At 46.8% G+C, this 143,354-nt stretch overlaps 4 protein-coding genes and 1 long non-coding RNA gene across 13 annotated transcripts; 2 read left to right on the forward strand and 3 right to left on the reverse strand.

Moving 5' to 3' along the window:
- Nucleotides 1-17,033: 17,033 nt before the first annotated feature.
- On the reverse strand, nucleotides 17,034-36,326 carry mfsd3 (major facilitator superfamily domain containing 3). Its single transcript, XM_029829630.1, has 6 exons — nucleotides 36,175-36,326; nucleotides 35,003-35,816; nucleotides 28,274-28,421; nucleotides 24,224-24,324; nucleotides 23,324-23,433; nucleotides 17,034-17,971 (listed from the first exon to the last, which is right to left on the reverse strand). The coding sequence occupies exons 2-6, from the start codon at nucleotides 35,700-35,702 to the stop codon at nucleotides 17,765-17,767; spliced, it is 1,266 nt and encodes a 421-aa protein (XP_029685490.1). The 5' UTR covers nucleotides 35,703-35,816; nucleotides 36,175-36,326; the 3' UTR covers nucleotides 17,034-17,764.
- A 1,439-nt stretch (nucleotides 36,327-37,765) lies between these two features.
- Nucleotides 37,766-44,061, reverse strand: c21h5orf34 (chromosome 21 C5orf34 homolog). 4 transcript variants are annotated; one of them, XM_029829623.1, is made up of 12 exons: nucleotides 43,748-44,061; nucleotides 43,422-43,511; nucleotides 43,007-43,354; nucleotides 42,470-42,702; nucleotides 42,290-42,382; nucleotides 41,432-41,558; nucleotides 41,233-41,324; nucleotides 41,096-41,162; nucleotides 38,892-38,980; nucleotides 38,222-38,268; nucleotides 38,112-38,117; nucleotides 37,766-38,026 (listed from the first exon to the last, which is right to left on the reverse strand). In XM_029829623.1, the coding sequence occupies exons 1-12, from the start codon at nucleotides 43,943-43,945 to the stop codon at nucleotides 37,977-37,979; spliced, it is 1,440 nt and encodes a 479-aa protein (XP_029685483.1). In that variant the 5' UTR covers nucleotides 43,946-44,061; the 3' UTR covers nucleotides 37,766-37,976. The 4 variants fall into 4 exon arrangements, with proteins under 4 accessions (XP_029685483.1, XP_029685482.1, XP_029685481.1 ...); XM_029829622.1 differs by having other exon boundaries at nucleotides 38,112-38,124; XM_029829621.1 differs by having other exon boundaries at nucleotides 37,766-38,117; nucleotides 43,787-44,061.
- Nucleotides 44,062-44,125: 64 nt separating this feature from the next.
- Nucleotides 44,126-54,011, forward strand: LOC115247551 (E3 ubiquitin-protein ligase RNF34). The gene is made up of 5 exons (XM_029829642.1): nucleotides 44,126-44,274; nucleotides 44,695-44,913; nucleotides 46,243-46,629; nucleotides 50,457-50,658; nucleotides 53,527-54,011. Exons 1-5 carry the CDS (start codon nucleotides 44,269-44,271, stop codon nucleotides 53,712-53,714), a joined length of 1,002 nt encoding a protein of 333 aa, XP_029685502.1. The 5' UTR covers nucleotides 44,126-44,268; the 3' UTR covers nucleotides 53,715-54,011.
- A 3,824-nt stretch (nucleotides 54,012-57,835) lies between these two features.
- Nucleotides 57,836-118,035, forward strand: ora2 (olfactory receptor class A related 2). 6 transcript variants are annotated; one of them, XM_029829646.1, is made up of 5 exons: nucleotides 57,844-58,127; nucleotides 58,196-58,321; nucleotides 116,149-116,216; nucleotides 116,290-116,338; nucleotides 116,421-118,035. In XM_029829646.1, the coding sequence occupies exon 5, from the start codon at nucleotides 116,423-116,425 to the stop codon at nucleotides 117,350-117,352; it is 930 nt and encodes a 309-aa protein (XP_029685506.1). In that variant the 5' UTR covers nucleotides 57,844-58,127; nucleotides 58,196-58,321; nucleotides 116,149-116,216; nucleotides 116,290-116,338; nucleotides 116,421-116,422; the 3' UTR covers nucleotides 117,353-118,035. The 6 variants fall into 6 exon arrangements, with proteins under 6 accessions (XP_029685503.1, XP_029685504.1, XP_029685506.1 ...); XM_029829644.1 differs by having other exon boundaries at nucleotides 57,839-58,127; nucleotides 116,290-118,035; XM_011620282.2 differs by lacking the exons at nucleotides 57,844-58,127; nucleotides 58,196-58,321 and adding an exon at nucleotides 109,783-109,939.
- On the reverse strand, nucleotides 82,929-84,572 carry LOC115247567 (uncharacterized). The gene is made up of 2 exons (XR_003886612.1): nucleotides 84,260-84,572; nucleotides 82,929-83,671 (listed from the first exon to the last, which is right to left on the reverse strand). It is a non-coding gene; the product is annotated as an uncharacterized lncRNA (long non-coding RNA).
- Nucleotides 118,036-143,354: the final 25,319 nt, after the last annotated feature.

The raw sequence follows: 143,354 nt of genomic DNA on the forward strand, positions 1-143,354 counted from the left end.
ATATGGCTCTAAAAAATATTGTAAGCAGGCTTGTATGATTTTTCATTCATTTGCATGGTGTCTAGACATGACATCACATCATCCCCCTTTTGTTTTTCATAAACAATGTATTGACCCTCCGTCAGACGGGCCAACATCTCTACATGTAAGACCATCAGAAAACACAACAAACCATAAAAGGCCTTTTGTGTTAGTACCAGTGTGTGTGTGTGTGTGTGTGTGTGTGTGTGTGTGTGTGTGTGTGTGGTCGGAGGAGGAGGTCCCCTCTTCACAAATCTGTCAAAGATGATCTAGCCTCATTGGAAGAGCAACTCTTTGACAAGAGTGGAACCTTCAGAAACACCTTGCAGAGACAGCAAATGGAACGTTCTCCACCCTCACTCGTAACATCAGGGCGTGTCACAGATTCCTGCCTATTAGTGTTTTGGTCACATGACCGTTTTATTCACACAGATGACAGGAGGCATCAAAGCGCCTTCTGATGGCATCGTTTCAGATATATTTGCATACTGCCCTTTCTTTCACGTTAAAGAATAAATTAGAAACCAACATAGTTTCTAAATATGGTTTTTAACGTTTTTATCTACTTGTTTTACATTCTATATTTCACATACTACATTGGCTGAGATGTGCAATAGAAAACAGCATTCATGAAGTTCCAAACTAATTTGTCACGTCGTAAAGAAAACACTTTTACCAAATTTAATTGAGAGAGCAAATTAACAAATAGGACAAGTTTGACAGAAATGGCTGAGTGGAAGTGACCCGGGAGTTAGGGTTGCTGTTGTGGGAGAGTTAGCCTCCAAAGAAGAACATGTTTCCGCTAAAGTGAATTTCTTTCCTTTGTGGGGAGCAACGCTATCAAGCTGTTACTGTTGTTTTTGTTGGTGGATCCAGACTGAAGAAAGAGTTGGGCTTCCATTCTAATGGCATCACCAGAGTTTGGGACCATCTTGTTATGAAGACCCCGGCCACACCACAGAGCTACCTTAGCATAACCACCACAGAGGTTACCTTAGCATAACCACCACAGCGGTCCCTTAGCATAACCACCACAGAGCTACCTTAGCATAACCACCACAGAGGTTACCTTAGCATAACCACCACAGAGCTACCTTAGCATAACCACCACAGAGGTTCCTTAGCATAACCACCACAGAGGTTACCTTAGCATAACCACCACAGAGGTCCCTTAGCATAACCACCACACAGGTTACCTTAGCATAACCACCACAGAGGTTAAGATATCATCTTGACAATATTCATTGGACACAAAAGGACAAAATAGATTCACTTGAATATTTGAAACAATTGCTGACTTTGTTTACCTTTGTAATTGTATGCTAATAACGTCTTAGCGTCTGCTCTGCCCATCCAGCATTCTGAAAGCTCTGATCATAAAGAAGGGGAAGAACAACAACCCATGGAAACTTTTCCTCTCACAACAGGGCCGATACACGTCTGGGTCACGTAATCCGTTTGTTCATTTGATTTCAAGTTGGAAAAAGACTTCCAGAACTTGTAAATTTGTTTTATCATTTGTAAAAGTTTATGCAGTTTATCCAGTTGTGGCGCTCTCAGCTGCATATGGCAATGGCAGGATCCACCCCTGGGGGGGGAGTCCTCAGCTCATCACAGGGTTCAGTACCTGGCTCGCAGGGACACCATCAGGGCTCTGAAGGTGTCCCGGCACCTCCCCCAGGACCAGAACACCTTGCAGCAGAATCCTCTGCCATCCGGCCCGGTCCCCTACAGACCGAGCTGCCACCACGGTTTGATCATTTTGTTGCATAAAATGCAGAAATAATTTTAAATTGTAACTTTGTTCGAAACCTTGTCAAGATTTTTTTAAAATGTTATTTTGTATTGACTTCCAAGCCACTGTGTTATAACCATCTGATCCAGTATCACATTATTTTACACCAACACTGCAGCTCTGATGCATTCAGGAATCGTTAAATATTGTTTCTGCATCCACCCGTGGGTCTAAGGAGCAGGACGGTCAGTGAAAGCATTGGGTGGCACGAGGCAGAGCTGTCACTGTGCCTGTCTCTGGGTGAGGGGGTGTGTGTGTGTGTGTGTTAGAGATTTCACTTAATAAGCAGGTCCCAAAAAGCATGGCGATTATCCCAATTAAACAATGTTGCCATCACCATCTCTGTGACCTGAGGCCTGAAGAGCACGAAGCCTGTCTGAAAGAGTCAGCACTGGGTCCAGACAACACTCTCTCTCTCTCACACACACACACACACGCACACACACACACACACACACACACACACAACCCTAACCCAATTCTGACCTCAACCTTAAAACCACATCTGAACCCTCAAACAGCCCTTTGAAGTTGTGAGGACCAGCCAGATAAGGTCCTCACAGAGTAAAATAGTGTCCTGGTTCAGGGACAGAAGGTCTCTGGGTGCTCCCATGCTGCTGTCAGAACCTCCGATGGGCAGATCCACATCCAGGTGTCTGCAGTCGTCCACACACTGCTGCTGTGATGTTCTCCCAACATGCTGCTCTGGATCTCTGCACTTCTCAAAACACTCTTTCATCTGTGCACCTTCTGCTTCTTTTACCCATTAGCTTAACTTGTGCTTTAAGGCTGTGATGTCGCCCTCGGAGCTGAGCAGCGACTGTCAAAGAGGTTTTAGCACGTGAATAAAAGGAGGGAGGAGTTGGCTTTTCTTGGCAGCCCCCCCCTCAAAGATTGGTAAGTGATTCAGTCTTCAAGGGGAAGACAGGGGATAAATAAATGATGAATCCATACTTCCATGAATGATCACACAAGATTAGCTGGAATATGGGATGTATAGAAGCACACAAGCATGCTTTGAATAGAGAAAGGCCAGAAGAAGAGTCCAGCTAGGGACTCAAATGTAGATCTGAGATGTCTGTGGGACCATTGAAAAGAACAGATTCTGCCTTTTTACTCTGTAAAATCTAAAAAGCTTATTATATTTGTTTAGTGGACAAGGCCGCTGAGCTGTGTGCATGTGGGGTGTGCGTGCACGTGTGCATGTATTGAGCTCTGGGCACTAAGGCAAGCATGGATTCATACATCTACATCAAGTCTGGCTTTTGAATGTGATCCCTGTGAAATAGAAAGAGAGAGAGCGAGAGCGGAAGGGTAGCTACCCCCCCCCCCCATTACTGGCTGTGGCCTAAGGCGGATTCCCTGACGATGTCGAGCAGTGTAGTAATAGTTCTGCCCCCAACCCCCCACGCTGTATCCCCTCGCCTCCTCTCTTTCCCAGACCTCTAGCTTAGCTCTGCTCGTTGCTCCATCACGTTGTCAGCTTGAATTTGCTTCAGATCACCACACCCCTCTTATAAAAACATACATTTGGAGATTGTGGGACTGTTGTCGGACAATTGTTGGGTCAGGATGCCTTGCACTGATGACCTCCATCAGCTCTACTGAGATATCTGACTACCAACCTCACAAGTTGGAATGCTTTACGCATTTGTCACTTTGTAGCTTTGTTTTGGAGAAGAAGTTTAAACTCGAGGACAAAGCCACATCAATTATCTCTTAGGAAAATAAATTCCTGAGAGGTTTTGGACTTTTTGGAGCTGTGCAGTCTTTCCTCTTCAGTAAGAAGAACGATCTGATATTTGTGGGAATGTGAGCCCTTTTCCAGCGTGATCAGGAATTGGTACCAGATCACATCACTGCTGTGTCCTCAGCATTTCCTCCCAACGTCGAGCAACAATCACCATCTTGGGGTCATTAGGTCATCACCAGGTTTCTTTCCATTACAGCCTTTCTCAATGACATGTTTACTTTAAGCTGATGTTAGCAGCAGTTGTACCAGGACCTGAAAGCAGGCAGCACACGGTGGAGGGAGGTGTCTGAAAAACTCTTTTCTTGGAGGCAACAGGTCAACGAATGATCCACGTCGTGACCTCGGAAGAATCCAGCAAACTGTCCACAGGGGAAACTCACCACGATAGTCCAGTCGGCAAAAGGCAGGAAGAAACTCGCTCCCAGAACCCAACCGCTGATGCACTTCTCTATGTGTGTATATATATTATTGACTCCTATTTTGGTTACCTTTACACCTAAATGGTGACTATTTTTGTTTTAGTTCCCTTTAAAAGAATGCACCGTTGTTACAAAGACCACTTTCAGCTATATTCTATCAATATGACAAAGAATATGGTGATGAGACAGCAACAGTAACCTCACACGTGGTTCTAATGGAGTCTTATATTAATGACTCGTCATGAGTGGCTGGTGTTTTGTTGTCATTGTTACAGGAAAAACATAGCAGATAAAGAAATCTCAGATCCTTTTGTCCACCTTTATAATGAGGGGTTATTGCCATTATTATAAAAACGGTATGACTCTGGTCATACAATTGACAGTTGAAGACTTTGCTGAGAAGCGGAGGGTTCCTGGTTCAAGCCCGGTGTGGGTAAAACATTGAAGGTAATCTGGTAGTAGGTACCGCCGAGGTACTCTTGAACAAGGTAGCAAACCCCCAAATGCTCACATATGGCCCTCAAATGAGCTGGCAAATCACCCAGGGGAGTACCATGCCTTCACCCATAATGCAGCACCCTCCTCATGACCCCTAAAGGGTCAGAGGAAAGAGCACCTCTTCTAATTTCTGCATGACAGGTAATATCATCGTCAGTGCAGCAGCCACCCAATTAACTCAACTGACAAGAGACTTGCACATAACAGGACTTCATCCAAAATGAATCTCATGCCTAAAGAACGTACAGATAATTGCTCCAAACTGAGTGTGTCGGTACCAGATCTTCTCAGGCTGCCGGATCGGCTCATAGTGCACATCTTATTAAGGCAGAAGCCTGAGAGAACACTGAACCCACAATGCAGACTACAACCAGAACAGTCCTCTTCCAAAAAGAAAGTTTATTCGAAACAAAAAGAGCACCAAGAAAAACTTGGAGATGTAGCTCAAACCAGAGCAGGCTGGACCCAGGAAACAAGGCTGAGTGTGGCAGGTGAGGTTGGAAACCAAAGTCCAAACACGAGCTTCTCTCAGAAGCCAGAACTCAGCGCTGAAGCAACGAACTGATGGAGGACGAGAGGACGAGCCGGAGGTAAATACTGCTGCTCCTGAGAAGGTGGTGGACCTCCAGAGGAGGGGTTGGAGAACTCTGCCTGGTACACCCTAACCCTGCACACCCTAACCCTGCACACCCTAACCCTGGTACACCCTAACCCTGCACACCCTAACCCTGCACACCCTAACCCTGCACACCCTAACCCTGCACACCCTAACCCTGGCACACCCTATCCCTGGCACACCCTAACCCTGCACACCCTAACCCTGGCACACCCTATCCCTGGCACACCCTAACCCTGCACACCCTAACCCTGGTACACCCTAACCCTGCACACCCTAACCCTGCACACCCTAACCCTGCACACCCTAACCCTGCACACCCTAACCCTGCACACCCTAACCCTGGCACACCCTAACCTGCACACCCTAACCCTGGCACACCAACCTCCCTGGCACCCCTACCCTGCACACCCTAACCCTGCACACCCTAACCCTGGCACACCCTAACCCGGCACACCCTAACCCTGGCACACCCTAACCCTGCACACCCTAACCCTGGCACACCCTAACCCTGGCACACCCTAACCCTGGCACACCCTAACCCTGCACACCTAACCCTGCACACCCTAACCCTGGCACACCCTAACCCGCGCACACCCTAACCCTGCACACCCTAACCCTGCACACCCTAACCCTGGCACACCCTAACCCTGCACACCCTAACCCTGGCACACCCTAACCCTGCACACCCTAACCCTGCACACCCTAACCCTGCACACCCTAACCCTGGCACACCCTAACCCTGCACACCCTAACCCTGGTACACACCCTAACCCTGGTACACACCCCTAACCCTGGCACACCCTAACCCTGCACACCCTAACCCTGGCACACCCTAACCCTGCACACCCTAACCCTGCACACCCTAACCCTGCACACCCTAATCCTGGCACACCCTAACCCTGGCACACCCTAACCCTGCACACCCTAACCCTGCACACCCTAATCCTGGCACACCCTAACCCTGGCACACCCTAACCCTGGCACACCCTAACCCTGCACACCCTAACCCTGCACACCCTAATCCTGGCACACCCTAACCCTGCACACCCTAACCCTGCACACCCTAATCCTGGCACACCCTAACCCTGGCACACCCTAACCCTGGCACACCCTAACCCTGCACACCCTAACCCTGCACACCCTAACCCTGCACACCCTAACCCTGCACACCCTAACCCTGCACACCCTAATCCTGGCACCCCTAACCCTGCACACCCTAACCCTGCACACCCTAATCCTGCACACCCTAACCCTGGCACACCCTACCCTGGCACACCCTAACCCTGCACACCCTAACCCTGCACACCCTAATCCTGGCACACCCTAACCCTGCACCCCAACCCTGCACACCCTAACCCTGCACACCCTAATCCTGGCACACCCTAACCCTGGCACACCCTAACCCTGGCACACCCTAACCCTGCACACCCTAACCCTGGTACACCCTAACCCTGGTACACACCCTAACCCTGGCACACCCTAACCCCTGCACACCCTAACCCTGCACACCCTAACCCTGGCACACCCCTACCCTGGCCCCCTAACCCTGGCACACCCTAACCCTGCACACCCAAACCCTGCACACCCTAATCCCTGGCACACCCTAACCCTGCACACCCTAACCCTGGACCACCCTAACCCTGGACGACCCTAACCTGGCACACCCTAACCCTGGACCACCCTAACCCTGGACCACCCTAACCCCTGCACACCTACCCTGGCACCACCTAACCCTGGCACCAGCACCTAACCCTGCACACCCTAACCCTGGCACAACCTAACCCTGGCACAACCCTAACCCTGGCACAACCCTAACCCTGCACACCCTAACCCTGTACACCCTAACCCTACACACCCTAACCCTGGCACCCCCTAACCCCGCACACCCTAACCCTGCACACCCTAACCCTGCACACCCTAATCCTGGCACACCTATGAGCACGTGGCCATGAGCAGCTGGACCCTGCAGCTGGAGCAGATCTGGTACTGAACCGGTCAGGAGGAGATTTATTAGCATTTCTACACAACTGTAACTTTGTTTGCAAAAATAAGTCGACTTAATTAGTCATTTATTTCAATTTGACTCTAAACTCGTGCTTTTTGTAATACGTTATTTTTTGTATGAGAATGCCTCAAGTTATCGCTAAATAAGTGAATTCCTAAATAGTCTAACCCTGCCAAGGTCTCTGAGCGCATACACCGCTCTTATTGGTCGATTTTATTTGCAATACTATTTTGGTCTGGTGTTTTTGGTGTTTTCACATCATTTTCCAATTTTTGTTAAATTCTTTGAGTTTTATCCCTTGTTTGTCAAAGGTCAACACTGATAATAACCAAATGTGGTTAGGGTTAGGGTTAGGGTTAGGGTTAGCCCTAACCCTAACCCCTAACCCTAAGACAGTATGTTGGTGTAAATGCTCAGTTATTCAGGTCAGAATACCCACACAGGTGTATGACGGTAGCAGGAGGACCCATTTATAGGTAGCCCTAACACACAATGACAAATTCAAACATTTTGGGTAGCTTGTATAATTAATCTCAAACAATAGTTTGATGATTAAGAGAAATCTAAATGTTTCTTGTGTGACTGCACTCTGGGGAACAATAGGGGCAGCAACACAGAAAATAATGTAAGTCTGGAGGATGAGGATCCAATCTGAGAATGCAGCTTAGTGTAAGGATTCGATGTGGCAGATAGATACATCTAAGAAGATCTAGAGACAGGAAGCATGGACAATGCTTTAAACACAGTCACAATGCACTACTAACCTCACCGTCAACAACTAGTTCAGACAGGTTGTCTGTGTGTGAGTGTAAGGCCATGCAGGAAGGCATCAGGGAAAAATGGATAACAGTAAATGAAAGACAGGAAGTAGGCTGTGTGTACAAGGAGGAGGCTTCTCCTGTCTTGGCCCTAATGGTCCAAATGAGGCTGTGGGAGAGGACTGGGGAATGTTCATGGTGGGAGTAGAGTGAGAATGGGAGAGTGCAGGACTGAAGGCATCTCAGCCTGGAGACGAAGGCAGACAAGAGTTAAGTGACTCAAGTTCGACACCATATGAGCTGGCAGCTTGTCACATCCCAGCCCATCACTGAGGGGCTGGACAGCAGAGCCCGTCTCAACACAGGGTAGCCTCCATTAGCTCATTAGACGCTTTTATTAGTTCTTTTTCCCTTTATAACAGTTTGAAATGTGGCAACAGATAAACATATAAACATTTAACTAAAACATTTGAGTTCAGCAAGGGTTCCTGTGAAAAGTCCCCTCACTCACCCAACTACTGAACCATGAAAGAAATGGACACTTTTTGCACATTTTGCTGTGTCATGGGGTAAAAAATTACAGAGCTTGTTGCATCAAAGCCAAGACGGCTGCAGGCTGTGGCTCTGGGTCTGCAGGAAATGCAGTAAGTTGTTATCCTGCAGTGCACAAACGTGCGCTCAGCAGCAGCCCCACACCGTTGGTCACACTCAACACATACATGTGCTGTTCGCTTACCCTCTTCATTAATGCAACAACTGTCTGTGGGAAATAATTAGGAGACGCATGTTCCAAATATGGAATTTCCATCCTTTTAGTGACTTTACATCGACGTGCACGTGGTGGCCTAGAGTAGAGACGTGAGGCTGGGCTGAGCCCCTACCTGCAACTGTGCCGGTGTGTCCCAGAAATGTGACAAATGCATCATTTTGTAGAAAAAGTATGCAGCATCACATTTTCTGCTTGGCACACATTCAGACTGCCTTGTTTTTAGTTATTAGTACTAGTATTAGTATTAGTAGTAGTGAGTGCTGTTATCATTACCAGGATTGTTAAAACGTCAACCCTTCCTGGCTGCACTGCATGCCAGCAGCAAAACGAATGAATGAGCTGGACTGTCACAGCTCCCTCCACCCGCTTCCCTCCTGCCCTCAGGAGTTTCCCACTTTACCTGTCAGCCACGCCCACCTCATCAGGCCAACTCCAGCCACCTGTCAGCTCAGCTGCAGCTCATCCCAACGATCACAGCATATAAGCCTCTCCTGCACTCTACTCCTCTCTTGTTCTTCAGCTTTGATTCAACTTTCCAGCATTATTTTCCTGCCTGGCTTCCTGTTACCGACCCTGCCTGTCTTTGTTCTGCCTGCCTCGCCTGTTCCCTGGAAAACCTACCTGCTTTCTGACCACGCACTCTGCCTCCGTGTCTCCAGCTATAATCTGCTTCCCCGGCTTCGACTCTTCTGCCTGGCCTCAAATCGTCTGCCACTCACCTCTCATCGGTACCTCTGCCTTGCTGCCCGGCTCTGGCCCCCTCCCCTCTGGGCCCCATTCCACCAAGAGTAAGCCCATTCCCTTTCCCTGATCCTAAACCCAGAGACTCCTTTCGGGCCACTCTCTCGTCGCTGCTTTTTGTGGATGACGTAGTTCTTCTGGCGCCATCGAACAGGGACCTCCAACAAATGCTGGAACGGTTCTCGACCGAGTGTGAAGCGGCAGGGATGCGGATCAGCACCTCCAAGTCAGAGTCCATGGTCCTCGCTCGGAAAAACGTAGAGTGCGTTCTCTGGGTTGGGTAGGAGGTCCTGCCCCAGGTGGAGGAGTTCAAGTATCTCGGGATCTTGTTCACGAGTGAGGGTAGGATGGAAGGGGAGACCGACAGGCAGATCGGAGCGGCGTCAGCAGTGATGACGGTGCTTAACCAATCCATCGTGGTGAAGAAGGAGCTGAGACAGAAGGCAAAGCTCTCGATTTACCGGTCGATCTACATCCCAGTCCTCACCTATGGCCATCAACGCTGGGTGATGACCGAAAGAACGAGATCGCGGATACAAGCGGCTGAAATGAGTTTCCTCCGTAGGGTGGCCGGGCTCAGCCTTAGAGATAGGGTGAGAAGCTCAGACATCCGGGAGGAGCTCGGAGTAGAGCCGCTGCTTCTCCACATCGAGAGGAGTCAGTCGGGGTGGCTCGGGCATCTGGCCAGGATGCCTTCCGGACGCCTCCCTTTGGAGCTGTTCTGGACATCTCCCACCGGGAGGAGGCCTCGTGGCTGGCCCAGGACTAGGTGGAGAGATTACATCTCTCGCCTGGCTTGGGAGCGGCTGGGGGTTCCCCTGGAGGAGCTGATAGAAGTGGCCGGGGAGAGGGACGTCTGGGCACCCTCCTGAAGCTGCTGCCCCCGCGACCCGGATCCGGATAAGTGGGAGAAAACGAAACGAATCCAAAAAGTGGGTATTAATTCGTGCAATATTTGAGAATGCCACATTTAACAATCTACTAGAGATCCCAAGCCAACGAGATGGCGTTGAGTAGAGTGCCCTGTCTACTTCATGCGGGATGTGAAGTGGCACGCTCGATATGTCACTGTCTTGTAATACAGACACACATTGTGCTCTGGCTCCTTGGAAAGTCACCATAGCTGCATCTCCTGCAGATTTGCCTCAGAATAAAACAATTACCTGTGTCTACAAACACCTGGTGGGGCGAGTCTTATTCCTACCATTTGTCAACAGATTGGGTTATTGGGTAAATATCTTACTGTCTTCCACACTGCATGAAAATAGCGCAGCAGAATTCTGTCAACAGAGATGGAGCTCTGAAGACTTTTTTGCCCCGTTTTTTTTCAGTCAAACAAATCAAATGTGTAGCTCTACGATCTTTATTGGAAGTGCATGTGTGGGACGTCATGTTCAGGAAATCCCACCAATGGAGAATTGTTTCTCCAGAGCTCGTGTAGCGATATGACTCGGCTTTTTATCACAGCTGACTCAGCTTTTTGAATGGAAACAATGCTAAGAATGTCTAGGTGTAGCCAAGGGCCGGAGGTCATACGGTTTGGGAACCACAGGATTTTATCCTTGCATTTTCACTTGTCCCGTTGGCTTCCTCAAACCAGAACCACGAGCTTGTACTGGGGTGTTTTGCTGCTGAGTGCGAAGCAGCTGGGATGAAAAATACTACCTCCAAATCCGAGGCCATGGTTCTCAACCAGAAAAGGGTGGTTTGCCCACTCCAATTTGGTGGAGAAGTTCTGCCCTAGCCCTAGATGAGACTCTTTGTTTTACTAATATACATGATACGGTTTTAGAAATGTTTAGCTGTCGACAGCCCTCCTGCAGCCAAGTCGAGACACAGGACATTGTTTTAGAGTGTAGCAGCAACAATGTTTTTGAAACAACCATGAACAAAGAAAACCATGTCGTCTGCATACATTTGGCATTCAGCTTCAGGACAAAAGTGGGCAAATCATTGATGTAAAGACTAAACAGGAGGGGGTCTAATATTGATCCCTGAGGGACTCCGGAAGTTAGGCCAAGAAAGTCGGATCTGCAGTTGTAACTGATACTGATTGTGTTTGATCATGCAGATATGATTCAATCCAGCTCACAGGTTGCGAGAGAAGGTGAATTTTGAGTGCTTGTTCAGAAGAACAGAGTGATTTACTGTGTCGAAAGGTTTCCTAAGGTCCAAGAACACCACCTCTACCACTCCACCCTTTTCCAGAAAAGATTTCTTTTTTCTGAATGAAGAGGCACGTAGCCATTCAGTGGAACGGTTGGATCTGAGACCAAACCGCATGGCATGGAGAGACGGAGCTGCTGCTGAAGTGATGGACAAGCCGCTCTGCCACCCATTTTGGAAATAGCCGGAAAAATGCTTGTTGGTCGGTAGTTATGCAGATGTTGAGTCACTGGATTTAAAAACTGGGGAGACAGATTCCAGGCCTTTGGAAAGTGACCAGATGAAATTGAAAGATTAATGAGCTGATTAACTGATTGGCTTAGAAAAGTCAATTAAAGAAAGTGGCTGGTCCAAATCCCAAACCTAAACCCCAACCTGTACCCCAACCTGAACCCCAACCTAAACCCCAACCTGTACCCCAACCTGTACCCCAACCTAAACCCCAACCTAAACCCCAACCTAAACCCCAACCTGAACCCCAACCTAAACCCCAACCTGAACCCAACCTAAACCCCAACCTGAACCCCAACCTGAACCCCAACCAAAACCCCAACCTGAACCCCAACCTAAACCCCAACCTAAACCCCAACCTAAACCCCAACCTGAACCCCAACCTGAACCCCAACCTGAACCCCAACCTAAACCCAAACCTGAACCCCAACCAAAACCAAAACCCCAACCTAAACCCCAACCTCAGCCTACGGGTCAGAGGACAGCTGTCGCACCTTCTTGAACACCATGAAGGGAATAATATCATGCTTCACAAGAAAGATGAAACAGAAACATGGATCTAAGAACCTCTTCAGAAAGGGCACACTAGTGAGAGACAAACCTTTAAAATACTCAGGAATAAAGTTTTATGAAATATAAGATAAGGCAGATAGATAGTGGCGGGGCACCGAGGGCACCAGCCAGGGGAGACTGTGACAGGCACTGGAAGATCGGAGGGTTTCTCTTCTCAGGAGGAGCTTCCCAACCAAGATAAAAACATGCACCAGTCAGCCATCTTTTAAAAATAAAGAGATTAAGAGATGGAACAAAAACGCTCAAGACTGTCAAACACCTTTGATAGTTATTTGGATGGTTTTTAATAACTTCTATGACTTTTTGCCTGCTTTTAATAACTTTTTAACTGCACTGTCTTGTCATTATTCTTACTGGCTCATAGTGTCAATACTCCTCCCCTCCTCTCTCCCCTCATCCTTCCCTTCCCCTCTTCTCCTTTCCTCTCCCCTCCTCCTTTATCATATTATATTTATCTATTTAAATTGGAAAAGAATCAATCAGAGAAAATCACAGGTTTTGAATCATTTTGATTCCTACGATAATCAGGTTTCATGTTTGATCCAAGAAGAATCGCAGCATCATTAAGCTGCGGTAGTTTATGAAAAATAAAGGCCAGTCTGGTGGGAAGATGGAGAGACGGAGGGGAAAGACAGAGGTGTCCATGTCCCCCATTCTGCCAATAAACAAAGGTAAAGAGCGAGTGTGACACTCGATGCTGCAGTCACTCCTCCACCTGCCGGCTCAGGTTCCTCACCAGCCTATTCTGCCAGTCGTGGGACAAAGGCGGTGCAGAAGCCAACACCTCTCTCCTCCAGGGGCGTCTGGATACAATGGGGAGAGAAAACAGCCAAACACCACCTTTGTTTGCTGAGATTAAAACATGTTGCATCCTCTGCCATTAACTCCCCCCAGAGGAAACTCTAGCAGGAGGCTGCAACTGTCCGGGAACTCTCACTTCATCGTCCACGGCGCAGAAAATCAGCCTCATTATTTCAGGGATTCTTATTGTTTGAGTGTCATTGTGGTACGTCTGATGACGTGATTAGCCAAGCTGGCACAGGCTGAATAGGCCTAACCCTAACCACCTAACCCTAACCCGTTAATCCTAACCATCTAACCCTAACCCTCTAACCCTAACCCTCTAACCCTAACCTAACCCTCTAACCCTAACCCTCTAACCGTAACCCTCTACCCCTAACCCTCTAACCCTAACCCGTTAATCCTAACCATCTAACCCTAACCCCCTAACCTAATGCTAACCCTCTAACCCTAACCCGTTAATCCTAACCATCTAACCCTAACCCCCTAACCTAATGCTAACCCTCTAACCCTAACCCTCTAACCCTAACCTAACCCTCTAACCCTAACCCTCTAACCCTAACCCGTTAATCCTAACCATCTAACCCTAACCCTCTAACTGTAACCCTCTAACCCTAACCCGTTAATCCTAACCCTCTAACCCTAACCCTAATCCGTTAATCCTAACCCGTTAACCCTAACCCTCTAACCCCCTAACCTAATGCTAACCCTCTAACCCTAACCCTCTAACCCTAACCCGTTAATCCTAACCCTCTAACCCTAACCCTAATCCGTTAATCCTAACCCGTTAACCCTAACCCTCTAACCCCCTAACCTAATGCTAACCCTCTAACCCTAACCCTCTAACCCTAACCCGTTAATCCTAACCCGTTAACCCTAACCCCCTAACCTAATGCTAACCCTCTAACCCTAACCCTCTAACCTAATGCTAACCCTCTAACCCTAACCCGTTAATCCTAACCCTCTAACCCTAACCCGTTAATCCTAACCCTCTAAGCCTAACCCTCTAACCCTAACCTAATGCTAACCCTCTAACCCTAACCCCCTAACCCGTTAATCCTAACCCTCTAACCCTAACCCGTTAACCCTAACCCTCTAACCCTAACCTAATGCTAACCCTCTAACCCTAACCCGTTAATCCTAACCCTCTAACCCTCTAACCATCTAACCCGTTAATCCTAACCCTCTAACCATCTAACCCTAACCCGTTAATCCTAACCCTCTAACCATCTAACCCTAACCCTCTAACCCTAACCCTCGGCTGTGCTCCGGCTCAGCTAGATGTAACATTGGTGCTGTGTCCGTTCTGGTGTTTAGCAGCCTGATTGTTGCTAACTGAAACTAAATAAGTGTTAACATCAGAGCGTCCAGTCTTAGCTTCCATCGTTTCCCGCCTTCCATAAAGGGAACCGGGGCTCTGGTAACAACTCATTCATCCAAGTGAAGGAGGCTGATCCACAGACGTTGAGAACGTGAAGACTTAAAGACTGGAACTCTGGAACTGGAACACGTAAAGCAAAACAACTATTATTATTATTATAAAGGTCATTAGGTGACATCTGAAGCAACACGTGCATCCCATCTTCCAACCTCTTTGTGGCCCCATACATGTCCCAGCTCCACAGTAGGGGGGTCCTCTCTCATCAACTGGATCAGGGGTGCTCAATACGTCGATCTACCGATAGTACCTCGGTGATCGACCGGTGGATCGCCACAGTAAAGAAATAGACGTCAGCGGATCCTCCGTGCGTCACTTGGTTGTTCTACAGGGCAGCCGGTCACATGACAGCTGGATGTTTGACACTTGGGTCACTGTGCAAACAGCGGCTCTAAGTGCAGCAAAGCTAACAAGCTAGTCACTTTGTTACGGCCAATTTTTTGCTTTTGCTCTTTTTCTCTTAAACTTAAGAAAGGGTATAAAAATGAAAGATGAGATTTTGATACTACAAGCCGACATTGAGCTGAAGACCAGAGCTCATGGACAGTTCTGGAACCTACTAGCAGAGGGAAAGTAGCCCAACAGGACCTCCACCATGACTGATGAACATTTGGAAGTGTGCTTGAGGCTAGCTGTCAGCAGCTACTGTCCGGACGGCGCAGCCCTGGCGGATTCAGTTCAGTGCAAGCGTGAACTTGGGGAACGGTAGAGCTAATTATGCCGTGTTGTGCAACATCTGCGGTTACACAACGTACATCAACATAAATGGTGAGAATCCTCAATATATTTCTCAATAAATATAACGGTCAATCATTTTGACTTGGTCATTTCCTAAGTAGCTCGTAGGCTGAGGAAGTGGGAGCACCCTGAGCTAAAGGCCGTTTGCTAACCTCCTCACAGTCCTGCCTCCGAGTTTAAAAAGGGAGAACAATATTCTGAGGAGGTTATTTAGAAGAAAACTGACCAATGAACATTTTTAATGGAGTGTTTTTAGATTAGATAGAGTTATTATTCCCCTGGGGAGGCCTCCACGTGGGACCTGGGTTTGGGGTGATCCAAGAGGGTTCAGCAAGAGTTTGTGAGTAGCAACACATTTCAATGAATGAGATGAAGTGGGGAAGAGGTGTTAGGAGTTCCCGAGTTAACCCTAAACCTGATTTGAGATTGATTTAGTTAGAACCTCAACTTTTTTTACATGCAGGTTGAGAATAGTTTTCACTAACAAGATCTAAAATACATATTCCACTAGCTGTGACCTGTACTAGTAGTACTAGACCAGAAATCAGCTGCTAGACAACAAAATGTGACCCCAGACCAACTATCAGTCATGACATTTGCATTATTTTATAAAAGGAATGACCTATAAAGGTTTCCCCACTTGGACCACAGCACCATTACACTAGGCAATGATGCTGAACCAGTTACCAGTACCCACTGGTCCTGTTCCTCCCTGCAGGGTCTGCTGGACCACTGGTCCTGTTCCTCCCTGCAGGGTCTGCTGGACCACCGGTCCTGTTCTTCCCTGCAGGGTCTGGTGCCACTGGTCCTGTTCCTCCCTGCAGGGTCTGCTGGACCACTGGTCCTGTTCTTCCCTGCAGGGTCCGGTGCACTGGTCCTGTTCCTCCCTGCAGGGTCTGCTGGACCACTGGTCCTGTTCTTCCCTGCAGGGTCTGGTGCCACTGGTCCTGTTCTTCCCTGCAGGGTCTGGTGCCACTGGTCCTGTTCCTCCCTGCAGAGGGTCTGGTGCCACTGGTCCTGTTCCTCCCTGCAGGGTCTGGTGCCACTGGTCCTGTTCCTCCCTGCAGGGTCCGGTGCACTGGTCCTGTTCCTCCCTGCAGGGTCTGCTGGACCACTGGTCCTGTTCCTCCCTGCAGGGTCTGCTGGACCACTGGTCCTGTTCCTCCCTGCAGGGTCTGCTGGACCACCGGTCCTGTTCTTCACTGCAGGGTCTGGTGCCACTGGTCCTGTTCCTCCCTGCAGGGTCTGCTGGACCACCGGTCCTGTTCTTCCCTGCAGGGTCTGGTGCCACTGGTCCTGTTCCTCCCTGCAGGGTCTGCTGGACCACTGGTCCTGTTCCTCCCTGCAGGGTCTGCTGGACCACTGGTCCTGTTCCTCCCTGCAGAGGGTCTGGTGCCACTGGTCCTGTTCTTCCCTGCAGAGGGTCTGGTGCCACTGGTCCTGTTCCTCCCTGCAGGGTCTGCTGGACCACTGGTCCTGTTCTTCCCTGCAGGGTCTGGTGCCACTGGTCCTGTTCCTCCCTGCAGGGTCCGGTGCCACTGGTCCTGTTCCTCTCTGCAGGGTCTGGTGCCACTGACCTTTGACCTTTACACTAGCGTGTCTCCAACAGCCCACAACTCCATGAAAATGTTAAAAACAGACATGAACAAATGAGCAGCGTCCCTTTGAGGACCTGCCACCCCACTTCCCACCATCCCAGTAAAGCAAAGAGGGTCTGATGCACTTTATTCCCGTCTGTGAACCACTACAGTGATATCAGCTGTCCTCCATCAGAGGAGGACTCTCAATAAAGGTCTGGAAGGTCTCAGCATGCAGAGTGAAGGTCCAGCCGCTCTTCTACCGATGGTGGTGAGGAGACGGAACATTCTCCAGCATTAGCATCTCTTAGCATCCATGAAACATGTCAAAGAGCAAATGAAAGTCATCAGATTATCAGTTTCATACGAGCTACACATGCAGGTCCAGGCTCGTTAGCTCACTACAATAAAGAAATGGAGGTCCACACCACCCAGGTCCTGCTCGTTGAGCACGCTGCTCCACACAACCCTGCTCAATCATGGATAAAATCATCTTCTTTAATGCTCAAACTCCCCTTTCAAAGTCATTGGTTTAATGAACTGAATTTTGCAGTTTTTGCTCTTCTTGATAGAAAAGGGACCAAAGCCTTCCACGATGGTGATGGACCTCACAACCTTTGGTGACAGGCCGATCAGAACGATGCCATCAGATGGAGTGAGAGCAGAGCTGCAGATGTCGGTCATGGGTTAGGGTTAGTCAAGTTCCACAGCAAAATAAATAAAGGAGACACTTCAGAACAGAAATTTACTAAAGAGAGAGAGAATGCAGATGTTGTTGGTTCCTCCATTTGATAGAAGCACTAGAAATGTCTGTGTTGTCTGTCATCTGAGGGAGAAACATCTGGAGGTCCACCTCTTTAGCTCACTTGGGCTGATCCTTGAGCTGGTGCTCCCGAAGAGCCCCGGTGAAGGTGGCTGTCCACACATGAAGAGCCGTCCCGGCTGAAAGTGTCAGAAACAGAAGGAAGGCCACCTGGAAGCCAAACCAGTCCACCACACCTCCAGCCACAGCGCTGAACGTCAGCTTGCCCAGCACCTCCAACGTTGCCAGAAAACTGTAGTGGGTTGCCTGAAAGACCAAGACGGAGAGGAGGAGTCAACCAGGAAGAGGGAGGAGTGGACACGCTGTTGCCGTTTATTACCATGGACAACATGTTGGAGAACATGTTGGAGAACATTTATTACCATGGAGAACATGTTGGAGAACATTTATTACCATGGAGAACATGTTGGAGAACATTTATTACCATGGAGAACATGTTGGAGAACATGTTGGAGAACATTTATTACCATGGAGAACATGTTGGAGAACATTTATTACAATGGAGAACATGTTGGAGAACATGTTGGAGAACATTTATTACCATGGAGAACATGTTGGAGAACATTTATTACCATGGAGAACATGTTGGAGAACATTTATTACCCCAGAGAGGAGCTGAGCGGGACCCTAACCCCAGAGAGGAGCTGAGCGGGACCCTAACCCAGAGAGGAGCTGAGCGGGACCCTAACCCCAGAGAGGAGCTGAGCGGGACCCTAACCCAGAGAGGAGCTGAGCGGGACCCTAACCCAGAGAGGAGCTGAGCGGGACCCTAACCCAGAGAGGAGCTGAGCGGGACCCTAACCCCAGAGAGGAGCTGAGCGGGACCCTAACCCCAGAGAGGAGCTGAGCGGGACCCTAACCCCAGAGAGGAGCTGAGCGGGACCCTAACCCAGAGAGGAGCTGAGCGGGACCCTAACCCCAGAGAGGAGCTGAGCGGGACCCTAACCCCAGAGAGGAGCTGAGCGGGACCCTAACCCCAGAGAGGAGCTGAGCGGGACCCTAACCCCAGAGAGGAGCTGAGCGGGACCCTAACCCAGAGAGGAGCTGACTGGAGCTGCCGTCCACAAGTGCTGCAGCTGCTTTCCTCCACCAGGGTTTCAGTGGTCCGGCTGTTCTCTGACCCTGAATCAGTGGTCTGAAGACCATCATGTGGGCCAGTAGAGACGTAGCAGCTCTCGCTAGGCTACATGCTATCGTATCCCTAAAGGCTGTGGTTTCTGGAACAGCAGCAGATCGTTCCATCGTCTCCTCAGCTTGATGGCGAGAGTCACATTAGTGAGGAATAAAATGCTTTATGATTTCAAGTAAAAGGAGAAAAACTCTACCAAGTTGAAAATTGTCTGGCGAGTACGTGCACGCCAAAAGCTGGTGCACGATCATGGAAGATGATGGAAGCCTCTCCACAGCGAAGTGGAGAGGCTTTATTCTGAGCAACTTGTTGAACAGATTTGGTTTCTGTCTCATGGGGATCGTTAGCAAGCACTCACACGATCAGCTTTCTGTCAGTGGATAGCGCTAGCTTCAATAGCACACACACTCACACTCACACACACGCGCGCACGCACACACACACACTCACACAGCTAAAAAAAAAGCAGGCTAACCCTATACTGTATAAAGGAAAGCTATCACATTAGCTCAGGGTTGTCAGCTACGCTCTTATTGATTTGTGCTTTCATTCATTTTATTAATAAGTAGATCTGGTTACATGTAGCCCCGCCCCTTTTTAACCCATTTAAAGAGTGACAGCAATTTAAATGATAATTTGTCACCTTGGAGACATTGACTGACTGACGTGTGAATGCTTGTGTGAACAGGAATCACCTCCAGGCAACGATGGCCCAGTTACTACGAGGACAAAAAGACTTGTTGAAAGAGAAGAAAATTAGAGAGGAGAAGATAAAGTCAGGAGTGGAAAACAAAGCCTTTAAAAGCTAAAGACAGGACAAAGAGGGAAGTGTCTCAAGGAGGGCACCAAAGACCAAAGCAGCAAACAGGAAAGATTTGATTTTCCATGTGGGGGGAGAGACAGAGGGGAGGAGAGCTGTTATCAAAGCTAAACAGGAAGACTTTAACTGGAAGTCCCTCTTTCTTAGAAGAACAGAGGCTCCAACCAAGCTAACGTTCATGTTGAGATGCTCCAGGAGGGTCGTTTCCTCTGTTACCTAAAGGACGCTAGAGTACTTTTAAATCAAAGCCAAGATCAGTAGAGTTGAACCCATCCGCGTTAGCATCAGTAGAGTTGAACCACTCCTGGGCTACCACCTTATCGTGGTGGAAGGGTTTGCGTGTCCCAATGATCCTCGGAGCTCCGTTATCTGGGGCTTTATGCCCCTGGTAGGGCCACCCATGGCAAACAGGTCCTAGGTGAGGGATCAGACAAAGCGTAGCCCAGGACCCCCTAATGATGAAGAACAACATTGGTGCCAAGTTTCCCTTCCGGGTCACCGGGGCCCCCTCCTGGAGCCAGGCCTGGGGGTGGGGCACGTTGGCGAGCGCCTGGTGGCCGGACCTCTGCCCATGGAGTCCGGCCGGGCACAGCCCAAAGAGGCAACATGGGACCCCCTTCCCGTGGGCTCACCACCTGCAGGAGGGGCCAAGGGGGTCGGGTGCAATGTGTGTTGGGTAGCGGCCGAAGACAGGGACCTTGGCGGTCTGATCCCTGGCTGCATAAACTGGCTCTAGGGACATGGAATGTCACCTCTCTGGTGGGAAAGGAGCCTGAGCTTGTGTGTAAGGTTGAGAAGTTCCGACTACATATAGTTGGCCTCACCTCGACGCATAGCAAGGGCTCTGGAACCAGTCTTCTCGAGAGGGGTTGGACTCTCGACCACTCTGGAGTTGCCGATGGTGAGAGGCGACGGGCAGGGGTGGCAATTCTGGTTGCTCCCCAGCTCAGTGCCTGTATATTGGAGTTTACCCCGGTGGATGAGAGGGTAGCCTCCCTTCGCCTTCGGGTGGGGGGACGGATCCTGACTGTTGTTTGTGCCTATGGTCCAAACAGCAGTTCAGCGTATCCACCCTTTTTGGAGTCCTTAGAGGGAGTGCTGGAGAGTGCTCCTTCTGGGGGCTCCCTCCTCCTCCTGGGTGACTTCAATGCTCACGTTGGCAATGACAGTGTGACCTGGAGAGGTGTGATTGGGAAGAACCGCCCCCCTGATCTGAACCCGAGCGGTGTTTTGTTATTGGACTTCTGTGCTCGTCTCAGATTGTCCATAACGAACACCTTGTTCAGACATAAAGGCGTCCACATGTGCACTTGGCACCAGGACGCCTTAGGCCGCAGATCAATGATCGACTTTGTGGTTGTGTCATCGGATTTGCGGCTGCATGTTCTGGACACTCGGGTGAAGAGAGGGGCGGAGCTGTCAACTGATCACCACCTGGTGGTGAGTTGGCTCCGATGGTGGGGAAGGATGCCGGACAGACCCGGCAGGCCCAAACGTATTGTGAGGGTCTGCTGGGAACGCCTGGCATTGTCTCCTGTCAGAAGGAGCTTCAACTCACGCCTCCGGGAGAGCTTTGACCATGTCCCGGGGGAGGCGGGGGACATTGAGTCTGAGTGGACCGTGTTCCGTGCCTCCATTGTTGAGGCAGTTGACCGGTGCTGTGGCCGCAAGGTGGTTGGTGCCTGTCGTGGCGGCAATGCCCGAACCCGCTAGTGGACACCAGCGGTGAGGGATGCCGTCAAGCTGAAGAAGGAGTCGTATCGGGCCTTACTGGCCTGTGGGGCAGCAGATAGGTCCCGGCAGGCCAAGCGGAGTGCAGCTAGGGCATGGGAAGAGTTCGGTGAGGCCATGGAGAACGACTTTCGGACGGCCTTGAAAAGGTTCTGGACCACCATCCGGCATCTGAGGAAGGGGAAACAGTGCACTGTCAACACTGTGTATAGTGGCGATGGTGTGCTGCTGATCTCAACTCGGGATGTTGTGGATTGGTGGAAGGAATACTTCGAGGACCTCCTCAATCCCACCAACACGCCTTCCAGTTAGGAAGCAGGGCTACATTTGGCCTATCCCCAGGGGACCTACACCCTCAGCAGGGTCTTCGAGGGTGCATGGGAGTTTGCCCAACCAGTCCACATGTGTTTTGTGGACTTGGAGAAGGCATTCGACCGTGTCCCTCGGGGGGTCCTGTGGGGGGTCCTCCGAGAGTATGGGGTGTCGGGCCCGCTGATACGGGCTGTCCGCTCCCTGTACGATCGGTGCCAGAGTTTGGTCCGTATTGCTGGCAGTAAGTCGAACTTGCTTCCAGTGAGGGTTGGCCTCCGCCAGGGCTGCCCTTTGTCACCGATTCTGTTCATAACTTTTATGGACAGAATTTCTAGGTGCAGTCATGGTGTTGAGTGGGTCCGGCTTGGTGACCTCAGGATTGGGTCTCTGCTTTTTGCAGATGATGTGGTCCTGTTGGTGTCATCGGCCCATGACCTCCAACGATCACTGGATCGGTTCGCTGCCGCATGTGAAGCGGCTGGGATGAAAATCAGCACCTCCAAATCCGAGGCCATGGTTCTCGACCGGAAAAAGGTGGAGTGCCTTCTCCGGGTAAAGGAGGAGATCCTGCCCCAAGTGGAGGAGTTCAAGTACCTCAGGGTCTTGTTCAGGAGTGAGGTCAGAATGGAGCGGGAAGTCGACAGGTGGATCGGTGCGGCGTCGGCAGTAATGCGGACTCTGCACCGGTCCGTAGTGGTGGAGAGAGAGCTGAGCCGAAAGGCAAAGCTCTCGATTTACCGGTCAATCTTCGTTCCTACCCTCACCTATGGTCATGAGCTTTGGGTAATGACCGAAAGAACAAGATCACGGGTACAAGCGGCTGAAATGAGCTTCCTCCGTAGGGTGGCTGGGCTCTCCCTTAGAGATAGGGTGAGAAGCTCTGCCATCTGGGAGGAGCTCGGAGTAGAGCCGCTGCTCCTCCGCGTTGGGAGGAGCCAGATGAGGTGGCTTGGGCATCTAGTTAGGATGCCCCCTGGACGCCTCCCTGGTGAGGTGTTCGGGGCATGTCCCTCCGATAGGGGACCCCCGGGAAGACCCAGGACACGTTGGAGAGACTATGTCTCTCGACTGGCCTGGGAACGCCTGGGGATCCCTCCGGATGAGCTGGAAGAAGTGGATGGATGGATGGATGGATGGATGGATGGATGGATGGACGGAGTTGAACCCATGCACGCTAGCATCAGTAGAGTTGAACCCATGCATGTTAGCATCAATAGAGTTGAACCCATGTACGCTAGTATCAGTAGAGTTGAACCCATGCATGTTAGCATCAGTAGAGTTGAACCCATGCATGTTAGCATCAGTAGAGTTGAACCCATGTACGCTAGTATCAGTAGAGTTGAACCCATGTACGCTAGTATCAGTAGAGTTGAACCCATGCATGTTAGCATCAGTAGAGTTGAACCCATGTACGCTAGTATCAGTAGAGTTGAACCCATGCATGTTAGCATCAGTAGAGTTGAATCCATGTACGCTAGCATCAGTAGAGTTGAACCCATGTACGCTAGCATCAGTAGAGTTGAACCCATGCATGTTAGCATCAGTAGAGTTGAACCCATGCACGCTAGCATCAGAGGCAGCAGAAGGAGGCCGGTGTTCCAGTTACCTGAATGCCTTCGTCAGCTCTCTGGCTGCAGTGCATCATGGTTGTGAACGTGAGCGTGGTGATGAGACCCCCCAGGAAGTGTTGCACGCTCAAGCTCAGCACAGCCAAACCTGGAGGAGCAAACACGTGTGAGAATGGCTCCTTTGATCAGACAGAAAAGATAAGCTTGTCTTCACAGTCGCTGCTGCTTCCACATGTACAGAGAGGAGTGAGAAACAGCCCCCCACCCCCCCACCTAGAACAGACAGAGAAATGTGCTGTATCCTCTGAGGAGACGTTGCAGAGCAGCAGGGAAACACAGAGGCTGTCTGTGGCCCCAACACTCAATTATTCACTCAGCCATCACAGCTTCCCCTGGATCAGGTTCTTTAGTCCCCGACACCAGGCTGATCAGGCTGAGGAGGCTCTGAAGAGTCTGAGGAGTCTGAAGGTTATCATGGAATATTGAAATATGGGAAACTCTGTTTTGGTTTGGTTGAGTTTTCCTCAAAACTTTGTTCTGGAGTGGAAGCAAGCGGGAGCGTTTGGGTCTGATGGAGCAACAGCAGACGGATGGATCCCAGAACCCCCCCCCAGATCCCTGTGTGGTGGGAAGAGACGTGTCACTGAGACATTAATAACTCAATGGCTCTCCTGGGGGGGCAATAAGACCTGTCCATCAATGCCCCCCATGATGCTCCCACCTGTTTCAAAGGGAGCCTAAAGTGACCCCAGAGGCCGAATTTCTTCTGGATTTTGGGACGGTGACTTGGAGACAATGTCTCCGTGAGAGGACGACAAGGTGCTGATGACTTCATCTATGGTGGAGCCACATGGAGTCTGAGGTACCTGGCAGATGGGAGCAGACGTGCACGAGGACGTGCACGTGTTGGGTTCAGTGTCAGTGGGGGGCTCGCTCACCTTTCAGGAGAGTTGATGGTTCCAGGACGGTGAGCAAAGAGCTTTGGAACACCATGCTGATGGTTCTCAGCACAAAGACGCGTCGCATGATGGCGCCGATACTGAGGAGGGACGAGAACACAGCATCAGTGCTGCTGACCAGGGTTAAGGGTTAGGGGTTAGGGTTAGGGTTAGAGGGTTAGGGGTTAGGGGTTAGGGGTGGGTTAGGGGGTTAGGGGTTAGGGCTAACCCGATACTGAGGAGGGACGAGAACACAGCATCAGTGCTGCTGACCAGGGTTAGGGTTAGGGGTTAGGGGTTAGGGCTAACCCAATACTGAGGAGGGACGAGAACACAGCATCAGTGCTGCTGACCAGGGTTAGGGTTAGGGGTTAGGGTTAGGGGTGAGGGTTAGGGGTGAGGGTTAGGGGTGAGGGTTAGGGGTTAGGGGTTGGGTTAGGGGTTAGGGTTGGGTTAGGGTTAGAGGGTTAGGGGTTAGGGGTTAGGGTTGGGTTAGGGGTGAGGGTTAGGGTTGGGTTAGGGGTTAGGGTTGGGTTAGGGGTGAGGGTTAGGGTTGGGTTAGGGGTTAGGGCTAACCCGATACTGAGGAGGGACGAGAACACAGCATCAGTGCTGCTGACCACCCTGCAGAAGTTGAGAAGCAACTTATTGTTGCATGTCTGAAGCACATGAGGCGGTAAACAAGGCCCCAGGCATAAATGGACCCCCCTCAGGGTTGGTTGGTGACGTAATCAATAACCTCAGGAGATCCCCAGCATGAGAATGACAATTAATCACCGTTAACCAGCTCCTAAAACACAGACGTGCACAATCACACAGCAGTGGTGATTCCTGAGTGGCACCAGGGATTAACCTCTGCCAATCACTCAGAGGATGCCTGCCACTCAAGGACTCCTCCTGGTTGTTGGGATGGAGGGGGGGGGGTGTATGTGTGTGTGTGTGTGTGTCAAAGAGCTGCCTCATGAACGCACCACAACCTGAGTTGGTCTCATCCTGATTGTTCAGGAACGAGTGTTCAGAGTGCAGTCAAAAACTGGACTCACCACTGGTCTCAACACTGGTCCCACTACTGGAACCACCACTGGTCCCACTACTGGACCCACCACTGGTCCCACCACTGGACCCACCACTGGTCCCACCACTGGACCCACCACTGGACCCACCACTGGACCCACCACTGAGCCGGTTGTTCTTGGATCAACCTCCCCAGTCGTTCCACACTTCTATACTAATCTGATTTTTGTACCGATTAGATCACTTCATGGATTAAGGAGTTACACTTGTTAGTCCACTTCCTATTGGGAGTTCCCGCCAGGTGGAGAGACTTGGACAGAAGTTTAGGAAAAGACACACAAGAAAACTTTTCCATGCAGGCAAACTCTTCCTCAATTTGAGTTCATGCTGTTCTATATAAAAGGGTTGAACAACCTTATAGAAATCAGACTCAAAGATAATCGTCTCTCCTAACCTAACCCTCTAACCCTAACCCTCTAACCTTAACCCCCTAATCCTAACCGTCTAACCCTCTAACCCTATCCCCCTAACACTAACACTAACCCTCAAACCCTAACCCTTACCCTCTAACCCTAACCCTTTAACCCCCTAACCCTCTAACCCTTAGCCTCTAACCCTAACCCCCTAATCCTAACCCTCTAACCCTAACCCTCTGACCCTAACCCCCTAACCCTCACCCTCTAACCCTAAGCCTCTAACCCTAACCCCACCCATAACCCTAACCCTCTAACCCTAACCCTCTAACCCTAACCCCACCCATAACCCCACCCCATAACCCTAACACTCACCCTCTAACCCTAACCCTCTAACCCTAACCCCACCCCATAACCCTAACCCTCTAACCCTAACCCCACCCCATAACCTTAACCCTCTAACCCTAACCCTCTAACCCTCTAACTCTAACCCTAACCCTCACCCTCTAACCCTCTAACCCTCTAACCCTAACCCTCACCCTCTAACCCTAACCCCACCCCATAACCCTCTAACCCTCTAACCCTCACCCTCTAACCCTCACCCTCTAACCCTCACCCTCTAACCCTCTAACCCTCACCCTCTAACCCTCACCCTCTAACCCTAACCATCTCTCCCCTTTTTCTGCTGGTCTGAGAAGCCAAAACAGAAAAAATGTAAGAAATAACTCAATAGAAAACATCTCGCCCTCACAGTCCAGGGTGATATAGAATGATTATATAGAATGATTATATAAAATGATTGTACAGAATGATTATATAAAATGATTGTATAGAATGATTGTATAGAATGATTGTATAGAATGGTTATATATAAATGATTGTAAAGAAATGAGAAATACTGTGAGCCTTCCTAAACCTTCTTATACCTTTTGTGCCTCCCATACGTTCCCCCTATACTCAGACAGGTATATTTGAGAGCGGTCCAGCATTCACATGCTAAGAAGCCTTTTCTTTTCCTGGTCCCTCACCTGCAGCCACAATCACCACATTCATGTCCCTCTCTGGAGACATGTGCATGAGAGAGAGACAGAGAGGGACAGAGAGAGAGACCTGCTAGGCTTCCACCTTACACAAGCTAGCCACCCATAATAGCCAAGAGCTCAGGTAGCAAAGGGGGTCATTCCCTGACCACTCAGCCATTTGTGATGGTGGAGGATAAAACTCCTCACGGAGCTCTTAGAGGTGGGACCACAGCCCAGTAGACAGCACTTTGTCTGCTCGTGCACGAGTGTGAGAGGCTGAGGAAGTGTCATCCCACGTGTGTGTGTGTGTGTGTGTGCTAATGACGGCGGTGCTAGCCACTGACAGGATGCATGTTTGGGGGGTTTACAAGCTACAGAACGGTAACCAGAGTTGTGCTGCTGGCTGCACACTGTGTTGACAGTCAGAAAAACATTTACACATCGATGTTTTCCTCTGAGATTTCAAAAGAACGTGGAAAAAACTATGCGCGTCCACCCAGATCCACAATAAGGCCTGAAAGCTCTGTGGTAAGCATGCCAGGCCAGTAGAGGGTGCTGTTCTGAGGAGCGTTAGCGACTGACTCTTCCTTAGCAAACGTAGCGAATGCTTCTCCACCGGTCAGAGTATTAAGACACCAAATTCACCAAATCGCTAACATAGCACAGTTTGCACATGTTGCACGGTAGGTGGCCATAGCGCTTGTTCTCCCCAGGTCTGGCCTCTTTATTTAGAACCTTTTAGAACATTTTCAAACCTTTTGACTCTGGAGCCATTTTCAGAAGCCAGAAAATCCCCAGAAAGCTTTAAGATCAACAACAACAGGAAGCCTCCATTCACACTAAAACAAGATAGGCCATCTCTGACTCACGTAGTGTCACCTTCCCTCACCTTTTAGCAATTAGCAGACATTTCTTCAAAGCAATAAAACAGCTAACCACTGAGAACAAAGAAGAACTTGATTCTGAAGGTACTGACTGGATCAGTTTTCCAGATCAACAGCTCATACTGTTATTATTCATCAACCTTTAATATTCACTATTACTGATCCACACTCATTGCTGTTGTCACATAATCCCAAGAAGCTTCTTCGTGCCGTGGAGACACACGGTTCACTGATGGCTGGTTTGGTTAGTGTCTGGTGAGGACATACGGCCCCTTATAAAGGTTTCGTTGTGTATAGTTCCCATGACATCGTCCGAGCCGGAGGCAGCATGTAGGAACGACGTGATCCGCACGGGCCTTCAACTCTCTGATCAGCACATCTGGCTCAGACCAAGAGTTAGCATGGCTCTACCATCAAATCCCAAGGGTGCGTTTGAGCGAGCGGGCACGTGCACATGCGTGTGTCAGCTCCAAAACAAGAATATGTTTCCTTTAATTACTGCACACATTCAGAAGAGACCCTGCAAAAGCACAGATGTAGCCAGAAGACAGTGATGCGGACACCTTTGGAAGAAGGCCCTGTGATACAAGCTCATCAATCAAGTTCTCCCCAAATGGAGACTCCAGCGCAGGTTTACCAAAGGAAGCTTCCTTTCAACCTCCCTGACAGCTTTGTTTCTGATTGTTGGAGCCTCAGCAGATACGCTTGATGACCTACCTGAACCGAGTGAGCAGCAGTCCTCCTAAAGATGAGCCACCAATGGAAAAGCCCATGGCAATCACCCCATTCCAAAAGCCCAGCTCCCTGGCAGTCATGTGATGGTCCAGCAGGAACAGAGGGAACATGGTCACCGCCCCCTGCTCACCTGTCAATCACACACAGATACAGGGTCAGGGTTAGGGTCAGGGTCAGCTTTGTTCGACATGCAGCTCCTCAACACACAACCAGGCGACGAGTTGGCTGAACAAGACGGTTTTCTAGAGATGACAAGAACCAACGTGCACATCAACATGCAGTGCACCTCAGCCTATTCCTGGAAAGTGTCAATAATAGATGGCTGACAAGAAAAAGAATCCCCCCAGTCACTTTATCAAACAGGGGCCTCGCACTTCTCCTACAGCACAAAACGAAAGCACAACAGAAACACAAAAACTTGCACAGATGAAACAGACCTCACAAAGACCTTTCAGTCAAAATGAAGTTTCTGTCAGGCGCTAACACTTCCTCTGTGTGGGGGGGGGAGGTTCTGCTGAACATTACAGTAAAATATTCAGTGGTGCCGACTCCACGCTCTTATTATATTAATGGAGACCGACTTCAGAAAGACGGGGGGACCACGGAGCTGCCTGAGTGACAGCCGGGCTCCCAGACTGCTGTCAAAGACGACGCAACACAGCCGACAAGTCACTCACTCAAGGCAGCGAGGAGACAAACAACAATAGAAGAGCAGGATGAAACGGAATGACGGAAAAAATAACAAGAGGAAGCAGAGAAGCTCCCAGTGATCCGGCGTGCAGCAGCAAAAGGAGGGGGTCACTGGTCCAACTGCTGGGACAATCCGGACAGGGACAGGGGGAGCAGAGGGACAGGGGGAGCAGAGGGACAGGGGGAGCAGAGGGACAAGGGGAGCAGAGGGACAGGGGGAGCAGAGGGACAGGGGGAGCAGAGGGACAAGGGGAGCAGAGGGACAGGGGGAGCACAGGGACAAGGGGAGCACAGGGACAAGGGGAGCAGAGGGACAGGGGGAGCAGAGGGACAGGGGGAGCAGAGGGACAGGGGGAGCAGAGGGACAAGGGGAGCACAGGGACAAGGGGAGCACAGGGACAGGGGGAGCACAGGGACAGGGGGGGCACAGGGAGAGGGGGAGCAGAGGGACAAGGGGAGCAGAGGGACAGGGGGAGCACAGGGACAAGGGGAGCACAGGGACAAGGGGAGCAGAGGGACAGGGGGAGCAGAGGGACAGGGGGAGCAGAGGGACAAGGGGAGCACAGGGACAAGGGGGAGCACAGGGACAGGGGGAGCACAGGGACAAGGGGAGCACAGGGACAGGGGGAGCAGAGGGACAAGGGGAGCACAGGGACAGGGGGGGGCACAGGGACAGGGGGAGCACAGGGACAAGGGGAGCACAGGGACAGGGGGGGCACAGGGACAAGGGGAGCACAGGGACAGGGGGGGGCACAGGGAGAGGGGGAGCACAGGGACAGGGGGAGCACAGGGACAAGGGGAGCACAGGTACGGGGGAGCACAGGGACAAGGGGAGCACAGGGACAAGGGGAGCACAGGGACAAGGGGAGCACAGGTACAGGGGGAGCACAGGGACAAGGGGAGCACAGGGACAAGGGGAGCACAGGGACAGGGGGAGCACAGGGACAAGGGGAGCACAGGTACAGGGGGAGCACAGGGACAGGGGGAGCACAGGGACAAGGGGAGCACAGGGACAGGGGGAGCACAGGGACAGGGGGAGCACAGAGACAAGGGGAGCAGAGGGACAGGGGGAGCACAGGGACAGGGGGAGCACAGGGACAAGGGGAGCACAGGGACAAGGGGAGCACAGGTACAGAGGGGGCACAGAGACAAGGGGAGCAGAGGGACAGGGGGAGCACAGGGACAGGGGGAGCACAGGAACGGGTCGTGTGCAGAGGAACCATGACCAGGAACGGGTCGTGTGCAGAGGAACCATGACTAGGAACGGGTCGTGTGCAGAGGAACCATGACTAGGAACGGGTCGTGTGCAGAGGAACCATGACCAGGAACGGGTCGTGTGCAGAGGAACCATGACCTCTCAAACCTGCCACTGCCCCCTACCCATGCGGTCCTTCACAAGTTACTCCCATCACTCTCATCAGTGATACCAGTCAGAAAGCCATCCACTCACCCAAGGGGAAGTTGAGGGTTTGAATCCAGCACAAGCGTCAACATTGGCCTGCCTGTTTACCCATGATCCTCTGCTTGCCAGCTTTTGCAACCCTGCCTTCAACTAATTATTTCTTTACAGTAGGGAGGGGGGGGGGGCACAGACAGCATTAGCAGGCTGATTATTCCTCTCTATAAATATTCTCAAAGCAACAATTGTCCATTTCAGTTGGGATTTCATTAGACATCAAAAAAGATTAAACAGCCAGAGTGAAAGGGAGGAGAAAAGGGTTTAATAAGAGAGAAGAGGGAGAGGAGAAAAACAGGGAGAAAAGATATGGGACAAAAGAGTGTGATGAGACCGAGGAGAAAAGAAGGAGAGGAAAGTGACGGCATGAAAAAATAGATAGAAAAATACACAGTGAAAGAAAGTGACAGTCATTTCATAAAAAGATGATCGAAAGAGTGGAAAACGAGAGTAGCCATAGGAGGAGGAGCAGGAGGAGCAGGATGAGGGGGAGGAGGGAGAAGAGGGGGAGGAGGGAGAGGAGGATGGGGAGGAGGAGGGGTGAGGGGGGGTGAGGGGAGGAGCAGGATGAGGGGGAGGAGGGGGTTAGGGTTAGAGGGTAAGGGTTAGGCAGGATGCATGTTTTTAGACAGTGGGTTAGGGTTAGGGTTAGGCATTAGGGGTTAGGGGTTAGGGTTAGGCATTAGGGTTAGGGTTAGGGGTTAGGGTTAGGCGTTAGGGGGTTAGGGTTAGGCATTAGGGGTTAGGGTTAGGCGTTAGGGTTAGGCATTAGGGGTTTGGATTAGGCATTAGGGGTTAGGGTTAGGGGTTAGGGTTAGGGCAGGGGTTAGGGTTAGGGTTAGGCATTAGGGGTTTGGATTAGGCATTAGGGGTTAGGGTTAGGGGTTAGGGTTAGGGCAGGGGTTAGGGTTAGGGTTAGGGTTAGGCATTAGGGGTTTGGATTAGGCATTAGGGGTTAGGGCTAGGGGTTAGGGTTAGGGCAGGGGTTAGGGTTAGGGTTAGGGTTAGGCATTAGGGGTTAGGGTTAGGCATTAGGGTTAGGCATTAGGGGTTAGGGTTAGGCATTAGGGGTTAGGGTTAGGCATTAGGGGTTAGGGTTACGCAGGATGCATGTTTTTAGACAGTGGGTTAGGGTTAGGCATTAGGGGTTAGGGTTAGGGGTTAGGGTTAGGGCAGGGGTGGGCATCAAGGGCCGTATCCAAGCCAGACCTTCTGTCCTACAGGTAAACACTTTCTCCTGGGGTTCCATTTACCTTGGTGAAAGCATTTCCTGCCTGATAGGATGCAAATCCTGGCAAGAATTCAACCCTCGAGGACTGGATTTGCCTACCCCTGGGTTAGGCATTAGGGTTAGGGTTAAGGGGTTAGGGTTAGTCCCCCCAGACCTTCACACTCCACGGTGCAAAATAAAGCAGATGAGCACCACCACGCTCCACATCCTACAGGTTGCAGCTTTAGCTTTGAGTTCGCTGGACTTCTAGTCTAGCTGACTGACATTCACCAGCAAACATCTCCTGAAGGTGACATTAGAGCGCTCCACTATCTACAGCACAAAGATGCTGTGCTTGGCTGTTTGGGTGTTTCCACTTTGCTCTTTCTCCCCCATCTCAGGGCACCATGTGGTGGTTGTTTATTAATTCATCCATTCTTCAGCCTGTCTCCCTGCAGTGCCAGTCTTCTCCCTTCCTTCCCTTCTTCCTTCCCTTCTTCCTACCCTTCTTCCTTGCTGTCCCAGCCCACATTCAACCAGTCCTGTCAGCAAACATATCACTAAACCCTAACCCTAACCCAGTACTCCATCTTCTGAAACTCTTTGTGTAGTCATGCTTTACTTATTCTCTGACAACAACAAAGATCTCTCTTACTTGGTTCCAAGTCTGTGATAACTCCCAAAGCAAGCCAGCACAGGGGTCTGCTGACATAACCAACCCTAATGCAGCATCAGAAACACTGTAAATCCATCTCCCTTTACAGTCAGATGCCTTATATGTAGCTAAAGGAGGAAGCTATTCCTGGCAGCCTGAACTTTCCTGTTGCTAAAACCTTCCACTGTTTTAGGGGAAAGGATTCCCTCAAGTCTCATATCGAGTCTGTCTCTTTATTTCATTAATGTGTTCAAATGCTCTCACGAGTGACTTTATTCGCACCTTGTTCCCTTTCTTCAGCCATTCCTGCTGCACTTTCTGCTTCTCCGGACCTCCAAAAACAGATCTCCCATCATGCCTGTGGCCTCAGATGGCACAAGGCCACAGTTCTGACACGCGGCTCTTCGTGATTGTCCATTTTGTTGGCGTAAATTTAGAGTTCATTAGAGGAAAGCTGGGGGGTGTGGGGGGGTGCTTGGGTTTGGGGCTCAGACGGACGAATCAGCAGTCTCACATTAACATACCCACACACCTCCTGAACAAAAACAATACTGTCTCACATTATGTTGGCATACTCAGGCCTGATTCAAGATATTACGCAATCTGTGTTTTTCCAGAAAAGTATTTGGACAGTGAGGACCAGACTGTGCGAGATGGCACTCCAACCCTAACCGAAGCAAAGCCGCTTCTATTTCTGATGACAGTCTGTGCAGCGGGGGATGCTCCCTAGAAACAATCTGGGGGGGATTGGGGTCCAGCCGGCCTTTGTATTTGTCTTGTAACGTCATGTACTTACTGAACCATACTCCAAAATGCAGCAGACACAAAGAGAAGAAACGAGCAGGCCTTCCAGCAGATACAGCAGACTGGGAGTGTGAGGGTGCACCTCCATCACATCACATGTTGCTTTGTCAAACCTTCCGTTTCTGTTCCCAAAAACACCGACACTTAATCCTTAATCCCCTTCTGCTACCAAACCTAAAACTTTCTCTCCCACACACCAACGCTCCACTTGGCCAAAACTACCTGGAATTTAGTTTCTTTTCAGAGCAAATATGTAAAATGCATTTTTAAATTCAATATGCTTTTAGACGGCGTGTGTACACAATGTTTTTAAGTATGGTATTATAAAAGCCAACTTTTCTGGCAGCATCAGTGTTTTAAAAGCGCACCCAGGAGTTAAAACTCTCTCCATTGTTTCAAATGAAGTTTTTCCAGCTTGTTTAACTCCTCTTTATGTATTCACACACCAACAGAGACCCCTACCGGTGGGATGTGAGACCTGCATCCCAGAAAGAACCAAGCTTCATCTTCATGGTGGAAAAAAGAGTTTTCTGATTCAAACAGATTTTAGGGTGGTACAGCCATAAAACAATATCACATTTTAGGCCATATTTCTGTTATCTCACAGAATTTTTCAGTATTCAAATGAGGATCAAAATGTAAGTAGGAAACACATGATCAAACATAAAACTGCTTTAAAATATTGGAAGATTAGAAGCAGATGACTGTTAAACAATCAGCAATTATACAGATTTATTTGAAAGATGAAAGATGTGAATGGGATATTCGGGGTGGTAACCAGTTTACTACAGAACACACAGGGTTAGGGTTAGGGTGGGTTAGGGTTAGGCAGGATGGTTAGGGTTAAAGGGTTAGGGTCAGGGTTAGGGGGTTAGGGTGGGTTAGGGTTAGCGTCAGGGTTAGGAGGTTAGGGTTAGGCAGGATGGTTAGGGTTAAAGGGTTAGGGTTAGGGGGTTAGGGTGGGTTAGGGTTAGCGTCAGGGTTAGGAGGTTAGGGTTAGCTTCAGGGTTAGGGGTTAGGGTTAGGCAGGATGGTTAGGGTTAAAGGGTTAGGGTTAGCATCAGGGTAAGGGGGTTAGGGTTAGGCAGGATGGTTAGGGTTAAAGGGTTAGCGTCAGGGTTAGGGTTAGAGGGTTAGGGTTAGGCAGGATGGTTAGGGTTAAAGGGTTAGGGTCAGGGTTAGGGTTAGGGGGTTAGGGTGGGTTAGGGTTAGCGTCAGGGTTAGGGTTGGGGGTTAGAGTTAGAGGGTTAGGGGGTTAGGGGGTTAGAGGGTTAGGGTTGGGGGTTAGAGTTAGAGGGTTAGGGGGTTAGGGGGTTAGGGTTAGAGGGTTAGGGTTAGGGTTGGGGGTTAGAGTTAGAGTTAGAGGGTTAGGGGGTTAGGGTTAGAGGGTTAGGGGGTTAGGGGGTTAGAGGGTTAGGGTTGGGGGTTAGAGTTAGAGGGTTAGAGGGTTAGAGGGTTAGGGTTAGAGGGTTAGGGTTGGGGGTTAGAGTTAGAGGGTTAGGGGGTTAGGGGGTTAGGGTTAGGCAGGATGCATGTTTTAGACAGTGCAAGGAAAGTGGAGCACCAGCATTCTTCCATGCTGGTTCTTGGAAAACACACACTTCACATACAGTAGAAAGAGGTTGGAACTGAACCCAGGACCCACTTGCTGTGTCACCACAGAACAAGATCCGAAAGAACAGATCCTCATATCACGATGAAGTACTCAGTATTGTTTTATTGTGTAGTTAAGGGAGTTAAGGGAACTTAATTTTAAACAGGTCAGCATGTTGAAGACGTAATATTTGAACTATTAGGCCAAGGTAACGTAGATACACAATAAAGAGCATTGTATTGAAGAAATCAACAGACATTTTTAATCCAAAATAAAAATGAGTTCTTATTTTTCAGACTTACCTAATTTGTATGTCAGAACATACAAGACTGTCCAGGGAGTACCAGGCACTGCAACCAGTTTTCTCCACACCTTCCATGGCTTTATGGCTTCCATTCCCTGGCCTCCTTTCCTGCTGTTATCTGCCTGGTGTCCCCAAAGAATGTCATCATCCAATAAAGGCCCCCCCCACACAAAGAGAGCAACGCCTGCATACACAAACGTCAACAGCAAGAACATCCAGCTCCAGCCGGCCACATCAATGACCGCCAGGAGCCCCCCTCCAGCAAACACTGATCCAGCTTTGTAACCTACAACTTGAGCTGTGTTACCAAGTCCCAACTCCCCACGGCCTTTCAACAACCCCACTGCGGCCCCATCTACCGCTATGTCCTGGATAGAGGCCAGGAAGTTCATGGCCAGCAAGGTTCCTGCTACCCCCCAGATGTGTGCTTCTGGGGCCAGGGCAGCACTGAAGAGGCACGTCAGAGCCAGTCCAGAAATGGTTCCTACCAGCCAGCGCTGCTTGGTGCTGACCCTATCCACCAAAGGGGCCCAGAGCACCTTCAGAACCCAGGGGAAGTAGAGGATCTTGGTGAAGCCAATACGGGTGAGGGACTGGCCGGCTCCACGCAGGTAGACCGGAAGCAGGGACGACTGGAGCCCATAAGGGATTCCCTGGACAAAGTACAACAGGCCCAAGAAAACTAGTTTGTCGTTCATGGTCCAAGTGTAGAATTGACACCCTCCGACTGGAAAATGCACAGCAGTGGCCCATTGGTCAGGACATTTCCTCTCAATGAGAACTTACTGATTGGAACCAGTGCTGAGCCAGTCCTGGGGGAAAGTACAGAGTTTCAAGTTAGAACCAGTCCGTGACATTGACTTCATCATATGAGAGAACCCAAGGGTGGACGAAAGCCCTTCCTATGCAGCGCTGAGCCTTTATCAGCCTCTAACGTTGTCACATGCATTAAGCTGATAGGTGATCACATTGCAGGTGTTTCCATCCCTTCACTGCTTAAATGTTGCTGTGACTCGTTGACCTTTAGCCGTTAGGCTTCCTTTAAGTAGCTACCCTGATGATGTCGCTAACCTGTTCTCATTTGATCTTACACAACTCCCAGCTTTAAAATACGTTTACATCGTGTGACGGCCTGATATGATTTGTCTTTATTATGAGGAAAATAGTTACCTATCGGTTAGATTCACGCCACTGTGGATGTTTGTTAGGGTTGTTAGCAATCCGTGAGATGCTCCGCTGGTGTGCGGTCGCTCCCAAGATCGTATAATGAAGGACAGACGCCTCACTACAACCTGCTCTCGGGCGCGACGCTACGCGTCCCCGGGTCAGTTTCTATTTAAGTTCCATCTCCTAAAATTATCTCACTGGAAATGGTAATGACTAAAAACAGAACTTATCAAATACTCACAGATAGGTCTGTAACAGAGCAACACGCTATTTTCATCGATTAAAATAAAAGAAACTGTTTTTAAAAATACGTTTATAAAACAAAAGCTTGGAGATTTTTGAAAGAAAAAAAGCACCCATTTTCAAAGTTTTGAACAATCTTCTTCGGAATTGCTGAAAAATTGGATCAGATTTCCTTCCGATGCCCCTCATGATTTTTCCCTGATATTATGAGGGGTTATCCTGTAGCGCCCTCTAGCGGTAGAATACGGTCATGACAGGTGAATGACGGATCCAGCAGCTCGGGTTGGTTTAGAAACACACACACACACACACAGACACACACACATTTGAAAGACTTTATGAAAAACAAAGTACAAGAAGACAGCTAGTTGAAGTTGTTAGTTCAGCTCTTCTAACCAATTCATTGTTTTATCCGATGGGAAAATAGTTTTGAAATTTGTACCTAAATTTCAAATAAACATCACTAATTTAGTTTTCAAATTATTTACAAAACTTATTTCACTTTTACAAAAAATTATAGCCAGATGGCCAAATTGCATTACACAAATTAACACTGTCCTTCACTGTGTTTTAGGTCCACTAATTTTACTATTTTGATAGTTTTTAGTATCTTGAATGACCTATTTTCATGTACTTGTTTTACGTTACTATTTTTTCACCTGTTTGTGGACCATTGAAAACTAGTTGCTGTGTTAGAACTGGCTTAATTGCATCATTGTTTATTATTATTACTTATAGTCTTTAAAGTTTAGTATTGTCCTTGCAAAATGATTAGAAATAGCAAAACAAAGTGTTTTAGTAAATGTAGTTCTTTTGATATTAAAATAAATGTCCAAACAAGATTCAAATTCAATTCTACTGAACAGAAAATGTTGACAATGTATATGTTGTATTTAAGGGAAAAGGATAACAACCGAACCCTCATCATAACTACCAATTAGTAGAACCAGCCAACACACAACAATTGTCTTAGTCTGCGTTCACCGTCAGACTGAGTGATGTGCACCAACTTGTACCGGATCACCAAATGACCCACGGCCCGGTACCGGGGGTTGGGGATCACTGTTGTACTGGATCACCAAATGACCCACGGCCCGGTACCGGGGGTTGGGGATCACTGTTGTACTGGATCACCAAATGACCCACGGCCCAGTACCAGGCCGCGGCCCGGGGGTTGGGGATCACTGTTGTACTGGATCACCAAATGATCTCCTGGTGGATCGAAGATCCGCTGCTTCTGCTCAGTTGGGTCATTTCCTGTCCCGCTCTTGGGCTTCCATAACAAACTGGGCAATTCCGTGTAACCAAGATGGAGGATGAGATCTGGTCCTTTGGTAGAATGAACGAATCATTTGAAATCCACTGTATTTATTTCTTTAGAACCTCACGGTATTGCCCAGTGACTGTCCCACCATCAGTGTCTTCTCCCAACATCACAAACAAATATTAATTCAATAATATAGCTCTAAATGTTTGCAACCTCATACGTGTAGGCATTTTCTAATTAGAAAGGTCTAAGTCGTGACTGTCTGACGTGTGCATAGCTGTAGCTACGAGAGCATCTATGTCCTGAATGGCCTTCGACGTCCTTTGCAGAACAGCAGTGACGTCATTCTCATCCACAGTTTGAGCCGGCGCCTCCTCTCCAGAGCACTTTTCCTTGGGAATCCCCCTCCCTGGGAGGTAGGAATGGTCCAGCAGGACTGGACACTGGGTATTAAAGAGCAAACACACAATGTCTTCATCAGCTTTGCCCTCCTCGGATTCTAAATGCATCAAGAACAATCATCTTCATGCTTCAGGATACAGTTGAAGTGCTTTATCTTCTCCAGTTCTGCAGCTACAATCCCAGACCTGAAATGACCAAAAAAGAAACACATGATCTCACTATGTTTCCATTTCCCATGCTGATGGAAATAGAATAGATTCTTTTTTGGAGCTAAAACTTGGAGGTGACGACAACAAACCATTTAATACAATCAGTGGATTACCGGATCAAAGCATACATGCATACATACATGCATGCATACATACATGCATACACTGTGTATATATATACACATACATATATATATACATATGTACATACATATATGTGTGTGTGTGTGTGTATATATATATACATACATATATATAAATATACACATATATATACACACGCACACACATATATACACACATACTGTATATATACACACACACACCTACAGTATATACACACACGTGTATATAGACACACAAACACACACATATACAGTATATACTGTATATATAAACAAACCATTTCAATTTGTTTTTGATTTCAGTTTATTTTGGAAATATCCATCAAGAGATTTCCCTTTTTCATTCTTTTAAGCTTCTGATAACTCAGTAATACTTTAGATGTAATGAATTCAATCCGTATTCTTTCTGTAGGTTTTACCAGAGCATTGCTGTTTAAAAGATAATGTAAATAAATGCTATAAAATAGAACTCACATATTTTCTCCTGTGTGCGTGACATTCGCATGCTGCTCAGCTGATACTGGAAAGGGACCACATTCTTCATTTCTTGCTGTTTTCCATAACTGTCAAACATGACAAAGACTGAGTAATAGAAACTTGGGGAACACATGAATGTAGTTATAGAAACTTGGGGAAATGATGAATGTAGTTATAGAAACTTGGGGAACATATGAATGTAGTTATAGAAACTTGGGGAACACATGAATGTAGTAATAGAAACTTGGGGAACACATGAATGTCGTTATAGAAACTTGGGGAACACATGAATGTCGTTATAGAAACTTGGGGAACACATGAATGTCGTTATAGAAACTTGGGGAACACATGAATGTCGTTATAGAAACTTGGGGAACACATGGATGTAGTTATAGAAACTTGGGGAACATATGAATGCAGTTATAGAAACTTGGGGAACCTATGGATGTAGTTATAGAAACTTGGGGAACACATGAATGTAGTTATAGAAACTTGGGGAACCTATGGATGTAGTTATAGAAACTTGGGGAACACATGAATGTAGTTATAGAAACTTGGGGAACATATGAATGCAGTTATAGAAACTTGGGGAACCTATGGATGTAGTTATAGAAACTTGGGGAACACATGAATGTAGTTATAGAAACTTGGGGAACCTATGGATGTAGTTATAGAAACTTGGGGAACATATGAATGCAGTTATAGAAACTTTGGGAAATGATGAATGTAGTTATAGAAACTTGGGGAACATATGAATGTAGTTATAGAAACTTGGGGAAATGATGAATGTCGTTATAGAAACTTGGGGAACACATGGATGCAGTTATAGAAACTTGGGGAACACATGGATGTAGTTATAGAAACTTGGGGAACACATGGATGTAGTTATAGAAACTTGGGGAACACAGGAATGTCGTTATAGAAACTTGGGGAACACATGGATGTAGTTATAGAAACTTGGGGAACACATGGATGTAGTTATAGAAACTTGGGGAACACATGGATGTAGTTATAGAAACTTGGGGAACACATGGATGTAGTTATAGAAACTTGGGGAACACATGGATGTAGTTATAGAAACTTGGGGAACACATGAATGTAGTTATAGAAACTTGGGGAACACATGGATGTAGTTATAGAAACTTGGGGAACACAGGAATGTCGTTATAGAAACTTGGGGAACACATGGATGTAGTTATAGAAACTTGGGGAACACAGGAATGTCGTTATAGAAACTTGGGGAACATATGAATGTAGTTATAGAAACTTGGGGAACACAGGAATGTAGTTATAGAAACTTGGGGAACACAGGAATGTAGTTATAGAAACTTGGGGAACACATGAATGTAGTTATAGAAACTTGGGGAAATGATGAATGTAGTTATAGAAACTCGGGGAACAGATGAATGTAGTTATAGAAACTTGGGGAACACATGGATGTAGTTATAGAAACTTGGGGAACACAGGAATGTCGTTATAGAAACTTGGGGAACACATGGATGTAGTTATAGAAACTTGGGGAACACATGAATGTCGTTATAGAAACTTGGGGAACACATGAATGTCGTTATAGAAACTTGGGGAACAGATGAATGTCGTTATAGAAACTTGGGGAACACATGGATGTAGTTATAGAAACTTGGGGAACACAGGAATGTCGTTATAGAAACTTGGGGAACATATGAATGTAGTTATAGAAACTTGGGGAACACAGGAATGTAGTTATAGAAACTTGGGGAACACAGGAATGTAGTTATAGAAACTTGGGGAACACATGAATGTAGTTATAGAAACTTGGGGAAATGATGAATGTAGTTATAGAAACTCGGGGAACAGATGAATGTAGTTATAGAAACTTGGGGAACACATGGATGTAGTTATAGAAACTTGGGGAACACAGGAATGTCGTTATAGAAACTTGGGGAACACATGGATGTAGTTATAGAAACTTGGGGAACACATGAATGTCGTTATAGAAACTTGGGGAACACATGAATGTCGTTATAGAAACTTGGGGAACAGATGAATGTCGTTATAGAAACTTGGGGAACACATGGATGTAGTTATAGAAACTTGGGGAACACAGGAATGTCGTTATAGAAACTTGGGGAACACATGAATGTCGTTATAGAAACTTGGGGAACACATTAATGTGACAACATGACAGCGGTAATATTAGAGGAAAGTACTTATGTGACTACCTGCAAGCAGCTGGGTGTGGCTGGAAACTGCAGCATTTGCTTGGCTTTGGTGTAGCTGCTCAGGATCCTATGAAGAACAGAGTCATGTGATGGTGATGATGAAGTTGGAAAATGCAGCAGGTCGTGAGGGAACTTACCTGGTTGCACGATTGACAACAGAGCGCACAGAGTAAGGCTGTCCAGGGAGATCAGGGGGAAGGTTGTTCACATGGTATATTACCTCTTTCACCTGTGTACCATAGTATGAGTGACTTGCTCTTGGTCAACAGTGCATATGATCTATTGATCTGTCTTTATTTATTGATTTTGAGAAGACTTGCATGGGAACATAAAAACCTTTCGCTTCCCTGAATGGCAGTCAGGCTTGTGATGGGTAAAGTAGGTGTTGAGGATACTGTTAGAACGCATGACCGAACCATCTCCCAGGGAAACCTCTATGACAGGGACAACTCCACTCAGTACCCTGAAGGAGGACACAGTAGGGTAAAAATAAAGTCACATCAGCTCTTGACATGCTGCAGCGATGGCTTCTGAAATAAGAAAAGTTCAAATTTGTCTAAAATTATTTCACTCACTTTTTGGAATAAATGCAATTAATGTTAAAACTAACCTGTGCACCGAGGAGGCACACAGAACTATTTAAATGTTTAAATAAATGACCCAACATGTCTCCCCGTTACTGCCTCCTAGGCCTCTCTGCGTCCACTGGACATGTTTGGGGTTTTCTTGAAGATGTTTCGCCTTCACTCTAGAAGTCTTTCTGAGTTCTAAACTCGCTGAGGGCAGAGCTTGAAAATTCAGTCCATTAGCATGCTAATGATCTGGGTGGTCAGCTGAGGGTCATCGGTAGGGTCGTCCACCTAGTTCCAGTTGAGGTGTCTCCCCTTTGTCTGCTGGCTCACATGGTGATGAGTCACTGGGTCTCCTGGAATGGTGTGAATGTTTGGTTTGTTGGTGGAAGGAGTGGAGGACTGCGTTGTACGTGGGCGACAGGAAGTGCCTCAGGCCACCCCCTCTGTTTAAGGATAGTTTTTCCAGTTTGACATGGATGCTTCCTTGACCCCCCTCTCAAACCAGCGGTCTTCTCTGGCCAGTATCCTTACTTGGCTGTCCTGGAAGGAGTGACCGCTCTCCTTTAGGTGTAGGTGGACTGCTGAGTCCTGACTATAGAGCCCCAGAAATCTCGATACTCACCTGTAGGTAATGCCATGGCACCACATGACTTTCACCAGCTCTCCCTGAAGCTCTCGATGCTCATTTTTTAGAAGTGGGTCTGCAAACCTCCCCCTTGAAAATACAGGTAAGACACCTGTGTTAACAACAAGGTTAAACAATACTCTGTGAATGACTGGTTTTAGACATGTCCATCACCACCTGTGCCATTGTGGTGATGGACATGTGAGAGGCAGCGCCTGAGGAAGATGAGAGCGCCTTTCCTCAACGGTCAGTTGGGTCAAAAAACTCTGTTCCTCTGTTCTGACATCATCAGGCTGGGAAAGAGTCATGAGGAGATGCTGAGCTAAAGAGAGAGGATAGCGCCAGTGGGGGGCAACAGCACGGCATGAAAAATGCTGGACCACCGTGGTGGATTGGTACGCTGCCTCTGGCTGGAAAGGGAAAAAAAGTCAAGTGCAATAATGACGTAAATGTACTCAATGATGTTGCATTGGCAGCTCATTTAATAATACATCTTAATAAAATACTGATATCACAGGAAATAACACCAACCAATTCTTTATTCTGATCATTCTTTACTGATAACTTAAATTAATCAAAATGAACCTATAGAAAATGTTCCAGACTTTCTTCCAACAGCTACTGGGAATTTCAAGAACGATACTTCAGCAGCACCGCACTACCTCGTAAGGAATCAGATCACAATTAGACAAAAAGGAATTTTAGGAGTCGTACCTTTGGTTGCACATTGCTGGTCGCCAAGCTCAATAACTTAATGTTTCTGTTTCTCTCCAGGTGTCCATCATTGGTGCCATGTGCAGCAGCAGTAGCTCTCCCACACATCAGGGCATTTACTGGCTTCTTCTCAGGTTCTGTGCTGCCATCCTGTGTGCTATGGTTCTGGTTGTGGCTGCCACTCAGACAGCACGTGTACTGGACAGAAAATTCTTGTCCTGATGGGCCCAGAATGAACACTGCTCGTCCTTCTTCCGACCTGATGATGAGTTCACCGCAACTTCCAAGCTCGCCAATGCAGGAACACAATTCAGGCCACTTCATATCTAAGTCGAGACTGAAAAAAGGCTGTGGAACGGTGAGCAGGGACATTAAAATCCCAGCTGGAATACAGTTTGAGAAGATGCGTGCCTACCTTTTTGTGGTCAACAGGAATGAGCTCATCAGGCAGATATGGTTGACTTGCATATGTATTCCTAAATGTCAGTGCACCAACTATCATTTCCTACCAAACACATTGAGCGTATCAACATACCGAACACAGACAGCAATGTCCACATTTTTATCAGCGCAAAGTATAGTATAGTGAGTATTTTAAACCATGTAGAGTGCCAATAACACATTAGTATAGGGTTACCTGAAAACACATTTCACTATCTAAATAATATGAGTACTGTTTCGGTACTATTTAGAATCCACTTTAAAGCAAGAGTCTTGCTTCTGTTTTCTCTGAGTAAAAACCTTATAAGTGCTGATCGTGAATCGGGTCCTTTGTCGCACCCTGTCCCCAGTCAGCGGAGAGTCCCCGGAAGGTTTAACCAGGATGAATTCACTACCACACGGTGATAGCTGTAAATGGACATCGTTTTTGTAACGGACTTCCACAGACTCGTCTTCATACATGATCATCAAGCTGGTATTTCCGTTGCATTCCATCATTAAACAACTAATACACAATAATTATTACAACTGGGGACTTTATCACCCAGCTGATGCAAAGCTTGAAAATCAAACTTGGTGCGCTGCGTCGCTTAACGCACACGTCATCAACTGGGGACGCGTGTAGATGTGTGTGTGCTCCACACGTTCGCCGATAGGTGGCAGTAATGGAACTTTAAGATGCCCGATGAGCAACGAAGAAGCGGAGCAGCGACTCGAGATCGTCTGTGCTCGTCAGATGTGTCGGTGCTGGAGGGAATAAAGTGAGACTTTGCAATGGGAAAACCTTCCAAACCTTCTCTGTGCACCAGCTGCAAGCTGCAATGAAGGTGTGCTTTATGTGATATTCCACCCGGTCCGATTAATGTGCGTTTCCACGAGTGTCAGCAGCGACGTTAGCCGATGTTTCCCTATTGGCAACGAACGCCGAGAAGCGCATCATCGACTTATTAAGATCGAGACCACACAGTAATATAAAAAGACCTTTTGGGCTTCATTAGATTGCTTTAAAACATTTCAAATGGGACATATTTAACTTATAGTTCTTTCGGCGATAGCGTGTTTTGATAGTTCTAGCTACTTTCTCGTGTCTGCACTTTAGTTTTTATTGTGCAGTCATACTTCCATTGTGCTTAGTTCAACTATGCACTATATAGATCTACCATATATAACTATATGAAGCTGTTTTTGTGGACTCGTTCATCCGTCAGTTCATCACTTAGTATGAGTGACAGTGGTTTGGCTGTCAGACAGGGGCCTCGTCCATGTGGGCTTCATGCTGCGCTTTGATGAGTGAAGTCATGGGCACAGGGGCCGTCCGGGGCCCGCAGCCAGCGTTTGGGGCCGCAGCGGGGCTCTTCAGGTTCGCCCCCGGGGCGGGCTACTCCACCTACCCGCCAGCCGGGTCGGGGGGCAGCGTGCTGGTGTGCAAGGCCTGTGGTCAGCTGTTCTCAGTCTTCAGGCGGAAGGTAGGTGAAGATTTGGTGGATTCATCTTTCATGGAATTTCAAGCATTTTGCATAAAGTGGGACTGGGATGAGGATGACAGTTTTATTTCTTCAAAGGCTTCAGTGATCTAATGTAATCTGTTTATTCCCTCGTAGATGACAAGGATCATGATCTTTCCTTTAACCCTCGAACGCTAACATTCCAGCAAGCCTAGTGCCACCAAATACATACCGTAATTTCTGGACTACAGAGCGCACCCGATTAAAAGCCGCATAATCTAATTTTAGAAACAAAATCAATTTTGTACTTATACAAGCCGCACCGGATTATAAGCCGCAGGTCCCACGTAGTAATACGAAAAATTAGATGGAAAACATTCAGTACCGGTGGATGTTTTTATTACCGTAAGAGACGAGTCACTGACGAGCGACAGACAGGTCAGAAACAACAGCCACTCTTTCACTTGTGTGTTTATCCAGAGACCTTAAATCCAATTTTCATCACGTCAGGATTTTTGAACTTTTCTTTTAATTTAATCATTTTAGCAACATAAACAAATATCTTCTACCTGTCAATGCTTTTTCCAAACGTGTCTGTAACACAGCTACCGTGAAATATACGTTTGATCAGCTACACACAAATTACCCTGTTTATGCTTTTATACTCCAACAATGAACAATCTAAACTCCCTGATGGCCTCTGTGTGCTGACCCAGTCTTCCAGAACCTTCTCAAGCTCGTTGACCCAGTCTGCCAGAACCTTCTCAAGCTCGTTGACCCAGTCTGCCAGAACCTTCTCAAGCTCGTTGACCCAGGCTTCCAGAACCTTCTCAAGCTCGTTGACCCAGGCTCCCAGAACCTTCTCAAGCTCGTTGACCCAGGCTTCCAGAACCTTCTCAAGCTCGGGCCACCTGCGATGTTTAAAAGCTTTTGTCGTCTTTTTGCTTTGGATCAATTCTTCAGGCGGCGTCTCCACCTTCTCCCCATTGATTACCGTAATACCGAGATTACGTGCGGCAGCTCGATTTTCTTCTTCAGCCGCCGGAGTGATCGCTTTTTACTTAAAAGTCGCATCATAAGCTTTTCTTCTAGTATTTTCCACGTTGATGAGGGTTAGTAAAAATGACTGATTCACAATAGCTGTGATAGTGCAGCACAAAACCCATAAATAAGCCGCAGTGTTTAAAGTGTAGGAAAAAGTAGCAGCTTATAGTCCGGAAATTACGGTAATTAAGATCAATTCTGAATGAATGTCTGCTTTTTCTCATCCTGTGTTTAATGAAATGGCTCGTCAAACGATTATTATAAGAGCTGATGGCTGAAGTGATTTTTCCACTCTTCTTTTGACAGTACGTCTGCTGTGACTGTAAACGGACCTTCTGCACGCTTTGCTCCTTGCTGCAAGAAAACCTGCGTTTTTGTGCCACGTGTCATTTGCTAAAGACAACAGCATTTCAGCGGGCCAGGCTCATGCACTTACGAGTCAGGGACCTGCGTCAGTACCTGCTGCTCCACAGCATCCCCATCGACACCTGTCGAGAAAAAGAAGACCTGGTAGAGTTGGTTCTGTGTCACCAACCTGTGGAAGAAGAGCAGCATACCGATGGGGGCAGCCTTCACTCACATCCATCTCCCCCGCCAACACCTTCGGCCACACAGTCCACGTCGGAGCTGTCTGCCTTTGCTGCTTCTCAGGATGAGCTGCTCAGCAGGAGTGATGGCGCCGGTACCAGTCGGGTATGTGTTCTGTACATGGGATGATATGGAGTTCATGTATACACATATGGATCTCTCTCTCTCTCTCTAGATATATAGATATATAGGTAAAAACGGGCTTTTAGGAGGCACCTCATGTTTCTTTTCAGAAAACATGCACCTCTTTACCAGGGTTATGATCAGACACAACATAGTCTTTTTATGTGTAGTGACATTACTGCTGCTGTATTATAGGATACAGCTGATGCCACATCCGCCTCTCTCCTCAACCTGGACAGCAGTGAACACACCCCTGAGCTTCGTTGAGGTCCATTCACCTGGACTATATCATTTTGTGACTATTTGTTCATAGTCAACTGTAGGAAAATGGGTTTCAGTTCCACCCACGGGCTGATAGTCATGCACTTTCTCTGAAATATGCTCTCACTTTCGGGTTAGGCTTGATTTTGTTGCTCTCTTGACCAGAGACCAGGGGCCACACTTTCAAAGACTTGCGTGGATTTCATACTAAACCTGGTGTACGTGGAAATCCAGAAAAGTACCTACACACCAAAAATTCAGATGTCTGAAACTGTGCGTTCTCCTAATTCCACGCACGTCAGATTTTATTAGTGTGAGCACAAGTTAGAGCACCACGCCGTCGATTACATATGCTAATAAGATGGTGGGGTTCCCCTCTGTGCACGAGCACATGATGAAAACAAGAGGAACGTCACCGAGTGTGTGTTGGGACACTCGCACAGAAAAGATTCAGTTTGACACCTCTGGCATCAATAATAAATGGAAGATGAGTTATATTCTGGACTAAATTTGACACCACTAACATGGACCACACACTAACATGCACACTTTTACATCCACTCTTGTAATTGCTCATTAAACCTGGGTTTATCTGTTTAATGTGAACATCACATACGGATACCGACTTTTCTTGACATTTTTAACAGTTTAACAACCCAACAGCACTTCTGAGGGTCAGCAACAGCTCCAAAGTACTAGAAAAGTCCACACTGCAGCCAATTAACCCAAACCCTAACCCAGTTAACCCGAACCCAGTTAACCCTAACTGCAGCCAATTAAATCAAATCAATCTTTATTTATATAGCGTCTTATACAATCAAAATTGTTTCAAGGCGCTTTCCAGAATCCCAGGGCCTGACCCCAGACAAGCAACAGTGGCAGGAAAACCTCCCCTTTAACAGGAAGAAACCTGGAGCAGGACCAGGCTCATGTAGGGGGACCCTCCTGCTGATGGCCGGCTGGGTAAAGAGAGAGGAGAAGGGGGAGGACAGGTAGAGGATAGGATAGGTAGGAGAGGAGAGGAGAAGTAGAGTGATGGGGAGGTAGAGGAGAGGAGAGGAGAGGAGAGGGGTAGAGGAGAGGAGGAGGGGAGGAGGAGGAGGAGGAGAGGGAGAGGAAAAGGAGAAGGAGGGGGAGAGGAGAGGGAGAGTAGAGGCACAGAGCACAGAAACACACACAAAAAATATGATATACAATCACTTCAGCGGGGCCGGAGGTCATTATGCAGCTCCGAGGGCGGCGATACCTGTAAATAAATAGAAGGGGGGGGGGGGGGGGGGGGGGAGAAGCAGAAAAACTACACAAGAACTAGTCTGCTTGATGAGGAGAGGAGAGGAGAGGAGAGGAGAGGAGAGGAGAGGAGAGGAGAGGAGAGGAGAGGAGAGGAAACCATGACCCAGTGGGGTACCAGAGGCCTGTCAGGTGATCATGTTTCTGGACCCCGGCAGCCTCGGCCTATAGCAGCATAACTAAGATGTGACCTAATGATTAGACGACCCCCTAAGTATGATAATCTGTCTGTCTATGATAGTAACTGGAACTACTGAATTAGTAACAATAAGCTTCATCAAAGAGGAAGGTTTTAAGTCTGATCTTAAAAGTGGCGATGGAGTCAGCCTCCCGTACCTGGACAGGGAGCTGGTTCCATAGCAGGGGGGCCTGGTAGCTAAATGCTCGGCCCCCCATTCTACTCCTGGAAACTCTGGGAACCACAAGTAGACCAGCATTCTGAGAGCGGAGCGGTCTATTGGGCTGATAAGGTGTCACTAGCTCCTCCAGGTAGGATGGAGCTAGGCCTCTGAGGACCTTGTAGGTCAAAAGAAGGGTTTTAAAAATTATTCTAAATTTAACAGGCACCCAATGAACAGACGCCATTACAGGAGTCATGTGACCTCTGTGGTCAATACCTGTCAGAACTCTGGCTGCAGCTAACCCGAACCCAGTTAACCCTAACCCAGTTAACAATAACCCGAACTGCAGCCAGTTAACCCGAACCCAGTTAACCCTAACCCAGTTAACCCTAACCCGAACTGCAGCCAGTTAACCCGAACCCAGTTAACGTTAACCCTAACCCGCACTGCAGCCAGTTAACCCGAACCCAGTTAACAATAAGCCGAACTGCAGCCAGTTAACCCGAACCCACTTAACCCTAACCCAGTTAACAATAACCCGAACTGCAGCCAGTTAACCCCAACCCACTTAACCCTAACTGCAGCCAGTTAACCCGAACCCAGTTAACAATAAGCCGAACTGCAGCCAGTTAACCCGAACCCAGTTAACAATAACCCGAACTGCAGCCAGTTAACCCTAACCCAGTTAACCCTAACTGCAGCCAGTTAACCCGAACCCAGTTAACCCTAACCCAGTTAACCCTAACCCGCACTGCAGCCAGTTAACCCGAACCCAGTTAACCCGAACCCAACCCTAACCCTAACTGCAGCCAGTTAACCCTAACCCAGTTAACCCTAACTGCAGCCAGTTAACCCGAACCCAGTTAACAATAAGCCGAACTGCAGCCAGTTAACCCGAACCCAGTTAACAATAACCCGAACTGCAGCCAGTTAACCCTAACCCAGTTAACCCTAACTGCAGCCAGTTAACCCGAACCCAGTTAACCCTAACCCAGTTAACCCTAACCCGCACTGCAGCCAGTTAACCCTAACCCAGTTAACCCGAACCCAACCCTAACCCTAACTGCAGCCAGTTAACCCTAACCCAGTTAACCCCAACCCCAACCTTCTCCCTAACCCTAACCCTTCTATCCAGAAGGCTCCTTCAGTTCTGAGCTCGCTGGGGACCCAGCTTGAACATACTGTATAGCCCCTTTCTCCAAACTACCTTGGTTAACGATGACCTGGATGATTGAGAATCTACCCAGACTCCTGACAGAACACCTGCGCAACCTTTGGACCTGAGGCCTCAGGTCCTGGTGATTGACACTGATATAGATTTTTGTCTCCAGAAACCCAACTGGAGTTCTGTTCTGTCCCATCTCGCAGCTTTCAGCTGAATATTTGCATGGTTCAAAAACATCTAGGCACTTCCAAATGTATCTCCCTTCTTGGCCAGCGTCTATAGCAACAGCAGGCCCGCGCCTATGGCCCATGGCCTTTGGCCCTTGGCCTATGGCCCATGGCCCATGGCCTTTGGCCCTTGGCCTATGGCCTTTGGCCCTTGGCCCATGGCCTATAGCCCATGGCCTATGGCCCATGGCCTTTGGCCCTTGGCCTATGGCCTTTGGCCCTTGGCCCTTGGCCTTTGGCCTTTGGCCCATGGCCCATGGCCCATGGCCTATGGCCCATGGCCTATGGCCCATGGCCTTTGGCCCATGGCCTATGGCCCATGGCCTATGGCGTCATGCATGTACAGTCAATATCAGTGGCCCACTGGGCTCAACACACGAAGGGAGCTACCCCCCAGTTCCCCCTGTCACATTATTTTAATATTATTTTATATGATTCCATGTTTGCACACTTTAAGCGCTTTTATACCTTGATTGCTCTTGCACAGATGATAGAAGGCTAAGAATGTTCTTCCCTGTGCTTCAGGTGAGTCCTCCGGCCCAGCGCCGAGCCAGAGCGTCTCTCTCGGATGTTTCCAGCATCAGAGACATTGAGAGCTTGTCTGTCAGGCATCTGAAGGAGATCTTGGCCAAGAATTTTGTCAATTATTCAGGCTGCTGTGAGAAGTGGGAGCTGGTGGAGCGTGTCAGTCGACTCTACAGGGACAGGGAGAAGAACAGGACATCCGGTGGGTATTACCTCTTCAGGAACCTCTAGAATGATCTCAAACTTAACCTGAAAGGAGCAGTTGTTCACCTTTTATGTCCCTTGATTACTAACTAACCCAAAGTTAGTAGCAGAAATTCCTCAATATTTTTTGGATGGTGGAGATTGTGAGCAGACCTGTAGCTCCAGCTAAGCTGTCAACAGATGTGTGGGCAGCCCTCGATCAGAGAGTAAATGAGCTCGTAAATGAGTTCCAGACTCTTGCTGTCCTCTCTTTTGCTCACTTCCCCTCCCACCTGCAATGGTGCTCTTGGAGGTGAGGCTTATTTGGTTATCCATCCCATATCATCCCATGTCCATCCCATGTCCATCCCATATCATCCCATGTCCATCCCATATCATCCCATGTCCATCCCATATTATCCCATGTCCATCCCATATTATCCCATATCGATCCCATGTCCATCCCATATTATCCCATATCGATCCCATGTCCATCCCATGTCCATCCCATATTATCCCATATTATCCCATGTCCATCCCATATTATCCCATATCCATCCCATGTCCATCCCATGTCCACCCCATATCCATCCCATGTCCACCCCATGTCCACCCCATATCCATCCCATGTCCATCTCATATCATCCCATGTCCATCCCATGTCATCCTATGTCCATCCTATGTCCATCCCATGTCATCCCATGTCCATCCCATATCATCCCATGTCCATCCCATATCATCCCATGTCATCCCGTGTCCATCCCGTGTCCATCCCGTGTCCATCCCATATCATCCCATGTCCACCCCATGTCCACCCCATATCCATCCCATGTCCACCCCATATCATCCCATGTCCACCCCATATCCATCCCATGTCCATCCCATGTCCACCCCATATCCATCCCGTGTCCATCCTATGTCCATCCCATGTCATCCCATGTCCATCCCATATCATCCCATGTCCATCCCATATCCATCCCATGTCCATCTCATATCATCCCATGCCCATCCCATGTCATCCTATGTCCATCCTATGTCCATCCCATGTCCATCCCATATCATCCCATGTCCATCCCGTGTCCATCCCATGTCATCCCGTGTCCATCCCGTGTCCATCCCATATCATCCCATGTCCATCCCGTGTCCATCCCGTGTCCATCCCATGTCCATCTCATATCATCCCATGTCCATCCCATGTCCATCCCATATCCCATGTCCATCCCGTGTCCATCCCATATCATCCCATGTCCATCCCATATCCATCCCATATCCCATGTCCATCCCATGTCCATCCCGTGTCCATCCCATATCATCCCATATCATTTGAACAGAAATGTTCTAATAATAGAACAGCTTCTGTTATTTCAGCTCCTCCCCTAACCCTAAAACTAACCCTAACCCTAAAACTAACCCTATTTCAGCTCCTCCCCTAACCCTAACCCTAACCCTCCCCTAACCCTAACCCTAACCCTCCCCTAACCCTAACCCTAAAACTAACCCTCCCCTAACCCTAAAACTAACCCTATTTCAGCTCCTCCCCTAACCCTAACCCTAACCCTAACCCTAACCCTAAAACTAACCCTCCCCTAACCCTAACCCTAACCCTAAAACTAACCCTATTTCAGCTCCTCCCCTAACCCTAACCCTAACCCTAACCCTAACCCTAACCCCTCCCCTAACCCTAACCCTCCCCTAACCCTAACCCTAACCCTAAAACTAACCCTCCCCTAACCCTAACCCTAAAACTAACCCTATTTCAGCTCCTCCCCTAACCCTAACCCTAACCCTAACCCTCCCCTAACCCTAACCCTCCCCTAACCCTAACCCTAAAACTAACCCTCCCCTAACCCTAACCCTAAAACTAACCCTCCCCTAACCCTAACCCTAACCCTAAAACTAACCCTATTTCAGCTCCTCCCCTAACCCTAACCCTAACCCTCTCTATTTTATTAGATGACGGGAGTTTCATGTGATCTTCTGCAGTTCCAGAACATTGATCCAGTATGACGGTCATTAATCACCCATTAATCTGATGCTCAACCATGAAGGAAACCCATGTTCTCCTCCTCCTCCCCCCTGTTCTCCTCCTCCTCCCCATGTTCTCCTCCTCCTCCCCCATGTTCTCCTCCCCCCGTTCTCCTCCTCCTCCCCCATGTTCTGCTCCTCCTCCATGTTCTGCACCTCCACCCCCCTGTTCTCCTCCTCCTCCCCATGTTCTCCTCCTCCTCCCCCATGTTCTCCTCCTCCTCCCCCCTGTTCTCCTCCTCCTCCCCCATGTTCTCCTCCCCCGTTCTCCTCCTCCTCCCCCATGTTCTCCTCCTCCTCCCCCATGTTCTCCCCCCTGTTCTCCTCCTCCTCCTCCCTGTCCTCCCCCCTGTTCTCCTCCTCCTCCCCCCTGTTCTCCTCCTCCTCCCTGTTCTCCTCCTCCTCCCCCATGTTCTCCCCCCTGTTCTCCTCCTCCTCCTCCCTGTCCTCCCCCATGTTCTCCTCCTCCTCCTCCATGTTCTCCTCCTCCTCCCCCCTGTTCTCCTCCTCCTCCTCCTCCCCCCCGTCCTCCCCCCTGTTCTCCTCCTCCCCGTCCTCCCCCCCGTCCTCCCCCCTGTTCTCCTCCTCCTCCTCCTCCCTGTCCTCCCCCCTGTTCTCCTCCTCCTCCCTGTCCTCCCCCCCTGTTCTCCTCCTCCTCCCTGTCCTCCCCCCTGTTCTCCTCCTCCTCCCCGTCCTCCCCCCCTGTTCTCCTCCTCCTCCTCCTCCCTGTCCTCCCCCCTGTTCTCCTCCTCCCTGTCCTCCCCCCTGTTCTCCTCCTCCTCCCCGTCCTCCCCCCCCTTTCCTCCCCCCTGTTCTCCTCCTTCCCCCTGTCCTCCTTCCCGTTCTCCCCCCCACCCTCCAGGCGGTGCCCAGGGGCCCCTGCCGGCCCAGGATGAGGCCCTGTGCAGGATCTGCATGGATGCCGTGCTGGACTGTGTCCTCCTGGAGTGTGGCCACATGGTGACCTGCACCAGGTGTGGCCAGAGGATGAAGGAGTGTCCCATCTGCAGGCAGCATGTGGTCAGAGCCGTGCACGTCTTCAAGTCCTGATGCATCACGACCACACCACCGTCCAACAAAGGTGTCCCAGGTTCGGTTCTCAGAAAGATTTCTTTAGGGAACGTTTGTATCACCAGAATTGTCTCCTCCTTTGGGAAGAGACTATATGGGAATATATATATCCGATATCTGAGTGTTTCCAGGTGGGGATTTCACTGATCTCTGACACAAATGAACAGGTTTCATGTTTAAACACAGTTTACGTTTCTGAATATTAACTTCAGAAATACAATATTTTATTTTTAATATTTTTACAAATAAAAGCCATCAAGTTCATCTGCCTATAAACTGTGGCCAGTATTCCCAAAGGTTGGTTCTTCTCTGAAGGTTTCACACATGCGCCGCTCCGCAGGACCTGGGGGGAACTTACACGCCTCAGAGTCACGTTACACGCCTCAGAGTCACGTTACACGCCTCAGAGTCAAGTTACACGCCTCAGAGTCACGGTTACACGCCTCAGAGTCACGGTTACACGCCTCAGAGTCACGGTTACACGCCTCAGAGTCACGGTTACACGCCTCAGAGTCACGTTACACGCCTCAGAGTCACGGTTACACGCCTCAGAGTCACGTTACACGCCTCAGAGTCACGGTTACACGCCTCAGAGTCACGTTACACGCCTCAGAGTCACGTTACACGCCTCAGAGTCAGTTACACGCCTCAGAGTCACGTTCCACGCCTCAGAGTCACGTTACACGCCTCAGAGTCACGTTACACGCTCAGAGTCACGGTACACGCCTCAGAGTCACGGTTACACGCCTCAGAGTCAGGTTACACGCCTCAGAGTCACGTTACACGCCTCAGAGTCACGGTTACACGCCTCAGAGTCACGGTTACACGCCTCAGAGTACGTTACACGCCCTAGAGTCACGGTTACACGCCTCAGAGTCACGTTACACGCCTCAGAGTCACGGTTACACGCCTCAGAGTCACGTTACACGCCTCAGAGTCACAGTTACACGCCTCAGAGTCACGTTACACGCCTCAGAGTCACGTTACACGCCTCAGAGTCACGTTACACGCCTCAGAGTCACAGTTACACGCCTCAGAGTCACGGTTACACGCCTCAGAGTCACAGTTACACGCCTCAGAGTCACGTTACAGGCCTCAGAGTCACGTTACAGGCCTCAGAGTCACGTTACAGGCCTCAGAGTCACGGTTACACGCCTCAGAGTCACGTTACACGCCTCAGAGTCACGTTACACGCCTCAGAGTCACGGTTACACGCCTCAGAGTCACGTTACACGCCTCAGAGTCACGTTACACGCCTCAGAGTCACAGTTACAGGCCTCAGAGTCACAGTTACAGGCCTCAGAGTCACGTTACACGCCTCAGAGTCACGTTACAGGCCTCAGAGTCACGGTTACACGCCTCAGAGTCACGTTACAGGCCTCAGAGTCACGTTACAGGCCTCAGAGTCACGTTACAGGCCTCAGAGTCACGTTACAGGCCTCAGAGTCACGGTTACACGCCTCAGAGTCACGTTACACGCCTCAGAGTCACGTTACACGCCTCAGAGTCACGGTTACACGCCTCAGAGTCACGTTACACGCCTCAGAGTCACGTTACACGCCTCAGAGTCACAGTTACAGGCCTCAGAGTCACAGTTACAGGCCTCAGAGTCACGTTACAGGCCTCAGAGTCACGTTACACGCCTCAGAGTCACGGTTACACACCTCAGAGTCACGTTACACGCCTCAGTCACGTTACACGCCTCAGAGTCACGTTACACGCCTCAGAGTCACGTTACACGCCTCAGAGTCACGGTTACACGCCTCGGAGTCACGGTTACAGGCCTCAGTCACTTTACACGCCTCAAATGTGTTAGCAGGAAGTAGCGTTACTATAGTTGCTGCACCATTGATCACAAAGCAGTGCTGGTGGCTGAGATTGTGCTGGTACTGGTGCTGGTACTGGTACTGGTGCTGGTACTGGTACTGGAATGGATGGCTGCCATCCACTCAGTATTCCTAAAGTTGGTCTAAATGGAGACCTGCTGTTTGTATTTTGACATTCGTTTCAGTTTTTGAATCAAAGAGCCGTTTTGGAAGGTTAAAACTGACCGTAGCCGTTATCTCTGTTAGCAGTTAGCTCTGTTATAAAAGGTGCTAACACCTAGCGTACCATCACTCCTGACGAGGGAGTCTAATGATGTCTCGATCTATTGGTGCATTTACATGTATACGAGTAATGTAATAACCTATTTCTATATCTTTAAATATATATATAAACATTCCATAACAAAATAAGAATGAGTGCCATGTGCATCCATATATGGACACCTATGAAATGTAAGATATATAACTTCTATTTGATTTCAGTTGTGTGACATCACGTGATTAAATTGTCCCGTGTGACCATGGGCTGCTTTGATGCTAACCCTTCCCTCATCACTTTGTTGTTTTCCTCTTTGATCTTGGAGGAGCTGAACCCAACTGAACGGACCAACATGAGCAGGACCTGAACAAAAATGTTGTGCAGTGAAATAAAACTCTTGCTGAATATTATACGTCAGGATTTAGTGCACCAAATAAAATGATGTTTCTCAACACAGCCCTTCCATCAAATGAGCTCCCGGATCTCCGATTGCCTTGATTAAGGACCTCTAAATCAAGGAAGTGCGGCTAAAGGCCTCGACGTCTTATTGTCAGGAAACCGTTGCAGCTTTGAAATTATTATAGAATCCAGCTGTCACTTTTCCACCCAACATGCTAACCTTTACCCAACAGGCTGCCATCCAATAATCGAGTTATTTACATCAGACCCGTGAGCCTTTCTCTAAAGGGGAGTTCCTCAAGGAGTGCATGGAGACAGCAGCTATTTAAATTTAAAAAAATAAGAGGGTTGAGGGATAAATTGGGTTTATCACGCAGGACTGTGTTGAGCTGATGGAGGAATATTTAGCGCGCCAGCTCGGGCCATGGAATCCCTCGCTCACCAACGTTACCACAGATCCAGGAGCAGGTGAGAGAGGACGACCCTGGGCAGGAAGGCATTTTCTTATGCTGCATATTTCACCAGGAAGCGCTTTGACCACAAAGTGAAGCCAGTTATAAAACTTGATTCAAACAAGGGGACTTCAGCATCGTCACTTAATTCAATTTCTTGAAGAAGCTGAGGCCAATCACCAAGACACCCTAACCCTAACCCCCGAACCCTAACCCACCACTCCGATGACCGCTGGTTAAGTTTGGGGACAGGGTGTCAACGAGTGTGGGAGCTGAAACAGGAAGAAGGCTGACAATTATCCTGAGATGAATGACAGGTTGGCTTTTGATTTTCCCAGGTACGGGAGGCTGACTCCATCGCTACTTTTAAGATCAGACTTAAAACCTCCTCTTTGAAAAAGCTTATTGTTACTAATTCAGTAGTTCCAGTTACTATCATAGACAGACAGATTATGATACTTAGGGGGTCGTCTAATCGTTAGGTCACATCTTAGTTATGCTGTTATAGGCCGAGGCTGCCGGGGTCCAGAAACAAGATCACCTGACAGGCCTCTGTCACTCCACTGGGTCATGGTTTCCTGTCCTCCCCTCCCCTCCCCTCCCCTCTCCTCTCCTCTCCTCTCCCTTTCCCCCCTTCCCTCTCCTCTCCTTGATATGTGTCCACCAGCCAAAACGTTTGCCCACCCTGGGTTAGACTCACAGGTTAGGGTTAGGGTTAAATTAGCCTTAGGGTTAGGGTTAGGTTTAAATTAGGCTTAGCGTTAGGAGAAGGTTGAGGTTAGGGTTCAGGGTTCAGGGCTTAGGGCTAGGATAGGGGAATGTACCCTGCCTCCTATATGAGACAGGTAGAGCATGGTCCTCCACCCAACAGACCTCCCATAACCAGGGTTATTGGGTGTTGACGGGCACGCTGGCGGCTCTGCCATAGTAAGTATAAATGTTTTAAAACTAAAAGTGCTTTCCAAAAAAATGGGAAAGGAAGAGGGTTTTTTTTTTTTTTTAAGGTTTTGTGCTTTTTTTCGAAAAGGTAAGTAAATTAAATCCAAAATTGAATAAAGGCATTCAATAACTAAAGAGTGTGGACGTTTGGACCCGGTGTGGGTCTCCTTCCGGCCAGGCACACTCAATAAGCCAAAGCCGTTGGCGGTGTGGAGTTCGGCCCACGTCGGCGTTAATTGCTAATTAGTTGCAGCCTTTGCTAATTAGTTGCAGCCTTTGGCGGCAGTGGCGCTGCCCTTAAAAGGAGGCTGGGGGGCAGCTTCCGGGTGCAGCTCACCTGGTCGGCGCACCTGGCTGCCGTACGGGCGGCTCGTGCTACCGTGTACGTGGCGGGGTCTCCTCTCTTCATCAGAGTTGGGGAGCGTCTCAGAGATCAGCTGTTCGGCCATGATCGATAACGCCACGGTGGCGCGGCGTGCGTGTTCCTCGCCCTGGGAGGATTCTCCCTCACCTGTCGGTATGTAGTGGCTGCTCTTTTTTCCCATAGCTGGGAATTATTGGGACTATAACTGTTCCTTATGGCAGGAGGACTGTGACGACTCTGGCGCGCCCTCCTCTCGCCGTTGTTGGCCCCCTGCTGGTTTGCCACCCGCGTCCACGGCCCATCGCGCACAGCTTCATCCTTGAGCTGTGCGTTAGCGTGCGGGACAGGTATGATTGTGCGTGGCACAAGTTTTGAAGTGAGTAAATTGCGCCTCCTAGGAGGAACAGGATCCCTTTTTCTTGGCTTCATGTTGTGTTTGGGGTTGGCTTGTGTTTCCTTATTGTGGGTTTAATTAATATGCGTACATGTTCCACTTCCTAATTAGTTACTGATCATCCTACCCGGTGTGGGGTGGGTTTTTAGCAACTAGTGTTGGAGAAAATATCCAGAAATAAAATGATTCTTTGTACATTGGACTACTGTCCTACCCTCATTAGTAACGACCTTTGCTTTAACCATCTCTCCAGGTGGAGTTCCTGGGGGGTATTTATGTAGGGAGTCATACTGAATCTAAATAAAACCTAATATACTGAGTCTTTGGGGTAAGGCCACAGTGATGAGACTTGGCCGTTTATACAGTTTTTGCTGTGACATCTATTTTTTTCTTTAACCTGCTTGATACCAAATGAAATTAACTTTAATGCATTTTTAACCCAATATGTACCAAACTTGGTATTTAACAATTTTGTGTTAACCTCCATAAATAAAATGAATTGTCAAATTGTTATAAGTTACTGTGGGGGGATAATGAATGTATATATTCTCTTTGGCTATCTTTTGACATGTATCTGTTTATGATTGAGATTCAGTATAATCCACATAACCATAACCCTGTAGATGCAGTTGGGGAGAGCAGAGCAGAATGTAAATCTGAGTGGACTGTAGGGGGGTGGAACAGGAGTGCTCAAGGCGTGATCTAGGGAGTTCTTGGTGGGGACAAAGCTCCCCAAAGCTGGAATGGTGCCAAATAAGGTAACAAAAGTGGAAGGTGCTGGTATAGTTTCTTCGTCGCGTTCTTGTTTCTTGATTTCAGTTGTGCCCCCCCCCCCAACAGTGTGTGTAGTTGTCTATGAGGCCCCAGCTGGTAATAAAGTTCTCAGTTCTCTAATAACTGATCTCAACCCTTGGCTTTGTTTACTCCGTGCTGAAAACCTAAAGTATATTGTCTCACAACATTAGCCAGGGGCGTGGGGTTCAGGGTTTGGACTGAAACATTATTGCACTGGCCTGATTGGAACGATGAGGGAGGGGAGGCCAAGGTCCCTTGCCTGCCATGGTTTGGGGTCCAAGACCAGGCCCAGACTAAAAGAGGGAAGAGTGCAAAATTCCCCAGTCAGCAAAGATTTTGGGAATGTGGTGAGTAGGCAATGGAGACTTGTGTGTTGACATGATCTTGTTGTGGTTTTTTTTCTCCATATCTAATTACTTTAACAAACTTGCACTTTTCTTAAGTTGGAGTGCCAATGGGTTAATGTAGAGTTGCCGCAACAAAGTTGAATGATGAGTCGGGGTCAGCTGGTTCACGGTCCAATGATGGTTTATTGATTCACAATTCACCATGCATGAGAAGTAGCCCGGGCTAAGTCTGGAAACTAGTGCGAAATCTCCAGCTTTTATACACTTTGGAGCCTGGGTTTACTCCTTCTCATTATGCAATTTTTCCTGTTTTCCACCGTTAGGTATTTATCATTCTTATCAGAGGCTAAATGTGCTTTTAATTTTTTTTTTTTGTTTTTTTAAAAACGGGCAATCTCTTATGTGGACAACCTCTTGTCCTTGTACCACCGTGTGTGGTAAGGCAAGGCTGTGGTTCTGTGAGAAGATGCAGATGGAGGCCATCAGCTGTAGCTGTGGCAAGATGGCAGAGATGTGTGGGTCTGGGCCTCCACCTGGATTCCCCTCAGTGTCGGTAGATGGGTAAGGGGTGTTGGGGTTCAGGGTTTGGTTTGAAACATTATTGCACTGGCCTACTAATTGGAATGATGGAAGAGTGTGGAGGCCCCCCAGGTGGTCCCCACTGCCAGGGATCAGGGTTTGAGACCAGGCCCAGATGCAACAAGGGAAGAGAGCAGAACCCCCAGTTGGACAATAAATCAACTGATTCAATAAAAGTTAGATGCCCAATTTTATTAGAAAAGGAAATGTATTTTTCGTAAATGTGGTATTGGGTTAAAATAAAAGCTTTAGGGTAAGAATAACTGATTAGATAAAACAATTTGTTTTTTTTGTAACTCAAAAGTAGGGTGGGGCTATCCTGGTGGGCCCTTTTTTATTTATAAAGGGGTCATATGGTTTAGGTAAATAAGAATTGGGTTCCCCCCCCCCCCCATAAGAGGTGGGTGGCTCACGGAGGGTGATTCTAGCAGTGGTCAATGAGACCATTTGGTGGTGTGCTGAACTTGGCAATCCAGATTCTTTCTGCTCTTCCTCTGTCCTCATTGTTGAATTTTTAGCCGTTTTGAGAAGTAAGCAATGAATCTAAGTTACTGCGTAGGAGATGGTTTTATTCCAGTTGGTCAGGATATGCACACGGAAGCATTCCGGAGAGATCCAAGTGTTCAGTTCTGATCTTATATAGTCGAAGGCCCGCCTCCGAGGCGCGGACACAGGACGTCTTCACATGCGCCGCAGGAGTTTGGTGCCTTCACAGCAGGTGTTCCAGCTGGCGCAAGAAGTTGAATGACTGACAATGCCCCCCCCCCCCCCCGGATCGGTGGTTGCTGTCGTGTCTGTGGTGGGTCTCAAGATGGGACACGTGGAGGGCCTCCTCCGTTGTGTCGTCTGGTGGAGGATACTTGAGGAGAGCCAGTTTTTGCTGCAGGGCTCTCTTTGTATGCTTGTCCTCTGTTTTCCTTTCCTGCTGTCGTTTGTACTGGTGATCGGTGTACTTTACCACCATGGAGTCATTATTCTGGCCATTTCAGAGGACATCGGGACATGGTCTCGAAAGAAGTCGGTCAGACCGTTTGCCATTGTGGCTCCTCCTTTCTCCAGACGAGGGAGGTGTTTCGCAGCTTCCAAGATGTCTGCGTCTGTCCAGGGCCTGTTCTGTTCTCTCATCCCCCCCTGGTGGCCATAAGGGAAAAGGATGATCTTGGGCTCACCTCACAGGCCGTACCTGAGGCTGTTGGGTGGAGTCCTTCTGGGGTGGGTAGAGGCAGAAGAGGCGCGCTCTGGGTCTGTTGGGGTGTAGGAGGCTGCGAGGGGGCAGTCGGGCTGGGTGGTGGTGGTTTCTCTCTCCCTAACCCTGTTATCACATTCGGTTTCCCAACATTTTAGCTTTTCTTCCATATCTATCATCACATAATTCTTTTGCTGATAGTTTCTTTCTGCTAATTTCATTCTTTAAATTGTCACCCACTTAATGATCTTCCCTCTGAAAACCCATACTGTTCACACCACAACTTTACATACGCACCTGTACTTAGTCATTATGTCCATTACTGGAGACAGTCGGTCCCCAGCGCCACGTTCGACTCCTACCTTACTCTGCAAGGTTCCCATGGTAACCCCTTTTTTTTATTATTTTTTTTTTCAAAATTCACAAGGATTACTTTGTTCAACAACCTGGTCTTGCCTCTTCTTGCTCACAGGATTTACACTTTGATACCTGATCTTGCCTCAATGATCTCACAGGATTTTCATATTTAAGCTGTTCAGCGGCACTCACCGGTTGGCGTCTATCCTACAGTTATTCGTTCCAAATATTAAGATAAATACGTCTTACCAATTTAAATTCAGCCGTGGAATTTGAGGAATCCTGTGACCGTCGATCGGGACCGACTGGGTCCTCAAGTTGCGGGGGTTTGAGGATGAATCGCCTTTGGATTCAGGTGGCCAGCCCCTCGGTCGGGTCCCGACGGACGTACCAGGATCCCACGTCTGACACAAAGTTTGTCATGGAATTTTTAGCCGTTTGGAGAAAACAATCTAAGTTACTCCATAGGAGATGGTTTATTCCAGTCGGTCAGGATACACACACACGGAAGCATGCAGAGAGATCTCTACTAGATGTACAGTTCTGGTCTTATACAGTCAAAGGCCCGCCTCTGAGGCACGGACACAGGACATCAACACAGTAGGTGCGTGCTGCATGCGCCGCAGGAGTTTGGTGCCTTCACAGCATGTGTTCCGGCTGACGCAAGAAGTTGAATGACTGAGAATGCCCCCCCCCTCAGTTGTTTGACATTCTTCTTTGAACCTCAGCGCGTAAATGAATGAGGAACCAAACGGACTTCATCTGCTCTCCTAATTTACATTTCAACCCTTCCTTCTGCACTCAATTTACATTTTACAATCACATTCCATTTCATCACATGGTGTTGGCTGAATAAAATCTAGAAACTGTAATGGATGATTTGGTAATGATGTAGTGCCTGCAGGGGCCTTAAGGCTGTGTGAAATCCTATAGTGTAATGTTCATTAACCATCTGTACCATCCCTCCTGTTGAGACATGGCATAGCTAACCAATGCTGCCCATTTATGCATATTCTGGGGAAGGATTGGTTTGTTGCCTATGGTTAATAGTCCTTTATCATCCAGTTTGGCTCCTCGCTTCTTCCACGTGGCCTTTTCTTTTTCTGGAGCACTTTGTTGCTGCTTTTAAAATGTAGTTTTCCGCAGATTCTAAGGTAAATGATTCCTCATTAAGAAGTGTTATTTGCTGCGGCTTTGTCATCAAAGGCATTGCCTTGAGACTGCGTCTGTTAGTATGTGCAGTGCATTTACATACAGCTATTACGTGGCTGCTGTACTGCAGCCTATTTTTTAAACACTAGAAGTCGCAGAGAGGGGCCATTTGGCGTTTACCTAAAAAACCCACGAGGGCCAATTGGCCCCAAGTCCCCCCCTGTAGACACTCATTTTGTTATGGAAATGTGGCTGTTAGTGGCACACGGCCAGAGCCACTTGAACCTGTGTGGGGGAGGGGACATACCTTACAGCTCAGGAGGTTCTTTTGAGAGCAAGCTTTAGTTGTGAGGTGGATAAATACCTCGGTGAACATAGCCATAAAGACTTAAACTGGACTATGAGCTGTATGCAGTGGAAAGGATCAACAGGAAGGAAGGGATCAACACACTGACATTTATTGTTAAAAAAACAAAACATATTTAGAAAGAATGAAAAAGCAACTTTTTCCCAGTTTTGGTGTGGAGGGTTGTTGCAGAAGTAATTGTTTTTGTGCTAATAATGGTAAAAAGAAACCCAAGCATATTTACAAAGAATGAAAAACCATGCATTATGAGTGAAATACATGTGAGCAGTCACTCACAATCCTGGCACTGCCATTGCTCCTTTGGGCATTTCCCACATGTATATCGGTAGCAGTCAACACAGCGCACAGTTGCGTGATTGTCCCTACATTTAATTTTAGCCTGACACTTGGCTCTTTTTCCTAGTTGTGATGTGGAGGGTTGTTGCTGAAATTGTTCCTTTTGGGCCTTTTTCATACCCACGTGGGTTTGAGCCAACTCTCTTGCAAGCTCCAGCAGGAAATCCACCCGTCTCTCCTGCCTCCCGGTGCATAACTGATAGAGCACGTGTGCATTCAGTGCTGCCATATCTATCATGTTATAGAACACTGCTACTGGCCAGCACCGTGTTCCTGCGCGGACAGTGTACTCTCGCACCATCTGGTCCATGACATCGACGCCGCACTTTGTTGTGTTGTAGAGTGTGATGGTGTTTGGCTTCTTTTTGGCGGTATCCCGTGTCTGAATCATGCTGCTGAGAACATATACAGTCTTCTTCCGCTTGGGCGCATACAGTCAGTGTGGCACCAGTGGTTGAAAATACTTGGGTGGTAAATTCATTGCTGTGCATCTGTCTAGTTGACGGTGGAATTTCTTGGAATCTTGTTGACTGTGCCGAGGATGGTTGTATTCCGGCTAAGTAGTTGTTTTGCAAGTGACAGTGATGTAAAGACATTGTCCGTGGTAACATTTCTGCCCTCGTCCAGGAATGGTTCCATCAGCCTCATGACTACACTCTCTCTCCCCACGAGGCCGAGTGGGGTCCTTGCCAAGATATGGGAGGATATTGCAGACGTATTTGGTTTTCAAGTCACACGCCACCCAAAACTTGATCCCAAACTTGTCTGGTTTAGATGCAATGTACTGTAGGAAACAGCAGCGAGTCTTGGACGGGAAAAGTTGTTCGTCGATGGTGATGTGTCAACCAGGGATGTAGGATGTGATGCAGTTGGTGACAAACAATCCCCATATGTTCGAAATGGCAGCAAACTTATCGGTCTGTGCTCGCTCGTTGCGGGTGTCTCTGTCATCAAAGCGCAGGTGATGCATGATGTTATGGAAACGCCCTCGGGACATGGTTTCGATCTGTGGGCTTCCCAGGTTTTTTGACCAGCAGTCACGCAGTGATGGCACCCTGAAGATTGCCTGCATGATGGTGATGGAAATAAATGCCATTAGTTCAGGGAGGCCCATGAACCAATCCACATGCTCCGTTTGCTTTGCATGTTGAACTGTACAGTCTCAAATGATACCAAGCATGTCCAGAGTGATGAAACACAGGAAGCTCTGAAGACTACTTGTGACTGACCTCCTGGCCTCAGCTGTTGGCTCTCCATCTGCGTTGTATGGCAATGAAATGTGGACCCGTTCCCACCTGTTCTTCATGCCATACTGTGCCGTCTTTCGCAGTCTGTCACATCAGTCCCCAGCCGAGCTCTTTTTTGGTTGGGGAGCAGTCTCATCTGTAGTGTGGGGGGGGGGAAATGGAATTATGAGCAATGGGAAAGTCAAATGATATCACAAATGCAAGCATAGAAGCTAATAATAATCCCAGAACATCTCAAATAGGTTGGCTGAGGTGCAGACACCTCAGGAGAAGTGGAATCAAACAAAACTGACGGCAGTCCGCACTCAGAAACAAAATGGAGGCTCTATTCACATGGTGCTATATTTTCCAACTTCACTGAAATGAAATGTAAAATATGAAATGATCTTACCTGAAGACAACTGAGACCACTCTGAGTCTGAATCCATCTGAAGGTTGATGTCTTTTCCATCCGAGTCGCAAGGGTTTGCTCCACCCAGGATCATTTCCAATGCCTGTTGAATGTTGATTCTCTGCATCTTCGTTCCTTGGAGAGGAGCTTTTCACCACAAAATTCTTGAGGGAACTGAAGCGATGGTCCATGTGCACTGAGGTATTTATCCATCAAACAATTGTCTGGTTGCAGTCTGAGTCGTTATGGTCACATGGGACATTCACAGGTTCACATTTTAGAATAGAATGTGTTTTTATTCCTCATTCTCACCTTCACACACAAGGTGTGACCCCCCCACCCCACACTGCCACTAACAGCCTCATTACCATAACAGAATGAGTGATTAGTGTATTCGGGAAAAGTGGTCGGGCCAAATGGCCCCATGTGGGTCTTCTACGTAGACAGAAAAATGCTGGGACTTCTAGTGTAAACGGTTCTGCATGCATGACCAGTTTGAGGTGCGTCGCTGGATGAGTCGGCAACCATGCTTTAAGGGGAATATGCCACACCTGGAACTGATCATTAAAATCAACCTCAGGCTGCTCCAGTGTTTTGGGTCACATCCCAAGTCTTGCCATCTTTTCTTAAGTGGTTTAGCAATAAAACGTGGTACAGAACCTGACACTTTGAATAGCGCTGCTGCTTCGGCCGAAAGGCTTCCTGCCGTGCAGACGGCTGTCTGACCACACACATAGATGCATAATTACAATCATTTGTGGATCTTTAGGTTTAACAAACTGCTCTGCATGGCTTAATGTGCCTTGTCTGATTTACAGATCTCACCAATGCGCTCCACGTGCATGGTTAAATGCAAGTCAGCTTGATTGTGGAGCTGGGCTTCAGGCTGTAAGTATGACAGAGCTTTACCATATATCATAGTGATTGGCTCAGAGAATGGAGGGGGCTGCTTTTCAGGAATGTCAAGTGACCAAAATTTACTGCACTTCTCTCCTCCTTACCCACAAATCAACCATTCTATCTACAGACCACATCCCTTCGGCTGTGGTACGAATCATCAACTGGAGCTGAGAGATAAGATCTCTTCCTAATAGATTTATGGGACATGTGGTGGAGATCACAAAAGGAGCTTTAAGTGTGAATCCACTTACAGGGTCACAAACATCTACAGGAACTGACATTCTTTAGTTAAGAGACCATTTGCTGATCTCAATCTGTGTAGAGGTTGGCTTCAGGGCTATTGGATCTCTAATTACTGATTTACCTGCACCCGTATCTACTAAGAATGTTAAAGAATTGCCTAACACGGTCAGTTGTATTTCTGGTTTGCCTTCAGCAAACAGGAAGATGGTTTCTAAGTCATCTCTTTCAAATTGGTCAAATTTTGTGCTCTGATTTCATTTGTGACATCTTTTTCCGGTTCTAGTCATTGCTGGGGTGGATTAGAACCTTGCTGCTGTCTATTGTATCTCTGGTCACGTTTCTTTCTGCAGTCACGTTCCCAGTGTCCATAATTTTTAGGGTTGGTGACACTGATCATTTCACAGGAATTGCCTCGCCCGTGCCCTCAGCTTGGGATGTTGTTGTTTTTCCTCTATATCTAATTGCTTTAATAAACTTGCGCTTTTCTGAAGTCAGAATGCCTGTGCCAATGAGTTGATGTAGAGTTGCCGCAACAAAGTCGAATGATGAGTCGGGGTCAGCTGGTTCACGGTCCAATGATTTATTGATGATTCACAATTCACCATGCATGAGAAGTAGCCCGGGCTAAGTCTGGAAAACTAGTGAGAAATCTCCAGCTTTTATACAGTTTGGAGCCTGGGTTTACTCCTCCCCGGGCTCCTCCTTCTCATTATGCAATTTTTTCATTCTTATCAGAGGCTAAAAGTGCTTTTCCATATTTTAAAATGGGTAATCTCTTGCTTACATGGACAACCTCTTGTCCTTGTACCACGCCTCTGAAACCCCCTGTCTCATCAACATTTTTAGGCCTTTAACATTTTTCTGCCCAGTAAGCATAATAGAAAACTTTTACAATCGTACAGGGGTTGATCAAAATTGATTAGGCACTTAGTCTGGATAATCATTGATCGGACACCAATCGGATGATCTCTTGACCTGCCTGACCATGCTTACACAGGCTTTTAGAAACCTTGACTACAGGGACAGGGTTGGCATTGAAAACATGCCTGGGAATTCGTTCTTACTCTTTTGGCATTGTCTTTCAGCATGTTCATAGCGGTTTAGGGTACAGGTTCCAAAATCAACTGTGTCTCTACCCAGGTTTTCATCTGATTTTGATCCCCCATGTAATAGCTTGCTTTAACTGCTGTTGGTAGGGACCTTCTGGTTCTTCCGCATATGTAATTCCACTATTTTTCCGGAACACATTTTTCATTCTCATACTATAGTCTTCAAAACTTGTCAGTCTTGTCTCGTGGCCGTAATGGCGCTGTAGTCAGCTCGTCTGTTAAAAGTAGTTCGCATGCGCTCGTACAGTCTGTCATTTAGTTCTCAATCAAACTTAGTCATCCACAGTTGGTGGTGTAAACATGAATCTGGGTATTTGTCTTCCATGTGTTTACATGATGCGGGGATTTCAAATTCACCTTTTGTGGAATGTTGGTTGCCCATGTGTGCCCCTTATTCAGATTCAGGTCCTTTATTGTCCCACATGGGGAAATTTACAGTGCAAGAGCACAGAGGAAAAATAAGAAAATGGAATAGAATTTGGAATATACAAAGAGGATGTATATTTACAATAATCCAGATAAATGGATACTTGGCCCCTGTATATCTGTACATAGTACAGAGGGTGAATACAATATACAAATCTGAATATGTAATATTCAGATTTTGTATTGTGTTAGCAGGCGTTATGTATGTTGTGTGGTCTGACAGCAGCCGGCAGAAAGATCTGCAATACCTCTCCTTCACCCAGCGAGGGTGTAGCAGCAGCTCCCTGAAGGAGCTGCCCAGTGCTGTCAGGGTGTCCTGTAGGGGGGGACGTGTTTAACATGGATGATGAGTCCCAGTGCTGGCAAGATTGTGAGAGAGCCCACTCCCTTGACCGAAAAGCAACCCCACACATGAATGGTCTCAGGATGCTTCACTGTTGGCATGAGACAAGACCGATGGTAGCGCTCACCTCGTCTTCTCCGAACAAGCCTTCTTCCAGATGCCCCAAACAATCGGAAAGGGGATTCATCAGAGAAAATGACTTTACCCCAGTCCTCAGCAGTCCAGTCCTTGTAACTTCTGCAGAATATCAGTCTGTCCCTGATGTTTTTGCTGGAGAGAAGTGGCTTCTTTGCTGCCCTCCTTGACACCAGGCCTTCCTCCAAAAGTCTTCGCCTTACTGTGCGTGCAGATGCACTCACACCTGCCTGCTGCCATTTCTGAGCAAGCTCTGTACTGGTGGTGGCCCGATCCCGTAGCTGAAACAACTTCAGGAGACGGTCCTGCCGCTTGCTGGACTTTCTTGGGCGCCCTGGAGCCTGTTTGGCATCAATTGAACTTTCTTGATAATCATATAGACGGTTGACTGAGGTGCAATCTTACTCGCTGCAATAAACTTCCCCGTTAGGCCCTTTTTGTGCAATGCAATGATGGCTGCACATGTTTCCTTGCTGGTAACCATGACTAACAGATGAGGAACAAGTGTCAAGTCACTCAATCCTGAGATTGGTCTCCAGCCTTGTCCTCATGAATACCCACACCTGTGTTAATGTGTGTGACACCTGTGTTTCATTGAAATTGTTAGCTGGTCCTTTTGTGGCAGGGCTGAAATGCAGTGGAAATGTGGTTTTAGTGATAAAGTTCATTTTCAAGGCAAATGGGGACTATGCAAATAATTGCAGTGGAGTGGATCACTCCTCATAACATTCTGGAGTATATACAAATTTCCATTATTAAAAATTGAAACTGCAGACTTTGTATAAATAGTTGTCACTCAAAACTTTTGGCCATGACTGTACAGATGATAGAGTGCATGAGTGCACAGGACAGGTTTAAACAGTAGCTATGTTGGTTACTAAGCTAGTGAGTTGTTTAAACTGCTGTAGTGAGGTGTGTAAGGGTCAGCAGGAGTTCAACAGGGACACCGCTCTGGGGAAGAAGCTGTTCCTCGGTCTACTGGTCTGAGTCCTGAGGGTTCTGTAGCGCCTCCCGGAGGGCAGGAGGGAAAATAGTGTGTGGGCCGGGTGGGAGGAGTCCTTGAGTATGCTGCGTGCTCGATGCAGGCAGCGCTTCCTCTGGACATCTCCGATGGCAGGGAGTGTAGTCCTTGTGATGCGTTGGGCAGTTTTCACCACCCTCTGCAAGGCCTTGTGCTCAGCGGTAGTGCAGCTTCCATACCAGACTGACACAGTTGGTCAGGATGCTTTCTATCGCACAGCGATAGAAGTTCACCAGGACAGCCGAGGATAGCTGGATCTTAAGTGTCCTCAGGAAGAAGAGGCACTGGTGAGCCTTCTTGATGATGCTGGAGGTGTTTGTGGTCCAGGACAGGTCCTCTGAGATGTGGGTCCCCAGGAACTTGAAGCTGGAGACACGCTCGACGGCCATCCCGTTGATGTGGATGGGGTCCTGTGTGCCTCCTCTTGCTTTCCTGAAGTCCACGATGAGCTCCTTGGTCTTGCTGGTGTTGAGGACCAAGTTATTGTTAGCGCACCATGTGGTCAGGCGCTCTACCTCCCCTCTGTAGGCTGTCTCGTCGTTGCTGATGAGACCGATCACTGTTGTGTCATCTGCAAACTTGATGATGGAGTTGGATCCATGTACAGGTCTGCAGTCGTAGGTGAATAGAGTAGAGGAACGGGCTCAGCACACAGCCTTGTGGCACACTGGTGCTGAGTGTGATGGTGGTGGAGCAGCTGTGACCTGACTTAACATGCTGTGGTCTGTCGGTCAGGAAGTCCAGAGTCCAGTTGCAGAGGGAGGGGTTGATGCCCAGGTCTCCAAGTTTGGTGATCAGCTTGGAGGGGACGACGGTGTTGAAAGCTGAGCTGAAGACAGCAATCGTGCATAAGTGTTCGTGTTGTCCAGGTGTGTGAGCAGAGTGAGACTGCATCATCTATGCTCCTGTTGCTGCGGTAGGCAAACTGGTGTGGATCGAGTGTGGTTGGGAGGCAGTCCTTCAGGTGAGCCAGGACCAGCCGCTCAAAGCACTTCATAATGATGGGGGTGAGTGCTACCGGGCGGTAGTCATTGAGGCAGGTTGGTCTGGAATGCTTCGGAACTGGGACGATAGTTGTGGCCTTGAAGCAAGACGGGACCACTACGTGGGCGAGGGACAGATTGAAGATGTCCGTAAAAATCCCGGCGAGCTGTTCTGCGCATGCCCTGAGCACACGTCCAGGGATGCCATCAGGACCAGCAGCCTTGCGTGGATTGATCCGGTTGAGGGCTGTGTAGACGGCGGTAGATGATAGTGTGATGGGTTGGTGGTCTGCTGGGAGAGGGGTCCTAGTGGCAGTGTCTGTCGTGGATTTTCCCCTACACTAATACACTCAATCTTTATGTTTTCATTAAGTCAATATACCTATGCCAGTGCCAATGAATTGAGGTGTGGGGATACCGCAACAAAGTCGAATGATGAGTCAGGGTCAGCTGGTTCACGATCCAAACAATGGTTTATTGTTGATCCACAATTCACCATGCATGAGAAGTAGCCCGGGCTAAGTCTGAAGTCTGACAAGAATCACCCCTCTTTTATACTATTCGGAGTCTGGGGCTTACTCCGCCCCGGACTCCCTCATTTGGTTAGCTTTCCTTACTCATTTTCCACCTTTAAGTACTATTTAACATACCTATCAGAGGTCAGGTGTACCCTACAGGATTTTTTTTAAAAGCAGACATCTCCTTATTCAACCAGACCACACCTCGGCTACCCTCCTACTTTTCTATTAACCCATTGTTATCTTCAGCATGTTTTCAAACAGGGATACATATACATGGTAATTTACCACAGAGTTCAAATAGTGACATGCACTTACTTCCGGTAATCAATCAGTAATAGTGATGGCTCGTACATCTGGTAAAAGTCACACATAGATTATATCAATTCTCTAAGTACGCTTTATGGTAGGCTAAGTATGGGTTACACACAGGTTATATTGGCCCTCTACCTTATATATGTAATTTTAAGCACTCAGCTGCCCTAATCACAAGGCCTACTCACTAGGTCAAAAGGTAAATATTGGAACCACACATTTTGCCTCTGAGGCGTCCCTCTGATGCCGGATGCCTTCTACCCTTCTTCACTACATGTCCTTGTCGTCCTTTTCAAAGCGAGCATAGAAGGTATTAAGCTCGTTCAGGAAGGTGGTGTCCATGACTGTGGGGCTGGAGTTGTTGGGTTTGTAGTCGGTGATGGCCTGGATGCCTTGCCACATACGCCTGGGGTCAGAGCTGGAAAAGTGACCCTCAATCTTGCGTTTGTAGGTGTGCTTGGCCTTTTTGATGCCCCTCCTCAGGTTAGTCCTGGCTGTGCTGTAGGCCTGGGCTTCTCCTGATCTGAAGGCAGTGTTGCGCGCCTTCAGCAGGAGCCGCACCTCCTTGTTCATCCATGGCTTCTGATTGGGGTATGTGGTGGTTATGCTGTCGGTGGTGGTGATGTGGTCCGGAACAGTGCGGTGAAATTGTCAATGTCGTGTGTGTGTGTGAGCCACGGCTGCCCTGAGGCGTAAACATACTCCAGTCCGTGTGTTGAAACCTGTCCTGGAGTACGGAGTCTGCTCCCGCCGGCCACACCTTGATGGTCTTCATCGATGGCCTGACGCGGTTGATGAGGGGTGAATACTTGGGGGTGAGGAACAAAGGTGGTCTGATTGTCCTAGGTGGGGGAGGGGTGTTGCCATATAGGCACCAGCCATGTTTGTGTAGACATGGTCCAGTTTTGTTTCCTCTTGTATTGCAGGAAACATGTTGGTGGAATTTTGGAAGCACAGTTTTTAAGTTTGAATGATTGAAGTCACCCGCAACAATAAATGCAGCCTCCGGGTGGGCGGACTGTTGTTGGCTAATAGCCGCATGAAGTTCATTCATCGCAAGAGTGGCATTAGCATCCGGGGGAATGTAAGCTGCTGTTATGACGGATGTGAATTCCCGAGGCAGATAAAACGGTCTACATTTAACCATTAAAAACTCCACGTTGGCTGAGCAGTGTCTCCTCAGAGTAGCGGAGTCGGTGCACCAGGTCTTGTTGATGTAGATGCATAACCCCCCACCTCTGGTCTTACCGGAGTCGTCAGCTGTCCCGTCTGCCTGATGTGTGGAGCGCCCGGTTAGCCCGATGGCTGTGTCCGGTATGCCACTGTTTAGCCAAGTTTCCGTGAGAATCATGGCATTGCAGTCCGAGAGTCTCACTGTGGTTGAGTCGGAGACATAATTCATCCATTTTGTTTACCAAAGACAGTACGTTGGCGAGGAAAATGCTGGGAAGAGAGCTGATGCGGTGTTAGCCTTAGCTTAGCTCTTAGCCCTCCGCGCTTCCCCCTCTGTTTACGATCTCGACGCCGCCTGCGAGCACTTCCGCCCGGCTGGGTAAAGTGCGTAGCCTCCGGCGTCCTGGAGATCTCAGGGATGAGTTGAAGATCGGTGATAAAAGTTTCCTGGCATTGCGATCTAATATCCAGAAGTTGTTCACGGGTGTAGGATGTGAACCCGAGGCTGTTCTGTATGAACAGACTAGCGAAGGGCAGGTAAATCACTGCAATTTTGCAGAAACCGGAGAGACGCCGGGCCTCGCGATGTGCTCGCACCGCCATCTTGATGGGCTGTATACCTGTGAGCTCAACAGACTCTGGTTCAATTTGCACCTGTACTACAAGATATTGTCCTGTGATACTAGTATACGGAGCAATGGGATGATGCAGCGGACCACCAGCACTATTCCTCCCAGCGCCATCCCAGCCATTTTTAAATACTTTAGCCATCCTAACTTTCCCATCCAATCCCAGAAATTCTTAACTTGGGAGTTCCAATTGGAATTTCTTACATGCTCGTCACGTACCCTTCTCATTTCGTTCAGAACTCCTGTCAAACTGCCGTTGACACCTGTGTGCATTGGTATCGGAGTGCAACATTCTTCCCCAATTTCATCACATATTCCCTGATCTCCTGCCATACGTGATTCTATCACAAATCTATTTTGCAACGCCATCATTGACGTGGCGTTCAATTGCTCCCGTACTGTCATTCCTTTTATAGTATAATTCGTGAACCTCTGATTGTACCACAAATAATTTATCCAACGACTGTTTCGAGCTATATACTGAGCATTTGCAATTGAGCCATAAATTGGAATAGACCCTGCTCCTCGTCCTGGCTTTTATCCATGTGGAGCCTATGGCTACTTGATCTTCTGGTACACCAAATGGGACCTGATCCCATGTGATATAAATTTCATTTGTTGCTTTCCAGTCCCATTCCCAATTTTCAATAGAGTCCTCGGTATTTCTCTTGTTTCTAGGAGATGCCTGATTTTGTTGCACCCTTTGCGTAATTAATGACAGTTGTCCCGTTAACATTAATGGGGCGCATATCCCTTCCCAATTTGGAGGTAGAGTTGGCATCATGGTGTCATTACCTTCACAAGTCCAGAAGACATCTCCCAATGGCCTCGTTCCATCTTTCAAGTCTTTCAAACAAACTGTATCGAGCTATGTGGGATGAATTTTGTTCATAGATTACTGCTCCCCCATTTGGTACTATCTGTTCACATTGAACTTGGGCCTTTGGGCCGGTCTTAGTTTGATGGTTGCTGTGGTGTTCCCGTCGGCTAGTTCCGGGTACCAGTCGATTCTGCTGCATCTCACCAGTTCTCCCGCATCCGACAATTTCAGTGATTCTCTATGGACAACTTCTTCCACCTCCTTCCCTCGTGCTATGCAGAAAGGGAAGATAATTGTTGTGACTCTTCTCCTGGTGGTTGCCGAGATGTGTTGATGAGGAAGGAATCTTCGCAGACACCGACTTGGTTATCAAAGATGTTTATTGGAGAGAACAGTCAGGTATCAATCGGACGCTGCAGCATGCCCGAGGGAGGTTTCGCGGTCCCGATGGTGAAGAACTCCGAGGTGTCTTCATCGTCACCTCCTTCTTATACAGTCGAGTAAACACATTCTTTACTGATGACCTCACGCTGTACAATATGGCCAACCCAATGGTATAGCGTTCAGTTATTACCAAAAAAGGGAATACTTGAAGATGCTTCATGCGACACATCCTCATATGCAGAACAACCAGGGGCCCACAGGCTCCAGTGTCATCTTTTAGGAGCTCCTTTTACATAAAGGAGGAAGACACAGGACACATGTGGAGCATGTCCTAATATGGTGCTTAGGCTGGGTGTTAAACACATTACGGCCTTACAGATGTAAAGCCTGCATAGAACGGGTCAGATACTACATATTTCCCCCCTTCGAGACTGCATAGTCTCGAAAAATAAAGAATAACCAAGGTTTAATAAAAGTGACGGTGACTAATAGTGGTATAATTTGAAAAAGATTGATTAATTAGACATGAACAATATGTGAAATTTAGTGGAGTGCGAGAGTGAAAAACCCATCCGACAGACCTTTCAGTCTACAACCATCAAAACACTTTAGACGGGAAAATTCTCTCACGGTCCCTCTGTCGACAGCGACCACCTATGGTACTCCAATCCAATTTGCAAAAAGGTTATATTAGGGAAGAGTTTGGCAAACACATACAAGATACTCAGGAAAAAAATCAAAAAATGTCCACGATCAGGCTGGTCGTCCCATCGGACCTTACCTTGGACCTTTCCCTGCCTAAGGACCCCTTTCCCTATACCAAAACAAGGAAAAACCTGAGTTCTCATAGCATCTGCCTACTGATGAAATTTCCCTAGTAAATTTAACACAAACTTCAGATATATGCATTAAACACATCAACAGTGATTTTCGAAGCTGTAGTTCAGTCCCCTGATGAAGGATCTTCAATTGTTCCCCATCTTCATTCAGGGTCCTCCAGCATCTTTCACAGTTCATTTTGAATTTCTGAGTCCATTCCAACATAGTCGTCACCCCAACGTAGCTCCCCAACTACTGTCCTGGAAACAGAAAACAGAGGTGCCAGTATCTTTGCAAAAAAAACATCAGTTTCATTAGAGAGAATACAATAGACATATCAAAACATGATTATCACGATTAAGTAACTTATGCAACCATTTCCCCCCTTTGTCACCGGAACTACAACGGAGGAAAGGAAAACACAAACACCGTTAAATACAAACAATAACATAAAAATATAACTCGAAGGTCACACTAGATACTGAATTATTGATTATACTGGATATTTATCAACCATCTCATCAGAAATGTCCTCATCTGAATCAGCCAAAGCTTTGTCACTTAAGAGTGGCATCTGAACCTGGTCGCTAGTCATCACTACACCAATCCAACGCAATATCATCGCCTTGGCACAAGTTAATGACAGAGTACAAAAACAAAACATCACACTTAGTGACACTACGACGGCACTGAGAACCTGTACCAACATAGCTCCCATTGGACCAAATTTGTCCTGAAGCCAAGCCGTCGCTGAAGTTCCTGCGCTTTCAGAAGGTCCAAACGCATCTCTTATCTTCTTCAAAGTGTCAATCACACTTGTTATATTATCACCATTGTCTGGAATCAGAGTGTAACAAGCATCTCCTGTCAAGTTCAACGACACACACAAACCTTCTCTGGCCAAGATGTAATCTAGCGCCATGTCATGTTTCAACAACGTAAGTCTGTGACTCCTGAGTGTTGGAGAGATGTTCAAAACCTTTTATGGTTTCATTAGCAAAACCCTGCAGAGTGTAAGTAATATTGCTGAGGTACTGGTGGAACAGATGTCACCAATGGAAATTGATACGATTGGCATGATGTTCGGTTTGATTGCATTTGTAATGTTTGATCAGGTTGACTTTCCATCACTACTGCTTGCTTTTTCTCTTTGCGTTTATTATCCACCAACTGCAGTTGAGTAAGTTTTCTGAGAGTTTCATGATCTTGGTTTTTCAGCTCTTGCTCTTTTCTACGATATAGTTCAACCTGGTGAGCAATGTGATCAATGTAAACACTCTTAATCATGTTCCCAAGACCAACCACCTCTGCTATTTTACTGCGCACCGGCAATGGCAATCCCTTCTGAATTTTAGCTCGAATGATAGACTGCTCCATTTGATTAGCGTCGGGATCATTGCCTGTGACATTACGCCAAGTTTGTAGAGCTCTTGAAACGTAGGCTCTCGGATTTTCTTGTTCACCCAATGGTTCAATGAGGATATTATCAGGATGTATGTTGGTTGGAAACGCGTCTTTCAGCGCCCCCCAGAACTGACCTGTGAGCAGAAAGCAGTTCAGCATCATTTACTGCAGTTGCCATGAACCGAGGCATGCCAGCCTTCTGCAAAAGGTCTTCCATGGAAGACACACCAATGAGATTAGCTAGGAGCCTTTTAATGTCTCCAACAGCAGGTTGTGTTCCAATCAAAAGTTCCTCCAGTTTTGAAATCCAGGGGTGTGCCCCTTCCTGAAGGATAGGTAGCTTCTCTAATATATCTGACATGTCGGAATTCTGCCAAGGTTTATACTCAAAATTTTGACCACGAACAACAGGAAACATTTTGTTAGCAGAGCTGTCTTTCTTTGAACGCAAGGCGTAGTCAGAAGTGATCAGCCTTGAAAGCCTCCCCTTCTTTAACGACCTACGCCGTTTTTCCATATCTTCCAATTTTCTTTCTAGCATCTTTTGAGCTTCTGGAGTTCCCGTCAAGCTAATATCTAAGCGACACTGTTCGATGCCCCTTTCGAGATTTCTCAAAGAACGTTGTCTTTCCTCAGAGGAAGAACAATTGCCGTCTGAGTCTTCATCAGTGTCTGACCCTGAGCTGTCATCGGTCAGATCTTGACCAGACTTAGCTTTCTTTTTAGATTCATTACCCCTCTTTTCAGCTTTAGCAAACACACGCTTAATGGCGGGATCATAGCCACCTATGGCTTCATCCGTACCGCTCTCATCATCATCCTCCAGAAGCAGTGTGTTGTAAACATCATCTCGTGTTTTTCTTGATTTAGATTTTGGAGTTGTCGGATAAATGTATGACTGTTTTTTGCCTTTCCCTTTTCAACAGTTTGGTTGTGATCATCTTTAATGTTGTACTTGCCTTTCTGGCTGAGTACGGGAAGTTGTGGATAGATGTCAGTGTATTCAGTTTCTGTCTCATACGGTGGAGGGGTTGTTACAGGAGCTGTATGAGAGAAAGGAGTGTTAATCTTTTCCACAAGCGCCGCTGTTTTGCGGTTCTTTCAATAATTTCTTTAGCTATTGTTTCTTTTTTGCAGCCAATCTCAACTTCTGTCCCTCCTGTTCAAAAAGTTGCAACATTGCGAGTTCAGTCTGGTTTTTTTTTTCTACACGAGACTTCCCCCTTTTTCCTTTTTTCTCATTTGCTTTATAAGCGGTAACAAGTGTACAGATTGTTTGAATCACATCAGGGTTGAGGGTACCTTCAACCGGCCAAGGTTGTTCAATATCTGGCCAACGCTTGTTCCATTTCTTTGAGGCCTCTGGTAGGCCTTTAACAAGGGGATTGTTTTTCTGCACCACCTCAATTGGGGTCATGCGTTTAACCGCTTTACTCTCCACTTTTGACATTTTGCTGTAGCAGTTGTCTTTGGAAAGTACGGTATATAAATTTCAAACCTTAATATGTAAATGCTTTGTTTATTTAAATGCAAAACTATTGTTTAACTGAAAAATACAAAAGAAATAAATTCAATAATATAGGAATCTAGAAATATAAAAACATGAAAGGAAACAGCAAAGCAGAATTATAGTAAAGAATTAATAAAGAAGAGTGTAAATAAAATTAAAAGGTTGAAGAAATTTATAAATTCCTTATAACTTTCAAACAAATCTGATCTGACTCTAAACCTGTCCAAAGGATCTGCAAAACAATCGCTGTAGATGTTTGTCCAAACAATTATGTTGTGTGTACATATAAAATTTCACTGGCCTTAGTGCAAGACCGTTACGTCGCCACCAGCAGATCAATTCCTCCTCTCGTCTGTCCCTACTGGAGTCATGTTCAGGTGCATCAAAAGTGTAAAAAGGAAACAGAAAAAATTCAATAATTCATGAACTGTCAAAACTCCTTCAACAAAATAAAAAGTGCACAATTCAACAAAGCTTCTAATTAATGTGTTATCATTGTTTTTATCAAATTGTTATTTTATGTTATGATATAACAATCATCAACAGCAAACAATCATTTAACAATCATTCATAAACAATAATCAGCCAAGTAATAAACCTGTTGCAATTTATGCCCAGCATATCTCTTCGTAAATTCCAACACACATTAAACAATCAGACTCTGATCAATAAAGGAGAGAGAAATGTGCGCTCCATTTCTTTCTGATGAAAGCTGTCACTTCAGAAAGTGAGAGAGAGGGTTGAGTGGGGAGGGACTCTCCGCATCACTCCTAGGGGGAGCTAACTAGCTCCACCCCTTGAAGTCGAGAACCACTTCCTGTTCACTTCCGATAGTCGGAGAGTGAACATCCGTTCTCGCCAGCTCCAAGCTAGCCACTGGTTGCAGGCCCAAACACACAGCCGCGACTGTGAGCCACACCCTGAGATCCAAAGGACCCAATCACCAACAGCGAATATGAATAATTTTTCAAAATCAATATAAGTAAAGTTCTTCAGAGATATTACACAAACATAGAAATCCGCAAGACCAAACTTACTTCTATTTCTCAACTTTCCTTTGGTCACCACTACTTCAGCATATATGTATATGTGAGTGTGTGGGTGTATGTGACCTTGCGGTCCTGCTGGATCACACCCAGTTTCCTTGTCTCCGCACAGAATTATGATATTCTTCACTACCCCAGGACCACCCTTAGGTCCTCATCAAACTTCAGATAAAATCTCAATCAATCTGAGGTACAAAAAGATTTTTCCTTTCTTTCTTAGAGGTTCAATCATATTACCCAATTTTGACAACAACTATGGTAACATCCCCCAAAAGTCACTTTAACAGAGAGAGAGACGAACAGAACACAGAATCGACTCACGCGCACACACAGGCCCCACACACACATACAATCTGTCCATGCAGATTTATACCTATTTAAGCATGCGCCGCTGCCCGTAAACCAGTTTGTTTCTCGCGACTGTCCGCACTAAATTTACCACCCTGAAAGTAGGCCCCTGACCGTAACAGAGTGTCTTCAAACGCACTCGTCAGCCACGTCAGAGAGGAACACCCCCGACCGGAGATAACCCCAGTTTTCCAATCCTCAAGGAGAACCGGCCTGTGTACTCTCAAGGAAAACACAGACTTAGGCAAATGATCCTGAAACCCGCGGCTTTTTAACACTTTAACATCATTTCCTCCTGGCCGTAACCCGACACATTCCTAGTGTCCACGCGCTCTTTCGCCAATCCTGTACATAACAGTGTACAGACCGAATAAAAAAAGTCAGAATCAGCTGTCCTTTTTAGCTGAAATGAGCCGTGTAATAAACCCTCATGGCCTGTCTCTCCTCCAGAGCCACTACTTCAGTCTTTCACAAAACATAAAACAAAAGGTCAATTGAAAAATTTAGAAGTATTTCCCCAACATCAAACACAAAAATGTACATCACACCTATTATCTTTACGGTGTCTAAATTACTCCCCCAAAAGCTTAATTGAACCAACTATCACCCCCAATGTGTGGAAGGTGTGGCATTTAACTTTGCCAGCTTGGAGCGGAAGGTTGGTCCGAGGAGGCAGATGGAGGAAGACGACAGCCACAACCGATCCTGTCCGTGACGCCAATTTTGTTGTGACTCTTCTCCTGGTGGTTGCCGAGATTGTTTGATGAGGAAGGAATCTTCGCAGAACACCGCTTGGTTATCAAAGATGTTTATTGGAGAGAACAGTCAGGTATCAATCGGACGCTGCAGCATGCCCGAGGGAGGTTTCGCGGTCCCGATGGTGAAGAACTCCGAGGTGTCTTCATCGTCACCTCCTTCTTATACAGTCGAGTAAACACATTCTTTACTGATACCATCACGCTGTACAATATGGCCAACCCAATGGTATAGCGTTCAGTTATTACCAAAAAAGGGAATACTTGAAGATGCTTCATGCGACACATCCTCATATGCAGACACCAGGGGCCCACAGGCTCCAGTGTCATCTTTTAGGAGCTCCTTTTACATAAAGGAGGAAGACACAGGACACATGTGGAGCATGTCCTAATATGGTGCTTAGGCTGGTGTTAAACACATTACGGCCTTACAGATGTAAAGCCTGCAATAGAACGGGTCAGATACTACATAATGTTAGCCGGTTTGTGCACCACTGGGGGTAGTGCTCTTACTACATCATATCGTCGTCTGACAGCAAACGTGGGGCAGACTTTCTATCAATCACCACACCCCGGTTAATGCGGGTAAGCCTCCTGCTATGTGCATCGCACAGGACTGAGGCAAAACATTTAGTAATGTCCAGGCATCCCCCTAGTTCGCTTCCTGGATTCGTGGTAGTTTTTTAGCGTTGTAGCAAGGCAATACAATCTTGGTGTTCCTTTTTGCTTCAAACATTGATTTTACCGAGTACATTATCCACTGTTGGAACATGTTTGTGTCCCAATGGGATGTTCTTAATTTAATATAGATCCCTTTTCCGTCTTGAATTTAGCAATTTTACTTTACTTTCGGCTTCCTTCCCTGTCATGCTTTGTCTTGTTTGGTCATTCTGACATCCTGACTTCGTGCATCTTACCTGAATGATCACCGTCCCTTCCCCACAACAGTCCGCGCTCTGGGGATATCCCAGCCAATGCTTACCCATTGACTCGGTTCCCAGTATTTCTGTTGGTACAAAATCATAAGTATCTGCTTTGACATGCATTATACGTTTGATTTCTCCATTTATTTCTATCTACTATCCCTCTGAGTTGCTAGCGTAATCATTGCCAAGGCACACGCATCTAGTGTTGGCGTGTGTTCGTGTTCAAGTTGACACCAAAACTTCCCCCGTTGTTAATCCGACAAGGGTTAACATCAGCATGCAACTAATCGAGATCAGAGGGAGGTTCGTCCTCCCCGGATTGAGACCAGTTCGGCGGCAGCGGATAAGTGAATTGCTGTAAGCCTGATGTGCCCAGTGTGTCGTCTGGCTGCTCATCACTATCAGACCCGTGGTACAGATGGTCAGCGTCAGAAGTTGGTGAGCCGTCCGCAGGCTGTATCGTGCCTGCTGCGTCACCCGCAGCAGCAGCAGCAGGAGGCTCATCAGACCCAGTAGACAAAGCGGGAGAATTGGGATACTCCGAGCCCGTGGATGTTGAACGTTGTGTCCGGCAGGCTGCCAACCGAGCAGATCTCCTTTCCCCATGTGGGGAGCGTGACCGTGAGCTTGTAGGGGAGCGTGACTGTGTGCTCGTAGAGGAGGAAGAGGTAGAGGATGTCGGACTAGTAGCCAGAGGGTGACTATACGTCTCCCTGTCAGCATGCTCAGACTCTGACTGGCCTGGATAGTGTCCAGGAGGGTCGGGAGGTCTGTGGCAGGTACAGTGGTTCTTATGGAACCAGAAGGGCTTACCTTCAACTTTTAGGGCAGTGGGGGTAGTGAGCACAACCTTAAAGGGTCCTTCCCTACGGGGTTTGTTCCACTGTCGCCTAAACACTCGTATGAATACATAGTCTCCCACTTGAACGTCTCGAATGTCAGCGGGGATGTGCGTCTCGTCCTTGCTGTGGGCTTCTTTTACCTGTTGAAACACAAGTCCGTGGATTTGAGTCAATGCACGGAGATAGTCACCCAGTTCTCACTCCAGTTGTGCAATGGCCGGTCCCTCTACAGGACCTCTGGTTTGCAGAAGCATGGGGCGACCTGTAAGCATCTCATGAGGTGTTGTATGGGTTAGTCGGTTAGTCTGAGAACGCATTGCCATTAATGCAATGGGTAGGGCATCTACCCATGTCAGTTTTCCATTAGTCAGCCATGATCTTAGCTATTAGTCTTCAAGACGCCGTTGGCCCGTTCAACCGACCCCTGAGACTGGATGATAAACACATCCATACTTCTGTTTGATCCCCAAGACCTTGAACATTTCCTGTATGACTTGTGAAACAAAATGTGGACCATTATCAAATGACATAGTATCAGGCATCCCAAACCTGGGAAACACTGCCTTGCACAGAAATTTTGCTGCGGCCTTGTGGTCTGCCTTAGAAGTAGGGCATGCCTCAATCCATCTACTAAACCTGCAAACAACAACAAGCATGTATCTTTTCCCTTGCACACGATCAATCATGTCCACATAATCCATGACCAGGTGACGGAAAGGACCATCTGGCATGGGAATGTGAGCCAAGGGCTGAGTGAACATCTTCCTTATGTTGTACTTTGGACAATGGGGACACAAAGCAAGCTCCCTGTCGACCATGGGAGTCATGTATGGGGACCACCAAACTGCCTGTAGTTTCCTGATCACCTGAGCCCTAGAACAATGATCAGGTTCTGTTGTCCTCATGTTCTGTGTTCACCCGTTGTCGTCGGGGTCAAAATGACCCGTCTTCACGCAATATAAGCAGCTTAATTAAATTTTAAACACCAAATTTCATCTTGCTTGAAGAAACAACTTGTCATTCACCACAAAATGTGTTAATACCTGAGTTTTCCCTCTTCACTTGTATTTCTATAGCTTAAGAAAAGGAAAAAATGTGCAAAAAGGAGTTTTGAATGCATTTTTAATCATCCCAATGACTCAGTTTCTGTCTTCTTTTTTTTTTTTTTTCAGTGAACAATTTAAGACAATGTACAAAAATATGAAAAATAACATAACCCATTCAATTATTTAGCACATGTAGGGCAGTACGGAAGTGCACAGCTTCTGCAGATATATTTCTTACACTTGCAGCACACAGTATATGTTTTACAGTCTTTCTTTTGAGGGCAAAACTGACATCTCTTCCTCTTACTTGGCCCAGCTGGGGAAGTGGCTGTGGTAGCTGGATCCTCAGGTTGATCAGGAGCTCCTGCACTCTGAATAGCTTTTACAACTGCTGCTGAGGCTTCTGTGCGGGGGACATGCTTCCTTCTTTCAATGAGTCAACAAGTGCCTTTCCTAGCTGCTCCAGGAACAACCTCCTCTTGTTATACTTACGAGACATCCAGTTTGGGTTGGTCTCTCTCCAAATCACGAAGGCATTGTAGGAGGAAACATCAATGATGTTGTGGAAGATGACCAGGGGCCAGCGGGCAGTCATCCTTCTGCAGCTGTATGTTCCAATCACCTTATCTAGGTTGTCCACACCTCCTTTGTTGCGGTTGTAGTCCAGGATGATGACTGGCTTCCTGTCCCCACGATCGCTAATGTCACTGTCTCTGTGCAGTGTGCTCAGAACTACATTCTTGTTTTTCTTTGGGAGGTAGCATAGCTTGATTTGGCATCACAAGCCACCCATGACTTGATCCCATATTTTGCTGGCTTGCTGGGCATATACTGCCGGAAAGGACAGCGACCTTTGGACAGAAGACATTAGCATCAGTGATTAGTATCAGTGTCACAGAAAACAGTCAAAGAAATCAATAGTAAAAATCACTTTTTAGAAATATGAAAATGGTTTACAGTGATCCCTCGCTATATCGCGGTTCATCTTTCGCTGCTTCGCGGATTTTTTTTGCGAGTCGTTCATTGCAGTTCTCAAATATAATCGAAGGTGGCATATCCGTTTATAAAAATCTTCTTGCCCAGAAAAAGAGAGCGCCAACAACTGCCTATAACAATGTTCTTCTCTCGGAGAAAGACTCCTGCGCCTTCAGTAGAAACAGACGCTACAGCGGAGCGGAGTCAGGACGCAGAGGCACAGCTGGGACTGGGAAATACGCGAGTGACAATGTTTCCAATCTTGTACAGTATTACTATATTAAAATTATTGTTTTAAACAAAGTTCGGTCTTTAAAACAGGTTTTGATGTTTGGTTTCATTCTACTGTTCAGTATTGCATTGTAAAATAATTAAAAAAAAATAAAGTTGCTACTTCGCGGATTTCACTTTTCGCGTGTTACTTTTGGAACGCAACTCCCGCGATAAACGAGGGATCACTGTACCTCTAAATGGAACCAGTTGCTCATCCACTGTTACGTCAGGCCCTGGATTGTAGAGATAGGGCAGCCGCTCCACCGACTTGTCCCAGACATCTCTTATGGCTGCAAGTTTGTCTCACACGTCTTGCTGGTCTTGACTCACGGTCATCAAATCGTAGCAGTCTTGAGTAGATGTGAAAGAGTTTGAGTGGCATTGTGGCCCCTGGGGTTATCTTTATGACGTTTTCTTCTGCATGCCTGCCGTGTTGGTCATATTCTGTTGAGGACCATGTTATTTTGCCATTTTTTGAAAGGAAAGTCTCTTTCAGCTTCAGGGTTTTCTTCCTCTGAAGACGATTCATCATGCTCTGGATTGTATTCCTCCCCATCTTCTGATAAATCCTCCACTTCTGAATCAGAGCTGTCTTGTTGGACATCTGTAAAAATCAGCTCTAGAGCCTCTTCAGCCTTGTAACGTGCACTCATGGTCGTAGCAGAGAGAGAACTCGGGGTCCTGTCATCTGCAGCACCTTTTTATATTCTCTCTGCAGTCTGCGAGAACGCCACCTCTTGTGGTGTTTACATCTGCTACTGTCTTCACTTTTACTACTATTTGATCTGAGACTGATCACAAGCACAGCAGTCTGCGGGAACGCCACCTCTCTTGTGTTGTTGGCACAGCAGGTATCACCTGTGGAGTAGGATGTGGAGACATTACGGGTGTGACTATGGGTGCTTGCATCACCCTCTCCACTGTCGGTCCTTTCTCGGGCTCTGGGTCAGCTGCCCTCACTGGAGCTTGGGACTTGGGTTTTTCTCGGTCTTTCTTCTGCTTTGCCAGTTCCCCTGTTTGCAGTTGAGTCAGTTTGTTGGCCAGCATCCTGTTCTGGTCTTCAAGGGCCTGCTTCTCGGCCCTGTAAGCATTGACATAGTGAATTATATGCTCAGAAGACGTGCCAGGGCATTTTCATCAGCCCTACCACGCCATTTAGCTTGTCTTGTACTTTTGGCATAGCATTCTTTATGTACATCATAAACAAGGCCTTTGTTTCTGTGTGGTCCCACTCACTCCCAGTCTCGGTTTTCCACATTTTCTGATAATTATGCAGAAATTGTGAAGGGTTGTCGTCGTCTTTCAAAAATTCTTTTTCTAACTTGGTGGGGTCCATGCGTGAGGGGTACTTCTCTCTCTCAGGGCCGTCCGTACTCTGGTTCGCATACGGTCGAAGGGCACCTCATCGTGTGCACGTGATTGTCATACCTCTGTATCCGGCTGCCCTGAAGATCTCTGCAGCGGCTGTTTGTCCTGCTGTTTTTATCAGCAGCGCTTTGATGTCGCCACCTGCCAGGTTGATCCCTCCAGTGATTTCCTCGAGCTTCTCGATCCCCTTGTCAGCTCCCTCCGCCAGGGGGGGTCAATTTTCCTGCAAGTGTTATGTCCATGAAAGACCACGGCACATACCGATTATCACCTTGGGCTCCTTTGGCCACCAGCGGGCACATTTTGTGGCACACTTCGCCTGATGTACCCTCTTGAGGCCGGTCCTTCATTTGTCATCGTAGAGTCATCTTATCACCTGCTTCCTTCTTTTCCATCTGTAGTTGCAAATCAAAGGTTTGTGCTGACTTAGCTTTGGGGCGGTTCGCTGCTGGAGTCGGGTCTGAATCTGGCCAGACCCTCGGAATCTTCTCCTGACTGGTCTGTCATTTTGGTCGTTGTCCTCCTTCAGATGAATTTTCTGGCTTGTTTTTCTCTTCCTGATCTCTTCAATCAATCAATCAATCTTTATTTATATAGCGTCTTGTACAATCAAAATTGTTTCAAGGCGCTTTCCAGAATCCCAGAGCCTGACCCCAGACAAGCAACAGTGGCAAGGAAAAACTCCCCTTTAACAGGAAGAAACCTTGAGCAGGACCAGGCTCATGTAGGGGGACCCTCCTGCTGATGGCCGGCTGGGTAAAGAGAGAAGAGAGGTGGGAGGACAGGTAGAGGATAGGATAGGGAGGAGAGGGGGAGAGGAGAGGTAGAGTGAAGGGGAGGTAGAGGAGAGGAGGAGGAGGAGGGGAAAGAGGAGAGGAAAGAAGAGGAGAGGGAGAGGAAAAGGAGGAGGAGAGGAGAGGAGAGGCACAGAGCACAGAAACACAAACAAAAAATATGCACAATCACTTCAACGGGGCCGGCGGTCATTATGCAGCTCCGATGGCAGTGATACCTGCAAATAAATAGAAGGGGGGGTGGGAAGCAGGAAAAACTACACAAGAATCAGCATAACTAGTCTGCTTGATGAGGAGAGGAAAGCATGACCCAGTGGAGTGACAGAGGCCTGTCAGGTGATCATGTTTCCGGACCCCGGCAGCCTTGGCCTATAACAGCATAACTAAGATGTGACCTAACGATTAGACGACCCCCTAAGTATGATAATTTGTCTGTCTATGATAGTAGCTGGAACTACTGAATTAGTAACAGTAAGCTTTTTCAAAGAGGTAGGTTTTGAGTCTGATCTTAAAAGTAGCGATGGAGTCAGCCTCCCGTACCTGGACAGGGAGCTGGTTCCAAAGCAGGGGGGCCTGGTAGCTAAATGCTCGGCCCCCCATTCTACTCCTAGAAACTCTGGGAACCACAAGTAGACCAGCATTCTGAGAGCGGAGCGGTCTATTGGGCTGATAGGGTATCACTAGCTCCTCCAGGTAGGATGGAGCTAGGCCTCTGAGGACCTTGTAGGTCAGAAGAAGGGTTTTAAAAGTTATTCTAAATTTAACGGGCAGCCAATGAAGCGACACCAGTACAGGAGTAATGTGATCTCTTTTGTTCTTCTGTTGTGATGTCTCGGCTTCTAATTCTGCACTGTGTGTTATTGGTCTTTTGAACCGTCCTTCCTCTTTCCTTTCTCTGGCTTTCCCTTATGTTTTCAGTTTTACTCTTGTGGGTGGCTTTCCTATATTTTACCACCTTTGTGTGGTTGAGGTGCATGCATCTTTCTGGCTGTTCCCTTGTCTCTTCCTCATCCTCATTCATTATGACTCTTACCCTTCCTGTGATCCTTCCCTCTACCCTATCTTCATCCCTTACTACAAACTGTCCTGCCCTATCTGGGGAATAGGGTGGGGGCCTATGATCGGTGTCTCTCCATATCGTTGGGTTTCTGGTGGCTTCCATCCTGAAGTACTGCAGGATGTCCCTCTGCTCTGCATTTCCCAGTCTTTTCCACATGTGAGTTTCTTCATGCTTTTTATCTTTATTTCTTAGCTCCTCCTCCACTTCATCACATTTCCTAGGATCAAAACTGCCCTCAGGAGGCCACCGATTCCTTCCCGATGTCATTTTGTGCCAGTTTTTCATGCATTGTTGAATTTTTCGTTTGTTTGCTGGATGTGTGGCAAGGATTACCTTCACCGGTGTTCTCGTTCGTCTGCTTGCTTTTGTTGGAGCCCATGTTTTATGGCGGTTCACAGCAACCTCTGGTGACTCGGCAGATTCCCACTTCTCTCAATCCCGTTCCTCCTTTTACTGCCCTAGCTCTGGCCAATACAGGTTTTAATTTGGTCGTTTTTATAATAGGGGTGATCTTATTCTATTATGTGTATCCCTTTAACTAATTTATGTAAGTTATTCATTTACGTCAATTTCCTCAACAATTTACTTTTTCAATCTTTATAAATTCTATCCTTCCACCGTCACCCTTGTTACTGTTTACACCTTAATAACACATAATATCATACGTAACACAACACGCCTGAGCTTGCTCCTTGCAAGTTCCTGCTTTTAACCTTACACTGCTTCCTGCAGTTGTCCTTTCCCTGCCTAGGACCACTCCTTGAAGGCACAGTGGTTGACGTCTCAGGCGGTACTTTTAACTTATACTGATCAATACATACCTCTGTATGATTGTCCTTTAAAACAAACTTTAATATTCTGCTCAATGTAAACCCTCGTGTAACTGTTTCACCAAACAACCTTTCACAAGCAACCTTCTGCTCAACCTGCTTGTTCCTTACACCGTCCTTCTAATCTCTCCCTGGATAACTCTCATTCCAGGCCGTCTGAACTTTCCCTGTTCGCTCTTCCCATACATCACCAACATGTACACTATTGTACACACTATTCTTACCCAAACCTCTAAGAGATATAGCAATACAAATCAACAGATTAAATATGCATTTTCAATGATCCATATATCTTATTTTCACTCACACGATTATGGTTGGGCCCGCTTACCAGCTTACTACTGCTCACATACACAATTTGTGTTTTTAGTACTAGGTTCTTAGGAGACAGTTTATTGGTACCTTCTAACCACAGGCGTCCGATGGCGGCTGGATCCCCATAAATTTTTAAAAGGAAAAAAAGAATTTGGTATCTCACCTGGCGTTGGTGGATATATGGGCTCGTGGGGTTCCTGGCCTCCACCCGGCACCTGCAGTTGTCCGGCCTGGTCACTGCCTCCTGGCTGGCTCGCCAAAAATGGTGTGGCTTTTTTTTTACACTTTTTACTTTTTGCTCTGATTTTAATTTGTGACATCTTTTTCCGGTTCTAGTCATTGCTGGGGTGGATTAGAACCTTGCTGCTGTCTATTGTATCTCTGGTCACGTTTCTTTCTGCAGTCACGTTCCCAGTGTCCATAATTTTTAGGGTTGGTGACACTGATCATTTTCACGGGAATTGCCTCGCCCGCGCCCTCAGCTTGGGATGTTGTTGTTTTTCCTCTATATCTAATTGCTTTAATAAACTTGCGCTTTTCTGAAGTCAGAATGCCTGTGCCAATGAGTTGATGTAGAGTTGCCGCAACAAAGTCGAATGATGAGTCGGGGTCAGCTGGTTCACGGTCCAATGATTTATTGATGATTCACAATTCACCATGCATGAGAAGTAGCCCGGGCTAAGTCTGGAAAACTTGTGAGAAATCTCCAGCTTTTATACAGTTTGGAGCCTGGGTTTACTCCTCCCCGGGCTCCTCCTTCTCATTATGCAATTTTTCCCGTTTTTCCACCGTTAGGTATTAATCATTCTTATCAGAGGCGAAACGTGCTTTTCCATATTTGTATTAACATTTTCAGGTCTTTAACATTTTTCTGAGAACTTTTACAATCGTACAGGGGTTGATCAGCAAAATTGATTTAGGCCCTTAGTCTGGATACTCATTGATCGCGGACACATCATCAGATGATCGCTTGACCTCCCTCACCATGTTTACACAGGCTTTTAGAAACCTTTACCCTTTACTACAGGCCCAGGGGAGGAAGAGGGAGTGGTACGCCTCCTTGGTGTTGGCATAGAAGAGGTCCAAGGTAGTTTTCTATGTCAACTGGACTGGGTTTCTTTTCTTGAAGACGTTTCGCCTTCTATCCAGAGGGCTTCTTCAGTTCTGAAATCATTGGGGGGGGGAAGAGAGCTTGAAAATATAGCCCCTGTGGACCATTTGCATGCTAATGATCTGGGTGGTCACCTGAGAGTCGTTAGCAGGGTCGTTGGTCGGGTCGTTCACCTAGTTTCTGTTGAGGTGTCTCCCCTTTGTCTGCTGGATCATATGGTGGTGAGTCCCTGGGTCTCCTGGAATGGTGTGAATGTTTGTTTTGCTCTTGGAAGGAGTGGAGGACTGCATTGTATGTGGGTGACAGGAAGTGCCTCAGGCCACCACCTCTGTTTAAGGATGGTTTATCCAATTTGACATGGATAGTCTTGTCCTTTGGGTGTACTAACCTGAGTGTTGCTGGGTTTGAAATGAACCGGTATGTCGTGTTTCTGGAGGATCCTCTTAAACTTCTCAGACTCCGGACAGGTAGGGGATCAAAACGTTGCGGCGTTTCTCTCCTTTGCTGGGGTCTTTCTTGAGGTTTTGGTGAAGGCCCAGTCTGGGTAGCCACATGTTGAGAGCTGTCTTAATGTGGTCCTGTTCCTTTCTGCCTTGGGATGTGGTGGGTATTTCTCTGGCCTGGTGTTAGTTCTGATCACTCCCAACTTGTGTTCCAGTGGGTGGTGAGAGTCAAACTGAAGGTACTGGTCAGTATGTGTAGGTTTCCTGTAGACTTTGATGGTGAGGTTTCTGCCCTCAGTGATCTTGACTGCGCAGTCCAGAAAGGCCAGACTGTTTCCTTTTACATCTTCCCGGGTGAATTTTACATGCTCGTCTGTTTTGTTGAGGTGATCGGAGAACGCTTCCAATTCTTGTGTTTGAATTTTGACCCAGGTGTCGTCCACATACCTGAACCAGCGGCTTGGCGCAGTTCCTGTGAAGGATGTCAGGGCCTGGGATTCCACCTTCTCCATGTATAGATTGGCAACTATGGGGGATACTGGTGAGCCCATGGCACAGCCACATTTCTGCCTGTAGAAAACTTCTCTGTATTGGAAATAGGTGGTGTTCAAACACAGGTCCAGCATGGTGCAGATGTGGGCCGGTGTTAAGGTTGTTCTTTCTGGGTGATTCTTGTCCAATAGAAGGTGCTTGTGGATGGTGTCTATGGCGCGGGCGGTGGGGATGCACGTGAAGAGTGACATCTTCTGAAAGTAGTGTGAGTCCACTGACCTTTTTTGAGCAAAGTCTTGGGAGTTTTTGATGTGGTGTTGCCAACCATGGGAGACAAGATGGAGGCCAAGTATTTGGAAATGTATGTTACAGAATTGATGCTACTTACTATGGGTCTGAGAGGGATCCCCGGTTTGTGGATCTTGGGCAATCCATAAATGCAAGGGATGGTTTCTCCTGGATATAGACGGTAGTATTGTGGTCTGTCGATGGCTTTATCCTTTTCCAGTTTCTGTAGTAAGTCTACCACCTTCTTCTTGTATGAGCTGGTGGGGTCTCGCTTGAGTTTCTCATATGTAGCGGTGTCTGTCAGGAGACTTATTTTGGTGTCATAGTCAGTGGTATTGAGTAAGACCGTGCACCTACCATTGTTAGCTGGTAAGATGGTGATGTTGTCCTTGGCTAAGAATGCAATGGCTTTTTTTTCCTCATTAGTGATGTTGGAGCTTTTGCACTAGCTAAAGCGGCTGTTACCTTGAGTCTAATCTGTTCTGCTTCTGCTTCCGGGAGTTTGTTTCTGATGGCTGTCTCAGTGGCTGTGATGAGTTTGACAGTCGGTACCTCTTCAGGGGTGACTGAAAAATTCAGACCTTTGGAAAGCACTTCCTCTTCAGTTTGTGTGAGCTCCCTGTCTGAGGTTTTTTTTTTTTTTTACCCATTTCTCCCGTTGTGCGTCAGACAAGGATGTGTCCTGTTTTTCTGTCATGGAGAAGGGGTTGGTTCCACTGGGGTTGTTTTGCCAGTAGGGTGGTGAATTTTTGGATCTGATGTTCATTGGTCCTGGTGTGTTGGGTGTACTGAGTCCTGGAAACAAGTTTGGCTATTTCTTCCATCACTTCAGAGGGGAGCAGTAGGTGTAGTTCCTCCTTTCTTTCGTCTAGCTTGGCTTCCATGGCATTTATGGTAAAATGGATTTGTCTGATCCTTAAACGTTTTTCCGTCATGTGATGAATTACCTGGGCTTTGTCCTTTTACCGTTGATCTGATGTGTAGACAGGTGGGAGTCATCTTCTGCTGTCAACATCTGAGGTTGAAGCGGAGGTGGTTCTTAAAGTCCGCTAAATTCTTGGCTGTTTTCTCACCCTCTCGCACCAAACAAAGGGTATCTTTCCCAAAATGTGATGCAAGATGTCTGTGTAGATTCTCAATCATCTAGGTCATCGTTATCCAAGGTAGTTTTCTATGTCAACTGGACTGGGTTTCTTCTCGAAGACGTTTCGCCTTCTATCCAGAAGGCTTCTTCAGTTCTGAAATCGCTGGGGAGAGAGCTTGAAAATAGCCCCTGTGGACCATCTGCATGCTAATGATCTGGGTGGTCACCTGAGTCGTTAGCAGGGTCGTTGGCCAGGTCGTTCACTTGGTTTCATGCATCGGGCGTTAGCAGAGGGGGGGTGTACACAATCACCGCAAGGGCATGTGTGATTTCCCTCGACAGGTAGTGAGGCCTCATGCTAACGGCTAACAGTTCGATGTCCTTACAGCAGTAATGCTCCTTGATAGTGATGTGCCCAGAGTTACACGAGGTCTATCGTTCAAACACTGCCAGTCCTCCTCCCTTCCTCTTACCACTCTCCCTGCTTCTGTCTGCCCATAGAGGAGTAAATCCGTCGCGTTGTGCGGCCGTGTCCGGAATTAGTGCGGTTAGCCAGGTCTCCGTAAACAGCAGCAGGCTGCTCTCCCGGTACTCCGGCTGATGCCAGGTCAGCGCCGCCACCTCATCCATCTTGTTGGGGAGAGATCTGGCGTTCCCCATGATGGAGGGCAGGGTGGGCCGATGGCGTCTCCTCCTGGCACGGTGCTCGACCCCGTTTCCTCCTCCTCAGTTCGGGGCACATCGGATTCTCTCCCGATGACCAGGCAGGATAACCTCTGCAGTATTTCCGTGTAGCACTTTTCGTGTTTTTATACTCACTCCGTTGTTTTGGTGCCTTCTTCCCATCACTGGCAATGGTCGCCCTGGGAGGGACGAAGACCGGCCTTCCGTCAACTCGTGATGAAAGGTCTTTAACTCGGACATCTTTTTGACTCCGGCTGTGCACAGACTTTGGTCGTCTCATGGCGCTCCTCTCCAGATCTTGGGATCCAGCTCGAAGGACCAAATTTTTGTGAGGGTGAAGTTTGTCACCCGCGCTCTTCTTCACTCTTATGTTAAGACTCAGACAAACCACGCAAACAGCTGGAGTTGTTGAGCTGAGCAGCAGTTCAAGCTTCTCTGTCAACTCTGCTCACCTGCTGCTCGCTTGCCTCTTATTTGGTGCACACAACTCCTTATCTTTAAGGAACAGGAGTCATCCGAGTGCTGGTTTCAGTTGTAAGCAACCCTTTTGTAAAACATTCACATGTTCCTCTTAACAACATTCCTCAGACACTTCAAATCTACTTGTCAAACATTCACATCTTCCTCTCTTCCAACAACATTCCTTAAACACTCTAAATCTACTCATCATAGCATTTAAACGATAATGGTAACAATTCTTCTCACAGCTATGAGATATTGCCGACGGTCCATGATGACTATTTTATTCAGATCCTTTATTGTCCCACACGGGGAAATTTACAGTGCAACAACAGCAACAAGAGCACTCAGAGAAAAATAAGATAAAATCAAATAGAAATCAAATGGAATATACAAAGAGGATGTATATTTACAATAATCCAGATAAATGGATACTCGGCCTCTGTGTACCTGTACATAGTACAGAGGGTGAATACAATATACATATCAGAATATATAATATTCAGATTGTGTTAGCGGTTGTTCTGTTTATTGTGCAGTCTGACAGCAGCCGGCAGGAAAGATCTACGATACCTCTCCTTCACACAGCGAGGGTGGAGCAGCCGCTCACTGAAGGAGCTGCCCAGTGCTGTCAGGGTGTCCTGTAGGGGGTGGGACGTGTTGTTCAACATGGATGACAGCTTAGCCATCATCCTCCCATTTCCCACCACCTCCACTGAGTCCAGGGGACATCCCAGGACAGAGCTGGCCCTCCTCACCAGTCTGTCCATCCTCTTCCTGTCCCTGTCAGTGATGCTACTGGACCAGCAGACTATCCCGTAGAAGATGGCTGATCCCACCACAGAGTCATAGAAAGTCCTCAGGAGTGGGTCCCTGCACTCCAAAAGACCTCAGCCTCCTGAGCAGGAACAGTCTGCTGTTGCCCTTCTTGACCAGGGCGTCTGTGTTGTGTGTCCAGTCCAGGTTATTGTTTAGGTGAACACCCAGGTACTTGTAGGACTCCACCACGTCAACATCCGTTCCCAGGATGTTCACTGGTGCAGGCGGGGGGTTGTTACGCCTGCGGAAATCCACCACCAGCTCCTTGGTTTTGCCAGCGTTGATCTGGAGGTTGTTCCGCAGGCTCCAGTCCACAAAGCCCTGAATAAGTTTTCTGTACCCCGTATCGTCCCCATCAGTGATGAGGCCGACAGCAGCAGAGTCGTCAGAACTTCTGGAGGTGACATGAAGATGTGCTGTATGAGAAGTCCGCGGTGTAGAGGGTGAACAGGAAAGGAGCCAGAACTGTTCCCTGCGGGACACCAGTGCTGCAGAGAAGCCGATCTGACTGGGAGCCCTTCACCCTCACAAACTGTGGTCTTTGTGTAAGGTAGTCCAGAATCCATGTTGTGAGGTGGTGATCCACCCCAGCTACCTGCAGCTTGTCCCCCAGCAGCCTGGGCTGGATGGTGTTGAATGCACTGGAGAAATCAAAAAACATGATCCTCAGTGCTTCCAGCCTTCTCCAGGTGAGTGAGGGAGGTGTGGAGGAGGTAGATGACGGCATCGTCCACCCCGATGCTCGGCTGGTAGGCGAACTGCAACGGGTCCATAAAGGAGCTCACCAGTGGGCGCAGGTGGTCGAGGATGAGTCTCTCCAGCGTCTTCATCAGATGAGACGTCAGAGCCACCGGCCTGTAGCTGTTGAGCTCCTTGGGGTGCGGTGTTTTCGGCACTGGGACGATGCAGGACGTCTTCCACAGCTGTGGCACTCTCCTCAGGCTCAGGTTGAACATGTGACTGAAGATCCCACACAGCTGGTCTGCGCAGGACTGCAGGAGCCTGGAGCTGATGCCATCCGGACCCGTCGCTTTCCTGGCCCTGTTCTTCTTCAGGGCCTTCCTCACCTGGTGTGGCGTGAGGGACAGGCTGGAGCAGGGAGGTGTTGGTGGGGGGGATGGGCATGGGCCAGGGTGTGAAGTGTCGGGAATGTGTGAGCTGAAGTTCATGAGAGAGGGAGAGGAGGGGGGACAGGAGGAACAATGGGTTGCAGGCACAGACAGTGGCGGGGGTAGCAGCAGAGGAGACTGGGCTGGGGGAGGGGTGGGTACCTGATCAAATCTATTGAAAAACAAGTTCAGGTCGTTAGCCCACCCCCGGTCGCCCACAGGTTGGGACTTCTGCTCCTTGAAGCCCGAGATGGTCTTCAGGCCCTTCCATACCCCACAGATGTTGTTCTGCTGCAGCTGGTTTTCCATCTTCCTCCTGTAGTTGTCCTTCTCCTGTCTGATCTTCCTCCTCAGTTCCCTCTGCACAGTCTTCAGCTCTTCCTTGTCTCCAGACACAAAAGCCCTCTTCTCCTTCAGGAGGGCCTTTATGTCTGGGGTGATCCAGGGCTTGCTGTTGGAGAAGCTCCGTACAGTCCTGGTGGGTACGGTGTTCTCCACGCAGAAGTTAATGTAGTCCGTGATGCAGTTGGTGAGGTTGTCAATGTCCTCCCCATGGGCGTCGCTGAATACATCCCACAGGGTCGTGTTGAAACAGTCTTTCAGGGCCTCTTCGGCTTCTTCGGACCATTTCTTCACTGTGCGGGTGACAGCAGGCTGCCTCTGCACAAGAGGTTTGTACACAGGCTGGAGGTGTACAAGGTTGTGGTCGGCACGGCCCAGGGGAGGGAGTGGGAGAGAGTGGTATGCCTCCTGGGTGTTGGCATAGAAGAGGTCCAGTGTTTTATTGTCCCTGGTGTGGCATGTGACGTACTGGGTGAATTTGGGCAGAGAAGATGATGGAGAGGCATGATTGAAGTCTCCAGAGATGAGGAGGAGGGCGTCAGGGTGCTGTGTCTGCAGCCTGCTCACTGCTGAGAGCAGGACATCACAGGCTGCATCAGCGTTAGCAGAGGGGGGGATGTACACAACCACCGCGAGGGCATGTATGAATTCCCTCGGCAGGTAGTGAGGCCTCATGCTAACGGCTAACAGTTCGACGTCCTTACAGCAGTGCTGCTCCTTGATAGTGATGTGCCCAGAGTTACACCATCTATCGTTCACAAACACTGCCAGTCCTCCTCCCTTCCTCTTACCACTCTCCCTGCTTCTGTCTGCCCGTAAGAGAGTAAATCCTTCAAGTTGTGCGGCCGTGTCCGGAGTTAGCGCGGTTAGCCAGGTCTCCGTAAACAGCAGCAGGCTGCTCTCCCGGTACTACCGCTGATGCCGGGTCAGCGCCGCCAGCTCGTCCATCTTGTTGGGGAGAGATCTGACGTTCCTCATGATGATGGAGGGCAGGACGGGTCGATAGCGTCTCCTCCTGGCACGGCGCTCGACCCCGGCGCGGCATCCCCGTTTCCTCCTCCTCAGCTCGGGGGGCACATCGGGTCGCTCCTTGGGCAGCGCCGCAGAGCTCCGCAGGGCGAACAGCTGATCCCTGCTGTAAACAAACGAGCCGCGGCTCCGCGATGGGTCTCCGGACGCGGTATCAAAAAGTGAAGAAATGGGAAGAACCACCAGTGCAAACTCCATGAGTCTTACGTACATGGTGAGGGTAAATGAAACAAACCGAACGCACCAAAAACAAAGGTAGTAGGTGCGGAAAAGAAGAAAAAAGTAAAGGAAAAGCTCGAGGGTGAGCGGGAGCTGTTGTTACAGGCTGCCACTCGTGCGGCGCCAGTTGATGATTGCCTTTGTCCGCAGATTTTATGATGTTGGGGTTGTGGGAAAGTTGCTGCAGGGCTCTACGTTGATTAGAGATGTTGTCCTGAATGTCTATAGTTGATTTGATGTGTTTCAGGGTTTGTATTTGCATGGATGAATTTCCTGGTGAGGTGCTGTACTGCGGTTGATTTTGGCTCCCAGTGTGATGAGTGAGTGAATTTGGTGGGATTACCTTTGGGGTGATGGAAGTAATCAATAATTTAGATTTTTCTATGGAAGTTATGTAGGTCCCTTTGAAGTTCCTCCCGGTCAAACTTGGTGGGGTGAGGGATGAAAGAGACCTCGTTCTAACAGTCTCCGTTGGTGGATGGATGGGGTGAAGAGGGTAGATAAATTAAGGATGTTTGAAGAGGAGTCCCGGCCCAGGCCTCTTCTGTTTACTGGTTTTGTTTTGGGAGATGTCATAAATTTAGTCTACAACACCAGTTTTCAAAAATAATTTTGGCTGTAGCTGGGGTCCAATGAATGTTATCATCCATCAGTTGTGAAAGTGTCCTGAGGGATTGCAGAGAGTGTGGGGCAGTGTGTGGCCATAGTATTATTGATGAGCTTCAGGTTGTCCTGTAGTTCCTGAGCGAGCTGTGTTGAATAATTTAGGATGGGGAAATAGATGTCTGTGTTTGGGAAGGTCGACTTGGCAGTCCAGAACAATGCTTTGAGTTTTAGTGTTTGTCTGGGGTCCTGGTCTTATTGATCCCTATTGAGAAAACCACAATTTTGGTGTTTGGGAGGGTGTTGGATCGCAATACCTCCTGTATGTAGCTGCCGATCCGCGTGTTCATTGAATGAAGACTTCGAGAAGTAAAGTACCAATTTCAAAATGTATTTAACAATAGAATCAATTCCAGATACAAATATTACAGAGCTCCGGGCCAGTTCATAACCCTAGCAACAACAAAGTTAATTGTCAGGGCACGAAGTCTGACAACCTAACTATCCCTTGGCCCAGTCCTTTATAGTCACACACATGCAAATTCACAATGTCCATGCAATCCAATCCAGATCCCCCGCTGAGATGTCCCCGTCTTCTTCCTCCAGTCCCACTTGGTGTTGGTAGAGTTCTTCTCTTCCATTGTTTTCCCAGGTGGCCAGCTCCCATTCTTCATGCAAATGTGATCATCATCAACCCCCTTGATGTCGCATTTACAATGAGTGTTTGACACCCCCTGCCTGACTGGCTCCTGCCTGACTGGCTCCTAAGATAACAGTAGAACAAACAACAATCCTGCAAATGTCTCTGTTCTTTATTTCATTTGCTAATGAGTCTACCTTGCCTAACTTCTAAGAGAAGACAGAAACATATGGTGAAACACATAACAAGATAAAGACAATTCTCAACAAGGGTCTGTTTGCAGATTTTAAGAAAGGGGTAGGCATTAGCTCCGGGGTAGCAGTCAATTGAATCTTAGGGTTGGTGTGTCCTGGGATGCTCTTGACATTAGAGTCACCCAGGATGAGTATTGGCCTCCTGCCCTTGAAGTACCAGTCCTGAATCTTCCGGGTGGGTCTGTAAATGGTCCTGTTGGGAGATGTAGTGTCCTGGGGAGGTTCCGGGGTGGGTGGGGGAGGGCTGGTAGGGGGAGAAGGGGTGTTTACTGATGTCAGGGAGGGGTTGGAGGATGATGCAGTGAAAGGTGTGTGGGGAGGGGGGAGGCGATTGAGTCCGGGCTCTGATGTCTACGGAGGATAAAAGTGAGGGAGGGGGGGAAGGGGCAGGTTAATACAGAGTTAGGGTTAGGCCGCCCTCTGGGCGAAGCCCTGAGGAAGGCAGTGCACTGTCCATCAAGAAGGTCCCAGGCAGAGGCCCCCATACCACAAATGAAATTTCCACCACCCTAAGGTGGTGGGAGTTAAAAAAAAAAATTGGGCTCTCTGGCCTTAATTAAGATCAGCCTAGGTGCTATGTTTCGGCCTGTCTTGGCCTTCTTCAGGCGAGCTGATCAGTTTAATGTGTTGGCCCTTTGGCCGTCTGCACAAAATGGTCCCTTAACTTTTTCCCATTTCCCACATCCTAATTATTTAATTTTGTTCCCAATTGTGTTATATTTCCCATTTGTTTCCCCTGTATTTTTGAGTTGTTGCTCCCTCCCTAACCATTGTCTGTTTGACTTGTCCAATTTCCGTTTCCCCTTTTATACTCTTCTTGCACCTCCCCTGTTTTTCCTTCTAAGTAACTTCTTTAAGATTCGAATTTCCCTTCTTTTGAATTTAACCTCCTAATTCCTTCAGGCTGTAAGTATGACTGGGGTCCATAACCTGTCACTAAAGAACCATTGATCTGGTCCAGGATAGAACTGCCTATCAATAGTAAAACATCCTTCAACAGGTGTGTTGGGATGGGATCTAAAGGACACGTGGTGGTCTTGGATTTCTGAATTAGCGAAGAGGCCTCAGAAAAATATATAGGGCTGAAGGAGTTTAAGGGCTCGTTGGAGAACCTGTATGTTCCCACAGTCAGCACATCTGGTGATGGTCCAGTTGTTGGGATGGCCTGGTTGGCTTTCTCTCTGATAGCTAGAACTTTATCAGTGAAGAAGCTCATGAAGTCTTCACCACTAAGGGAAGAAGGGATACGTGGATCTAAAACACTGTGACTCTTAGTTAATTTGGCCACAGTGCTGAAAAGAAACCTGGGGTTGCTCTTATTTTCCTCAATTAAAGAAGAAAAATAAGCTGTTCTAGCCTTGCGGAGGGCCTTTTTGTAAACTAATAGACAGTCTTTCCAGGCTACATGGTAGCTGTCTATTTTACAAGAATGCCACTTCCTTTCCAGTCTTCGCACTTTCTGCTTGAGGGTCCTGATATGTGGATTATACCAGGGGCCACACCTCCTGAGTTAGTATTTTCTTTTTCAGGGGGGCAACAGAATCAAGCGTGATTCTCAGTGAGGTTGCTGCACCTTCAGCAATAGAGTCGACCTCAGCAGGGCTAAGATTATAATGATTGATCCCTGGGGAAACACACGGTGGTCCTGGGATCAGCACAGGGATCACTTCCTTAAACTTAGCTACAGCATTATCTGAAAGACATCTGCTAAAGTAAGACTGTGCTCTGAGCATAGAAGAATCCTTAATCATAAATGTAAAAGCGATCAAAGAATGGTCTGACAGGAGGGGGTTCTGAGGGAACACTGACATGTTCTACCTCAACACCATAAGTCAGAACTAGATCTAGGGTGTGGTTAAAGCTATGAGTTGGTTGGTTTATCTGCTGGAGGAAACCAACTGACTCAATGAAATGAAGCCATTTCTAAAGCTGTTATTTACAACGTCTACATGGATATTAAAGTCTCCAATGATAATGACTTTGTCCGTTCTAAGGACCAAGTCAGATAAGAAATCGGAGAACTCGGACAGGAACTCTGAATATGGCCCAGCAGGGGGCCGATATACAACTACAAACAGAAGTGGCTTTTCTGCCTTCCAGTTCAGATGAGTGATGCCAAGAGTCAGGCTTTCAAATGAACTGAAGCTATGTTTTGGTCTGGGATTAATTAATAACTTGGAGTGATAGATTGCTGCCACTCCCCCTCCTCGACCAGTAACACAAGGAATATGATAAAGATGGGTAGGAGTAGATTCACTTAAGCTAACAAACTCCTCCTCCTGAAGCCAGGTCTCAGTAAGACAAAATAAATCAATGTGATGATCCGCTATCAGGTCATGTACTAACAGGGATTTACACAAGAGATCTAATATTTAACAGTCCACACTTAATTATGATATTCAGTATTAATTTTAATAAGATTTTGGTGATTGACTGCTCCCCTGCTCTGTGCTTGGTGAACTTTTAACCGTGGAACAGAGACTACCTCTATAGTGTTAAATATGTTGTTGGTGGATGAGGGTTCTAAGGAAGCAGCAGAGAGGTGTAAGACTACAACTCTGCATCCTGGTCTGGACCCTGGATTGATCCAGTACTTTATTGATCCCTTTAGGGGGTGTCCATCAGGGAAATTAGCATCTCCAAAAAAATGTACAGCACTGTACAAAATTACCCACCACCATTACACACCATTAAACCTATTAAAGATAATAAAATAAGAAATAGAATAAAAGAATAGAAATATAAAAATGTAAATAAATGAATAGATGGATGGATGAATGAACTGAATGAATTGATGTCACAGTATTATGTTATTCCAAATAGTCAGGTCACTTTGGGTCTAATAAAATTAGCCAAATTACTAGAAATGAGAGAGGCACCATCTCATGTGGGATGGACACCGTCTCTCCTAATCAGACCAGGTTTTCCCCAAAAAGTGCTCAAATTGTCTATAAAGGCCACCTGGTTATCGGGGCACCAACGTGACAGCCAGCGACGACATGCGGCTAAACATCTCCTCGCTGGCCAGATTGGGGAGGGGACCAGAGAATGCTCCGGAGTCCCACATCGTTTTTGCGTCGTTACACACCGACTCCAAGTTAATTTTGGTGACCTCCGACTGACGAAGCCGGGTGTCGTTGGCTCCGACGTGAATAATAACTTTACCAAATTTACGTTTATGTCTCTCCAGCAGCCGTAAATTTGCTTCTATGTCGCCCGCTCCGGCCCCTGGAATGCTCTTAACTATGGTCGCTGGAGTCGGCTTCACGTTGCGCAAAACAGTCGCCAATTACCAGGGTCGGTTTCTCGGCGGGTGTGTCGCCAAGTGGGGAAAAGCGGTTAGCCACGGGAAGCGGGTGGTGGGGCACCGTGGGCCTTTGTTTTGGGCTACGCTTCCTACAAACAGTCACCCAGCCGCACTGGCTTGCCGGCTGCTGCCGGGGGACCGCTAGCTGTAGCTACGCTAGGCGGCTCCGCAGCAGCTAGCTTACCCTGGCTACCTGACGCAACTCCAGCTAACTCCAAGCTGCGGAACCGCATCTCAAGCTCGCCAAGTCTCGCCTCCATAGCCATTAAACTACACTTTCTGCACCTATTCCCTTCACTAAGGGAGGCAGAGGAGTAATTAAACATTTCACACGCTGAACAGACAAAGACACCGGGTGGAACAGACGGTGAGGCCATGCTAACGCTAATAGTCGGCGAAGCCCTGTATTTATGGGTTGTTTCTCACTGTTATCAGGTGACTAGAATGTCCCAAGTGTTCATTTAAGTGAAGTGGATACAACACACCGTGCACAGTGCAACCAGCGAACAATTGAAAAGACAGAGTTCAATTCCAGGCACAGCCGAGAAGTGGGAAGAGAGCGGGATCCCGCAGTCAGACATCGAGACGGTGAGTCGGAGGCTTTTAAATGACTCAAAACGAGGTGGGGGTTAAAACTTTTTCAAAAAGAGGAAATGTATTTTTCCAAGTCTGATTTTTGGTTAAAATATTTATAGAAAAACATTTAAAATAAAATAGGATAAGAAAATAGAAGAAACAAGTTAAGATTTGAGAAATTATAGATAATTTATATGAATAATTTTATAAAGGGAAAATTTCCAAATCTGATTTTGGGTTTAAGGAAGAAATAACCTAAATTTTTAAATTAAGATAAGGGTAGGGATAGTGACTCTTCTTTACAAAGACAAGACTGAACTAAAGAATTGGAGACCATCACACTTTTAAACACTGACTCTAAACTTTTAGCAACACATGTCCTTGTTTCTAGAAGAGGTGATTTACCCGGATCAAGCCTGTGCCATTCCGGGGAGGATGCTCAGACAGCCACATACTGATCCAAGACCATCTGTTGCACGAGACAGAAACATGCGGCTAGTAGTTTTAAGCTTATACTTTGAGAAAGCCTTTGGTCGGGTCTCGCACTAGTACCTTTTCCAGGTACTGCAAAAAATGGGGTTCCCAGAAAGAATTGTAGCTTGGGTGGGTTTGCTGTACCGAGACATCAACAGCAAAATTGTTAAATGGGCACTTGACAAAGCAGTGGACATTACCTGCGGTGTCCATTATCGGCCCTCTACGTTATCTGTTATCGAAACACTGGCACAGATCTTGAAGGGACAAACAAAGCAATGGGGTGCCAGGGAGCGGGGGACTGGAAACGAGGTGCATTTTATATATGGACGACGTGAATGTTCTATGTACTGACCTTTTATCTGTTAACAGGACGCTGGACTTGACTGACTGGTTTGGACGGGCCTCTGGGTCAAAACTAAAGACGCAAGCCCAGTTCTATGGACCACGGACAGCGACTGAGATGACAGGACTTCCCCTGACTGACTGACCAAAAAATACTAGGAGTTAAATTTGATCGGGAGGAGGGAAAACAAATTGGCCGGACATGGTAGGGAAAGTTGGGCAGAAACTAGGATACTGGGGTTTTAATTACCAAAGCAGTGATTTTACCTTCGCTTTTACTGATCTGTTCTGTTCTTTTCCCTCCCTAGACATGTGTTTTACACTTGGAGCGAGCTGTCTTTTTTCCTGGGGGTGTCCAAGTGGGAAAAGCTGAAGAGGGACTGCATGAGGAAACCAAAAGAAAAAGGAGGAAAAGCAGTCCCAGACCTGCACCTGTTCTTAGGGGGCAGGTTTACAGCCATCCACATGGGCATAGTTACGGCCCCATCCAAAAACCCAAAGACGGCTGCAATGGCACACTTTTAGATGGGGGCATACCTCGGAAAACTAAAAATAGAACCAGCAAACCAGTGCCCGTGTCTTAACCTACCTGCGGCCTATGGTTTTATCCAGAGGTTTTTAAGGCATTTTAAACCGGAACATGAGGAGTTGCACTTTTTAACTAACCACTGCTTTTTGATTTCTGTTGTGCAGGAACATGAGCCAGTGAGTCCAGTGTGCGGCCTCGCATTAGGCGGGCCCTCAAGTTTGGCGCAACACGAACCACTCTGCTCTCCCAAACAAACTCTGGGACCTGTCATGGATGGTGGCTCATGAGATCCTCCCGGTGAGGTCCGTCATACACTCCAGAGGCATGGCAGCACACACAACCTGCCCCCGACCTGGCTGTGGCGCGCCTGAGTCGGTGAAGCATCTCCTCTGGGAGTGCAGTGCTGCTGAAGACCAGTGGGCAATGGCCGGCTCCTTGCAATTCCCGTACTTGCCAGCAAGGGAGGTCCTCACAGCACAACTGGTGCTGTATGGGGTGAGCCCAACTGTAATACCACCTAAGGACTTTGCCAAGCAGTGGCTCACCCTAGCCGCCATCAAAGACGCCACATGGACCTCCAGAAACTTGCTGGTAAGAAAGCACATGCAGATCCCCCCCCCGTGGCGGTGATCCGGATGGCTGCAGCAACGGTTCAAGTGGCCAAAGCTGCGGGCGGCAGGCCTAGGACACCGCCACACAGAAGAATCGCCTCTGTGCCCATTCGGACGAAGGAGCCGGAGCCACACGGCAAAAGGTCAAGGCAGCAGCGGCCTTGCTCTCCGGGTGAGGAAGGTGGGAAGGAGCAGCAGGGCGAGGATCTCCAGACCGCCAACAGCATCCCGAGAGGCCAAATGTTTGGAGGAGCAGCGTGACTGACTTGGTAGGGACTCACTGTGCTCCTGCACAAAGATGGACCTGTTTGAATTGATGCACTCCCTTTTATGGACTTTTTTAGAGTTACTAAAAGGACAAACACTAAATGAAATATCTTTTACCAATGGAAATTACTATTTTACGTAGACTGTTTTGGAGAAATTATTTTAAATATGTATGTGTATGGTTTATTTTTGTAGACTTCACCTATTTTATTGGTGTATATATGGACCTCTTGGTTAAAGTTTGTAAATATGAGTGCCAATAAACTACTTGAAAGAAAAAATCTGTTTAATATCTGATATGTCCTCTATCAGGGGGCTGTATATTAAATGCATTTCTACAGACAGGAGCTGAAACAGGAGCTTGCTCCATTCACTCCAGTATTCCGGCCCAATATTGCAGTCTAGCTGGGAGTGGTGCGCCTTCTCTATAGCTTGTGGACAATCAACAGTAAGAGCCTCTCGGCAGTGTTGTCACTTTTCAAAGCACATACAAGGGCAGGGCCGCTCTGCCTTGTTGCTTTGTGTCCCGTTTGTAGAGGCTTGCTTGACACCCATGGCTTTTGAAGTGAAAGTGCACCTGGCAGATGGTCCTGTCTCATTTCCAAAATGGAAAAAAGACATGTATAGGCAATTTAGACTTCAAAAGGTGCATGAAAATAAAATGCTTGCGGTGTAAGGACACTTTAGTTTTGGCAGTAGGGTGAAGGCTCTTTTGTGCCCTGTGCTTTTTCTCTGTAGGGCTACCAGAGGGATTGGGGAGATGCGAGTAGTCCGTCCATAGTACCATTTAAATTCAGAAGTACAAATTGCAAGGTTGGGGTCCAGGGTTTGGTTTAAAACTTTCTTTGCACTGATCGGAACGATGGCAGAATGTGGAGGTCAGGGTCCCTTCCCAGTGGAGATCAAAGTTCAAGACCAGGTGCAGACAAGGAGAGGAAGGAGAGCGGGCTCCCCCAGCCAGACATCAATGACCCAATAAAAGGGTTAGGGGCTTTTTATTAAGCTGTCAATAAAACAAGGTGGAGGGTTAAAAGTGTTTTTAATGAGTTGACAATTTTATCAGAAAGGAAATCTATTTCAAACCTGATTTTAGGTGGGTGGGGGGGTTCCTGAAATGGGTAGATTTGGGGTTAGGGCTTAGGGTTAGGGCCAGGATATGAAACATCAGAGAATCAGAAATATGTATTGGTGATGGGATGAGCGACACTGGTGCGTCAGCACTGTGCCGAGAGCTCAAGAGTGAAACCCCGTATCGGCGCGTGTATCGCTTTAAGAAAGAATCATGTGACCGTTACAGGAATTGTATCGTTTGGATGAGCCGCGCCAAAGTGTGTTTAAGGAAACAAACTGTATCAACGTGTCGCGGGTTTGTTGGATGGAGTTTTGCGGTTGCGCAATTATGGATCGTTTTCCCCAGTGTGGAATAATTTTGATCTTGTGACTCCAAACAAGGGAAATCTTTTCTGCTTTGAGCAGTTTACTGTTATATACAATTTTTAACGGTGGCACATGGCACTCACTTTATCAAGTGAATGACCTGTGATACATATGATAGTCGGTTAAAAAGCCTTACAGTTGCTTTATTCATTTTATCTCGTAATAACGAGATCCTGATCTCGAAATCATGAGATAGGGTGTCTGTTTTTTTAACAAGTGAATGCAATGCGCCACCTTAGTCTTTACTCTGTTCTAGTAAGAGGTTTGAATTGTTCGTCACTTTTTGTTATTGTAGGTGAAGTGTCGGCTCTGCTCCACAGAGCTCTCTTACATCAATAAGAGCACTTCATCAATGCTGAGGCATTATAGAGCTCGGCATGGCAATGAAGAATTGGCAGATACTCGAGAGAACCAGAAAACATATCCACATCTGCATCAACTTGCACTTAAAACTCTCTGCCCACCACCGTCATCTGCACCGGGTGAAAGAGTATTTTCTAAGGCTGGGGAGCTGGTGTCTAAGAGGAGAAATCGCCTTGGAGCAAAGACACTCCAAAAACTTTTGTTCCACAATAAATATTCATAAACGAATCACTTTTTTGTATTATTTCATGATTTAACAGTTAACAAAAAATGTGTGTACATAAGTAAAAAATTGTAACTCAAATTTGCTATATTTTACATACCAACTCAGTTTAGCATTTACACAAACAAGGAATAGAGGTAAGATCGGGCCTAAAAAATCCAGCCCGACCCGACCCAGGCCCGCGGGCATTAAAGCCCGACCCAGCCCAAGCCCGACCAATTTACTTGATTTGCAGGCCCGAGCCCGAAGCAAACCCGAAATTTAAATTTATCCCATAGTATTTTGGGCAGAAAAAACGCAAGATCTTTTAAGGTTAAAATAATCTACATATTTTTATGATCATGATAAATGAATGGAACACAGAATAAGAGGCCAGACAAAGAGAGTGAAAGAGAAATCTTGATGCGCACTCGCTTAATTACGCGGAGAAATACTGCAGCCCACTAGGCTTTAAATAGAATAACGCAAATCAAATAAATGGTAAAGGATATATGAAATTGTTATTTCTATAGTTTTGTTTCAACGAAATTTAAAATAAAAGCTTTAATTTTCTCTATCTTTAATTTGGTCTGAAAATGGAAAAGCTAATGAAATGATCGAAGAGCAAGAATACAGAAATACAATAAATCCACATAAATATACTAGATAAATTAATAAAGAATAACATTCTTTATTTTAATGATTTGCATTGGAACACACAAAAAACAACCTGCTTTAAGAAGCATTGAAACAAAATAAATAGGAACATTTTCAGGAACACGCTTTTAGAATAAAGAAAATCCCACTAACATAAGAACAGACCTGCTGTAAAGAGTAATTTAACATAATATATAAATAAGCAAGCTAAATAAAATACAACATTACTAATTTGAATAAATAAGAACAAAAATAATTTGTTTAGATTATTATTAAAAAAATAAAGAGCCAAACAAAGTGCGTAAATGCGTAAAAATAAGCCTACTAATAATCACGAATAAGTCAAACAAGGAGAAAAACACGAAAACACTATCATGTTTAAATAAAAATACAAAAAATTTCAAACATGAACAAACAAATAAACGTTCCAAAATGTGCAAAACATAAATACAATTAAAGCGTTTGAGCTGCTGCCTGGCCTTGACTATAGTCTGCAAATTGCGGTCTTGTGTCCTGGTCTTTATTCCTGTGAAATAAGGGAAATAATTAAAGCCTCAGACAATAATTAAAATGATGATTTGAACAACAGTATATTACTTACGTTGTTTATATTTTGTGGTCGTCATGTAAGAACAAGATTGCGTCCACTGTACCAGGTTTCAGTGAAGTTCTCCGCTGATCTATCGTGCGGCCAGCTGCACTAAAAACACGCTCACTGCTGCTGCTGCTTGCGGGTATGCACAACACGGATCTTGCTAACTTGGCAAGTTTAGGGTATATACTGGAGTTTATTCTCCACCAGCCAAGCAAATCTCGGTCATCAGCCATGGCATGCTTTTGACTAATGTACAGGTTAACCTCATCTTGAACAGGAACATCATCGTCATCATCCTCGTTTTCCCATTCACCGAAAAAAGAAGTCCTTTTTCGTTTTGCTGCAGGTGGAGAAAGGGTGCTGGTGTGCGCCTCGTCCTCCTCGTTTTCCAAAGTTGTAGCGGTGGCTTCTCCTCCTTCATCTTCTTCTTCCAGGAGTGTGCGGACATGTGCATGCACCTCTGACACCTCTGTCGGTGTCATCATTTTGAGTTTGTTGAAGTTAGGCCACAGGAACAGTGCAACTTTGTGCAACATATGTATTTTGACTTTTTGTTTTAAAAGTTCAGAATGCCTTTGGCGCAAAAACGCCTGCTGAGGGTTATCCGTAGAAATGGGTTGACAGTGCTTTTTTAACTTCTCATTCCAGAGGCAAACTAGATTCAGTGTGGTATATTTATCTCCTTCCAGTTCTCGTTGTGCTGCATAGAAAGGCTCTAGAAAGGAGATCAAAAAATCTAACAGATCCGGCGCAATGTTATCCATGCGAACCTCTTCTGCGCGTGACTGTAGCTTCTCGTACAACTCATTATATATCTCTCGCACAGACTTGAGCGTCAAGTGCTGAATCTTGTTTCACCCATCTGAAGCACTGTTTTTGATAGTTGTGCTGCCAAACCAGATTGCTTGATGAAACGGACAACACTCTTGGCTGCAGTAATTGTTTCTCCAATGTCCGGCGCGTCTGCAGACAGTGCGTCCTTGTCCAGGCCATGCCGAAGTACAGTGTTGATCACGTGGTCAAGGCACGAGAGGCGCTTGTAAGGCTCCAAAGCTTTCACGATGTTACTGCCCTGATCTGTAACCCACACTATTCTGGATAAAGATGAAGGTTCCAAACCAAATCTATTCACCAGAAGCCGGACCAGTTCTCTTCTTATGTTCTTCCCCGTTTTGGCGTCTTCTACTGGAAATACAGCAGTGGTGAGGGTTTTTCCAACCAACCTGAAGTCCGTTTCAGTAAAGTGACAAGTTATTGCAATATAACTCATCCTTCTGTAATCGTCCGTCCACATATCGGTACTCATGGCAACGTCACAGCCACCTGCTAGAGCTTTCTTTACCCGCTCAATTAAAAAGTTCCTTTTTACCTCAGCCTTCTCGGCGCATGCTTTTGACACTGTGGTGTAATGGGGGAGGACCGAGTCGACAGGTACGCGCCCAAAAGTTGACCCAATATTGATCAATTCTTGGGCCAGACTTTTAAAACCTTCGCCACTGACTACTGAAAATGGTCTAAGGTCCTGACAGCAAAAGTCCACGCACTTGTCTGTAATGGCCTGCTTAGCGCGAAGAGGGGCGGTCTTTGGGATAAATGATAATATAGATGTTTGATGATCATCAATTTTGCGAGTACAGTTGTTTAAGTGCCTGCTCAGCGTCGAGGTGCCAGTCTTTTTGCTCTCATATGAAAGCAAAGCACCACATTGACCACATTCAGCGAAGCCAACAGAAGCTTCTGTATCATTTTTTACGATCAATTTGAAGCTTTTCCACACTTCACTCTTACCAGCGGTGCGTGTTTGCCTTTTCAGTTCTCCTGTCTTAAGTTTATCCTTGACCTCTTGCTGCTCCATATCTGGGATGGTCAAAATAGATGTAAACTTGCGGATGCGGAGGGAAGATTACATTCACGACATACTAACGTTTTGGCAAAACGTATGCAAAGCGGCTTTGCGCACGTTTCCCAAAGCGTGCTCTGGCTCTACACTTCCTGTTTAGTAGTAGTTATATAGCAATTACCTTACAGCGCCTTCTCTGTTTTATCCAAATTATTTATTTATAATAAGTATTCCTTAGTTTAGTATCCACACATCGTTTTAGTGTATATTTTTATAAACAAATATTTATTAAAAAAAAGTCAGCGAGAGAGAAGCCCGGCCCGACCCGACCCGAACGTAATGATTGACATTTTACGCATTTTAAGCCCGACCCGAATTTCGGGTTGGGTCGGGCTCGGACTCGGGCTCGGTCTTAAGATCTTACCTCTAACAAGGAATTCCTTTACCTGTAATCATTTTATAACTACTGCAGGGGTCACTAGTGGGTGACCAACACAGTATCAATACAGTGCCGACACAGTTTGTGTAGTGTGTCAATACACTCCTTGAGGTATCATCGTCTCATCACTAATAAGTATAACCCTCCAATTGTCTTTGGAATAGTCGGTTAAAAAGCAATTCAATACTCTCCTTCTCTAAGCTGTGGACCAGTGTGGACTGTACTCTAAGACCAAGGCTTGCAATGCATCCCAGCCAGGGGAGATGACGTGCTGGACAACATGCCGGTCAGTGTTTTCTCATTTCATGATATTATGGCAAGTAAACCGTACATGTATCGGCAGTCTTGTTTCTCCCACATATCTTTTATCACGTTTGCAGCACTTTAAATATACAGTTGGTTTTCTTTAAAAACTGTTTCCTTGTGTTGCAGTTCTGAATACTTCTTGCTTTTGTGAATCAAATACCCATTCTTGTTGTTTAAAATAATGGTTCTGTGGGCCGAGTCTCCAATCTGTGAAATGAGCGTATTGACTTATTTCCTGTTTTCCCAGCAATCTTTAATATCAAAATAGCCATTTTGCCCCCTCTTCTGCCAAGAAAAATAGTTTGGAGCTGCAGAAAATAACAAAGCTTATGAAATTTTAAAGTTTTAATCTTTTTAAAAAAATTATTTTAGCTCTTCCAGCCACTGAACACAACACACAGAAGTGCAGTGTGCATTTGTAGTCCTACTCTGAGAACCTGAATTATGTGCAGGCCTATTTGAGTCCTTGCTATATTTGTGTAAAATGAAAAGAAAAAATAGTCCTTTTTAATCTAAACAAAATGGTTATTTGCACCTTACCAGCTTTAAAAAGAAACATAAAATTTTCTGAACAATTTCTCATTTGTTTTTAAAGTCAGAGAATAAATCTTCAGGTATTTTTTAAAATGATTTTCCATACCGTATTTTCACGACCATAAGGCACACTGTATTAAAAGGCGCAGTCTCGGTTATGGGTGCTATTTCTGTATTTAAAACATACACAAGGCACCGTATTATCAGGTGCATGCTGAAACATACAGTAAAAAATGACAACGGAAGTAAAACAGTGAGTTTCGACACATTTATTGAACAAAATATTCATTCTTCCGCCACAAGACCATCAAAGTTTTCATCTTCTGTATCTGAATTAAACAGCTGCACTATTTCAATGTCCAACATCCCGAATTCCTCTTCTTAATCATCTGAATCGGACTCACCGACCGGTTCTGGTTTAGCGTTGATTTTGTGAAAGCTCTTCCAATACATGAAGACGGTATCATAGCCCAGGCGTCTACAATCCACCCGCATATGGTGGCATAACTCGCCCGCCGCTGCCTCATAGTCTTTGTGAAGGAGTGTTCGCCTTCCGTCATCCAGCGCTCTGTCCGTTTCCGTGGCAGCCGAGAACCGCGGTGAACGACGACTTCTCGTGCCCCGTTGTGCGTATCGCCACCGTGCCAGTCCCTTTTTCTCCACTTTGTGGGTCAAAGGGATGTTAAAAGTCAGAGGGATCTCATCCATGATGATGATGTGGCTGGGTTAGGGTTAGGGTTAGGGTTATCTTGTTGCGGCAGTAGGTGCGGAAGATGGCCGCCCTCTCCTGGTTAGGGTTAGGGAAGATGGCCGCCCTCTCCTGGTTAGGTTTAGGGAAGATGGCCGCCCTCTCCTGGTTAGGGTTAGGAAGATGGCCACCCTCTCCTGGTTAGGGTTAGGGTTAGGGAAGATGGCCACCCTCTCCTGGTTAGGGTTAGGGAAGATGGCCGCCCTCTCCTGGTTAGGGTTAGGGAAGATGGCCGCCCTCTCCTGGTTAGGGTTAGGGTTAGGAAGATGGCCGTCCTCTCCTGGTTAGGGTTAGGGAAGATGGCCGCCCTCTCCTGGTTAGGGTTAGGAAGATGGCCACCCTCTCCTGGTTAGGGTTAGGGTTAGGGAAGATGGCCACCCTCTCCTGGTTAGGGTTAGGGAAGATGGCCACCCTCTCCTGGTTAGGGTTAGGGAAGATGGCCGCCCTCTCCTGGTTAGGGTTAGGGAAGATGGCCACCCTCTCCTGGTTAGGGTTAGGGAAGATGGCCACCCTCTCCTGGTTAGGGTTAGGGAAGATGGCTGCCCTCTCATGGTTAGGGTTAGGGTTAGGGAAGATGGCCACCCTCTCCTGGTTAGGGTTAGGGAAGATGGCCACCCTCTCCTGGTTAGGGTTAGGGAAGATGGCCACCCTCTCCTGGTTAGGGTTAGGGCTAGGGAAGATGGCCACCCTCTCCTGGTTAGGGTTAGGGAAGATGGCCACCCTTTCCTGGTTAGGGTTAGGGAAGATGGCCACCCTCTAGTGGTAATCCGCGGGCAGCCGCTGTGCAACAGTTGTCCTCGCGCGTATGGAGAGATGCCGCCTCCTCATAAAGCGAAAACACTAAGATTGCTCGATTGCCATTTTCAGCCGCATATTCGATGGCCTGCAGTTTAAATTAAGCCTCATTCATACGCGTCTCGCTTGACCAGCGCCATTTTAGGGGATCCTTACGCGGAGGTGTGCCGCTAATCGCACCCACCAAAGGCGCACAGCAGCTTTTGGAACTCAGTCCACACACAAGGCGCTCCATATTATAAGGCGCACCGTGTTTTAGGTGCGCCTTATAGTCATGAAAATACGGTATTCTCCATCTTTGAACGTCTTCCTCCTCGGTCCGATCTCCTGAGCTGCCACAAAACTAGCAGCTGTAATCGACTGTGGAGAGCTGATCCACTCCTGAAAGATAGTTTTCTCTCTTCAGCTTTTCTTTGTAGTTCTGAAATTGCTCTCTGGCTCATCTTGAGTATTTTGGGTATTTTTCAGCGAATTCTAAGTGCTTGCTTTAAAATTGTTGTTCATTGTTCCATTTTCTGTTCGTTAATTTCTCGCCACATATCAAGTACACAGGTAAGCCAGCGTATATGAAGGCAACTGAATCCGTCCACACTGGTTTATTATTTATTAGGTTAGGGCAGGTTTTGCACACTCCAAAAGCCCCCAGCTGGTAAAGGTGAGGGCTATTGACATTTAAAAAATGGATGGTATCAACTCAAACTACAAGATAACTATACAATAAAACAAACAATAATAAAATATAAATATAAATTAAGAAATAACCTTTATTTTCATGTTTTTTGGGGGAATGGAGCTACTACACGGAGGCTGAAGAGCCGCATTGCCAACCTCTACCTGTAATTCCAAAAAAACTTCTCCAATTTTGGCATAACTGTTGTCCCACAGCTAATTTTATCTGAAGTCAGTAATTAACCCGTGCAAGCACTTTCTGCTATTTAGAATTAGCATTTTAGTTGATTCCACTGCTAGTTGTAGCGATTAGCCCTCCTATCTCTTCCGAACATGGCTTCTCCCCCTCACTCTGTAATGTGTGAGATCTAAATACAGTATATTTACACTAATCTCACTTTCTTTTTACAACATACAGTATTTAAATGTGGTTTTGTAGAGTTTGGGACAACTGCATCAAAAGAGTCCATTTTCTAAAACACTACAGGTAAGCTAATGATCATTTTGGCCACAGACACTCCGAGCCATGCAGTTATTTTTGTTGTTGCCCTTGTCTTCAGTACGTGGAATGGTCTTTAGAGTCATTTAAACAGGTCACATGCAAATCAAAGCATTCAAATAATTGCATTCATACAGCTGCATTTAACTGTCAGCTGTGTATGAACTCAAACAGCATCAGCACAAGAGTAGTTTTGACACGATAAATTGAATATTTCAGGGTGTTTCTGGTAACTTCAAGTTGCCCAAAAATAGAAAACACACTTCAAATACTCTTCAAGGTCTTAAGTTATGTATTATAAATGCAGGATGCTTCAGAAACAAAAAACACAAGATTTATCCAAGGCTATAGAACTTAAATTAGCATCTATTGCAATAGAACCAGGAAAACATTTCCAGGGTCCATGTACAGCAACAGATGAACATCTCACTGAACTTGTGGTATTTGATGGGATCTTTGATGGGCACAGATCCCACATCTGTAAGTGTGTAGCAGCTGATAACCTTGGAGCTTATTGACTGACTGCTTTGCTTAACTTAGCTAGACCAGACCTAGTTGTTTCCAGTCCTGGAGGACAGACGCTTGCTCCCAAGTTTTGCTCTTAGCTGGTCATCCTGGTAAAGGAGTCAAGCTGGGAAAAGTTGGAATTGCAGTTTTGCTCTTTTGAGGTAGTTTGTTAGCAGCTTGGTGCTAGTTAGCCGGACTGCTCCCATTGCTGATTTTAGCCTGCAAACCTTGTGTTTTGTGGCTAATTGAGCTTGTTTTGCAGTATCTTGATAATTCCCCTGCAGGCTATCATATTGCTGCTCTGAAGGGCATCATTGCTGCTTCTGTTAGGTTGGGTTAAGGTTAGCAGCTGAGGCTTCTGGCGAGTGATGGAGAAAAGTGGAGGTAGGAGAGGGTGGGGTAAGAGAGAGAGCAGAGACTTTATGCGACCTGACCTCAAAGTCACATGCCGCACTCCACCAGCGACAACAGCTAGATCAGCTTTTCACACCTGAAGGACGGTGGGACATTTGGGGTTCTGGTGCTTTTCTATATCTTGTGGTAAATTTCTTCTGGTGGTAGTCGAGAGGTGCTGATGAGGAAGCGATCTTCGTAGACTCCGACTTGGTTATAAGAGATGTTTATTGGAGAAACAGTCAGGCATCTATCGGACGCTGCAGCTGGCCCGAGGGAGGTTTTGTTGTCCAAATGGTGAAGATCTCAGAAGTGCTTACTTCAATAGCCCCTCTTATACCATCAAGTAAGCACATTCTTCTCTGATGCCCTCCTAACACAGTATATCAAACCCAGTGGCATAGAGTTCAGTTAGGATCAAAAATGGAAGTAGGAGGAAGGCCTCATGGTGATACTCCTCATAAGAACTATCAGGAGCCGGAGCACATCCTCATTAGCAGCTGCTCATACAGGAAAAAATTAGGACATCCACCAGACACCGGTGATAAGACACATCTGGTGCATATGAGAGATGGCGCCTGGATGGCCCACAGGTGCAGGTGGTCCAGGTCCCAACAACAATTAAAATGATTTTTTGCGAGTTTAATAAAGTTGAACCCACCCTAGACATCAAATTGTGATTGTGGCTATTGATTGAAAAGCCACCTTGTGATAGCTCAGATGAACTATATGCACACTCTTCAGATGTTCAAGTTCCCTTTCCTTAAATGTCCCCAGTGAGCATGATACGTTTTACAGAGAGGTGATACAATTAGCTCCATAATGATTTAGGTTTGCACTAATTACTCTTGGATCAGTCTTCATTAATGTGTATGGATTCAAAACACATATGCAACACTCTTCTGATTCACTTTTAAGATTTGCTTTTGAAAATATATTTTTGTTCCAATGTCACGTCTGTTTTACCTTGCAAATTTCAAAGTAACAATGTGTTCTGAATACATGCTTTTCCCTTGGGACTGTATGGGCTGTGGAATAAAGCATCATTAGAATCGTGTGTGGGGGGGGGGGTTGTTTACACACTCAAAGGAGCAAGTTCGAGCACGTCCATCTAATTATTGCATCATTAACAATGCTTTGCATCTTTAGATTTTTCCCCAACTAAAATCTAACTAGAATTTTAATGATTACAACCCAAATTATCCATCTAGTCAGCCAACCATCTTCTCAATTTTTTTCCTTGAAAAAAAAAATGATGTCTATCAGTAAAAAAGTACTTTTCATCCATTGATGAGGCAGGAAAAAAAACAGCAAATATTTTAATAGTCATTCTTTGCTTATGCCAATATTTTTTTTACTCTTGAGGTCAGAGCTAAATAATGTATTAATCTGAATTGTAGCAGACATTACGTTGAAGAGAAAATTGCAGCTAATAAAAAAGTGAAATGAACTTATAGTAAAGCAGGTATTAAAATAAAAGTCATATCAAAATTACAAGGATGTCATGTTGATAAGCCAGACAGCAGTTATGTTAATGTCTACTTCAGACATATGAAATGAACAGTTCTGTTCAGTGGATCAGTAAAAAACAAAGATAAAATCAACCAAGAATGAAACAAATGAAGAAGCCAAAAATAACAGTATTTGAGCAGTAACCACCTGAAATGGAGCAGGAAATGAATAACAATAAAGAACTTTAGTGTCATTTTCCAGATGTCCTGTATTTTGAATACACTTGGAGAAGATCTACTATTAAATGTTGACTAATGAAGAATGTATGGATATTGCCACTGTAAAAGTACTGTAATTACATTATGAAGTCGTATAAAGTCTAACTGCCATATCTGAGTAGTTTCATGGTCATTTTTGAGGAATTCAACTATCTCCAACTGTTAAAACAATAGACTTGACAGATGTCATCTTATTTGAAAGGAAATTAGGTTAAGCTTGATCATGAATCCAATTCCTCACGCTGTCTTGATGGACGACCAATGCTGTAAATGAATCAAGAATGTCTTTATTTTTTGCCATGGTATCCTGTCAGTTTGAAATCCGGTGAGGACAGAGGTAGTCATCTGAAATGATCTCAAGTAATTGGAGGGAGAGGGAAAAGTAAGTCAATTGAGCATGAAAATCAACATCTATATGAAAGTATAAAAAGACAAACAAGCCATTACCTCCACAGAGACACACCGGAGGAGAAGCACATGCTAGACCTCACTGGCTCATACCAGGTTTGATTTTCGATATCTTTCCTTCCTCAAATGAAGGACTATGGCGGCATTATTTTGCGTGACCTCTTTTCTATTTCTACAGGAATGCAATCGGTGGAATTTGTCCGAGGGATACTCTACCTGTCCCTCACTGTTGTGGGAGCTCCGGGAAATATTTGTCTCATTCTGGCATATCTCATCTTGTTGCATCAGGAGAACCGGCTGCTCCCGGCTGATGTCATCATTCTTCATCTATCATGTGTAAACCTTCTGGTGGTAGTTGCTCGCTGTCTGCTAGAGTTCCTTGCTTCCTTTCACCTAGCCATCATCTTTGGAGATGTAGGTTGCAAGTCAGTGATCTTTGTCTACAGAACATCCCGCTCCCTGTCCATCTGGCTCACTTTCATTCTAAGTGCCTACCAATGCCTGTGCATAGCCCCTCCAGGGTCACAGTGGACCACGCTTCGCATTGTTTTTGCCAGCTATTTATTTTATGTCTTTTTCTTCCTCTGGCTCCTTACCACAAGCATGAGCTCAGCTGCTGTACTCTTTTCCTTTGGGACCCAGAACGACACAAACTTGATAAATCATAGTGTCAATGTGCAGTTCTGCTTTGTTCATTTTCCTTCTAAAATGTCCAGAGATGCAAATGGAGCAGCCCAGGTGGGCAGAGATGTAGTACCAATGGCCCTCATGACTCTAGCCAGTTTGATCATCCTGGCCTTTTTGTATAAGAACAGTCAACAGGTGAAGGGTCTCCGCAGTAGGGATGGAGGAAGTGGAAGGGCAGAAAGGAGGGCTGCCAAAGCTGTGGTAACCCTTGTGACCTTATATGTGCTCCTTTATGGGGTTGATAACGGGCTTTGGGTGTATACGCTCACTGTGAGGGAGGCCATGAGGTCTTCTTTGATCTCTGACCTGCGGGTGTTTTTTTCCTCATTGTATGCAGCCCTGAGCCCCATTGTGATCATCATATCTAACAGGAAGGTGAATAGCATTCTGAGGTGTGCAGAGCAGCAGAAGCATGTTCAGTAGGAAGCCCCAACTGCTCGTCCTGTGGGAGTCGCTGTGATGGATCATTTTCAGAGAAAAGCAGACAGAATAAAGTAAAAAAGAAAAAGTCTGGGTTAAATGTGGGTCGTTGTGTCTTTGTATCCAGTTCCTCTTTACTTCTGCTTGTGTCGTCACGCTTGAAGCTTTCTTTTCCACACACACAAATCCTCCAAATAGTTCATATTGTTTCAGTTTTTATGGCTGTAATGAGTTTATATAAAAAGTTCTTGCCATTACCATCAGCATTCAAATTGTTAAATCTATAGACTTTCTATGAAACAGAATTTAGTATTGATCTCTTCTTCCCAGTGAATGCATAGTTATCAATGTGAGACCATTATAGAGAATAGGAACTGTTCATTCCAAGCCATGGAATATTTTAATTAAATAAATCCCCCATACATTTTGGGGGTATTCTACTAACTGAATATAAATATGATCATCTTCAATAATCTTCATGATAATAATCTGTTTTTATTACTTATAGCTTGTATTATATAAAAGAGAACTAGAGACAGTAATGATTCAAAAATCTGTCATAAATATTGTAAAGACTGACTGATTTTGCATGGTGTTACGTTTATTATCCATAGTATACGTTATCCACATTAGAAACTGTATAAAGTATAAGTATGTAATAAACTGTGTATGTATCAATAATTATCTAGTAAAATCGGATATTTGAATACGACCTAATTGTTTAATATTTACTTTATAAACCATCCACCATCGTTTACAATCGATGGTTTTAAAGGTAAAATTGAGTTTATGAATGATGATTATTATCAGTCAATCAATCTTTATTTATATAGCGTCTTTTACAATCAAAATTGTCTCTAAGCGCTTTCCAGTCATAAAGCAACAGTGGCAAGGAAAAACTCCCCTTTAACAGGAAGAAACCTTGAGCAGGACCAGGCTCATGGAGGGGGACCCTCCTGCTGATGGAGAGGAGAGGAGAGGAGAGGAGAGGGGAGGGGAGGAGTAGAGAGGGAGAGGGGAGGAGAGGAGAGGAGAGGGGGAGAGGAGAGGAGAGGAGAGGGGACCAAAAAACAATCAAAGTGAGTATACCTCTCACCCAAGTGGATTATGGGTTGGGAGGTGGTCCTGTTTCACACCGTTATGATCTCGGAGCATTTTATTAGGCCTTCATTCAGGTTTTGGCGTTGAAAGAAGACTGACAAAACAACCACTTTAGATTCTGGAGTCGTTCTTCATCCTGCCACATTGGTGACTCCACATTGAACATGTTCAAGGCAACAGAAGACAGTGTCTCCTCTTCAGCCATGTCCTCCTAGCACCAACAGCCGGGAGGTTTTTCGCTGATATTTCAAGCTTCCCGAGTCCTGGCAGAGTAACCTGGCTCTATGGTTTCAGCACATCAGTGCTTTTACAGCAACTCAAATCAATCTTTATTTATATAGAGTCTTTTACAATCAAAATTGTTTCGAGGCGCTTTCCAGAATCCCAGGGCCTGACCCCAAACAAGCAACAGTGGCAGGAAAAACTCCCCTTTAACAGGATGATCCAAGACTGAAGGGGAGAAGAAACAGCTTAAAAAGAGGAGGTGGAGGGAGACGAGACAGAGACGTTACCCAATTACACAGGAGGAAGACTGTCAGGAAGATGTGGATGACACCCACCAGAGTTGAAAAAACAAGACGTGATGAAGACAGGGACAAAAACCTGTACAGGAGAGACACTTAACACTGGTCCTGACAAATGCTCGTCTGGTCACTGAATTAACAACATACAGTTGGAAAAGCCTGATTTTTTCTTCTTCTCAGTGTTTAGAAAAATAAATAATGATGTGTTATTAAAATTTACACTAAATGAATGTCTGTCAAGGCCACCTGGGTTTCTTTTGGATCAGAGCCTCAGACTTGGAAGACTTGTTTTTTCAGCAGTTAGACACCAAAACATGGGTAACATTTATTGAGCAATCGCTAAAACAGAGGTGTCGAACTCAAAGACCCAGTGGGCCAAAATTCAAAACTAGGACAAAGTCACAGGCCAACATTGATATTTATTGAAAAAAAATCTTCCTCCAGCTACAACCGGGAACCTTTTGATATGGACCCAAACTAGTTTTGCTCAACAACTGAACATGGAACAAGCGAAGCTTAACACAATACAATAAATAATTTATTGCACATATGCAAAATCGAAATTCAAATAAAAACACATCACTGGCATTCATTACTTCTCTTTTAAATTTCAACAGTAATCTTTTGCCATTGTAAGTTAATGTAGTGTAAATCTAATGCCTTTTCATCTCTTCTACTTTCTGGCGCCTTTGAGTCATTTCCAGGTGTTTGTGCTTGTCTTGGTTTTGTGTTTTATAGTGTCATCTGTTGTTGTCATCCTTGTGATGAACATTGGCTCCACATACAAGACAGACAGGTCCGTCTACACATCTAAACAGATATTCTGCCTCCTACCTGTTCAGAAAGGTCCTATTTTCTGGATTTTCCTTTAATCATTTTTCAGAGGGGTAGTGCGGTGCCAGAATTAGCATTAGCATATAAGGTCGCTATGACTACTTCCTTTCTTGGTGGTTGGAAAGCCACATATTGGTGCATTACCACCACCAGCTCATGTGGACTGTGGATTTTCACACCAAAACACCAGCAGAGCATTCTGGTATTTGTAGTATTAGATTAGATTAGATTCAGCTTTATTGTTATTGCACATGTACAGGTACAGAGCAACAAAATGCAGTTTAGCATCTAACCAGAAGTGCAAAAGAAGCAGCAAGTGAGGATAATAACTTAATAAATACAGTATGGCGGTTATTTTACAATTGTTTACCGGGTTGTGCTATAAACATATTTTACAGATGGTGTTTACATTAAATGCCTTGGACTATAAGTGCAGGAGCTATTTAGCTATTTACATAAGATAGAGGAGATGTGCAAATTATAAATTACGTGTATACAGATACAGATGATAAAGTGCATGAGTGCGCAGGACAGGTTTAAACAGTAGCTACATTGGTTACTAAGCTAGTGAGTTGTTGTGTAAACTGCTGTAGTGTAGTGAGGTGTGGAGTGTGTAAGGGTCAGCAGGAGTTCAACAGGGACACCGCTCTGGGGAAGAAGCTGTTCCTCAGTCTACTGGTCCGAGTCCTGAGGGTTCTGTAGCGCCTCCCAGAGGGCAGGAGGGAAAATAGTCTGTGGGCGGGGTGGGAGGAGTCCTTGAGTATGCTGCGTGCTCGATGCAGGCAGCGCTTCCTCTGGACGTCTCCGATGGCAGGGAGTGTAGTCCTTGTGATGCGTTGGGCAGTTTTCACCACCCTCTGCAAGGCCTTGTGCTCAGCGATAGTGCAGCTTCCATACCAGACTGACACGCAGTTGGTCAGGATGCTTTCTATCGCACAGCGATAGAAGTTCACCAGGACAGCCGAGGATAGCTGGTTCTTCCTCAGTGTCCTCAGGAAGAAGAGGCGCTGGTGAGCCTTCTTGATGATGCTGGAGGTGTTTGTGGTCCAGGACAGGTCCTCTGAGATGTGGGTCCCCAGGAACTTGAAGCTGGAGACACGCTCGACGGCCATCCCGTTGATGTGGATGGGGTCCTGTGTGCCTCCTCTTGCTTTCCTGAAGTCCACGATGAGCTCCTTGGTCTTGCTGGTGTTGAGGACCAAGTTATTGTTAGCGCACCATGTGGTCAGGCGCTCTACCTCCTCTCTGTAGGCTGTCTCGTCGTTGTTGCTGATGAGACCGATCACCGTTGTGTCGTCTGCAAACTTAATGATGGAGTTGCATCCATGTACAGGTCTGCAGTCGTGGGTGAATAGAGTAGAGGAACGGGCTCAGCACACAGCCTTGTGGCACACCGGTGCTGAGTGTGATGGTGGTGGAGCAGCTGTGACCTGACCTAACACGCTGTGGTCTGTCGGTCAGGAAGTCCAGAGTCCAGTTGCAGAGGGAGGGGTTGATGCCCAGGTCTCCAAGTTTGGTGATCAGCTTGGAGGGGACGACGGTGTTGAAAGCTGAGCTGAAGTCAGCAAACAGCAATCGTGCATAAGTGTTCGTGTTGTCCAGGTGTGTGAGCAGAGTGAGACTGCATCATCTATGCTCCTGTTGCTGCGGTAGGCAAACTGGTGTGGATCGAGTGGTTGGGAGGCAGTCCTTCAGGTGAGCCAGGACCAGTCGCTCGAAGCACTTCATAATGATGGGGGTGAGTGCTACCGGGCGGTAGTCATTGAGGCAGGTTGGTCTGGAATGCTTCGGAACTGGGACGATAGTTGTGGCCTTGAAGCAAGACGGGACCACTGCGTGGGCGAGGGACAGATTGAAGATGTCCGTAAAAATCCTGGCGAGCTGTTCTGCGCATGCCCTGAGCACACGTCCAGGGATGCCATCAGGACCAGCAGCCTTGCGTGGATTGATCCGGCTGAGGGCTGTGTAGACGGCGGTAGATGATAGTGTGATGGGTTGGTGGTCTGCTGGGAGAGGGGTCCTAGTGGCAGTGTCCTTGTTGTCCTTTTCGAAGCGAGCATAGAAGGTATTAAGCTCGTTCAGGAAGGTGGTGTCCATGACTGTGGGGCTGGAGTTGTTGGGTTTGTAGTCGGTGATGGCCTGGATGCCTTGCCACATACGCCTGGGGACAGAGCTGGAAAAGTGACCCTCAACCTTGCGTTTGTAGGTGTGCTTGGCCTTTTTGATGCCCCTCCTCAGGTTAGCCCTGGCTGTGCTGTAGGCCTGGGCTTCTCCTGATCTGAAGGCAGTGTTGCGCGCCTTCAGCAGGAGCCGCACCTCCTTGTTCATCCATGGCTTCTGATTGGGGTATGTGGTGATCCGCTTCGTGGTGGTTATGCTGTCGATGGTGGTGGTGATGTGGTCCAGAACAGTGGAGGTGAAATTGTCAATGTCGGTGTGTGTGTGTGAGCCACAGCTGCCCTGAGGCGTAAACATACTCCAGTCCGTGTGTTGAAACCTGTCCTGGAGTACGGAGTCTGCTCCCGCCGGCCACACCTTGATGGTCTTCATTGATGGCCTGACGCGGTTGATGAGGGGTGAGTACTTGGGGGTGAGGAACAAAGAAAGGTGGTCTGATTGTCCTAGGTGGGGGAGGGGTGTTGCCGTATAGGCACCAGCCATGTTTGTGTAGACATGGTCCAGAGTTTTGTTTCCTCTTGTATTGCAGGATACATGTTGGTGGAATTTTGGAAGAACAGTTTTTAAGTTTGAATGATTGAAGTCACCCGCAACAATAAATGCAGCCTCCGGGTGGGCGGACTGTTGTTGGCTAATAGCCGCATGAAGTTCATTCATCGCAAGAGTGGCATTAGCATCCGGGGGAATGTAAGCTGCTGTTATGATGACGGATGTGAATTCCCGAGGCAGATAAAACGGTCTACATTTAACCATTAAAAACTCCACGTTGGCTGAGCAGTGTCTCCTCAGAGTAGCGGAGTCGGTGCACCAGGTCTTGTTGATGTAGATGCATAGCCCCCCACCTCTGGTCTTACCGGAGTCGTCAGCTGTTCTGTCTGCCCGATGTGTGGAGACAGAACAGCGCATGCGCTTTAAGCGATAATACTGGTGGGCCAGCTCTTAATAGTCAATTGGTATGGCCAAATATAATTACATTGCGGGCCAAATTTGGCCCACAGGCCAGAGTTTGACACCTATGCTCTAAAAGCATACACCCAGGCCCAAGTCCACCACACGGTCCCCAGGTTGGCCCATCTGGGCCGGGTGTATAATAAAAATAGTTACCTAGAAACAAAGCAGAGACCAGACACCAGTCATTTTCTCAGGTATTGTGACATGTAGGATAATAGGATGTATATTTAGGCAGTAGTGATAAAGGGTTACATATGATTGTAAGGTTCACATTTCCTGAAAATTACAGTAAAATAGAGGGACATCGGCTGTCAAATGACCTCAGGGCTGCGCTTCTGGCAGGACACCTGAACAGAACCACGGGTGGCACCACATCTGTTCCAGGGTAATACGCTGATCCAGGTTGAATAGGAAACAGCTCTTCAAAAACTTCTTACAGTCTGAGGAGAGTAGACGGAGAGAAAAGTGACCTTTAGAACGAAAGCTGCATTCATTAATTACAAGTTCAGACAATTGCAAAATATTAATAAAGAATAGAAGCAGCAGCATCTCTTTACCTTCAGACACTTTTAACTTCTTTATAGTCTGGGTGAGGAAATCTTCGCAGTGCTGCATCCCTGTTGTGAACAAGTCCGTATTTTCACTAAGTAGTTCCAGGAGGATGGAGCCAAGTTGCCAGACGGTGGTCGGGCCAGCTTCACAGGTTCCCTGGTGGTTAAACTCTGGAGGCCTAAAGCAAAAGGTTCCTGTGAGGAAAGAAAAAGGTTTGGAATTAAAGTGTCCACTGAAAAGCTCCAAATCAGACGTCAGCATGAGTTCAGCCGTGCCGGCGTAGCTGCGATATCCCGGCGTCACAAAACATAGGGGTCACCAACCTTTTTGAGACGGAGAGCTACTTCCTGGGTCCTGAATAATGTGAAGGGCTACCAGTTTGATACACACTTCTGAAATAGCCAATTTGCTCAATTTACCTTTAACTAAATGTCATTATTAATAGTTAATGATATTCATCTCTGCAAAGACACTGATCATGTTAATGATTTCTCACAATCGATATCAACAATGATTTAAACAAGAATCGCAAACAAAATAAATGAGATGCAGCTCATTGGTCAGTCAATAGTGGTGCTATTTGAGCTATTTTTAGAACAGGCCGGTGGGCGACTCAGGTGGTTCTGACGGGCGACCGGGTGCCCGCGGGCAACGTGTTGGTGACCCCTGGTCTAGTGAACCAAACTGAACCAACTGAAAACCTAACAAATATTTTACAGTATGATCAGATAAATAAAGCAATAGTTTCTTATGGCTCTGTCAGTCATTTTTAATTTTCAAGAGGCACAAAAGACAAATTTGCTTTCTATAAAAATCCCCATAACATGAACATTAAATGAATGAAGCGGTATTATTCAAGGCACCATCAGTAGATTTTCTCATTTAGCAAAAGTGGGCTAAATTTACTTCAAAGAAAAAAATTATAACAGCAATTTTCTATCATTCACTCAGCTGAAATATTTTTCGAACATAATTGGATTGAAATACAATAACAAAGTGCAAAAATCTATGACGCAAAAACAACACTTTCTTCAAGGAAAAGGCACATGTGCAGTGAAAAATATTTACCTTTAACTTTTAAACTTGAGCTGAGTAATAATTGTAAATGTGTTATTGCAGCTTAATGTTCACTTGTTTGAGGCTGATACTTGGTGGTGTCTCATCTTTTGGACGAGTTCATCAATGTTGGGGGTCCGGCTCTGAGCTGAGGAACTCCTCCCAATTGAGTGAAGGTGTTCAGCAGGAAGTCCACTTCTGTGTGATGTTTTGTTCAGCTTCATCAAAGAAAGCAGTTGTTCCCGCAGGTCTGTGCTGCCCAACACAGGCAACGTTGGAGCAGCCTGGATGTGTGTCGGGGAGGAAACGGGCAAACTCCGCAGCACCCACTGCCCCATGTGTTGCCTTCAGGGCATCACTGCATTGGAGCTCAATCACCTCCATTTGGAGCTTTGGTGCTGAGCTTTCCACCTCAACCTCAAACGGACGGCTGAGCAGTTCAAACCTGCTTTTTGGTGCTTTTAAGTCAGTGACTCGGCGTGGGAAGTCAGCGGCGAGAACACTCATTTAATCAGCAAACTGTGCGCTCAGGAACACACTGGTAGAGAGCTTCTCTTTCAGGGTCTGGCAGCTGGGAAAGTGGCTCAAGTTTCCTTTGTGCATCTGTGCCTCCCACAGAGTCCGTTTGGTTCTAAAGGCCTTCACTGTACTGTACATATCAGAGGGGAAACACTGAGGAACACGGGCTTCTGTTCTTCCTTCTTCTCTTCTGACTATTGTGTGTTTGATGAATGCAGCATCCACTCACTGCCCCCCCCCCCCCCCCTCATTTACACTGCTCCTGGTTTCACAATGCTCCTCAGACAGATGCAACCAGAGACACTGATGCCGTCAGACAATAAACCGGAGTGTTTTTGTGTCCGGTTATTAACATGTTCCATGCTTTTCCTTCTGCAACATTTCATCACACCTGCTCAGGGAAACCTCGGTGTAAAGGAGGTGAAGCCGTGCCTCAGTGACTCTACTTTGCTGTTTTAGAAACTAACAGTTATTAGATGAATATACAGTGTGCACGTACGCGCACACGTGTGTATAAACACTTAATACACGCGTGTGCGTGGATGTAGACTTTTTAGTACTTTGGGTTCATAGACTTTTTAGTATTTTGCAGATACGTGTCTGTATATAAACCAGATCCTCCTGTAATAAAGAACTAAAGGCTGACTGTTGTCACGTGACCTGTCTCCGTCTGTGTCCGATGATGGAACCTGCCTGGAACATCTGGTCCACAGAAAAAGCAAAACAGCTCACAGAACTGGCCCAGTTTAGACCCCAAAATGACAAAAGATAATGAAAATGTGTGACGCAGCAGAACAATGGACGAACTTTCTATTGGTCATTGACAGTTTCACTCATCGTCATCAGAATTCATCAAAAATATTCAAACCAACAAACTACACGTCGAATCGCAAAGTTTAGAACTCAAAAGGGAGCGATAGGTGAAGATTTAAAGCTCAACGCAGCGGAAGAAGGTCCAAAAAGGAGAAATATCATGTGATGCTTTATCGCCACCCGGTGGACACGCGTGGAACTGCAGTCAATAGTTAAACGCGCTCCGACACATTCTGACCTCTGCTGCTCCTCCTGGACTCCAGGGCGGCATAAATATGCTGCTTTTACAAGTCTTTAAAATCTGTCAAGAATCATAAATCTTATTTAGTTAACTAGGTTGAATAATGGTGGAGAATAGTGTCCGAAAAGCGTCTTTATTTTAAAGTGAACAAGAACAGTTCGGTCCGCGTTCACAGAGACGCGGAGAGACCTCGAGAGAGTCCAAAACAAGTCCGCTAGGAAAACTCTCAAAAATAGTCAAGCCACAGAAGTCAGGGTTTGGCGATGAGGACGAAAACACTCCGCCGCTGGCAGACGGGAGTTCTGTCCTTAAATCTAACGGGAGATTGAAGAGAGACCGCAGGTGCGTGTGTCTGCGGGGCCACTGTGGCTGATGAGCGGCTCCTCCGCGCCCCCTGCAGGTAGACACCAGCAACAACGGTCCCAGAAACTGGGAACCCAACAAACCAGTTTTTAAAAGAATTCCTTTCAGACTAAGCAGGAAGACTGAAGACCGACAAGGTGAGTAAACGAAGAGCATTATTGAAAAGAATTGACAGTTGTGTTTGGAGATAAAATCAAGATTTGGATTAATGAGACTTCATATTTAGTATTAGCACAAAACATTGTTATATATTATAAATGAAGAGGTCTTATTTAACTTTCTTATAGTCTGGCTTTAGTTATAGTTGAATAGTCTTTCTAAGTGAAGTTTAGTTTATTTTTCTGCTCTTTGCTACTGATTCTAAAAGAACTTTAAACCCTCCCAGAATGCTTTTAATGGTAGTAATATATACGCCATAAAGCTGCTGATTAGGTTTTAAAAGTGAAAGTGAAAGTATTCTGTTCAGACGAAGCAGGAAGAGCGACATTTTAGGTGAAAAGCTCTTAGAGTTATTAGAGTTGTTCAACAGTCCAGGTTACAGCTGGATATTTTGGTATTATTTAAGACAATCAACTTTAAAAATAATTAAATAAATCCACACAGGATCACAGGACACCAACAGGATTTTGGTTCATGTTGCACGTTTTCTCACAGTGGTTTATTGTTCTATGTTGTGGAACCACTGTGAAAGAAATGCAGGAGTGGGTGTCATTTCTTTCATCTATTTTAAATAGAGCAGTGATCTTTGAGGACTTGGATCATAGAAATAATTGAAGAGGGAAACAAATCAAATCAAATCAAATCAGTCTTTATTTATATAGCATCTTATACAATCAAAATTGTTTCAAGGCGCTTTCCAGAATCCCAGGGGGAAAGAGGAGAGGAGGGGAAAGAGGAGAGGAGAGGAGAGGAAAAGGAGAAGGAGAGGGAGGAGGAGAGGAGAGGAGAAGAGAGGAGAGGAGAGGAGAGGAAACCATGACCCAGTGGGGTGACAGAGGCCTGTCAGGTGATCATGTTTCCGGACCCCGGCAGCCTTGGCCTATAACAGCACAGCTAAGATGTGACCTAACGATTAGACGACAAATGAGGGAAGTTAAAAAGTCCTGACTAGCATGTTCATGTAGCACCAGATAATTTAGAGGCTGAGCTGAAGACAGTCCTTTCACCATGTTGGCCTGTGGAAAACCAGTGTTGTGGGCCCGATGGACCAGCGTCCCCGTCGTTGCCGGACCACCGTTGGCCACCAGTTGGGTTTTGGGATCAAAGTGGGGGCGTTTCCTGTATCCGGTTCTCCTCACGGATCCATGACTACAACATGTTGCTGCAAGTGCAGAGACGTTTGCTCTGGAAAGAACTTTAGAGCACATTCAGTGCTGCAGGATGAGGGGCTGGAAAAGGGGCCAGTTCTTTTCTCACTGCAGGGAACAGTTTAAAAAAAGCAGCTTAAACTCTGAAAACATGAAAATGATACAGAGACATCATTGATTTATTGATTCAGTTGTTATCCAGAATGGATTAGAAATGTTCCTGTTTGATAAAAATGCAGTGAATTGGGATTATTTAACTCCAACCTCTACAGATTATTTACCTTCATCACAGTCTCATCACTATTTCTGATGTTTCCTCAGGATGGACGAGGACAGAGCAGAGTCCACAGTGCCCAGCTGTGTGTCCCTGAAGAGTGACATGTCCAAAGATTCACCAGTAACCTTCAGAAGTTCAGAGGAAATGTAAGAAAACTAAAGCGTGATGATGTGTTTGTGTGGCAGCTGTTAGTCACATTAACAGCAGCAGGTTGTGAGTTTATTATTGGAGATGTTTAACACTTAAACCTCAGACAGTCATATAGTTACAGACTTAATGTGAATATTGTTGATTAGAAACAAGAATCAGGTTTAAACTGAAAGATGAATTCAGACATAAATGCTGGAACAATATTGAGTCTTGATCAGGTTCTTTCATCCTATAAATCAAAGGACTAATAGAGATGTGTTTCATAGTGAGAGGGGGGAGCACATCCTATCAAACTGGGACCAGGCAGCTCCACCAGGAGAGTCCTCTTGTTCACAATCTGGAAGCAGATCTGGAGATGCTGAAATGAAGCCCAAACAAAGTAAAACTGTTCAATATGAGATTTAACTTGTGATGTCATGAATTTGTAGTTGTGTTGATGATTTATTATAGATGGAAATAATTGGTTTACTTATGTTCAGGAAGTGATCTGCAGGAGGTGATAGAAGGTCATAAGATGAGTCTGAAGAGAAGATGTGAACATGTGACTGAAGGAACTCATGAAGCAGGAAGTGGAACCCTGCTGAACAAGATCTACACTGAGCTCTACATCACTGAGGGACAAAGTGAGGAGGTGGACACACAACATGAGGTTAGACAGCTTGAGAGAACCTCCAAGAAGAACATCCAGGACACTCCAATCAAGTGCCAGGACATCTTCAAAGTCTTATCTGAGCAACAGAGACACATCAGAGTGGTTCTGACCAACGGTGTCGCCGGCGTTGGAAAAACCTTCTCAGTGCAGAAGTTCAGTCTGGACTGGGCAGAAGGTTTGGAGAACCAAGACATCAGTCTGGTGCTTCCGCTCTCATGGAGGGAGCTGAACTTGATCAGAGATGAGCAGCACAGTCTTCTCTCACTGCTTCATGTTTTCCATCCAACATTACAGAAGATCAGAGCAGAAGATCTGACTGTCTGGAAACTTCTGTTCATCTTTGATGGCCTGGATGAAAGCAGATTTTCACTGGGTTTTAACTACCATCAGCTCATCTCTGATGTCACACAAGTATCGTCAGTTGGCGTGCTCCTGGTGAACCTCATCCAGGGGAACCTGCTTCCCTCAGCTCTCATCTGGATCACCTCTAGACCTGCAGCAGCCTATCAGATTCCTCCCTCGTGTGTTGACAGGATCACAGAAGTACGAGGCTTCACTGACTCCCAGAAGGAGGAGTACTTCAGGAGGAGGTTCAGTGATGAAGATCTGTCCAAGAGAATCATCTCACACATCAAGGCCTCCAGGAGCCTCCACATCATGTGTCTGATCCCAGTTTTCTGCTGGATCACTGCTATAGTTCTGGAGGACATGATGACCAGAGACCAGAGAGGAGAGCTGCCCCAAACCCTGACTGACCTCTACTCACACTTCCTGAGGGTTCAGATAAAGAGGAAGAAGCAGAAGTATGGAGGAAAGCAGAGACCAGAGGAACTGACTGAGGCTGACAAAGAACTCCTTCTGAAGTTGGGTCGGCTGGCGTTTGAACATCTGGAGAAAGGAAACATCATGTTCTACTCAGAAGACCTGGAGCGATGTGGACTGGACGTCTCCGAGGTGTCAGTGTACTCAGGAGTTTGTACAGAGATCTTCAAGAGAGAGAGTGTGATCTTCCAGAAATCAGTCTACTGCTTTGTTCATCTGAGTGTTCAGGAGTTTCTGGCTGCCGTCTACATGTTCCACCGTTACACCATCAAGAATAAAGGGATTATGGAGTCTTTCCTAAAATATTTGAAACCAAACCCTTTTTCCTGGTTTGCTGGGTTGTTCACAAATAACGATCCAGCCACATCTCTTGATGACTTCCTCAGGAGAGCACTAATGACATCTCTTGAAAGTGAAAATGGCCACCTGGACTTGTTTGTTCGCTTCCTTCATGGTCTCTCTCTGGAGTCCAATCAGAGGATCTTGGGTGGACTGTTGGATCAGAGGAACAGCCACCCAGAAACCATCCAGAAGGTCCTCAACAACCTGAAGGAGGTGAACAGTGATGAATTCTCCCCAGACAGAAGCATCAACATCTTCCACTGTCTGATGGAGATGAAGGATCAGTCAGTCCATCAGGAGATCCAAGAGTTCCTGAAGTCAGAGAAGAAATCAGAGAGGGAACTGTCAGAGATCCACTGTTCAGCTCTGGCCTACCTGCTGCAGATGTCAGAGGAGGTTCTGGATGAGCTGAACCTGCAGCAGTACAAGACCTCAGAGGAGGGACGACGTCGCCTGATTCCAGCTGTGAGGAACTGCAGGAAGGTCGTGTAAGTAAAGATTTTTGGGGCCGGACATCGGCGTTTAAATCAAGCGAGTGGATCATGTCAGGCAGCAATACCCCCTCCAGTGGTCATTCCTTCAATTCTTTATCTCCATTGCAGCGTCCATAAATTAAAAACAACAACAATTCATCCAGAAATGTTCAACACTGGCTGGATATAAGTTCAAAGGTCAATCCAGACAAACCAACATAAGGCAGGAATAATAGGAGCCACAAGTTAACTGACTATCATGAAATTACTGTCATGTCATTAAATCACTTTTGTTTGTTTGTATACATCGTATTCAAACGACAGAAAAACACATCTTAACTAATGACACGTGACTATTTTGCTTCATTTGTTCAACGTAAAAACAGCCGGCCTCGTTGGTTTAAATGGGTGTTTTAGGTCTTTGTGGCGGTTCTGTTTGGAGCCTTTATGTGACCCACAAAGTTGTTTGAGCCTTTCCACACCCGTTAGGTGGCAACTTCATCACTAGCAACAAAAGGTGCAGTGAAAATGATTTGAAGGGAAACAGGCAGATAGAACAGAAGCTGAGGGCAATCGATGCAACCAGAGACTCTGATGTCATCGATCGGATCGCTGAATTAAGACTTGACGCACCATCGTACAAATTGGATGAAATGCAAAATATCCAAAGAGCCGATAGACAGATAAAAAGATGCACGTTTCTTTAAACCATTTGCTACAATCATTTTAAATATTGAGTAATTATGAGCTGTTCTAAAATAAGACAAATGTTGAGAATAATTCAGTTGCATTTCAGATCTGATGGTCGTTCAAACTGTTGCTCTACGGTGTTGAATTTAGCTTTTCCAGGAAATGAGCTACATTTGTGTTGAGGTAGATTCTCAGATGAGTTGATGAGAAATCCCAAAGTTTGACTCACTATTTTTGTTTCATACACAACAGACTGTCTGGTCCTTTTCTTTCAACGAGTGATTGGGAAGTTGTGGCCTCAGCAATGACGTCAAACCCTTCTCATCTACGGGAGCTGAGCTTAATTAACAACCAAAGCCTGACAGATGCAGTAAAGTTCCTGTCTTCTGCAATGATGCATCCAAACTGCAGACTGGAGACGCTCAGGTCAGGAGGCCTCTGCTGGTCTTTTCTAAATTTCTTTACATTTTCTGCTTTTCTCTTCATTTTCATATTTAGAAATGTGTTTTTATTTGCCCCATTTATTCCTTTTCCAGGCTGTCACACTGCAGTTTATCAGAGATCAGCTGTGGCTCTCTGGCCTCGGCGCTGAGGTCCAATCCCTCCCATCTGAGGGTTCTGGACCTGAGTTTTAACCAGCTGAAGGGTCCAGCAGTGAAGCTGCTCTGTGGTGCTCTCCAGGATCCTCTCTGTAAGCTGGAGACTCTCAGGTCAGTCAGAGATGATCCAGTACTTTCCCAGGTGTAACTAGTTAGACAATAACTGTTTCCATGTTTGATCTTTGTTATAAACGTAGTGTTACAGTTCTCAGAAAAAAGACCACACAGGACAGATTTGCAGCATTAAATTGGTTGTGGAAATCTGTCCCATGTGAGGATGGTCATCAATGACTAGAAAGGAAGTATCAGTTGTAGATTTGTCTTGTTTTATTTTAGGCTGGCCACAAAACCGCCCAAACATTCAGACACATCAAAAATGGTTCTTCCTGTCTTTTAAAGATCAGAAGGAAAACTAGAAACCCCAAAAAGAAAGCTGCTGCAGTGTGCCATGCCCCTTCTCTCCTGAGAAAAGCCATCCCAAAAAAGAGAAAAGCCCAAGTGTGAAGTGAGCACCCTGTTAAACCTTGGTACCGAAAGCCTGCAGTCATTCTCATCTGAGGTGGCTTCATTCCAGCCAGAAGCCCAAACCTGCCTCCCTCTTAAAGGGGCAGCAGGTCAGTCCAACCACAGAAACCTTCATGAAGATCTGAAGCTTTCAGCATCCACAATTGTTGCACCTCACTTCCATTGGAGTCCAAATCAGAAGTCAACAAGTTGATTCTCCACTGATTCTACACAATGCAACCATTTTAAAAAGGTTTCCATGCATAAGTTTTCACACATTTTTAGATAAATCTGTTTGTTCATCGCCTCCTTCTGTTGTAATGATCATTAAAGAAAATGACCTTATTTGAGTTTTTCTCCTCACAAATATGACTTTCTATGAACGATGCAATAAATGCAGCTGCAATCTAAGACAATATGGAAGTATGTGTATATAATAGTAGTGGAAGTAGCTCATAAATAATACATTTGCTCTTCTCATCGAATCTCTCTATGTTATTAAAGAAAAACCTGCTCTTAGTCAACAACATCTAAGACATCAGCCAAAAATCCTAATTTTCTATAATATAATATAAACCAGTAGAGAAGACTCTTTCTGCAGAGACACTGGTGGCAGGAATGCAGAAGTATCACCTGCTCAACTTGGAAGGTGGAGCAGAAACCACCAGCTGAGAAGGTCCTCAGCGAGAGGAAGTGCTGGAGAACCATGAAACTTGCTAAGCTCCACCTCAGCTCCAGAGACGGGCTGAGCTGGAGCTGTGGCACCAGGTATCGCCCAGAAGAGCCTCCAACAAACAAGCTCTTCTCTTGGGAGGAGAGGGCTTTGAATCTCAGCTCAGTGTGCTTGTCTCTAGTAGGTGGCAGCTGCACCTTTTCCTGAGCTCCTTGTTGATGCCCTGAGGGGAATTGATGCTCCTGCAATGTTTTCTGGCAGCATTGAGCTTGCAGTGGGGCAATCAAACACACTGTGGGGGGGCTCTCTTTCCTTCTCTCATCTGGAGAACAAGTGACACCTGCTGCCAATCATTGTTGGAGAAATGTGCAGTCAGGGGAACGATGCGTCCAGACTATAGCCACCCTTCCAGCATCCAGCAGTGTCTAAAACCTTTGATTTGGTTTCACCAGAGAGTGTAGGGATTGCAGGGTCGCTGCAGCATCGCCCACAAGCTATCAGGAGTGGGTCGCTTTGTCCCAACTCCTGACAAGAGTTGAGTGCTATTGAGAAATGTGGTCTCACAAACTTGGAAGGTATTTTGACCTACACACACTTTACATACGCTGTAGATCTTGTCCAACCGCCCTGAAAGAACCCAAAATAGGAACATAGGGCAGATAAGCCGGTGCAGGACCAGAGGTTTGTTGCTTGTAAGCTGTGTTTTGCTCTGGTACATGTTGATTTTTATTTATCTTCTCTCAAAATAATTGTTATTTTAGCCTATGGGGCTGCAGTTTATCCGAGACCAGCTGTGATTCTGTGGTCTCAGCTCTGAAGTCCAACCTCTCCCATCTGAGGGTTCTGAACCTGAGCCACAACACGTTGCAGGATTCAGGAGTGAAGCAGCTCTGTTCTGGACTGGAGAGTCCAAACTGTAAACTGGAGAGGCTCAGGTCAGTCTTCATTTTTCTACCTATATACCAGCTGCTAAGATGGTGAAGTGAGGCTGTTCTCAACACTGCTGTGATGCACCACATTAAAAACATTCCTTGTAATATTGTGAATTCAGGTCTGACCCAACTAAGAACTAACGTAGGTTTAGTACTGACGCAGATAACATGCAGACCTGCACCGTATAACCTCATCCTGCATTTTTCAGATTGCTTTACTGCAGTTTATCAAAGATCAGCTGTGGCTCTCTGGCCTCGGCGCTGAGGTCCAATCCCTCCCATCTCAGAGAACTGGACCTGGGTCAGAACCAGCTGCAGGATTCAGGAGTGAAGCTGCTCTGTGGTTTTCTCCAGGATCCAAACTGCCGACTGGAAACTCTGAGGTAAACACCATTCTCAAAAATGTCCATTATTCCATCCGAGGGTCCTCACACTTTCTGAGTGTGTGTGTTGTGCCCAGTTCCTTCAGGAGGGAGGGCCACACGGGGACCACTTATTCATGATAAACTGATTTAAGGACAATGAAAAAGCCGACAGATGGTCACCAAAATTAGACAAAACTAGGTGAGGGTGCCTGGTAGACACCATCCAACGAGGAGGGAGATGGTGAGGGAGACAGGAAGTCATCTAAGACAGGTTGTGCCTTTAAAGATGAGCCACAGGTGAGATGGATCTCCATGATGAGATGGGAGGGAAAGAGGTGGGAGAACCTGGGAAGAGTGAGGGCCAGAACAATATAGATTCTCCTCTGGAACAGTGCAAACCTGAGAGGTTGGAATTGTGGTAATTACATATTACTATCATTTTTTAAGCTGTAACTAAATTAAATATTTACAGATCATGCCTTTGATTAACCTTTCAGATGAATACTGGTTTCACTTATAACCTTATAAAAGTTTCCCTTCTTTATTTAGATTAAGGCACTGCAGCTTATCAGAGATCAGCTGTGACTCTCTGGCCTCGGCGCTGAGGTCCAATCCCTCCCATCTCAGAGAACTGGACCTGAGACAGAACAAGCTGCAGGATTCAGGAGTGAAGCTGCTGTCTGATCTCGTAGAGAATCCACACTATGGGCTGGAGACATTGAGACGTAGCTGATTGTAGCCAGTCAACTCCCGCTCATCTGCTGCATCACTCACTGACCACTGGTGAAGAGCATCTGTGGAAACATCTGCCGTCTACTCCCTCCATAGATGAAGAATTCCGTTTTTAAAAAGCGCTGGTCGACTTTCAGGAGAGTTACCCGCAGTCCAGGACTGTTTGTCTTGTGTTGCCCCCCGAAATAAAACTCATTTGGACCTTCTTACCACCGTGCTCTGGTCTGCTCTCGGGTCCGTCCAAAATCCATATCGTAACAATGTCTTTTGCTGACCGCCCAATAAAGTGCAGAGGAAAGTCAGCAGGTGAGGCAGGCAGTTGTCGTCGAAATCCTCAGAAGTGTACTCAGACAGGCGGACGAACAAAGTTCACCACAAGTTGAGATCCAGACTTGGAAGACTTTTCCCCTGGCCAGGGGGGAGTGGCGCTCCGATCAGACACGAACTCTGCCGCGTCGTCCCGGAGACTCTCCTCCTCCTCCTCCCCAGCGTTGTCTCTTTTATTAAAACAGGCATGATTACACAGCAGGAGGCGTATCCTCGTTACACAGACGGCATCAGCTACATTTCTCACACAGGCAGGGGAACGTTCATGCTCGCCGAGTCACATTGCTCATGTTTTGACCATATTGGAGCGGTTCTCAGCCTACGCACAGGTGCACGGGCCTGAGGACCCTAACCTAAGCAGATATCACACATTATTGTTTGGTCCTTCTAACTAAACGCTCACATACAGATCCGTTCCCACACGCCACTTTCCCACATTTTAATCCTTCTCGTATTACCTACGAAACTACTCTACTTTTATTAAAATAGCAATAACATAAAATGCAATTCGTGATATTTCACAACACAGTACTCGGCCTCACCTCAAGGGGGCGCACGCAGGCTGGCAGGTGCTTTCTCGCTGGTGCTTTAATAGGCAAACTTTATTAAAATTTATTAAAGCACCAGAATTTGTTTGAAAAATAACAGAAATTGTTACTGTTGGTCAAAATTAAATTTGTGCTGCACACATCTCTGCACTTTAATTTGTTTACAGTATAAATGAATTTCTTAAAACACAAGATGGAGCTCTATCCATAGCTATAAAAGAAAGTTCTTTATAGGACAAATATGGTCCTGTGTATATGTTTGTGTTGGTTTGTGAGTGTAATTGAAAGAGGAATGCTGATGGGATAGGAAGCATTATCAGGAGTTGTATGCTGTTGGAAAAATGGTGAAATAAGATGCTTTTTTCAGTTGTTAAATCGTAAATCTGACTCTTGAGGAGCCAGAGCCTCACCAGCCATGAACCTCAACGCACGTCAGGCTTCAGGTCAAAGGGACACCAGCAGACGACTGCTGCTTCTGCAGGCAGACTCCTGCCTGTGCTTAATTCCGGGCCTTCTCGGAGGAGCTGCGCAAGGTCTTCGGGCTGGGAGCTGCGGGTCCAGATGGCACTTCGGAGCTCCTCTCCATACGGCAGGGGAATCAGTCCATGGCAGATTAAACCATCGACTTCCGGACCAAGGCTCGTCAGAGTGACTGGAACCTGGCTGCACTCCGGGATGCCTTTCTGCATGGTTTAGCAGAATATATCAAGGACGAACTGGTTTCTTACCCTCTACCTGCCACATTGGATGAACTCATCGAGCTCAGCACTCGACTGGATCTCCGTGTCAGGGCCCGGAGAAGAGAAAGGAGACAGAACCCCGCACCGTCCATGGCAGCTCACTGCCTGAATTTCCCCTCCGCTTCGGCCCCGGTTCCTGCTGACCCAGAACCGATGCAACTGGGTCGCACCAGACTCACACCAGAGGGGCGTCAGCGTCGCCAGATGGGGAATCTCTGTATGTACTGCGGGCAACATGGACATTTTATCTCTCTCTGTCCGTTAAAAGGCAGAGCTCCCCAGTGAATGAGGAAGTCCTGGTGAGTCATGTGGGAGTAAAATCTTCCTCTCAGATTAAATGCCCCGTTTTTCTAGCCAAGCTTCTTCTCGCCGATGACTCTCACACCCTGGCCACCTTCATTGACTCTGGTTCCGATGGCAATATTATGGACGAGGGGTTGGCCATGCACCTCCCGACAGGCACGATGGGCCCTCTTCTTCACCAGGTTTGATTTCTCCCTCTCCTACAGACCTGGCTCCCGCAATGTCAAACCAGACACATTGTCACGCCAGTTTCAGGGGGAGGGGGATGAAGCCACCTCTGCAGACACCATTCTACCGTCTCCTTGTGTTGTCGCATCCCTGACGTGGGAGATCGAGGAGAGGGTGAGAACCTCTACAGAGGGGGAGACCTTTCGCCTGCCTCGACCAAGTCCACTGCCCCGCTCTCGAACTGTTCGTTGTTTGCCAGATTGCAGTTAATAAACCAGTTGACTGATCATCAGTTCTTTGCCTGTTGTGTACTGCACTTGGGTCCATACCATACCCGGCACAGTAAGTACGGTTCGAGTCCGTTAGTAAGTGCGGTTCGAGTCCGTTAGTAAGAACGGTTAGAGTCCGTAAATCCGGTTAGAGTAAACCGGAACTAGTACAGTGCTGTATTGCTGTATGCAGTGCACTGTATATGAAAAAGATTTGGGTTGGGACTCGGAGCGCAGTTGACGGGACGGACACTCCCGACGCCCGAGATTTGTGTTTTTGTGTGGGTTGGAAAAGTGCTAGAGTGAACGTGAATTAAAAGGCTCTTTGTCCTTGGGAATTAACCCCCAGAGTGGAACCGGATCAAAGACGTTTGGTCTAGAAGCTTGTTTCACTGAGGCATTGAGTTGACCGTTGGAGTCATTCACATTCAATCTCACTTGGGAGCATAGTTAAAGATGGAACTGGAATGTGGTAAAGCGTGTTGGGATCAGGGAGAATGTTCTCCCTATCCTCGGTCTGTGGAAGAACAGTGGAAGTGGACTCTTGATCAGGTGGTGAGTGGCATGAAAGAACAGGACAGGGAGAGAGAAGTGGATGCAATAAAGAAGCTGTGGAAGGAAGCTCGGAAGCAAAAGATACTTCCCCCTCCAGAGGTGAAGGTTAATTTAGCTGAAGCATTGTGTAAGTGGGAGTCAGAAACTCACACCATATTACAGGATCATCTTGATAATCCAAAATTAGGCTTGATAGCAGGAAAATCATGGCAAAAACAGGGTAAGGAGTTAGAAGATAAGCGTCAAAGGATACATGTTGTGGCTGTGACATGTGCAGCGGTGCACTATTACAGATCTATGGGGGTCACACGAGTGCCCAATGTAGAGAAGCCTCCATTAGAAGATCCAAACCAGACACTGACATTTAACACCACTCTTTATCCAGCATTACCTACTACCTCTTCCACACCCCCATATCAATTGCCAGTTTTGACTATTAACAGTGGTCAGTTAGATGTGGACAGAGATGAAGAAATACAGGATTTACGTGAGACAGTGGGTGAACTTCAGAGACAGGTTAGCAGGATCGAACAGAGACAGGAAGAGATTGGAGATAAGTTAGGAAAAAATGAATTTAGACAGGAATGCCAGGTGGTTCGCCCTAAAATCTCAAACTACACAAACTACATTTAAAAAACAGGATAGTCAAAAATCGACATTAAATATCTTTAAAACATCTAGCAATCAAACAAAACAAGTGAAAAGAGCTGATCCATCAGGAGGATTTGCCAGGGCTGAGCACAGGGAGAAGGCAAGATTGATTTATGGCAGTGATAAAGAGGAGAGCGAGAGTAAGACAGACACCCTCAAACCTCCGGCTACATTTATTGGGGAATTGGAGCATCAGGAGCCTGTTGAAGCTCAGACAGAATTATATGAAAAAGATCCGGGTTCAAGTATGGAAAATTATGAATCAGAATCATGGGAAGAGAGTGAGTGTGAGTATAGAGGTGAACCGTTGATAGGGGCCATAAACAATGAGGGGGTGGTGACAGCGCAGGAACAGCTCCTAAAAATTCAGTTAGATGAAGCATGGAAAAAGCTTAATGATAAATAAAAGGAAGAAAAACAGATGGTTCAGCAGTTTCCTCGGCAGGTGCAGCCAGATCCGTTAGGTCCGCAACAGGATTTTGCTCTGATAAACCCGTATTGGGTCAGTCCAAGGGGAGGCATGTGTGGGAGACACGGCGGGCAGGGATACGGCTTGATAGGCGGGTACTTAGGCCGAGATCAGTGTCACGCCTGCAAAGGGTATGGTCATTGGCAAAGGGACTGTCCATATCACAACTACCCGGAGGTACCAGGCAGTGTTCCACCATCTCATGGAATTTAGCACCGGAGCCGATCTCATCTGACACCGTCAAGCTTGTGGGGTTCTCAGGGAGACCGGAGAGACTGCCGTTTTCTGGGCCATTAGTGACTCATGTTGCCAGACAGACTGTGTTGCACCCTTTTTTGATTTCACCACATTGCCATATCAACCTGTTGGGACGAGATCTCCTGGTGAGGACAGGAGCAGCTATTCTGTGTGGAGACAAAGGTCTGGTGGTGCAATTTCCTAATGGAATGAAACTGAACTGCTGTATTTCCCACCAAGGTGTGAAGGGACAAATGCTGATGAGTCCGACACCCTCTCCAGAACAGGGGGTGTGGGCAGATATTTATTGGAGAGAACTTGAGCCTGAGACCTCACCTGGTGTCGGGGTTGTGGCATTGTTTCAGAGCTGGAGGCTCTGGCTGTCGATGCTGGGTCCCTTTGCCCCGCCAGTTGATCCCTATCATGTCACTCTATTTTATGACCGTGGGAACAATGAGGTCTATCAGGATGCGTTTAGAGAAAAGTTACAAGGAAATTTTTGGATGATTACATCACCGTGTTTGTTTGTGGGGCCTGAGGGTGTGGCTGCACAGGTCGACCTCACTGCTGAACAGAATGAGTGGTACGAGACGGCTGAGGAGGCGTGTCCCCACGTTACCCTTGCCATCCATGCTGAACATCAGGCAAAGGACCTTGGTCCTATGATAAAAAGGTTAATGAGTGTCACAGATTGGAGCTCTACTCAGATTCCTGGCCTGTTATATTCTCTTTCAGAAAAGAGTTATAAGATAATGCACACAACCACTAATTCAGTAATTTTACAACATCGACAAATTCAGAGGTTTCATGGGAGCGAAAAGACTGATCATCCAGACAGTGCAAAAACTTTAAACTCACTTCCAGAAACCTTGTGGTCCTCGGGCTCAACAGATGTGGGGCTGTGTCCCACTATTGACCCTGTCTCATTCAGAGTCTCAGATAACACCTCTATCTGGCAGAGTCAATATAAACACAGACCACCTGCTGAGGAAGGCATTCAGGAAACAACAGAAGGGCTGTTAACCTCGGGGGTTCTTGAGCATTCTAATTCAGCATGGAATACCCCCATTTTGCCAGTAGAGAAGCAGGAGAAAGGGAAATATAGGATGGCTCATGATTTGAGACGTATTAATTCTATTGTGACAACACCCACAGTGCCAGTTCCCAACCCATATACTGCGATATCAGCTTTGTCTCCTTCCCATAAATGGTTTACATGTATTGACCTGGCTAATGCGTTTTTCTGTCTCCCACTTGACCCTGCGGTGCGTGACATCTTTTCATTTACATATAAAGGCAGACAATTACGATATGCACGTTTACCACAGGGATTTATTTTATCCCCTGGTATCTTCAATCAGACGCTACGAAGGTTGTTAGAGGACCTCATCCTACCAGAAGGGGTGGTCTTGATTCAATATGTTGACGATATTTTACTAGCGGCTACATCAGCTGAGTCTTGTTTGCAGGCGACACAGACACTCCTTAAACATTTGTGGTAAAAGGGCTTTAAAGTCTCTAGAAAGAAACTTCAGTGTTGTCGTCGCTCTGTGACGTTCTTAGGGTAGGGTGGTTTCTGCCCAGGGTACAGGTGTATCACCAGCTCATAAATCCTCTATCCTTGAACATCCTAAACCAGAGACTGTGAGGGAAATGTTGTCATTTCTGGGTCTTGCCGGCTATAGTAGACACTTTATCCCTGCATATTCGGAAAAGACTACGCCCCTACGTCCAAGGGTGAATGAACAGGGAATGCGTGATTTGACAGCTCGGTTAACATGGACAACTGAGGGAGAGAAAGGATTCATTGCCCTTAAACAGGCACTCACCACAGCTGCACATCTGGCAGTTCCAGATTATAAAGAGCCTTTCTTTTTGGATGTTAGGGTTAGGGTTAGGGTTAGGGTTAGGTTAGGGTTAGGGTTAGGGTTAGGTTAGGGTTAGGGTTAGGGTTAGGGTTAGGGTTAGGTTAGGGTTAGGGTTAGGTTAGGGTTAGGTTAGGGTTAGGTTAGGGTTAGGGTAAGCATTAGGGTTAGGTTAGGGTTAGGGTTAGGGTTAGGGTTAGGGTTAGGTTAGGGTTAGGGTTAGGGTTAGGTTAGGGTTAGGTTAGGGTTAGGTTAGGGTTAGGGTTAGGGTAAGCATTAGGGTTAGGGTTAGGGTTAGGTTAGGGTTAGGGTTAGGTTAGGGTTAGCATTAGGGTTAGCATTAGGGTTAGCATTAGGGTTAGGATTAGGTTAGGATTAGGTTAGGGTTAGGGTTAGGGTTAGGGTTAGGGTTAGCATTAGGGTAAGCATTAGCATTAGGGTTAGCATTAGGGTTAGGTTAAAGTAAGGTTAGGCTTTCCGGGGAAAGCAATGCACTGTCCATCAAGGGGGTCCCAGGCAGAGACTCCCACCATCAAAGTTATTCACCACCCTAAGGTGGTGGGTTAGGGTTAGGGTTAGGGTTAGGGTTAGGGTTAGGGTTGGAGTTAGGGTTAGGGTTAGCATTAGGGTTAGGGTTAGTATTAGGGTTAGGGTTAGGGTTAGGGTTAGGGTTGGAGTTAAGGTTAGAGTTTGGGTTAGGGTTAGGGTTGGAGTTAGGGTTAGGGTTAGCATTAGGTTTAGGGTTAGTATTAGGGTTAGGGTTGGAGTTAGGGTTAGGGTTAGCATCAAGGTTAGCATTAGCATTAGGGGTAGCATTAGCATTAGGGTTGGGATTCAAGTTGGAGTTAGGGTTAGGGTTGGAGTTAGGGTTAGGGTTAAGGTTAGCATTAAGTTTAGGGTTAGGGTTATCATTAGGGTTAGCATTAGCATTAGGGTTAGTATTAGCATTAGGATTAGCATTAGGGTTAGGGTTGGAGTTAGGGTTAGCATTAGGGTTAAGGTTAGCATTAGGGTTATGGCTAGCATTACGATTAGGGTTAGGGTTAAGGTTAGCATTAGGGTTAGGGTTAGTATTAGGGTTAGGGTTAGGGTTGGAGTTAGGGTTAAGGTTTGGGTTACGGTAAATAAATGGACAGTGTGGAGGGACTCGCCTCCTGAAGGAGTCAGTAAAGGCCACCTCAGGAGCCTTTTCTGGGCCCCCCAGTCAGGCTGGAGAACCTTCAAACAGCCCAAAATGAGCTGGATCTTTGCTGCCATCTCACCCTGCTGCACCTCAGTGCTCCACCTGAGCTGAGGGGCAGCTGGGAGAAGGTTCCCTGAGCCTCCCTGCTGAAGTAACCAGGAGGGTTAGGGTTAGGGTTGGAGTTAGGGTTAGGGTTAGGGTTAGGGTTAGAGTTAGGGTTAGGGTTGGAGTTAGGGTTAGGGTTAGGGTTAGGGTTAGAGTTAGGGTTAGGGTTAGGGTTAGGGTTAGGGTTAGCATTAGGGTTAGGGTTAGGGTTGGAGTTAGGGTTAGGGTTAGCATTAGGGTTAGGGTTAGGGTTGGAGTTAGGGTTAGAGTTAGGGTTAGGGTTAGGGTTGGAGTTAGGGTTAGGGTTGGAGTTAGGGTTAGGGTTAGCATTAGGGTTAGGGTTAGGGTTAGGGTTAGCATTAGGGTTAGGGTTAGGGTTGGAGTTAAGGTTAGGGTTAGGGTTAGGGTTAGGGTTGGAGTTAGGGTTAGGGTTAGCGTTAGGGTTGGTGTTAGGGTTAGCATTAGGGTTAGCATTAGCATTAGGGTTAAGGTTAGCATTAGGGTTAGCATTAGCATTAGGGTTAGCATTAGGGTTGGAGTTATTATCAGGGTTAGTATTAGGGTTAGGGTTAGGGTTGGAGTTGGGTTAGGGTTGGGGTTCAGGGTTTGGGTTACAACTTTCTGTGCACTGGCCTACTGATCGGACTGATGGCAAGGTGTGCAGGTCAGAGTTGTCTCTCAATAGGAGTCAGGGTTCGAGGCCGGGTGTGGGGGGGGGGAAAGAGGGGGAGGAGGAGAGCAGGTTAATCCAGTCAGATTAAAAATAAAATTAAAAATAAATTAGAATTAAAGTAGAGAAAACAAAGTTATGTAATAGGAGCAGGGTAAAAGATAAATAAGTCGATCAATAGGTAGATAAGAGACTGGTTCGGCTTGTAAGAATATTAAGTTGTTTAAATTGGCTGACTGGGAAAGATGAGTTCTATGGGTGTTCA

This window comes from Takifugu rubripes, chromosome 21, assembly GCF_901000725.2.
Source record: "Takifugu rubripes chromosome 21, fTakRub1.2, whole genome shotgun sequence".
Lineage (NCBI taxonomy): Eukaryota > Metazoa > Chordata > Actinopteri > Tetraodontiformes > Tetraodontidae > Takifugu > Takifugu rubripes.

What these genes read in the sequence shown, in the direction of transcription:
- mfsd3 (XM_029829630.1), bottom strand. Translation starts at nt 35,702, where the DNA reads ATGAACGACAAACTAGTTTTCTTGGGCCTGTTGTACTTTGTCCAGGGA. An exon ending in CTGCTGCTCACTCGGTTCAG is followed by an intron (nt 24,325 to 28,273) that starts GTAGGTCATCAA and finishes GTCCCTCCTCAG; the next exon opens with TATCGGCGCCATCATGCGAC. An exon ending in ACCATCAACTCTCCTGAAAG is followed by an intron (nt 23,434 to 24,223) that starts GTGAGCGAGCCC and finishes TTGCTCCTCCAG; the next exon opens with GTTTGGCTGTGCTGAGCTTG.
- c21h5orf34 (XM_029829620.1), bottom strand. Translation starts at nt 43,945, where the DNA reads ATGATGGAATGCAACGGAAATACCAGCTTGATGATCATGTATGAAGAC. An exon ending in TTCCTGTTGACCACAAAAAG is followed by an intron (nt 43,355 to 43,421) that starts GTAGGCACGCAT and finishes ACCGTTCCACAG; the next exon opens with CCTTTTTTCAGTCTCGACTT. An exon ending in GCCATTCAGGGAAGCGAAAG is followed by an intron (nt 41,325 to 41,431) that starts GTTTTTATGTTC and finishes TATGGTACACAG; the next exon opens with GTGAAAGAGGTAATATACCA.
- ora2 (XM_011620280.2), top strand. An exon ending in ACCTCACTGGCTCATACCAG is followed by an intron (nt 116,339 to 116,420) that starts GTTTGATTTTCG and finishes CTATTTCTACAG; the next exon opens with GAATGCAATCGGTGGAATTT.
- LOC115247551 (XM_029829642.1), top strand. An exon ending in TCTCAGTCTTCAGGCGGAAG is followed by an intron (nt 44,914 to 46,242) that starts GTAGGTGAAGAT and finishes TTCTTTTGACAG; the next exon opens with TACGTCTGCTGTGACTGTAA. An exon ending in GGAGAAGAACAGGACATCCG is followed by an intron (nt 50,659 to 53,526) that starts GTGGGTATTACC and finishes CCCACCCTCCAG; the next exon opens with GCGGTGCCCAGGGGCCCCTG.